The 113,272-nt window shown below is 36.7% G+C and overlaps 2 protein-coding genes and 2 long non-coding RNA genes across 11 annotated transcripts; 2 read left to right on the top strand and 2 right to left on the bottom strand.

Annotated features, from left to right (window-relative positions):
• Positions 1–1,855: 1,855 nt before the first annotated feature.
• On the bottom strand, positions 1,856–91,130 carry LOC139966090 (CLIP-associating protein 1-like). 7 transcript variants are annotated; one of them, XM_071968786.1, is made up of 40 exons: positions 90,922–91,130; positions 76,622–76,869; positions 70,762–70,840; positions 69,935–69,978; positions 64,280–64,339; positions 61,993–62,084; positions 60,011–60,086; positions 58,903–59,000; positions 57,323–57,393; positions 51,454–51,530; positions 44,002–44,098; positions 43,483–43,553; positions 42,581–42,673; positions 42,238–42,383; positions 41,522–41,657; positions 40,008–40,078; positions 39,355–39,492; positions 38,559–38,738; positions 37,879–37,946; positions 36,064–36,219; positions 30,997–31,080; positions 30,150–30,311; positions 29,669–29,805; positions 28,986–29,087; positions 28,337–28,440; positions 27,746–27,809; positions 26,748–26,911; positions 26,110–26,188; positions 24,796–24,939; positions 24,061–24,147; positions 20,431–20,487; positions 14,770–15,258; positions 11,781–11,850; positions 11,301–11,361; positions 10,654–10,780; positions 9,815–9,940; positions 9,349–9,486; positions 8,314–8,382; positions 6,967–7,083; positions 1,856–6,308 (listed from the first exon to the last, which is right to left on the bottom strand). In XM_071968786.1, exons 2-40 carry the CDS (start codon positions 76,802–76,804, stop codon positions 6,201–6,203), a joined length of 4,425 nt encoding a protein of 1,474 aa, XP_071824887.1. In that variant the 5' UTR covers positions 76,805–76,869; positions 90,922–91,130; the 3' UTR covers positions 1,856–6,200. The 7 variants fall into 7 exon arrangements, with proteins under 7 accessions (XP_071824887.1, XP_071824886.1, XP_071824892.1 ...); XM_071968785.1 differs by having other exon boundaries at positions 37,879–37,949; positions 90,922–91,129; XM_071968791.1 differs by having other exon boundaries at positions 14,938–15,258; positions 37,879–37,949; positions 90,922–91,129.
• Positions 91,131–91,294: 164 nt separating this feature from the next.
• On the top strand, positions 91,295–95,240 carry LOC139966091 (uncharacterized). Its single transcript, XR_011792460.1, has 3 exons — positions 91,295–91,959; positions 94,966–94,993; positions 95,135–95,240. It is a non-coding gene; the product is annotated as an uncharacterized lncRNA (long non-coding RNA).
• Positions 95,241–95,714: 474 nt separating this feature from the next.
• Positions 95,715–108,550, bottom strand: LOC139966086 (IQ calmodulin-binding motif-containing protein 1-like). 2 transcript variants are annotated; one of them, XR_011792458.1, is made up of 13 exons: positions 108,231–108,550; positions 107,322–107,484; positions 106,533–106,762; positions 105,538–105,637; positions 104,462–104,632; positions 104,067–104,175; positions 103,506–103,615; positions 103,110–103,252; positions 101,472–101,620; positions 100,778–100,909; positions 100,191–100,347; positions 96,963–97,273; positions 95,715–96,868 (listed from the first exon to the last, which is right to left on the bottom strand). XR_011792458.1 is itself a non-coding variant. In XM_071968783.1 (12 exons), the coding sequence occupies exons 1-12, from the start codon at positions 108,334–108,336 to the stop codon at positions 97,077–97,079; spliced, it is 1,767 nt and encodes a 588-aa protein (XP_071824884.1). In that variant the 5' UTR covers positions 108,337–108,550; the 3' UTR covers positions 95,715–97,076. The 2 variants fall into 2 exon arrangements, 1 of the variants encoding a protein (XP_071824884.1); XM_071968783.1 differs by having other exon boundaries at positions 95,715–97,273.
• A 176-nt stretch (positions 108,551–108,726) lies between these two features.
• On the top strand, positions 108,727–111,125 carry LOC139966089 (uncharacterized). Its single transcript, XR_011792459.1, has 2 exons — positions 108,727–109,027; positions 110,017–111,125. It is a non-coding gene; the product is annotated as an uncharacterized lncRNA (long non-coding RNA).
• Positions 111,126–113,272: the final 2,147 nt, after the last annotated feature.

Here is a 113,272-nt window from a genome sequence, read left to right as displayed (position 1 = left end):
GACCTTCGTGTGTGAAGTTATCAGAGGTCAAGTTTTTTGTTAAAATAAGTACAGTTAGGATGGTCATTCAGACTTGTCATGTTGCTTTTTGGAATCAGCGTGTCAGACTAAATCTGACCATGAGGTCAAAATGTCAAATCTTGAAAAATATGCTCATCTCAGGAGATACAGGGCTAAACAAAAAAAGTTTGTGAATAGTTTGATATTTGATAGAGCTCTTTATGCACTATGTAGGAAACCAACTCCCTCTTCAATCGGACATCCAGTTCTCAAGTCATGAGGGGCCAAAGGTTGGTTTTGATACCTTATTAGCGATAACATTGTGTGTGTACATTAGAGCACATAACACATTTAGGACAGATTTCATATCATCCAGGGGAACATTTTTGATAAAAACCATTAGGTCATCCAAGGTCATTCAAGGTTGCTTATGTGCAAAAAACTGACAACTTATGCTAAATTTTGCAACAACTAGTCATGAAGTCTGACATGGCTGATATATTGGGACAAGTTGTGAATGAAATAGGGGCCCTTTTTCCAAAATGACCGTTATGTGATCCAAGGTCATCAAAAGTCAATTATGGGTCAAAATGTTTTTGTTTTTTTGTAATAACTTGTGAAACTCCCACTGACAGGGTCTGACATGGTTGATATTTTGGGACTAGTTGTGAATGGGGTAAGGGATCGTTTCCAAACATAACAGTCATATGATCCAAGGTCAATTAGGGGTCAGAGACTAGTATTTTTGCAATAACTTGAGAAAAAAATGTCCATCAAGGTTGGGAGTTATGCTATTGTAATCCAGTAGTGGACCTGCATCTATGTGACCTTTGACCTCAGGTGACCTGTATTAGTTTCTTTGGCTATTTGAATTTTTCGTGGCCATATTCCGATCTAAATTGTCCATAAGTTGATTCCTCTGCAACCTTTGATTGCAAAGTTATTAGAGATCAAGGTTTCATTTGGTTTTGTTAAAATTCTGAATAAGTACCACATAACAATTTTAGGACAGTGCTGCTCCCTTGTAAATATTCCTTACAAGCAAGGAACCATAGTGCCCTTGATTTTTGGATGTTCCGCTGGTATTGGACCTTTGGACACGTATTGGCTTGCTAGTGGGAATTCATTGGGGCTTTGGACATTTACATGGTTGTTGTGGAGTTACTGGGTCACCAGTGGACAGTTACTGGGTCACCAGTAGGACTTTTTTCAAGCTTTTGACAGTTAGAGGATTGCTAGTGTAATTTGATCAGATGGCCCCAATTTTTGGGGCAGTCCCTGGATTTCATATACTGCCCCTGGATTTAAAATGTCTCCAGATTTTATGTAGTTTTGAGAACATCTCTGTCCCTGAATAATTTCAGGTTTGACTTGTTTGGCCTTGTGTTCATAGAAGCAACTTCACTCCTAAGCTTGAATTGTTTACTTACCTCCATGACTCACAGATAACACCCTTGATGAGGATGGAATGGGGTGGGATTGAAGGTCAAAATCAACATCTTGTCCCTACTGGAAAAGATATGTTCACCTTATGCTAGTTGGGACTTTTATAATATGGCTTTTTTCTGCTTTGGAGACTTGTTTGGTATTAAGTGACGGCAATAGTTGTGAGGTGATGCATTCTTAAAATACTTGACAAATGGACAGAATCTTTCCTGATGTATTTGCTGAGATAGTTTGCAGTATCTCTTTGTTCTAAGAGAAGTTGATGAGCTGCAATTCTGCACTATACGAACCACTATCAAGATCACATCATTGGTGGAAGAGACTTGACGCTGAGAATGGCTCCGGTAAGGTAAATACTTGTTAGTGTCTGGTTGGAAGACTTATTACGTAAAGAGAGAAGAAGCAAGAATGATTTTGACTTTCATTTATTTTCGCAACGTTTCTGTTTATTCTGATTTGTACAAGTGACAGCACATTTAGTCACACATACATATCTACCTAAGAAACAAGTACATTTTGCCACAGCAAGGATAGCAATATTTACAGTTAATGTTTTCATACATGTAGATTTTATTCACAGACTGAAGGAGGAAAAAAAAAATATTTAAAAACCATTTACTCACAATGACACAATAAGTTGTTAAACATTAAACAGTTTGGGAGGCGGTTTTAATACTGAAAACCATTTCCATGCAAATGAAACAGACGACAAAGATTGTCAGGACTGCAAAGAATGGCAGTAACTAAAAATGTAAAAAACATCGTAAGGTTTTACCTCTTCAATTATCAATTATGTTAAAGTAGTTACCAATTTCCCAATATTTGTCGCTACCAAGGAAATTATTATCCCTGAATATTATAAGTTAATCATTTGGTAATAAATTATACAGGCTTCCAGTTTCTCAGCAATTATATCCACTTAAATAGTGATCCATGGTGTTAGCAATAAACATTAAATTACTACTACAGTATTGCCATCCGTAGGTGGTAATTTTCAAATTTGAATATTACTCAAATAGCATTTCACCTCATAACTTACAGCAATCATTAAACCCCTTCCCAACCTAAGACAAAGCTGAAAATGTACTAGCACTGCTAAGTGTTGGAAATGCAATGCACAAAATCATTGAAATGAACATTAAAATAACAGCTAGCTTCAGAGATCACATCTTAAATGTATGACATTGACATGATATTAGAGGTGGGAGAGAAACAAAGAGTTTGTTAATTCCAGACTGAATTGAAGTCAAGTATAAAACGCTCATTTCAAGATGGCTACGTAGATAGTGTATCCTACACAATCTACTTGAAAAACATAGGATGTTTGGGATTGATTCATAATTTTCATAGACAAGTTATGGTTCTGCTCAATGTCATACAACAAAACAACAAACTTGTCTTTAATTTTTCTTCAAGAGCTGTTATTTGTAATAGAAGGTTGAGCAAACACACTCTTTATTTGATTTCTTTTCATAGGATGAACTTTGACTTTTCACTTTATAAACTTTCCCTAATTGACATGTAACATATATGTTCATATACAATGACACTGTAACATGTGTATATCCCTCTTAAACATTGCATATCCTTCTCAATCTTTGGCATATCCCTCTAAATGTGACTCTTGAAACTATAAAAACCCTGAACGCTGCCTCAACAATGTAAAACTTTTAAGAAACGTAAAATGCATAGTGGTTGCATAACTACTTAACCACATGAGAAGTTGCAGAAGAGAGAATACCATTACACCTGGATATTAGTTCATTTTACCAACTAGAAATCCAGGTATTGACATTTTTTTTGCTTTTACTCTACTGTGGGAGACCAACAATGCTTTCATCTTCTTAATACCAATATGATAAAGCACACTGTACATATCACAAATCAACATGGGTAGGTACTGCCCCCCCCCTCCACCCCACCTCCTTATTTCCAAAACTTTGAACAAGGTCAAATAAATGTTAAAAGCACTGTTACCTATCTACGATGTGTTTAATAACTTCACTGAATGAAAGGGCACAGGTAAATATGAAGGAAGCATTCTCTACTTTTCCAACAATCGTCTCAGAATCAGTCTCAAAATTTGGAGGAAATGCTTTTAGATAGTATTTTCTCTCAAGTTATACAGTATCAAAATATATGGTGTACATTACAATTAATTGAAAAGGACACTAAAACTGGTTCAATCCAGTTATCTTACATATGGCAAGATGACTGAAGCACATTGTCTTATCTGTTGATGAAACACAATAGCAGGTTAGACTCCATAGCTATATACGGAGGTGGTTAACACAAGGTTACATCTTAATATAGAAAACAGTCGTATAAACCACAGAAATTGATTTTGCTTTTCCTCATTAAAAGGATATTAGATAATCTCCCTCTCACATTTACAGCTGTGCACGCCTGAACAATGGTTGGTTTCTAGTTTTATCACTTGGTGGTTACATCTCAACTATTATCAGAAAAAATTGCTAAATGGATATGGAGAGAGTAAATCACATTTGATCTCACACATGAATAATTTTGGATTGTTGGTTTCCTTTTGTATTTTCTGTCAGCATTCATGTTGTTCATGTTGAGATATTGTACAGCGCTGTGACTGTGCACCACACTAGTGTTCTTAGTTCTGGTATTTGTAAATGGTTCAGTCTGTTTTATGATGACGTTCAGCCTTATCTTTTAAAGGGATTAGATTGTAGGAGATGCAAAAACATACTAACTACTCTTAAAATGTCTTGTATGTTAAACGTAAACACTCGGCTAATAAATGAATATTCATATATATGATGGATAACACACTCAAGTATTGCGGTTGGGATATTTTGTAAGGATAAATGCAAAAGAAAATACATTTTCATAAAAATAAAAAAAATCATTTTCTTCCCATATGTCCTTCACAAACAGAATATTTCCTATGGATAATTGTTAGACGGGATGTGGATAATTGCCTGGGTGACACTGAAATTGGAATTATTACTGTAAAGTTTGTTATCACATCTATGAAGCATGCTTCCAATAATCCATGCTTAAGGACAAGTAATATTTAGGCTATCAGATATAAGTCGACTGCAATATGTCAATGAGCAAGTAAAAATGTTGAAATGGTCTCATATATCATCACTAAACCAGGCACAAAGTACGCACACACTCCTACCAAATCATCCCATCCCAGTTGAAAGTGAGTCCCCCAATATTATGCGTAAAAAATGTTAAGGCAAGTTTCCGAAAGATTTAGATAAATATTAAAATGCAAGAGAGAGAAAATACAAGAATAGTCAAGTAGAGACATTGTTAAAATTTCTACGTAGAAAGCTGTCCACTCTCCAGCAGAGAGTGGAAATGTGATGATGAACAGTGACACCAAATGAGCTAAAACTACAGCATAAAGCCACAGGATTACTAAAGACTTTCGACTTATAAAAGACGTTTAGATAGTTAGTTTGCTATTACACATACTGCTCATGAATTCCTGCCAAAAAACACCTCGAAAGAACTTTGTTTACACTTAACAGTTTACCATACAGCTTAGAAGCTGTGAACAATATCTGCATAGATATGCATATGGTTTGATAAATACATTTGAGGAGCAGCATATCTGCGTTTAGACAGTTTCATACGGAGACCGACACTTAAAGATGGCCAGTTATGGTGCTTTTACTGGTATGAGAATGTCTCAGAAATGATAGTGCACATGTTGACCTATTGACCTCTCTTCCTTCTGATGTATTATTATTATTATTCCTCACTGCTAAAGTGTACTTTACGCAAACTAAATAGTCAGAGTACCTTGATTGTGTTGTATTCAATGTTACTAGTTAAAAACAAATATATTTCAATTCTGGGTTCTTGGCCAGGCTATCAAGACACAAACACACATGCAGGTTTTTAACACGACATCAGAACCCACAGACATTATTTATGACAATTTATGTAGTATATCTTATAGGTACATCAGTGAGCTATGCCTGTCCTACAATAATCTCTCTGTTAGTATACCAGCTCCTTACACAATCCAAATATCATTGCAAGGTCCACTTCTGTATCTATATCAACGTTCTTTGGCTGTCCTGTAACACCCTCTCTGTCTTCATGCAAGCTCCTTGCACACAATCCAAACAGCTATACAAGATCCCTGACCCTTCCAGAATCTGCTAGACCAGCTCAGTGTAACTAGCACTTCCCATTCACTGTGTAAAACAGCTATACAAGATCCCTGACCCTTCCAGAATCTGTTAAACCAGCTCAGTGTAACTAACACTTCCCATTCACTGTGTAAAACAGCTATGCAAGATCCCTGACCCTTACAGAATCTGCTAAACCAGCTCAGTGTAACTCTCACTTCCCATTCACTGTGTAAAACAGCTATGCAAGATCCCCGACCCTTCCAGAATCTGCTAAACCAGCTCAGTGTAACTAGCACTTCCCATTCACTGTGTAAAACAGCTATGCTAGATCCCTGACCCTTCCAGAATCTGCTAACCCAGCTCAGTGTAACTAGCACTTCCCATTCACTGTATAAAACAGCTATACAAGATCCCTGACCCTTCCAGAATGTTAAACCAGCTAAGCGTAACTAGCACTTCCCATTCACTGTGTAAAACAGCTATACAAGATCCCTGACCCTTCCAGCATCTGCTAACCCAGCTCAGTGTAACTAGCACTTCACATTCACTGTGTAAAATTTGACAACAGTAAAAAGACCAAAGAAAGAGAAACTTGTAAAGCGGAGTAAAATTTGTGCCTCCTCCTCCTCATCTGCTACCGGTTGACAGTGATGTTGGTGAGCTGGGAGACGGAGTGGATCCCTGAGAGAGTTTCTCTGATTGGGCTCTCTTGATGTACAAATTCAGTAACTTCATCTAAAGTGAAAGATACAAGATGACTATACGGTAATCAAAGTCTTCCAATAATGATTATCTTGTTAGAAGAGCATTATACTTCAGACATATTTATGCTTTCTATGTTACTACCACAACCATTCCTAATTTGACTTATCCTTGCCTCGACATGATTTATATATCACGGTAGATGAGATGACTCCCACCTAGGAGCTCTTTAAATAATGAGAAACAACAATTCCATGTTGCTTAAGATATCCAGCGCAGTGAGATACACACCATTGATGTACAATAAGCGATTTATGCGGTTACTCCTAAATAACAAGTCACTGGCAGTCTAATCTCGTTCTAATTTTATCATCCATTCTGCAAATTTGAGAGACAGAAGTATTAGAATATGTTTTAATGTACCCGTTTCTTTCCATTTTATGGGTGACATGGTATCAACAGCATTGAAGCAACTTCCAAACAACTTTATTGTCACATTTCGTTGAGGTAACTTTCATCCAGGTAATTTTAATCCAAAACTTTAAAACACTACGCCATCATACCAAATTTCCAAGCAAGTTTTTAGGACAAACTAATTGTGGAAATCATTATTAACACTTAAAATCATCTTCTCAAAACACAAAAACTTTCATAACAACCATTGTCAAACAAATGAGCAATTATTCGTTACCTTGCTTCCTGAGAGATCGTCAAGGAATTCTTTGATCTCGTCACCAACGCAGGTGTGGATCGCGACCAGACAGAAGACACTAGCTTTCCTGACACTACTGTCTGGATTATCGTATGCCTGAGGTCAAGACAAAAACAAAGAAGACAAATTAATCCTAAGTAATTAATTCACAATATTATTGTATCCTATATAACTAACATAAGTTTAGTACCATAGAATAAACTGTATACAACATCATTTTCCTATTGACAAAGCCCTATGTTATGTGTTAAGTGTCTAATCTTGAAATTAAGACATGGAATCCTGTTTTGTGTCCTATCAGTTTTCAGATTGTAAGAGTCAACCATAGGATTGAGTGGATATTATTTTCCTTAGCAGATTTTGGAAGTTCTTGCTGTTATCATTATTTTAGATTTTCAATAGTCCTTATGTTTAACAATCAGAAGGCTTACATAATATATTGATATTGGTAAATATTCCAACATTGAATATTTACGACAACTTTTAGTATTCATCATACCACAGACATACTTAACATATGTTGTGACTATAATGCACATACCTAACACACCCCCTAACAATACACTGTGTGCTACTTTATTTGACAAGGTGGCAAATGGTACATGGAAATATTACAGGCTCCTTGAAAATGACAGGGAACATATCTGAGAGAACAATCTCCTTAGAGAGTCTTTAACTTCAGGTAAAGATGTGTCTCTTATTCAACTAAGACAGGGATGAGATCTGAGAGAGTCCTAACTTCAGGTCAAGATGTGTCTCTAACTCAACTAAGACAGGGATGATATCTGAGAGATTCCTAACTTCAGGCTAAGGTGTGTCTGTAACATCGTCCAAGACAGGGACGAGATCTGAGAGAGTCCTAACTTCAGGTCAAGATGTGTCTCTAACTCAACTAAGACAGGGATGATATCTGAGAGATTCCTAACTTCAGGCTAAGGTGTGTCTGTAACATCGTCCAAGACAGGGACGAGATCTGAGAGAGTCCTAACTTCAGGTCAAGATGTGTCTCTAACTCAACTAAGACAGGGATGATATCTGAGAGATTCCTAACTTCAGGCTAAGGTGTGTCTGTAACATCGTCCAAGACAGGGATGAGATCTGAGAGAGTCCTAACTTCAGGTCAAGATGTGTCTCTAACTCAACTAAGACAGGGATGATATCTGAGAGATTCCTAACTTCAGGCTAAGGTGTGTCTGTAACATCGTCCAAGGGACGAGATCTGTGTGATCACTCCTAATTTCAAATTGAGATGTGTCTTTAACTTGCCCAACACAGGAAAGATATCTAATAGAACACTCTTAACTTCAGCTTGAAATATGTCTTTACCTTGACTAAGACAGGAACGATATCTGAGAGAACAGTCTTTACTTCAGGGTACGCCATACCTTCAATCACCTGTGAACAAAATGACAGACTTATGGTGATTTTGACATTTGCAGGATGGTAACAAGATATAAACATTACATAGATACTCACTACAAACATTACATTCTCAATGAGTCAACATGCATGAATCACAGGCCCATCAACACAAGAACCATCTCTTCTTGTTATGTTGGGTGTGGAGACCAACATTGATATAAGTGTGGAAAGGTTAAAGTAATATGTTGGGTGTGGAGACCAACATTGATATAAGTGTGGAAGGTTAAAGGAATCACAGGCCCATCAACACAAGAACCATCCCTTCTTGTTATGTTGGGTGTGGAGACCAACATTGATATAAGTGTGGAAAGGTTAAAGTAATATGTTGGGTGTGGAGACCAACATTGATATAAGTGTGGAAGGTTAAAGGAATCACAGGCCCATCAACACAAGAACCATCCCTTCTTGTTCTGTTGTGTATGGAGACTAACATTGCTATAAGTGTGGAAGGTTAAAGTAATATGTTGGGTGTGGAGACCAACATTGCAATAAGTGAGGAAGGTTAAAGGAATCACAGGCCCATCAACACAAGAACCATCCCTTCTTGTTATGTTGGGTGTGGAGACCAACATTGCTATAAGTGTGGAAGGTTAAAGTAAAATATTTGTTATGGAGTCTTTTCACAGTTTGGCTTGTACTAAGAAGTACTTACTAGGGAGGAGTATAAACAACTCAACAGCTTTGTTCAGATCAAATAATCTATGCTCTTAAATGTTGGTTGACACAAGCAGTTTGTTTGAAGTGACTGCCAAGAATGTTTTATCTAAGAATATTAAAATATTAAGAACTCATTTGTTGCAAAATAAAATGTTTCGGCAGAGAAATCAAGATAATGTATGACCAACTTTTTGCATCTTTTCAATAAAACAGAATCTTCTTACAACCATTAGCCTACCACTGTCAAACCACAAAGTACCCTACTCCCCCTCTCTTTGTTACCTTGGTTAGCATTTTGATGGCTGCTTGGTTGACTGGAACCTCAGCAGTCTGAATGATTGGACAGAGGACCTTAATTGATTGCTCTGGAGGGATATTGTTGGCCAGCACCATAGATGTCTCTTCAGCGGCACGAGCAACCTGGTAAAAAAAAAATGAAAATTAAAAGTATTAATAGCTTTAAATGATATCAGTATTGCCCTCAAATATGCTAGAAGTCCAATAATGGTCACTGATGCTCAAAACCTCCACAAGGGAATTTCCCTGAATAAGACATATAAATGTATAATTTAACCATTCATGAATGCATTGGAATGCTCTTGATGGTGAGAGGTGACTTTTTTTTCTTGGACAAAGCCTGATGACCTTTCAGTTTAAATAACACATAATTCACTTTCTGTTAATTTTATCCTGTTGAAAATTTATTGCTTCGAGCTGGCCCTTTTCATCTCAATCTACAGATACTTACATCAACAACATCTTTGTGAGCCTCTAAGATTTTCAAGATGGTTAACTCTGCATATTCCTTGAATCTTTCCGGTTGATTTCTTAAAATCTCTCGGAGAACTCTTAAAGCGAGGGCACGTATCGAAGGCTAAATGGAAGGAAAGATATATGAGACGATTTAGTATCTAGCATTTGATCAATGTGAAGGGGTACACAAGTACACAAGCTATTTATAAAAAAGAAAAATTATTGCTGGGTCAGTTATTATATTAAGAGATTGATACTAAGGGATTCTTAAATTCGCCACCAAGAAATCTCTAAGGTTCTCTTTCGGCATTTTTGAGTGAGATTATTAATACTGTGGAAAAAAGTCTAGCTGCAGAATATCGTATAAACTAAAAGGAACCATTAAGTACTGGTTAAATAATGTTCAACTGGAGACAAAATGAAGACAATAGACTGCATCAACTGATAAACTGGAATTTAAATTTGAGCAGTTCTTGGTAGTTTGGTAAAAACAAACAAAGCTACTTTTATGTCAGTACATATTAGAACTTTCAAATTACAACTAGTTGATGAACTGAACCATTAATGTTACTTAAAACAGGGCATTGTGGGAATAAGTCAAAAACCAAGTAAAAGTAGGGCAAGATAAGACAGAGAGGTAGAGTAACATTCCCCTGACAGGATAGCCATGCCTACAGTTTGCTGGGAAAGGTCAGCCCTAAATACCTTGCAATTTGTAATCATATTATATGTTAATAAAAAACTTTTGTTCCAATCTGAACAAAGTTTAAAGTCTCAATGGTAGATGAATTTGAGCACCTGCTAACACTTCATAGACAACAGAGCTATACTAACCTCAATATCTGTAAGTGTCTCTAACAGTAGGTAAAGCACAGTTTTGAAGTTAGCCTCCCAAGATGGCATGTGGCCAGCATGTGACAATCGCATCAGGGTAGCCATTGCAGTTTTCCTTTCTTCAAATCTGAAAAGAAAAAAAATTAGTAAAAACAAGGTGATATCAAAGATTATCAAAGATTGTCTTACGAAACGGTTGATGAAATGTCAAACCTTCATAACGTGCTGATGAATTGTTAACAGAGCATACATTTTGGTTTCCTCTCATCAAATAGCTGTACAATGATTCCTACCATGGGCGTGTATGTGGTTGGGTGGGTTTGTGTGTGTTTACGTCAGTTTCCAGTGAGGTAAACCCACACAATCATAAGCATGTAACATATCAGCACATACCGTACCACACACCTAGAAAATGAATGGGTAGCAAGTTTCTCCTTCTCAAAGAGTACTTTCAGTGACTTCATTTCCATTGTCGAGAGTGTCGGTAACATGTAAGTTATTTCAATATTTCATAAATTTGAAGGTTATTTTGTTGACATAGCCTCTGTAATGATTTCACACTGCTCATGTAGACCTGAAAATATTAAAAGGCTTACTTTATGAAGAGAAAGAGAAGAAGAAGGAGAAACATATCTATCAGTACTTACTTTGAACTGTGATTTGAAAGTACTGTCAGAAGGGGTTGGAACTGACCGGGGTCATCATCTCCTACAAGAGGGGAAAAAACAAGCAGAGAAGAATGTTAGGCTTTCTGAGCACACAGCTAGTATTAGTAAAAACCACATATAAAAGCTAAGATGACCACTTGGAAACTTATCCACTGGTCAAACCTACAGAAATGTTTTAAATGAGCTGACCCATTTAAGCAAAACACAAACATGTTGCAGATAATTGTGTTTTTTTAAATTAGTACATGTGCCTTATGTGTTCCACTTAGGTCAGGCCTTAAACCTTCTATTTCTACGGTAAGTTCCTGACCATGAGACCAAGGTCAAGGAGTGACCATACATCCCATCATTAAATCAATTCCATATTGGTAGAATGTTAGCTGTGTTATCATATCTTAGTGCTACTCAGAAATTGGAAAGCTACAGCTAAAGGTAACAGTTACTGGAAGATGAATTTACCCTCATGAAACTGTTCATCCTCAAAGGCGCCTCCGTCTAGTTTAAGCTTGGTGATGCCCTCAGGTAAGCTCTGCGGTAAAGGAAGTTAATCATATTATACATTACACAGTGTAAGTAATAACTCTATCAAACCTAACATGTAGCAAGCACACACTTCAGTACAAATTGAAACACATCAACCATGCTGAAATTAAACCGTCTTGTCACAAAACCTTTTCGTGACAGTTTACCATACTAAAAGAGTATCTCTCATCATTGCTTATGTTTGGCCTAGTTGCCATGGACATACTATGGAACAGAATGTCACCTTTGTAACTAACGATTACTGGAATACCTAGTCCATCGGGCCAACCCGTTTGTTTTGTTAGGACAAATGCATTGTGTGTGCCTTTAGATATTCTTGACTCTTCCACTACTAGTCCTGTTAGGCAGTATCATGAGTTGTCACATAGATGTTACCAGTAATGTGTTCCTTCATGGCACAAAATGCAACCCGTGGGCAGCATGTGGCCGGAGAACCGATTTTCTCAACCCACAAGCTTTTCAGTAACCTATTCTTGTGGCCTGCTGAGCCTTGTAGCAATGAACAACCTGATCAGATATTTCACATATAATTAATATACTAGTCTACTGCTATCACAGGAATAGGCACATCCTTCAGTGTTGCAGAACGTGAATTTCAGTTAAGCAAACAAAAACTGCAGTAACATGCTCACTACAAGAGTAAGGGACTTACAGATATGGGACACATATAACAGAGTTATTATTATCCTCCAATCCCCGCTTCCTGTTCTCACACACACACACACATACCCAGCATCCACCCCCTTCCTGCCCTCACACACATACCCAGCATCCACCCCCTTCCTGCCCTCACACACATACCCAGCATCCACCCCCTTCCTGCCCTCACACACATACCCAGCATCCACCCCCTTCCTGCCCTCACACACATACCCAGCATCCACCCCCATTCCTGTCCTCACACACCCAGCATTCCACCCCACCCCCTCTCTACCCTCATACATTTTCACTGATAACAACAAAGTAAACAACTGAATTGGGTATTGTGATGGGAGAGTTTGGCTGTGAGAAGAAATAGTCAGGCAAAAACAAAAATCAAAAACAAAGAGAAATGTCCATAGAAAATGTCATTGCAGACAGTGGAAAGATTGTTTCCAACTTCATATTTTAAGGATGAAATAGCAGAGCATCCGACCCATCTTCTTTGATACTAAGAGGAGAATTCTAAAAAGATGGAAGGCTTCCAGGAGGGCAATGTTGAATAATTCAAGATTCATTGTGAAGAAATTCATCAATTTATAGATTTTCTAAGATTGTCAGTATTACAAGCAGAAACTACACTGATTTACAGGTTAAATTAATGTGATTAGGCAAGCAACTTCCTTAGTAATGAAAAAATATTAAAAAAAAACTGAAGGGATTGACTGTTGGTATAAATGTTTAAAATTCTACAATGTTGCTGAATCCTGATGCATGATCTGAATAAACAGTAAAATAATTTGTCTAAAAGATATGAAACTTTAAACTTGAGTTGAAATGAAATAAATCTATCTGGCAATAGCTAAATGGAGTGAAATCAATGTCCATGAGCTGTATAATCCCATGATATAATGAAGACACCATTTATGCAATTGTTGGAAGGGGTGGGGGGGGGAGCAGGGGGTCAATCAGATCTATTAAACTTCTTTTCTATTGGTATTACTCAAAACCAACAAAGCTGATGAATCAATTTGTCTTAATGTGGAATAACTGGGGTTAAGCAATCCTAGCAATTGTTAGTTTTTCCAGTAGTTTTATACTTTGTAATGTCAGGAAAATTCCAAAAGCTGGGACCCCACAATATTGCACAAGACTGGAACCCAACATTGACAAATGGATAAGAAAAGTGAAAGCAAATCAAACAGAGGAAAATAAACACAACAAACAATTAATGCAAATAAAAAAAAAGAAAATAAGATGTTGACCAGTGTTGTAGCAAAAATGTGTGGAAATCCTGTTCGACTGAAGGATTAAGACCTGGATTATCTGGCAGAACTAACCAATCATTCACCAGTAGCTTAATGTATTCTGCATAATAGGATTTACTTTGCATAATACCTTAATGATCTCATAACATATATTTTGACAAAGGTATTTTATGTTTGGGAGTCACATGAGAAGAGGCTGTGAGCATAGCCATAAAATTAATTTTAATATCAGGTTTGGTTTTAGAGATGGTAACATGACTTACCCACCAGAGTCAGTTAATACTGCTCCTTTGCAGCATACATTAGACCACCCACCCCATCTACTACCAACTGTATATTATAGGATGACTATAAAGACTCCAAACAACTTCTTTGGCTTTGAAGACCCAGTAAACCTTGTCTTCTAGACCTTAATGTCATGATCACACTCCCCTCACCCCTCATATTGCAGATAGTCTGTCCTCATTCTACAGTATGAACATCTAACAATTAACCCATCTATTTGGGTATGAACCCTCTAGTTACCTAGTTCAACCTGTTACATATACTACAACCTGTCACCATACACTGCTCATCTACCTACCTTCCCCCCTCCCTATATATTCACCTCATTCTACTCTATACCTCATTCTACTCTATACCTCATTCTACTCTATACCTCATTCTACTCTATACCTCATTATACCTCTTTCCACTACACTCTACCTACCTACCTACCTACCTACCTACCTTCCCCTTCCTATATATTCAATCACCATATTTCCCTATCATAAGTCTGCAGCTATTGGATTCTGTGAATTCACTGGGCACGAGAGAAGGTGGGAGAAATAGGACTATTTAATACATAGTAGATGCTACTATGTATTTAATGATAAACTATTCCTTCCCACTCACAAGTCTGCAACTACTTAATTTCCTTTGAAATCACAAATTAGGAGAAGCTACTACAACACTGGTAGTAGTAGTACTAGTATTAGAGTCACGTGGATGTTACTAACATGCAATTCAGAGAGAGGCGAAGAAGATTGTGCGTCATGCAGCAGAGGCGATGAAGATGACGAAGGCGAACAAAAGACGGGTGAAAGAGGAGGCTCCGAAACGGGAGGGGGAGAAGAGAAGGAAAGAACACTGCCATTTGGAGAGCCAAACTCCATATACTCCATCACCTTGCCCTCTGGGCTGTCCACACGAATGTCTGGCATGGATGTGTTTAGCCCACTATCTGCAGATACCTGGTCACTGTCCATCCTTGGACTGGTCGGTTTGTGGAGCTTGTCCAGGTCATCCCGGCTGTTGGACATGAAACTCTGAATCTCTGCGGTGGTTTGCCTTAAAGACTTCATAATCTCATCCGAATCCATCTCATCTAAGTTTGGGCTGCTCCCGTTGACCGGCTCCCCTGCAGGGCGGGGCGACGTGTGGCTGCGAGGGGATCGGTAGTTGGACCTTGGAGATGAGGCCTTTTGTCTGACATCGTTAGCTGTAAGCTATTGGATAAAAAACAAACACAATAACAGAATTGTCCTTGATTTGGTAGTGATTCTGTACTTTTATATAAATTAAAGTAACCAGTTACGCGGCAATTGTCAAAAGAACAAGACTCCATTAGGGATACCAAATATAATAAATAAAAATAATATAAAAAGGGAGTACAAACTTAAGGAAAGGTTACATTGTATTAAGTGTTTTTTAAGTACAAATTAGCTTCCAAAATACAAATTCATTAGAGAAAAGCACAACAAAAGTAGGCAAATAAAACAATCACTTCAATTAAACTCCAAAAGTTAAAATAACCAGAATGAAAACATTTCATGGTTCCTTGCTGCTGTTCATTAGTTCCATTCATAGGGAAATTTCTAACAAAGCCCTAATACAACAACAGTAATTTATGCTCACAAACTTTTGTTGCCAAAGTAATGCTAAGCCCTGATATCAATTGCAACACACATCAGTGTGTGAAGACTATCTACCATTATCATCATACCAAGTTTGACGAAATTCTGACTAGTAATAGTAGCCAAGTAATTGCAATTTGGAGTATTTCACGTTTGACCCCATGACCTCATTAATATTCATGAAATGAGCACCAAAATCAACAGGGTTAATCTACTTACTATGGGCCACCCACTCACCAAGTATGGTAATGATTGGTCATTCCCTTGTTGAGTTATTGTGCATACAAACTTTTCATAACGAAATAATGCTAGGCCCCCCCCCCCTATAAACATGCATGATATCAATTGCAACACACATCAGTGTGTGGAGACTATCTACCAATATCATACCAAGTTTGACGAAATTCCAATAAATAGTAGCCAAGTTATTGCAACTTGGGAGTTTTTCACGTTTGACCTGTGACCTCATTAATATTTTTTAACTTTGACCTCGTATAACTTCGCACACGAAGGTCACACGGGGGTCAACCTATTGACATTTATGATCAGAAGGCACCTTTGACATCTGAAAATAGCATCGAAACTGTAAAAATCCCCAAAACACGAAAAGGTCACCAGAGGTCAAATTGAGGTCAAGGGTCACCCAGATGCGGGTCGACAACTGGATTACATTGAAGCAACTCCCAACCTTAACGGACAGTTCGTTCTCAAGTTATCACAAAAATACTAGTTTTTTATCATTAATTGACCTTTGGTGACCTCGGATCACATGACCGTTAAGTTTGAAAATATTCCCCTATACCATTTGCAACTTGTCCCAAAATATCAACCGTGTCACACCTTGGAACTGAGAGTTATTGCATTAAATGTCTGAAAATTAACTTTGACCTCGTATAACTTCGCACACGAAGGTCACACGGGGGTCAACCTATTGACATTTATGATCAGAAGGCACCTTTGACATCTGAAAATAAGCATCGAAACTGTAAAAATCCCAGAAAACACGAAAAGGTCACCGGAGGTCAAATTGAGGTCAAGGGTCACCCAGATGCGGGTCGACAACTGGATTACATTGAAGCAACTCCCAACCTTAACGGACAGTTCGCTCTCAAGTTATCACAAAAATACTAGTTTTTTATCATTAATTGACCTTTGGTGACCTCGGATCACATGACCGTTAAGTTTGAAAATATTCCCCTATACCATTTGCAACTTGTCCCAAAATATCAACCGTGTCACAACTTGGAACTGAGAGTTATTGCATTAAATGTCTGAAAATTAACTTTGACCTCGTATAACTCCGCACACGAAGGTCACACGGGGGTCAACCCATTGACATTTATGATCAGAAGGTACCTTTGACATCTGAAAATAGCATCGAAACTGTAAAAATCCCCAAAACATGAAAAGGTCACCAGAGGTCAAATTGAGGTCAAGGGTCACCCAGATGCGGGTCGACAATTGGATTACATTGAAGCAACTCCCAACCCTAACGGACAATTCATTCTCAAGTTATCGCAAAAATAATAGTTTTTTATCATTAATTGACCTTTGGTGACCTCGGATCACATGACCATTAAGTTTGAAAATATTCCCCTATACCATTTGCAACTTGTCCCAAAATATCAACTGTGTCACACCTTGGAACTGGGAATTATTGCACTAAATGTCTGAAAATTTACTTTGACCTCATATAACTTCACACACAAAGGTCACCTGGGGTACACCTATTGACATTTTTGATTGGTGAGACGTGAATATAGCATCAAAACTGTAAAAATTCAAACATTTTTTTCTTTGCCCATTTTCTCACCCAAAATACTAGTTTTTTAACATTAATTGACCTTTGATGACCTCGGATCACATGACCGTTAAGTTTGAAAATATTCCTCTATACCATTTGCAACTTGTCCCAAAATATCAACCTTGTTACACCTTGGCCCTGGGAGTTATTGCATTAAATGTCTGAAAATTAACTTTGACCTTGTATAACTTTACACACAAAGGTCACCCGGGTGTCAACCCATTGACATTTTTGATCGGAAGGTACCTTTGATATCCAAATCTAGCATCAAAACCAAACATTTTCTTTTTCGCCCGTTTTCTCCCAAACTAAGCACATTTTTTCTAATGTGACCTTTGACCTTTTGACCTTGGTTTCAAATGTAGTTTGATCTGCTGATTCCAAAAATCAACACGATAAGTCTGTACAGCCATCCTAACTCCGACCGAAAACTTTGACCCCTTATAAGTTCGCACACAAAGGTCACACGGGGGTCAACCTATCGATATTTATGATCGGAAGGTACCTTTGACATCCGAAAATAGCATCGAAACTGTAAAAATCCCCAAAACATGAAAAGGTCACCAGAGGTCAAATTGAGGTCAAGGGTCACCCAGATGCGGGTCGACAACTAGATTACACTGAAGCAACTCCCAACCCTAACGGACAATTCGTTCTCAAGTTATCGCAAAAAAACTAGTTTTTTAACATTAATTGACCTTTGGTGACCTCACATCACATGACCGTTCAGTTTCAAAATGTTTCCCTAACCAGTTCACAACTTGTCCCAAAATATCAACCTTGTCGCACATTGGCACTGGGAGTTATTGCAGTTTTAGTATTTTGGGTTTTTGGACCATAACTGACCTTTGGTGACCTTTGTGGGCACCAAAAACAATAGGGTTCATCTACTCACTATGGGCCACCCACCCACCAAGTTTGATCATGATCAGTCAATCCCTTGTTGAGTTATCGTGCATACAAGCTTAAGCGTCACACACACACACACACACACATACACACACACACACACACGCCAACCTGAATACATAGGTTCCTTTGCTTTTAGCAAGGAACCAAAAAAAGGGAAGGTTATACCTGGCCTAACAGTTTCAACATTTGTCTAGAATAATTAGGTTAGCTATATCATGCAATGTATTAGCAACTATAAACTATAAAGACAAAGACAACTGGTAATTACCAAAGCAATCAAAACTGGTTAATAAGTAGTCAGAACATCACAGACAAGCCTAGTGGCATGCCGTTAGGGGTTAGGATAGGAGGAACATTATACAAGAAGCTGGGAGTACTGAAGAAAGAACAACTAAGGAACAAAAACAACAGTATTGAAATAATATAACAAGAGAACAAAGTTCCTTCTATCAGCATAAAACCTAGTTTGGACGTTTTCATATGGTTCCAGTTTATTGGCAATGTGCTGTCCTGTGTCTTTGCCTTGCTGTGCACAGGATTTCAAAGGTGGGAGGGGGGGGGAGGGGGGAAAGGTTTGCAAATTCAAAATTTCCCCTGACTGAGCCTTCAAACAAGGGCCAGAGAAGATTGATTGAAGTACTGTATGTTATGAAGGAGGTGGCTGCCCTGGGGACATTGAAGCTAACTCCCATGTAACAGGTGTGTGGGTCCTCCTCCAGAAAAGAATTAAAAACTTAGACATGAAATGGTGCATTCTGAGGCACATTTATACTATAACTTGGGCCTATAAAAGCAACTCTTTAACACCAAGTTGTGCGAGCAAATACTTTGTGTAAGGTTGATTTATGGGGGAGGGCAGTGCAAGGAAGTAGTGGTCTAATTATTCTAATTATACCTTGAATGAATGCAAAAATCCCCTGGCTGAACCACCCCCTTTTTAAACATGCCACTGTGAGTGTGTGTTAGTTTAGGGGAAACAAGCTATAATGATGCTTTATGTCACATACTTGACTATCCTTCACTTTGAATATTCCAATTTTTTTTGAGTACTCTACTAACATAAGGAAGAGAAAGAATTGTTCTTCATGAGAAATTAAAAGACAGTAATTACAAGGACTACATACTATCACTAACCACATAGCTATTTCTCAAAATGTGAAACTGTTTCATTTTGTTTCAATCTATACTGCTTCCTGTTAAACTCTGCTACTCAATCATGCCCACATCCATACATCTGCTTCCCTAAATTTTACGTTCTTTACCTTTACTTCTTTTTGGCAGTTGCTTACAACTCTGGTAAAATCATCAAATTCTTTCTGTCCAACGACTACGTGCATACCTCTCAGTGTGTAAGTTTCAGTGCATGGTATAATGAACTAACTTTAACAGGTAGTCTTTTAATTCAAATAGTCAACATGTCTCTCAGGATATAGAAAGTTGCTGACCAAAAACAATGACTTTTGAAAGAGCAAAGAAGATCTGGCTAGAACAGATATCGAGCAAACGACCTCAAACTTTGCAATTTTTGTGCTGCACCGACCGAGCCCTATAGAATCATGATAGATTTTGCTTGGGTCACCAGGAAGAATCCGCAGGACCATGAGCAACGTCCAAAACAGGGACTGCACCCAAGTTTCATTTTTGAACCATCCAGATGGTGATCAGGGAAAAAGATTTTGAGAGAAATATCCTGGTCTAACCAAAAGAAATTCCATTCCAACCAAACTTTCTGTCCTCTTTCAAACTCTGCTTATAATTTTCCCAGTCAGTTTGCTGTTGCTGATAAGAGCTAGAAATGGTTGGAAGTTTCCATCAAGTTCAGAAATTTTCTAGAAGGTGTGACCTTTCAGAGCCTGTCTGCTCTGCACTCTGGCATGAAGTTTTCAGAGCGGGCAGCAGATTTGCTACTCTATTTTGCGGACAGTGATATAAAGAGAACGATGGATTGTACACAGACCGACAACAAGAGACACGTACAGTATTTAGGGCTGCTACTGTGGTTCATGCAAAAGAGAGAGAGATGCTGTTTTAGCTTAAAATCTGAATACCTCAGAGTGATTGCTCGCCTTTTGAAGATGATTTTGTAAAAGCTTGGTTGCGGTGTCCTATAGGAGCAGATGAGAGAAAAAAATAAAAACAAAAGAGAAACAAAACATGACAAAGATGCTCATCACAGCAGAAGAAAGATAAGAAGAAGAGATATCATCTTTCAGGAGATACTTGAACGTTACCAAACGATAACAAAATGTTATCACAATTTATAGTTTTGCCGGTATTTGCCGTGGAAATGTGCCGCAAGGACAGACTACATTTCAACAATGTTTCCCTCTTTTTTTGCATGTTTGAATACGATATTGGTATCTCCTCAAAGATGAAGCCATAAAGAGTTAGCAGTTGGCCAATTGAAATATGATTGCCAATTTCTTACTTGCCTTGCCCTATAAAAAAAAAATATTAAAAAATAAACAATCCCACAGTGCTGAACTACCTAAGCTAATGGACAAGAAAAGTATTGGGGGATGCATTTTATATTGATTTTGAAATCTCATTTTTTTTTCTTATTGCAGGTTTCCACTTCAAGGATGGGTTTTCAAATTTCCCTTAGCAAATTTCCTTAGGGTTGGTCTAAGCTAAAACTCATGACGAAATCTCTTCTTTTTATTTGCAAGTTTCATTTCAAGGGTGGATTTCAAATTCCCTTAGCAAAAGGGTTCTAAGCTAAAACTCATCAAAATGTCCTTCTTAGAGGAGGGGGAAGTGGGCTCAGAATCACTAGCAGCTTTCTGCAAACCTACATCCATGATACAACAAAATTTTATTTCCATGTTAAAAGTGTGAAAAATTCATAGATTACAACTTCAAGAAGTCTAATGTACATACAACAAAGTGAATAACTGAAATGACCGTTAATGGAACACAAAGAAACATTTTCACTGTACAAAGATATCCACAAAAGTAACCTCAGTTGGTTCACAGAGTATTAAAGATGTCATTCCTGTTTGAAAATTTGGTCTATAATGTAATACAGTACCACAGAGATAGCCTTACAGCTGTGAAAACATTGTCTACAACGGGTTAAATTCTAGCTAAAATACAAAGATAATATGCCGCCATTGTTACTAAGAGGCATCCAATAAGCATGCAAAGCATTTAGCGAGTGAAGCACGGCAGAAAAACAATAAAAACAATACTGTTAACAATTAAAAGAACACCAAAACTCGTCAATGAATACAAAAACATGCATCATAAAAAAAGTCAAGAGAAAACTAGCTTAATAGTCATATGGCTTGTGTGTTCTCACATTTAATAACACAGGATTTGAATCTTGACCAACCAAGCATAAAAGTCATAAAATAGGGCAGATTTTGACTGCATCTGATCAATATGAATCATATGAAATGGTTACCCTTTTGGAGAAGCAAGGATCGCTTCTCAGGGGCTAGAGATTATAAAACACTGAACTGCTAATTAGTAAACTTCAAATAACCAAAGGGCATACTAGGGATGTGATGAAACTCAAGAGATTGGAATTAACCCTAACCAAGTTGAAAGCAAACATTGAAGTATTTGGATAATAAACACATCAGGATTTTAGAGCTATCTAAGGGGTAATACAAATATCTCCCATGGGAGTAACAAAGAGGGATCCTTCTAAATTAATTTTAAATTTTGACGGTTGTTTTCATGCTGTCATGAGGCTCTCCTAATAATATATATATATATATATATATATATATATATATATATATATATATATATCAGCCTAGATCTAATCAGAGATGTGATGGTTATGACATTAATATGGCAGTGGTTTTAGTTCTTTGCGGGTTTGAGAAAGTTTGAAGATGTCCACTGATTGTTTATACTCTTCTCAGCATGGTTTACTAATCTCACTGGCAATAATGTTTTGAAGATTGAATAGAATAGATTAATAAATCTAACACAGAAAAAGGCTATTTCACTCTACTATCTTGAACTGGCCAGATTTATTCGCAGGGTAGAAGGAACGCATAAACATGGTTTGTTTATTTGATTTTTTTTACCCTTTTAAGTAGTAATAGCAAAAAAACAACTGGCTCCAGTACTAATTATAAATCATAAAATATGAACATGCACAGGAGAAATAAGACTGCCACACTGGTCTACAAAACACAGCAAAAACATGTAAACATTTTCAGATGAAGACTACTTTGGGACAGCCACTATGTCGCTCCTAGGCAACTTACTAATATCTGATCAAGATGACTGATTTAACTAGAGATCACAAAATTGATTGACATAGCAGGATCACCATCTTAACATGTCCTTTGTTTCAAGTCTCACATCAATGGTTTATAACCAAACAAAGAATGAGACAAACCTATTATACCAGCTTGACAACTTACCAACAGCTGTGAAGAAAGACTTAATTGTTTGATATGAGATTTCTAGATCCTATGTAGTTTCCAGTGTCATTCTCCACATTGATGACAGAATAGTTGTGCCTACCACGACCCTCCACACGCCACAGGGTGCAGTGGAAACCTCTTTTGGTTTGTTGTCACATTGCTATTTATGTCTGCTTGAAAGCCTCAAAGGACAGTTTTTATCCATCTGTTCCTCAAATCTCCTTTTCTGCCTACTTCTGTCTAACAGTTGCCCCTCCAGCCTCACCCCTGGGAAACTAACCCTGGGGAATGAGTGGCTTAAAGACTCACATGCATTTTAAGTAAATAGCAGAAGACACAGAGTAAAGTAGTTAGAGAAGCTATATACAGAGATAAAGTAAGGTAACAAATCGTTTGCTACAGCACTGATTATCTTGTTTAGTATATTTCTAATTAAATCTACAGGAGAAGGAAATACAAGTCTATGCACTCACGCTGACAAAATTTTAAGTTTTTGCAAATGAAATAGACTACATATAACTGTCACACCATGAAATAATAACATATCAAAAATATGTGCCATGAGGAAACAGCAAAACATATATGAATTCAAAAGAGAAAACACAAAAATGGTGCATTTAAACTGAGAATCACTTTTAGAGATACAACTTGTATCTACAATGCCAAAACTAAGAAACTATGCAATACTATAAAACATTGATTATACCTCTACCAATCTGGTCCTGGATTATCAGCATCAGATATCTCACCATTATAATTGTGGCAAAGTTCTGCTCATACATCAAACTGTGAGTTATTTTATAGGTTGCACACAGTTACAACAATGGTAATAACACAAATGCAGATAAGTGTACAAACCACTGTTTGTAAAACATATTCTGCACACCAATATGATGGCGATCGACACTGTAGGATAGGAAACTTGGTTATCCATATTCTGCGCACCATTACGATGATGGCGAACGACACTTTAGGATAGGAAACTTGATTATCTATATTTTGCTTTTATGCAGACATCCTCTGGCACTGTTGTATGTATGTATGTATGCATATTAGATCCTCCTGCAAGCAGGAACTCGCAAAGAAGCCTCGAGCTGACCGAAGTCACTGTTACGTCCCGATAATCCGGGCATTACGGTTAAAATGATGGTAGGGAACGACTGGGACAATTTAAGAGAGCACGGATTAAATAAATGTTTGCGGTGAGAAAAGGATTAGAGTGTGTTAATCATGAAAGGGATGGAAAACAATATTATCTGGAAAAGATATTATTTGAAAAAGATGTCATACCTGATAGCTTCTTGGGAAAAATGCCAACATTGCACTAAATTCAGATGTGTTTAACTCAAACAGTGCTACCAGTACAGACGAAGATGCCTGTGGGAAGAAAGTTATTGAAAAGTCTGATGATGATGATGATTTCAAATTGTTAACGTTTACTATATATTGTCATTATTAAGTGAGAACAGAAGATCACAAATGCAGATAGATATAATTGACAATACGCACACAAATTATGCAACACCTAAATAAGTGATAAGTGTAGAAGGAACATTCCAAATCCAAAGAATGGGGGCAACTTCCTAGGTGTACCAAGGGAAGAATGCATCATGAAAGACCATCTGGTGAGGTGTGCAGCTGCCATTAAATGTCACTGCTGCCACTAATTGGTGGCAAGTTGAAAGTCAATGCAGAGATAGTGAGTGCAGAAGTTGTTTGGACTTTTCCAATATTGCTTAGGATCTTTCCACCCCTGGGATTAGCTACTAGGAAAGTAATTATACCCCCTTATCATCTGTCCACCCTTCCCCCTCCCCTTTTCAACCAGTTGGGATACTAGCATGAAACTTTGTCTCTTCTTCAAACATGACTCTCCTATAGCTAACTCAAGAGAAACGCCACCCTTGTAAATTGCTGACGTTTCTAGAACACTAAATACTATAGTAAATACTCATAAGGAACCTAATGAGATTCCACTTGTCTTTTTTTTTGGGGGGGAGGGGGGAGAGGGGGGTGAGTCCTTACCCGTCTAACGTCCATACTCTTGTCTTCTTTAATCCAACTGATGATCCGGGATACAGCTAACCTAGTCTCGCTGGAATTCTGGAAGCCAGAAGGTTCCATGACATCTGATAACGTTTCTAAATACCGGAGCATGGCGATCTTCACCTGTGTAAGACAAAGAAAGTCAAATTAAAATGTTGGCTGGCTCCTGCATGATGAAAACATTTATTTAAATGTAGCCTATGTAGCAGTCTAAAATGCACACAAAACTATCAAAGACCTGTAGTAGGTGTTATTGCCTGCTATATTTTTTTTAAATATTTTTTTCTGCTGGGCTAAACAGAGTCGAATCGACTCACTTTTATCTGAGTAAGAAGCATAGAGCAAAGGCAACTTTCCATTTGACAACATGAATGTTTCAACAAATTATAAACTGTTTTATTTAGTTATTGATAAGAGATAGCTGTTGATTTGAATAGTACACAATTGCTTTACGGGGGGAGGGGGATTATGGCTGGGAGAGGGGGATTATGGCTGGGAGAGGGGGATTAGGGCTGGGAGAGGGGGCATGTGCAATGTTGAGTAGACATTGTTTGATTGTGATGATGCACCTTCAGCTGCTACTACCGGTCATATCAGATCTCAGTAAACTATGTGATCATACTGCTATTGGGATCTATAACACTCTACTAGCGACTGCTATTGGGATCTATAACACTCTACTCGCGACTGCTATTGGGATCTATAACACTCTACTAGAGACTGCTATTGGGATCTATAACACTCTACTAGCGACTGCTATTGGGATCTATAACACTCTACTAGCGACTGCTATTGGGATCTATAACACTCTACTAGTGACTGCTATTGGGATCTATAACACTCTACTAGCGACTGCTATTGGGATCTATAACACTCTACTAGCGACTGCTATTGGGATCTATAACACTCTACTAGCGACTGCTATTGGGATCTATAACACTCTACTAGAGACTGCTATTGGGATCTATAACACTCTACTAGCGACTGCTATTGGGATCTATAACACTCTACTAGCGACTGCTATTGGGATCTATAACACTCTACTAGTGACTGCTATTGGGATCTATAACACTCTACTAGCGACTGCTATTGGGATCTATAACACTGTACTAGCGACTGCTATTGGCATCTATAACACTCTACTAGAGACTGCTATTGGGATCTATAACACTCTACTAGCGACTGCTATTGGGATCTATAACACTCTACTAGCGACTGCTATTGGGATCTATAACACTCTACAAGCGACTGCTATTGGGATCTATAACACTCTACTAGCCACAATGGTTTTACCTTTGAGTTGGGTGTTTGTGTCTGGTCCACAATGTATTTCATCAATATTCTGAACTGACTCTCGTAATGAAAATGTTCCCTGTGAAGAAGAAGAAGAAAAGAAACTATTAAATTATATATAGAACTGAATGAGAAAGATAATTAAGGCAAACACTCACCAAATACCTGAATCATCTTCATCTGTGAACTTAATGAACAAACAAACCATTTGCACCCTCTGCATTACATAGACACACCAGTTCCCCCACCCCACCCACTGTTGCATTACAAAGACAGACCAGTTGCCCCCCTGTTGTATAACATACACAGACAAGTTGCACCTTCTTTTGCCTTTCATAGACAGACCAGCTCCCCCCCCCCCCCCCCCGTTGCATTACATAGACAAGTTGCACCCTCTTTTGCATTTCATAGACAGACGTTCCATGTAACTCCAATGTTGATGTGACCCACCTTTGAACATTCATGCTTCTTTCCATTGCATTACCTAACATCATAAGTAACAAATATTAAACACAGCAGTCTCAAAAACGAACGAAACAAAAGCAAACCTCAATGTAATGTATTCAACCATCAGAAACAAACAGTTTGACCTATAATGATATGCATTAGTTCTCTTTATAACAAAAGTTAAAGGTTACCTGACTAAGTCAATTGTCTTTTCTATTCTGTTGATAAGCGAGGGCAGCAAATCACTTCCCATCTTCTGCAAGAGTCTAGTCATCAGTATAAAGAGCCAGTCACTGATGTGTTCATGGTAGGCCAGAATGAATTCACTTAATGTTTCTAGGAATACGCTAAATGTCTGGAAAAGAGAAAACATTTCCAAGAGCAGTGTAATACAAGCTAAGTTTAACCATCCCCAAGCTAAACTACAAACTTTGTCTAATGAAAGCTCAATTATACACTTTATCATCCAATGATAATCATCATCGAATAGAGAAAACATTGTCAGGAAAAAAATTAACCGAGTAGCGTGAATCATCCAGTAAATACTCAAATGCCAAAAAAGGAGCCAAATAATCACAGAGATACAACTTTGTAAGAAAACCCAGTCATATAAATTTTTCTATCTGAACTGTTAAAGTCAATCCAAAACAATACCATTTCTATTACTGTTGCCTTACAATCTGTGATTATCAAAAAAGAATTTACTGTCAATGTTTTTGACCATTGACTGTACTATCGAGGAATATAGATTTATTGAGACCAACTCTGCTAGTTTATTGGATTGTGTGAAGCTTTTCCTCTAGCGGCAGAGTTACGACATTTGGTAGCAGAAAGGGAACGTGGTGAAAGGGGAGGGGGGGGGGGAGACCTTCCGTTTGGAATAGTGCTATGTGTGTAAGGAGAAATGATAAGCGGTTTTGGTGTGTGTAGGAGATGGGAGTGATGGGAACACGACTTCCATGTTCCTTGGGTTTATCACTGATATTCATTCTGTTTAGAGGGCTTGCTTAGAACTGATCATTTTATATTTCACTTACATTATCACATGATCATTAACAGCTGATGCTGCCGACAGCTAAAAGAAAACGTTTGATGAATGGCAGTTATACTGTGAGCAAAACTTAGAGTATGGTTTGACATAACAAGCTCAATACACTGACTGCAGAACCAATTTTAAGAAGCCACTCACCTTACTATGAGGATCCACAAACATTCTTGTGAAAAGTTCTGTCACTCTCTTGATTTCAGACCTCCTATTTTGAGAAACAAAGAATTGAAGGCATTTTCAAGAAACAAGCACAAATGACTAATTCACAGAAAAGTCAGGAATCAAGACTGTCAAGTAACATCAATGCTAGTGACGATGAACTGACAGAACTAACATCAGAAACTGTAAATTATCTACAACATTTTATCCCCCGTCCCCCAAATATCAGCATTTGTATTCCTCCTTCTGATCTCTTCTGGCGACTCTACAATTTTTTTTTTCTTTGGGGGGGGGGGGGTAAGCTGGATTGCGAACCCCAGTTTGAATAGCAGGACGTTAAGGTATTCCTACTTCCAAACACCTTCTCATCAGAAACAGATTCTCTAGATATTGATTGAATTGTGCACATAACGACACCTAAACCCTACATCGTCTACACCAACCAAGGATAATTGTGCATCAAGAGATAATTATCTACATTCCATGAACAAACTCACACAGGCTTGCACACATCTAATCAGGCAGCCAATAAGAATGTACCACCAAACCGATGAATATAGGTCTGTAACTTACGTGAGCTGTTTATAGAGAAGAAGTGCATTCTGTAATCCCAACAGACCTTCCTTTCTTTCAGACCAAGCCGGACTTGCCATTTTGGCCAAAATCTCCACCATTTCCTGAAAGGAGGAGAAGGGAACGATACATACAAATGAAAGGTTAAAACAATTTACGTGAACTGCTAGTTTCATTCTAATTGAAAATCATAACTTTGGATCAAAACGTGACATCAACAATTGGGATTCCAAAGAATGATCCATCAATTCCATCTTTTAAAACTTTGAAATCTGTAACGAGAAATGACTGTAGTGGAACATTGCCCTTTAAAAGTAATGTGACATATGTGAATGAACTATATGCTTGCTTGGCTTGGTAGGTAACCTTGTACCAATCAAATTATGCAACCCAACTAACTGCATTCAAGCAGTTGGGAGCCATTTTGGTTGTTGTTGAAAAAAAAAACAGATTTAGAATGTGAAATGATTGAGTTTTGAAGACAAAAATGCAAATTAAGTCCCCTTTTCTGAATATGAGCATTAAATTTTTCTGTCACACTTCTAGTATTGCCCACACACTCTCCATAAACAAGGACAAGAAGAAGTTTACTGGACTCCTATGTTTACATTCACATCAATAAATATTAGTTTCAGACAACAAATGTTACCTCTGGTATCCGTGGTGATGTACCATGTGAACCTGCAGAGCACACACTGGAGGCATCACTTTCTTCATCAGAATCAAACCGACCTTGAAGTCTGGCACTGACCTGTAACAATAACATGCTTGTTATTAACATACATTAAGAACTGTCCAGACAAATATAATACAAACATGTCCACGTATCTTCAGAGTTAAATGTCAATTTTAGAATGGTTACAGACACTGTCCTAACGGCAGAAACATTGACAATTACGACACTGAAGACGAGGACAGTCAATTGTCATGAAGAGCTCCCGAGCAAGATCTTAATTCTAGTTAGAACTTTGATTGTTTGCAAGTAAGTACACACTGAAATAGCTGCATATAGGCTTCAACCCATCCTGCTGTTCTAATTAAACTGGGTAAGACCTTCAGAGCCACAATATGAAAACACCAATGGCTTCTGACTAGAATCTCTACAAAAGAAATGATTGGCAGGCCCCCCCCCCCACCCCCAACTAAAGGTTGGTCAGCTCAGTTGGTAGAGCATTGGACAAATTTAAAAAAGGCTACTGGACAGAACCTAATTTCTGTAACTTTTCTTAGAATGATTTATGATTGATTCCTTGTCAGTTCTGAATTATCTGTCAATTGCCAAATGGTTGTGTTTTGTCTAAAACATCAACAATCCCAGCAAGTTGAGCTCACCAAGATATCTGCTAGAGCAGCCTCCACATCTTTCCCAGTCCCTAACACCTTCTGAGATAAGAGTTGTTTTCTTGTAAGGTGCTCCCTCTGTGGTAGTACACTGCCACCACTGGACCTCCTCTCTCTCCCAGGTTGACCTGCAGACACAATTCAAAGCATATTGATCATCGTGAATTGACTTCCCTGTGAAATAAGATAACCTATAATTTACAAAATCCTGCAATCACTCCCAAGTTTTAATTACTGGCCTGAATTGCTTACCGCATCTGCTGGGACTAGCCTCCCTACTGGCCTGAATTGCTTACCGTATCTGCTGGGACTAGCCTCGCTACTGGCCTGAATTGCTTACCGTATCTGCTGGGACTAGCCTCCCTACTGGCCTGAATTGCTTACCGTATCTGCTGGGGCTAGCCTCGCTACTGGCCTGAATTGCTAACCGTATCTGCTGGGGCTTGCCTCCCCACTGGCCTGAATTGCTTACCGTATCTGCTGGGACTAGCCTCCCTGCTGGCTTCTCTACTGGCTCCTTGACTCCTGACCGGTATGCCACTTCTTCTGGATCTTCCTAAGCTACCATTGGTGACAATGTTGGGAAACTTTGTTGTAGATGGCGAGCTAGACCTAGAATTAGTTTTACTACCGGCTGATCAGAGAAGAGAGAAGTGTGAGGGTAAGTAGAACTTCATTGACTCATTTGCTTAGTGCCCATACAGAGTGTTGAAAATAACACTAAAAAATACAACTAATATTTGCTGATCAATGAAACATTATTTGATGTATTTGAGAACATGCTACTGTTTACTGACAAGTCATGACAGATACTATGTAAGCTTAATGTAAGCTATACACAGACATGAGAACAATTGTGAGTGCCATATGACATGACTGAATACTGTTTGTTTACAGTACTCATGTAGAGTATCTGAGCAATTGTTGGTTCAACAAGCCCTGGCTGGCCAAAAAGAATAATCAAGGCGGGTGTAAAATCACTTCCGTTGTTTTCATATTGCATAATAATAATAATAATTATAATAATAATATTAATAATAAAAATAATAATAAAAGTCATAACAATTATAATAATGATTTAATGTATTAAACCAACAGCTGCCTTACATAATTGAAATTAAACTAAATCAATTAGTAAATCATACCAGAAAGTAGTGAAATCTAACGTTTATTATCTATTTATCCTGTTATCAAATATCGACAGTGGCAAAACTATTGAGAATAAAATAGCAAAAATCAGGGTAGAACAAGATGAGCATAATTTGAAAGAGATTATTTTACACACAAGCACTCAGTACGATAGTGAAATATCAACTTACGTGTGGACTGGGAGACGAATCTGGCTTTTGGTCGACCCGCCCTTCCATTTGGTGTTCTTTGCGGCTCTCTCCTTACAGGAGTAGCTGTAATGGATCGAAATGCAGACATACATAGGTCACGGAGATGGCCTTTACTTAACTGATGTCTAAGTCATGCATACACAGCATTCAAACATCTGCACAATCAGTCTTGCTTTGAAAGCCAAGATTTGGTGACTTTTTTGCTTTCAAAGATGGGTTTTTCTTTCATGCATGTGTGGCACAATAACATCATGAAGCAGATGTGAAGTAACCAATGGATAATATTTCACGGTTTGAGCAAACAAATTGTTATTCTGTTGATAATTGTGATTGCGCTTGATAACACAATAGGCATCAGCCTTTTACATTGCAGTGTATTAACAAACAACTATATTAACATTCAATCCATTTGTGATCTGACACTCTTGTAAATATTACTAATTCAACCATAAACACACTAATTAAGAAGAAGAAGAAAATACTCATTTCATTTTAGCATTTCCTGATCAGTTCAATCAAATGGAATTATATTCTTAGCAGATTTCTTACAGAATAGCCTTAAATGGACTATCAGAATGTAACAAAACATGCTATACATTATGCAAATTTTAAATCCTCAGAAACAAATGAGTCTGTATTAAAACAAATCTGTCACAGCATTAACATTCAATTAATTAATTATTTTCTGGTTTATTTAGAACTGACTTCGGGGACATCACATTGTCAAATTGGATATCTAATAATCATGTATGTTTCCAGCTAGCTTTTCTATGTATTGAATTTTAATTTCTGGATTTGAGAGCCTGTGATATTTCCTCTCAAAGCTTACACCCATCTCTCCTTCATAGTAAAACTACCTGAAATGGCGTTAAACAACCACAATCTACTAAAATATAATATTATATAAATGGGAGCAGAACAAGCAGAGGAGAAGATCTGCATTGATTTAATTCACAAACTTTATTAATATGGTTTTGTGGAAGAGCCCAAGTGAAGCCTCAGTGTATTCTACATCACCATTCCAAAATTTAAATCTGTCTCCACTTATAACATGACAAAGAGGATGACTGTTTTCAATTAAATATATAACAAAACTGTTGATAATTCATATAAAGATGAATGACATTAAGTTAAGGACATAATTCCTATATCCAATCGTCTAACACAATTGTTACAGAGAGATTGACATGAAGATGTAGAAAGAAAGATCTAGGCAGTAATAATAGAATGCAACGAATCAAACTGAGAGAGTAAGAAGTTGAACCATCAAGACACTTTGTAGATTAACACTGCAGAATGTAAACTATATCAGAGACTAGTGTAATCCAAAGATCATGAAGGAATGTGGTCACCTCCACTTGGAAAAACACTTACGATCAGAATTGACAAAAAAAAAACTTGTTTAAAAGACCATTTATAGGCATTTGCTGCTAACTGCTTTTCCTTTTCCTGTCTTTTCTACCAAACTCTTCTCCCAACCCCCCATCCCTCTCTCTTTCCCTTACATGAACTCTTCTCCTCATTGATATTCCACAGGTTTAATAGCAAAGTTAAAAGACAGAACCTCAGAATACAGGAGAGTATTAGATTTAAGAAATAATACTAAATTAAACAACAAAAGAACAAATTGCTCTAACCATTCAATAATACCAACCATATATCAGACAAGGTCTGTTAAGTCAAATTTCTGGTAGAAAAGACATTTTGAAACAATCTCATCAAGTACTTAAGAGGGTTCTCTATTTTAATTCTGTGTACAGTAGATTCTCCAAGTAACATCCAATGCTGCTATGAACATTATCTGAAGTATATCATGCATTCTTAACCATGCACAGTAAACAAGACATGCATACTCATAAATCCTTATTTATTTATTATAATCTTACCATCCATCAGTTTGATTAATCTTTCAACAAAAATTTTCTTTGGGAGGTAACTGTACACATTTTCCCATTGATTTTATCCTAATGTTACACAGCCTAACATGCCATGCCATGCAGACGACTAATGCAGAGCTTCAACACAGCAGCCAGACAAGACACCAATATGTTCTACACTAGACATCAAAACATGCCAAGCCATCACTACTAAAGCTCTTCAACTTTTGACAATGTATTTACCCCAATTTTCTAATTTTGATCAATATCATGTGGTCTAAAGTTGACCTTAATAAACAATGATTTGCCTACAATACAAAAAGGACAACAGCTCAATCTTTTTCCTTTAATGCCCATTACCAGTTTTTCGTTGATATTTTTCATTTTGTTTTTCTTTTTTAACAAAGATTTGGTTTTAATGTTGTTTGAATATGTACAAATTAGCTTCTAAAATTGCAACAGACATGAGTATTATATACTTTCAGAGACAAGGGTGTATGATAGCTGACAATTCTGGCCAATCCTATGAAATCATTCACATCCAGATGACCAACATATCTAACAACCCCACCCCCACAACATCCCACCTCCCCCCCACTTAACATGAACATTTGAGGATTCTGTGAGAGTTGGCATGCCACGAAAGAGTTGCAATAAAAGTAAGGAGAAACATCAACCATAAAAGAGAAGAAAGAGAGAAATTACAAGGAGGTTCAAGGAACATGGAATGAGACTGACGTTCCAAACTCAGACCCCGCTTTCGTCTCCGAACAACGCCCACATCTTTATCAAAAACAAAGATCAGTGGAGAGAATTGTCAACAACATTTGTGCACATTTTGCAACAATCTTGCTCAATGTTATAAAGCATTAAAAATTGTCCAAATTACTGTTGATAAGTCGATACTTCAAAGCGTTTCACACTTGCTAAACTACCGATTGGTGATATTAGAAATCAGTGTTTACACCAAAATGTCTCTTTCAGGTAATGGAGTGAAGGCTTATTATCAGCCCACTTGTTTTGAATCTATGTCAGAGCTTAAACCCAGCTGTTGGATTCTAACAGTGGTATCAATCAGAATTCTGGTACATGGTATATGATGTGAACACTAAATGCCATTGGTGAATGTATGATGGAGCAGTAATCTCCTTATCTGTGATAATCTAACAGTGTGAACATCAATTGACCAATCATAACAAAGATAAATATTCATACATAAGATCAATATTCATATCTGCTTCTACACACTGATGGTCTTTGAATATTCATGACACATATAATGGTGTGAGTTATATTAGCACTGAATATACACCTCTACAGTATAAACTACGCTATGTGACTAAGTTATATCTATGCTATATGGTTGCTATGTCACTATCTTAGCATTGGTGGTAAGTTATATCATATAATCCAATACATTCATCATGCTAGTATTTACATACTGCTGAATACACATCTATAGTCTATACGTATATGTATTTACCATACAAGGCTAGTAACTATACATAAACATGCTAGTTTGGGTTTACAGTTACCACAAACAACATATATGCATTCAATCCTCATGTGGTAGAAGCATTTTACTTATCGATGCTTCCTATTATTTTCATTTCTATCATTTCTTAAATCCAAAAATCAACAAGGACCTACAAAGAAGGTAGGCTACCAATGATAAGTTGCCACTGTAGTCCTTCCATATCATCTGGTATCTTTCTAATGCCCTGCTAATCTTCTAATCCCCTGTAGTCCTTCTAATACCCTGGTTCCTTAAAAATATTATCAGATAACTTCAAAACAGTGTTGCCCTCTGAGGCTTACAGCAATATTTGGACTAATTTCTTCTTAAAAACAGCATATACATCAAGAGGTAAAACACATTATAAATAGTAATTGTGCTCACACACATCACAGAAACTCCATTCACTTATTGATGACAGGGTATACACTGTTCACAGGAATATAATGTACAACAACCATACTACTACCATGCTGTGTCTAACACAAATATAATCAATTTACATTAATAAATACATAGTTCATCAGGACAGATATGAGATCAGATCACCAAAGGTCACCCTGGGTCAGGGATGTAACAAGTCCATTCTTATTCATGATTACCAGTAACTTTCCTAACCTGAATCAAGTAATCTCTACGGTATGAAAAGCTTTAAACACTCGTTCATGTAAATTAACTTTGGAAATCTACGGATTTGAGACATGACTGGTCACAACACTGCTCAGGGTTCAACAGTTTATATCTTGAAATACTTAAGAATTGAATGGTTTTTATAGGTGTGAATAATTTCTGCACTAAAAAGACAAACTTTTTCTAATCCATTACTGCTTGACCAGCATTGTTTGTAAATTAAACTCTTTTTTTGTGGATTCATTTTATAAATAATGACAGTGTTTGGTTTCCCATTATCATGGTATTGTTTTTTTAACTGTAAAAGAAAATTTGTTTGAGCCAAAATTATTCCTAGCTTCTCAAATACAACAGTCAATGCTAGCTGGTTTTGGGTGCTAAGAGGGACACCAATAATGGTGCAAAGATGGAACCTTTATTTGAAGATTAACCTTCCAGCATTACATTTATATGAAATTGTTTATTTAATTATCAAAAAGTGATACTTCTTGGAGCAAAATCAATTACTGCACTAATCTGTTTTCTTATGTGTTTAACACACAAAAAAACCTTTCATCACAAATGTTCTCTTGGATTAAACATAACATCTAATTAAAAACAACAACCTTTGGATACCTTTTTTTAAAGGAAGCTTTGAACAAAAGTAGGATAGATGATATAGCCATGATATATGGTTACATGATAATGATAAAATTCCTCGCTGATAATGATTTTGTTCTAGGATAAATATGATGGATGATAAGCTTAATCACCCAGTCACCAACTTAAAATTTAACCAAGGCGGCCAAGATAACATAGTAAGGGTGGTATGACGGTGGTATAAAGATTACATAGTAAGGGTGGTGTGATGGTGGTAGTCTATTACGTGAAGATGAAAGTTCAAGTGGCATAGGAAGTCAATCTTGTCATCGTCATACACAGTCGGTTTCTATCAGATATATATATACTTTCCTATCTGAGGACAAAAAAAGTCAAGGAAAAACCAGAGTATCACGGATACAAAAGGATTACTGTCATCATTACCGAGGCTATCTCTAGACGTTGACTTAGAACGAGCCAATCTGGACGCCGGTTTGGAGGAGGTCGGTGACTTTGCAGCAGTGTACCTGGTCCTTGCCCGGTCCACGGCGGCCAGATTCACCTCGCTGCTTGACCGCTTGCCGAGAGTGACCGGACCATCTGTTAAAGAGTGCGTGAGGGAGAAGGAGAGCAGTGTGCGAAAAGAGAATGCTGGTGTTAGCGGAGTTGAAGAGATTGGTGTAGAAAAATGAAAGCTTTTATCAAATTCCTCAATTCTGCAAGATACTTGCCATTATTATTATTATTATTGTTGTTTTAATAAAACCTACTCTTTATTGATTAAATCTTCTTTGGTTATTGAGCTATATGAGTTCGAGGATCTCGTGTTCTTGGAAGATTTAATTATCTATTCCGTTTCTTTATTTGTAAGAGGGAGGCAGTAACTTCTAATAATTTTATGTTTCCTTCACTTTTCAAAAATAGTTAGAATTTCTCTCGCAAATGTGGGAATTTAATTGCTGGCGATTATATAAACTTCACAGTTTGACAAAATATAACAATTTTAGTCTCTTTTCAGAATTTATTCAGTGTACGAAAATCATAAGAATTTTGAATTAATAATTAGTATTAGATGAACACTAAATATATCGGACTCTGCAAGATTCACAATTAATTTCAGCTCTCTATGATCACAAGACCCTCAGCATCTATGGCACTGGCTATTATGTGTAAACCAGAAAGAAGGTCAAAGCACAATAAACATCAAGGTGCATCCAGAACTATAGCAAGCTATCCTGTTTAACAATTTGAAAGAGTAGCCAACGTTAACATGCCGCAGCACATAGGCTTGAATGTTGAAATGTCTGAGTAACCCAACCTACATAATAGAGCATAGGTTGTTCACATGGCAATAAATAACTTATCAGCAGAACATTTCTAGGGCAACAAGGTTACATTAATGAGCATGATATGAAAAAACCGGTCAATAAGATCAATATTGTACAAGAACAACATTTTATATGGAGGACACCAAACACTCAATGGTTACTATGTCTTCCTGGTGCATCGTTGGGTGCTTTGTGATAATTATTTCTATGATACGTTGAGATTGAGAAGGAAGGGATTGCTAAAAGTTCTGATAACAGCAGTTTAAGAATATTTGTCTGTTTGTGCTTGTTTGGTTAGTTTTTTAGTAGTCAAAGACGGTTAAATCACTTCCTTGAAGTATTTTTTTTTATAAATGGTACAAAAAGAGAATTGTGGTGGCTATAGATAAATGAATGTTGTTCATGTTAAGCTTTCATGAATGTAATTTTAAGCATCAAATATTTATAGATGTATTTTGATACAATTCCTGAAGCAAGAGTGCTGCAAAAAGAGAGAGAGCAGAAGGCTGAGGCATTGGGGGGGGGGGGGGGGTGGAGGGTACAAAGGAGCAATTGTTTATGGAGCTGCACTGAACCTTACAATGTCCTACACAAGAAACAGCTCAAATACAAGCATTTTTTTCTTCTTTGCACAGCCTTCAAATCCCACAGGGTAACTTTACCAATCTGAGCCATTTTTTTTGCAGTATATTAAGACATCTTCCTCTACAAATAAACAATTTTTGGAACAAGAACAGCCTTACAAGTTATTTTCCTACAAAGCCTTTTCTGCAATCCCCAAAACTTGCCAACATAAATCTATTTTCATGCCTCATGTCTGTGGTCATAGCTTTCTGTCGTGGGTGAGCAGCGGATTGCAATGAGCATGGTTGATTGCTTCTTGGAGTATATTTAAGGCGGGTGAAGGAAAAAATTGCAACGTATGGCTTACCTATATCGGTTGTGGTTCTTGACTTTGCTGTAGTTGATCTCTTTGGCATTGACATTCTACTGCTACCACTACTGTTAAATAGAAGAAAGAGAAATTGAATAAATATCCCCCAAACTGACTTCATATACATCTGTCAAACTCACACATACAGGTGTCCTTTACATTCAGACCGAGGACCCTATTGTTTTTTTCCATTGTTTGAATTCCATGTGCCCTAAACTTACCAATACTCCTGAACAGTAGAATTTTTATGAGGACATGGTGATCTTTTCCAAATGATGTCTGATGTCCTGAAAGTTTTTCAAGTCCTCAGTCAGAATACAAAACTGGTCAACACATACACACACAGATCTGATCTAACCAATGACTCAAATTATATAAAAGTGGTCAACAAAGTTTATTGTGGATCAAAAATAATATAGGCAAGGAAAAACATCAGAATTTGGACAACGATAATAATAACAACGAATTTGGTGTTAATTGTTATTTACCAACACTACCAATAAGTCGTAGTATGCCATTCATCTTTGATTATTCCAGAGTACGAAACACTTTCCAATAATCTAAAAATGTATCACATTGACAGAGCATAAACAAACATTTGCAAAGAGTGCATTCATTTCATGTCTTATGTTACAGACACGCGTTGCTTTCTCTCAAATTCTTAGTTTGATACTCACCTTAAGTTTTCATGAGACCCAGCGCCCGATAGTTTACGATACGATTTATTTGAGTCCAGTGAGCTGGTACTGGAAGCGCCACTTAGCTCACCATTCAACATCTTCTGTTTGCTTGGTTCTAAAATATTAAACAGCTTGTCAGCTTGTGACTTAAACTTCTCTGAAAATTTCCAAAATGCTCTGTTGGTAAACAAAGATAGGGAAGAGACTCAGTAATACATATATATATAACACTCATGTTAACATTATCAAAGCCTATGTAATTTGAATAATAAGCCAGAATTGATCACTCCATGGGCACATCTTAATTCTTCCTTTTCTATCATGTCTACAACAAATTACAATAATATGATATATAATAATCAATGATAATGATAATAATCAATAATAAATGTGATATATACATATAATAATATGATAATTTGATTTTAAGTGACGATGCAGTACTGCGTAAAGAGTGGGCATGCATTCAGGGGTCAGTGAGGATGAGGGGGGCATAGACATGGGACAAAGGGTAAATAATTCTTATCAAGTCTCTTCAATATGCAGCTCATTGATCTACAGAAATAAGTACTACGTAACTAATGACCTGTTTCACTGGGAAGGAAACCTGCATTAGAAAATAAAAGCCACTATCCTGGCTCAGGTATCATGAAAAAGGGGCGTTGAGAAAGATCCCCAGGGGACGAGGGGGGAGAGGGTTTCACCAGAAGTGATTAAAACCTCCAGGGCGAAGAGGATTAGGGACAAGAAATGTACAATCCTATTTATATAAGAGGTGTGGATGATGTCTTACTTTCTTGAAGTGCTACGAGCCTCTGAGTCTGCATCTTCCATTCCCTTGTGTAACGCCTCTACAAACAAGCCAACGTGTTTCTCCATCAGGTGCGGAGGCCACGTAGACACAATCATGTTAATGAAATAGAAAGTTTGTCTGAAAAAAAATTAAGTGGGAAAAGGATTTGACATAAGAGCAACACAATTTATGATTACTACACACATTTAGAAATGCAACAAGGTTCCGGAAAGATGCTCACAAACTTTTGGTGACGAGAAGGATATACTGTAATAGGTGACAGTCGACATTCTTTAGAACGCAGGACAAGACTGTGACAAATTAAGAGCACCGAGAAGTCAAATTGGTTAACCCTTAGTTGGGATGAACGGTCAAACATAACTCCATAATAAAGCATAAGCCACTTTGTAAGATATTAAACCATGTAATAATAAAGTCATAAATGTCCACAATGTTTACAATGAGTCAGAATTTCTTTCCCTTTTTTTTAATCCTAATTTTAGGATTCATCATCATCATCATATACAGCAAAGTGCTTGGTATGTATCAAAAAATTTGCTGCAAACAAACAATATGAAGGATGCTCAAGTAAACAACCATACCCCTCCCCTGTCCCTGTCCTCCTTAAAAAAAAACTTTAAATTGTTACTTACTTCCTAATAGATGAAGACTTTGATGTTATATGTGACTTTACAATTGGGATTAACCTAGGATTGTAGGTATTCTGAAAACAAAAGGATAGAACGTAACGTGATTAGACAATTGACAATAAATGTGAACCCTGATTTATAAACATGAACATCTTGGCAAACAGAGGCACTGTTAGGTATCATCTTCTCACAAGTCTGGTCTCTTAGCTTATGTGGGATTTACCACTTCTACCAGAATGCTTGACAGTAATACTTGTCTAATAACTAATAACTGTACGACCCTACCAAGTCATACAAGTAACTTAATTAATAGTAACATAATGCAGAATAAAAACCTATATACTAATGTGAAAAAGAGTTGGTTGTCCTAACTTATTATTATTCAGTGCTGGAATGTAAATATATTTTAATTTCATCACACTAACTCGAGATTTATTAAGAATTGAAAATCAGCCTCGTACAATGGTGCAGTAACAGGACAACCAGTACTTGGCATATAACACAATCTCTCAAACAAACAATACTTTTGAAAAAAGATACATAAAACAACTTATAAGTTAAAATCAAAAGCTGTTTTTTTACAAAAGAGGCTCGTGTTCATTTGATGTAACCTTAAAAACTGCATTCTAGTTGAACTTATGAACGGGTCCAAAATCCTGAGTTTGCTAACTGTAATATGAACTCTTCAACCCTGTACAATAGTAGCTTCAAACAAATAACTTATGAAAAATATTTAACATGGTAACATCTGAGTTAACACCATCAATCTTGGAAAGAAATTATAGCTAATTTACTTTGACACATCACATGGTCATGAGACAATCATAAACTGAGTGCATGTTTGTCCACCAGATCAACAGCCTTGCTGCTGAAGATTGGCTCACACTGCTACGGATGTGTTAAAGGACTGGTAAAGTACTAACTTAATGCAGTCCTAAACATTGACCTCCTATTGACAGATGAGTGACTGGAATCAGAGTTTCTAATACATCAGTCCTATACAAATCCTTTGCCAACTCCTTCAAATCCAAATGGGTAGAACAAGTTTTAGTTTTGTTCGAGCAGTCGAATAGCATTGTCACTAGAATCTTTCACTTCCTTAGATACAGATCCAATTAACCTGAACGTTCTTGGTAGACAAAGTAAGATATATAGGTGATAATATGGATGAATAAATGAAGGCATTTGAAGTATTGGAAACCTAATAAGTGGAGGGTAGTAGGAGATAACCCTGATTGGTCAAATTTAAGTGGAAAATTTTCTTTCTTTCATTTCTCTCGGACTGAAATGATCTTTCACTGCCCAAGTATTAAGCTAACCTGTATAGAACTGCCACCTGAGGCCAATTGTAACGCTACAAAACAGCCAGCCTATTGGTTTTAGCGTTGAAAACTGCCAAAGTAAGCTAACCTGTATAGAACTTGCCACCTCGTGCCAATTGTAACGCTACAAGGCAGCCAGCCTTTTGGTATTTAGCGTTGTAAAATGATGTGCTTCCTGGCGGAATGACTACTTACCGTTAGGATGAATTCAATACAGACACAGCCACTGATTGCCATGATTTTGGCACTGTTAGGGATCAATTGGAACAAGGTAGGAAGTACAGACTCTGCTGCGTGGTCAAACTGGCGACCTAGTTTACAAGATAAATGCCTGTCGGAAGAAAGAGAGAACATGGCTGATTAAATCACCGAGTCTCCTAGTATGGGATGTCACTTGAAACATCACAGGGATCTTAACAATCCCATCGCTAATTCTTCACGAGGATAGTAACAGGATGAACTCAACTATAATTTAATGTCTGCCATACTTATTAGTAATTACTGTCCATGCTTGTTTAGTTTATTTTGAGTTTATTTCTTACATTTCCTTCAGGTAGAGATTAAGCTAAGACTGACCCATCAGGTTCTCAAATCATTATTACATAAGTATTCCCTCCTTAGCTTCCAGTTAGTGGGGCGGAGGGGTGGGGGATGTGAGACAGTGTCTTAGTTTCAGTAATAGCAATCTTGCTTTGAGTAATACTTGGTCGGATTGGCTAAAACTGCCAACCAAACACCAAAAGCTGTTTCAAGCGCTTCAAAGGCACTTAGAGAAAACAAAATTCCTGAAGAATGGGGGGAAATAATGGCATAGAAAAATTATACCAAGGAATAAGAGAAAGTTAAAAATAAAACATGACTGGATCTTTCCGCAGGCAGAGATTGCGAGCTGAACATTACTGGTAACTTACGCTAAGGTAATGCACGCTTCTTTGACGACTTGTGACCTGAGGTCCTTGGCAGAGAGAACAAGAGCTTCCTCCATCAATCTTAACAGAGGCAGGAAGCAGTCGTAATCTTGAGCACCATTGTTAACCAAGCTCCTCATCCGTTTAAGCTGGAGAGGGGAGTAAAGTGTAGAAAGGCATAACTATAATAAGCCAAACTATGTGATGATATACAGTATGTTTGTATACAACAAAGCTAACTACAGCAGTTTTGCATGGTCTCCACGGGAGTTGATGAATCATATCTTTGCACAAAGTAGTAGTAACGGTATGACGATGGACTGATCTATAACCAAACTGAACTTACAGCCAATGCCCTGGCTTCCCAGTCATGTTTGTCATCATTGGTCATTTGGTAAATTGCGTTTAGTTCATCCTGAAGACTCTTCGTGGAGTACACCTGAAAGAGAATTGGTCAGATAAATAAATATTCTATATTCAGTGAGACGATATAATAAAAGAAAGAAACAAAAACACAAACAAACAAACAGCCAGACAATCAACCACCTAAAAGAGAAAATTAGAAAGATAAATAAACATCCTATATTCAGTTTCTTCATATTATGAATCTATGCTTTTCTCAACTTTAAAAGAGGTCGATTTAAAGACAAATGCTTTGTTGTGAGCAGTGAGAGTCAAGATTCTTCTTTCCTTTTAAAGGTTCTTTCACTTACAAAGCCTTTCCAAACAATGACCTGGTTAGTGTTTTTTGTTTACATGCCCAATTCTGAGGTCTTTTCCAAATGAGGGGTGAGGCAACCTATATCTATCTCTCTCTCTCTTCATGTTTCTCACTTTCGGTCCTCATTTACATATGGTTCTTGTTTCCTTTTCATATAAAGCCAGCTCCTATTCCCAACTCCCATCACCACCCCAAAGGAGAAATAACACTTCAAACTCTGTTTACCCAGTATTCACAACTTCCGGAGACTCCATCTGAATAGAACAGCCAAATACATTTGCTTACTACACTTCCAGTTCACAGCTTTTCACTGTGACCCTAGACGCATACTTTACCTCAACCAGCAATAACTTCAAACCAAACCTATTTACAAAAAGTACTTCTCTACTGACATCAACTTCCCCCTCTCATTGAAGTCATTGAAATTAATTCTTAAGACTTTTTGCCAAGGGTCCATGATTACACACATGTATACAGCAAATGTGAATTCTAGCAGATCCCTTCTGTAACATTTGAGAAGAACTTACATTAACTGTATCTACATCTTCAAAGCCTGCAAGAAAGGTATCTTTATCAACAAGGGTTGGTGTAGATGAGCCTGTCGTAGAGAATGGAAAATGAAAGAATCATTATGAATGTTGAAATATTTGTATAGTTCTTCAACAATAATCACCTGAATGTGGTTGCATGCCCCACTCCCCCCCCCCTTTTTCCTCTTTCTAAGATATCAAGTTATACACAGAGCAGTTGCCAACTTCTCCAAAACCAGAATGATTAATAAAAACACTTTGGCCAACCAATTGCCAACTCAAATGAGTTGCAAACTACTACATGTTATGTGCATACCATCATGCCCCCCTCCCACCCCCCTCCCTCCTCATAAATCTTTCTAGAACAATGATTTACATATACTGAAAATCCTCTTCTCTTTCACCTTTAACAAATAAATGATAAATGAAAATCTAAAGATAATTCCCTAGTCATTTCCTTCAGTCTTTCTTTTATGTTTTTATATTTCCACAAAGATAAAGAAATTCTTTTCTCACCTGTAGAAGGACGACTAGATGAGGCCGAACTACTCGAGGATGGTTTCCTCTGTTGTGTACTCGAACTGACTCTTCTGGCTTGAGCCTTTTTAGCAATCTGTAAAAGGAAAAGATATAAAAACAGAAAAACAATATAATTACCGATTGCTGACTTTCCTATTCCAAAATATAAGATAAGACTTTGTCCATCTCTACAGATAAATTTATACGATGATGCATATATCTGCATAAATTATCATCTGGTGTGGGAGGGATGATATGCAGCTTGGCACAGAACACCAAACAGCCCTCATCTTAACGTATTGATCATAGCTCAAGATAATGTTGTTTGTACAATTTGTGTCATGAAATCCTGGAGCTGCTGCAGGGAAAGGTTCTAAGATTATGAATATTTTAATAACTAAATCAGTGTGACTGGAGAAAGGGCAAAAGTGGGAAGAGGGAACAATATTGGAAGAGTCAGTAAATGTTTTTAAACATATGAAGCAGTAAGGGAAACTAACAAACCATGTAATATTAACACATAATTTTGATAACCCTCAAAACTAATTAATATACTTGCAGTCATTTGTCTTTTCCAAATGAGTGAGTTAAGTAACCATTCAACCCTCTCCACAAAAGTCTGTGTCCCACAAACTTATATTATTTTATGCTATAGAATCCTTTGCCTTATTTCATCCTTCTGAGTATGGTTTTCAGTGTTCAAACTAATTATGTTTTCAGGAGGTATCCGTCAACTGGTAAAATATTCTCTTGCCACAATGATTCATTTCATATCTTCAGAGAGTTCAACCTGACTATGATTCCAAATTAGATTATTATATTATGACAACTAGAACACAATAACAGCAAGTAAGTACAGTATGTACAGTATCAGTGAGATTTATCATCTCAGTGTTGAATTGTAAAAAGGTAAGGGTACCAGTTCCAATCAACCTTGACATAAATTCCATGTTAAAAACACATTAAGCTTTTCTGTTAATTGTCATCTCTTCCAGCAAGCGATACATGTCAATAGGTTGCATGTAAAATTGTTACAATTACAGACCAGCATGAACCACTTTCAAGAGGTGTTTTCATATATTGGTAATCATAATTTATATTCTCTATGATAAAATCTTACATTTATTAGGAAATAATTCAATTATTCAAGAAATAAGCTCCTCTAGACCATATTATTCTTAGTGCAGCTCTATAACAACTTCCACAACACAGGGTATCCCTTCCTATGTACAGATAACATCTGGTGTGCATATATAAACTTGTACTGCCTTGATGGGGACTTAAGTGTCCCTCCTGATCCTTTTTTCTACTAAACTAAACTAAACTGTAAGGGGGATCTGCCCATAACAAGATAGCCTTGTGTTAATACACACTGTACAGTATATAGCTGGTACCTGTTAGTAAAGTGACAGGTCAAAGCGATATGTATCACAGAGAATACAAGGCCAGAATATCTAATAACAACAAGCTTTCTTGTTGAATTGAGCAATGAAAATATTTGAATGATTCCTTGTATGATGTTCCATTAAAAGAATCATGTAGAATGATAAATTTACATACACAAAAAATTACAAAAAAAATACAAAAGATGAAAATCATGTAAGAGTGATACCTGTATTTTTGTTATACTTGATAAAATGAACAAAGTTGAGGTATCAAAGAACATAGAAGGCAAAGAGAGAGTATACCTGAGATGTTTGTAAATGATATAATTTGTGATATGATACAGTAGAAAAGAAATGCAGATATATGCTAGATTCACACAAAATGGTCACCTATAGGCAAACTTTCCATCATAAGTTTTTCGTTTGTCCAAATAAAATTTATTATTTAAAAACAGATTATAATTTAGTGTTCACATTTTCTTTAGCAGTTTAGTGGTTTGTATATTTGGCTTCTCATAGGATACTAAAACTGGTATCCATATTACTATGCACAAAATGGTCTACACATCTTTGCATTTATGTAGCCGTGTGACCATTTGGCATAGCATTTTGCTATGTGTTACTGGATAAATTATTCCCTGACAAAAAAAATTCATCTGTCTATATCAAAACAGGTAACCTGTAGATGAAAATTGTCACAAATCAACCACCTTCCAAGGTTTAAATGCAAATAATGTAGGTCCATACACACTTTCTGTACAGGTATGCATATCTGAAATAGGTAACAATTTGAGTATGAAGATTTATAGCTACATACAGTACTGTATGTGTGAGTCAAACCATAATTACTGTAACAAATAAATCAATGTTTGGAATGTTTTTTTCTTTATCTTTTACTAAAGTTTCTGAGAAATTCCTGAAGGAAGGCATCAACTGTACATGTACAATACATCATCTGTGAATTGGATTTGCTGAGTACATCTCCCAACACACCCACCAAAAATACTTCAAGAGCTTCTATTATGTCCTCTTGGGGTGATAATATTTAACCTCTACAGAAACTTCAGAAATTGTTGATTTTGAAATAAAAGTGTAGTCTTGCCATGTACGAATTTCATTGCAGAAGTACAAAGGACTAGCAAAGACTGAAAGTATGATGTGATTAGGCTAAATAAACAGCTGAAGGGCATGAAAAACGATAAAATAATACAGAAGTTTACTCAAAGGAAAAATTGAGTGAATTGAGGTGTACTAAGTTGGGAGTGACTACAAACAGAACTGCTACTTGGCATATTTCACGGAGTGCCCAGAATACAAGCTCTTTCATTAGCTACCACTCAGTACCAAGCTAGACGTGTCTGGCTCGGTAAAAGTAATGCTCATATAGGAAGTTCATATTTTACATTACAGGAACAATGCATGTTGTTAAATGATTTTAACAGTTATTTATCTCTACTAATATAGCAAGGTTAAAATCATAAAATATCAAACTTAAGTTGATCTGACTAACATAATGTACTAGTAATTGAACAGAATCTAAAATTGAGTATCATTGTGTGGTCCTATGGAGTGAAAAGGAATATCATCATGGAGACAGAAACTAGTAGCCCTGAAAAAAAAGATGTTTTTTACAAAAATCAGTGAGGACTTTTACTGTACTGTTGTGATGAGGATGTAAGACAAAAGAGGTCATGATGTGATACTCACTTATTCTGTATCTTAGTTTACAGTACTAGACGAAGAATGAATAATGTGATTAGATATTGGTTGGAATAATGCTCAAAAAACGAGGCTGGTTGGGGTGAAAGAAGAAGCACAACTTACCATTATGATGAACTTATAAATATTGATAGAGATGCTTATTAAAAACTCAACCAAACAGCAAGGAATATTAAATTTAATTCCCTATGGGGAGGTACAGTAATATATATTTATTAATTTCATATTATTTATTTTAATAAATGTTGCTTCATATGCTGTACTGTAGGTTCAACTCTACTTAAATGACATCACAGAGCCCCAAACGGCTTGAATACATGTACAACGTTATTACTCAATATATTTTTTTTCAACTTCGCAAATGCTGTTGCTTAAATGAACATGTTCCCTGGCCACGGTACTGATATCCGCAACAATTTTTACAGCTTACTTTCATCATGAAAACATGTAAAGACTGAAAATTTAAGGAAAACAAGATGAATTCACCTCCTAGTGGCATTGTGACATATTGTCAATGTTAACCTGGCATGATTTTGAGCCAGGAATATCTCCAATATCCAAAATGAATTTTTCCCCTTATTTTATTGGGCGGCTCTTTTTTAGGGGTGTTGCTCTTCATAAACATGTGAGATAAAGACAATGGTTGGGTTTACTTCTCCATTAAATGTAGGGGTGCAATAGCCTCTAAGAGATACAATGAATTTAACAAAAGTAATAGTATGTATACTATCATGAATAAAAAAGACTTTTTGAACACGCCAAAGAAAAGCAGTTTTGACAAATTACGTATCTGTTCAAACTTAGTATCACGATAATATGACATACGTAAGTGTTATAACTTCATAGATTATATTAGGAGCTTCAGTCAAACATGATGAATGACCTGTTCTTTTGGGAGTTTTGTAGTTTTCTACTACAAATTGCTACAGAGAGAGAAGGGGGAGGTGGAAAAGGGGAAGGGAGAGGGTGGTGAGAAGTACTAAGATGGTTCAGCATGATGTATAGCACATAGGGAGTTTGAAGTAAGAACCATAAATCCATATACAACATACAGTATTGATCAGATTGACAGTTTTGGTCCATTTTCAATTTAGAAAATTCACCATAGACACATTTAATATTTTACCTATTCCTACATAAACCCTTGAAAGATAATCAGTTACAGTACGATTATAAAAAAAAAAAAACAAAAACAGCTTGGTCATATTCGTAAAACCACCACCAAAATCACATAAACTGGCCAAACTATGAAGCAGCACACAAACCAATACAGAGCGAGGAAAATCACTTAAATATCATAGCTCGTGTAAGATCAATGAATCACAATTTATTCAAATGAAGTCTTCCATGTTATCAAAGTGTGTTATCATGTGTCTGAAGAAATGAATGACTTGTGTGTGTGTTATGTGATGACACAATACCTAGCAGTCACATTTGAAATACAGAATCCTGAGATACTCTTTAACATTATAACCATCTGGCAGTATAAGCAAGGTTTGGATACAGATAAAACCTGAAATGGAAGTCACTACAAACTGACAATTTTCCAGTCCTAAATTTCTCTCTCTAGTTTAGTAGTACTGTATCACAATTCATGACTAGTTGTAGGCAAGGAATCACGTTATTGGGATATTAATGCTTTCTGTCCGAGTACAGTACAGTACTCACACTGAAGGCATGAATTATGATGATAAGTCTGGAAGCAGCAATAGCTGTCAATGTTTTATAAACTTGTAGTCATGGTGACGCACACACACACATAAGTAAATGACACATATACAGTAATACAGTCATAGGTTTGTGTGTCATAACTGTAATGTCACAAGTCAGGTTAATCCCAGGAGGAGATTTACCATAGATTCTGTAAATATAGGATTGCTTATAGTTGCTCTAGACGAATGTTTACTGTACACATTCAGACAGACAGTCACAGGTACATCCTGTTGCTGCTGGCTAATGTTAGAACCCTAACAATTTGCAAACAGATTCCAGAATTAATTTCCTGTTTTTTGTGACAAAATCTAAATCTAAATTATTTTGAAACATTCAGGCTTGGCAAGTCTACTCCTACTTCCATTGGCTTCTGTAAGTGATCCTTCAAAGGTATCAAATGTAGTTTTTTTTTTTCAAGTGTGATATAATGACCAAAAAATTATTATCACTAAGAGACATTTAAATCTGTTTCAGTCCAGACTGAATTACTTGTCCATGTTCTTGGACTTTTGGCAGTATCTGATAAAGACTGGACCTGCACAGTGCAGTTGGAAAGTTGGAGAAATGGGTGCAAGGATAAAATGTTAAATATTAAGAGCCATAGAGCATTTCTTGCTCTTTAATTAAGCTAATAGAAATACTCAAACACATACACACCAAGCCAAACAGTAAAGATGAAGGCAAAGATGAATTTTAGCAAATAGAGCGGAACTTAGCAGTGAAAAGAGTAAAGCTTGAGATGGAGTCCAGAATGGAGGTCGAATGAGGTCCACATAAAAAACAAAAATGATGTGTAGCTCACCTTAGGGTGGGGTTTCAAAATAAATTGATTTTTGTTGGACCGTTTCACTGCTGATTCCCAAAGAAACTAAAATATGTAGGCAGCAGGCAAGGAGAAAATACACAAGCAAAGTAGCATATACACACAGGTTGGGTTAAACTGAAAGTTTAGTGAGATGAGGTACAAAAACACGCTTCGCTGAAGCGGAGAGGATATTAAGCATTATAACACATGTGTTGCGTGTCACTCCTGTGGATTAACCTAGAAGATGGTGAAGGCAGTCGAAATTCATTCCGCATTTTATCTAGATAACAAAAATGTAATAACCAGTTGAAAGTTTGTAAGTTATAGATTGCACTGTCTGTGCAGAATACTACTTCCAAACACATCACCAGAGTTGTTAGAAGACTATGAAAATCGTCAGCGAATATTGTCACTGAAAATACTTCATTTTGAAAATTGCTGATTATTCATTTCAAAACAAACTCAAAAAATATATTGGAATGGTCATTTCCATATCAATGTAAATAGCTAAATGTTTAATCATATCAACTGCTCATCTACAGTATATGAAAAACTTAATATCCTTGCAAAGGAATAAGTTTTACTCCTACTCAAAGTTATAATGCTTTATGATGGGCTAGAATTGTTGAGCTAGAATTGATATCTCACTTTCCCCACCACCCCCTCCTTTCCATGTCATATTTTCCTGAACAGGTTTGAGAACGTTTTGTTTTCTTGGGAGAAGGGTGGGATGGGGAAGGGTGACGCTTTGCTTTTTTTTTTTTTTTAAATATTAAATGAAGTGACAGATCTAGCAAAATGATTTCTACTGACATAAAGCAGTTTCCTGATGGTTTTAACTTAAAAAGCTGTCTAAGACAAATGATGCTAATTATAAAAAAAACAAATTGGTCAAGACTGCAGCAGATGTTCGTTCCACATCCAAATCGTTTTTTGACTTTTGACATTTATTTTATTTACACCCAATAGACAAAAATTACCACCAAGAGGACGGCACTATTCCTTTCTTGACGATACAATATGCACCATTACACCAAGGGAGAGAAATGATGGAAATTATTCAAACAAACCAAAAAATAAAAAGAGGCATTTATAGCAATGTCGTCCATCTAGAATTAAACTCTGTCCACCTTTCTCCCATCCTCAGCCCAGAAAGAAACAAAACTAGTATTTTGTGACCTGTTGGTAAAACATTGCCGTGGAACCTTTATAAACCTTTGTTTAGCACTTTCACGGTGATATTACATGCATTCAACATATGTACACCGACTTGGGCCAGATATTCAAATCAAACTAGTCAACAAACTCTCATGTCAGGCCTATCCACGATGAATTGGAAGCATGTCTTTACTGACGTAGATAGTTCTAGTCCTGAGCTGGAAGAGAGCAGCTAACTTCCACACATTCACCGGAAACCACATTCAACGGTCGACTATCATTTAAAAAAATGAAACAAACAAGCCAGGAATTAGTGTCTCTAACAGCAGTCCTCTCCTGTCACTAAAAACCCTCTTTTCAAGATGAAGCAGTCACGTTCTTCTCTCAAAGTCTGCAGAGACCATTTTAACAAATTTTTGCAATTGCGGGTTCTTGCTTTGCTTTGAATGCAATCAGCGACGAAACAAATGTAACGAAACACTTAAACAATGGAAGTTCATTAGATGTATAATTAGTTCATCCTACATGTGCTAAGTACTTCAAATTCTGTGTCTCTGAGGTTGAAATGAAATGGCTTCCCTCTGGACAATGATTACATGTTAGACAGATCTTAAAATATTAGCAACTTATAATTTAATATTCTTACAAACCAGAGGAGAATTGACTTACAGTTTTGTTGTCTGTTTCATCACCTCCACCTGCCGCAGCACCCCCGCTTGCCGCACCTCCTGAGGACCGCTGTGTTACTACAAAAGAAGAAAAAGGACGAAACTTTTAACATGAACTCTATCAAGTTGTAATTGACTTCACACTTTTGGTGATACCATTCATGAAGCAGCACCAGTCTTCAGTCTGCCGAGAACAGACTACTCTAGAACAGGGGTTGTAAACTAACTTTTATTGCAGACCTGGCAAAAGCATTGGTTAGAACTCAAACACTCACCATACCTAGATTAAAAGAATAGTCCAGGTCAAAATTTCATTTTGATATGTTAAAGAGGAACATAATCTAAGCATTCTGGTGAAATTTGAATTCAATTCCTACATACCGTTTTTGAGATATTGACAGTTGAAGTTGCCACCTTTCGTACCAAAAGTGAACTAGAAGCAAACAGGTGTGACATCATTGTTGCACACTGATAAATAATGTTTTGCTTTCCTTTAAAATTTACGTCTAATTTTATACTCCACAATTAAATGCAACCATAATGTGAATGTATTATAGGTATTTGTATTTTATAAACTTCACATCCCCTTTAGACACACTAGTAACCCTATCCAATCCAAGGTCAAATCATTAGACTGGAAAATAAAAAAAAGTAAAAAACGTTATTTGTCAGTGTTCAACTATGACATCACACCTGTTTGCTTCAAGTTCACTTTAGGTAGAGTATCGGATAACTTCGACTGTCAATATCTCAAAAACGGTACATAGGACTTGCAAAACAAATTCACTAGAATGCTTAGATCCTCTGTAACATATCAAAACGAAATTTTTACCTGGACTATTCTTTTAAGTTATGTGCCAGGTAGGCCTGTTAAGTGCTCAAATCTAGTGCCTTAAGCATCGCAAGATTGTCATTGGTTGAAGTTCTGTTTACAGACCCCCCTGAAAACCCCTGCCTTAGAATGCAATTTATTCTTTTGTGATCCAGTTCCCTCAGTTGAGAGAAATATGTGCTTGAAATGAAGCTGTCAGGTGTTGTGTATATCCACATAAGGAAGAAATTAAATCCATCTCTCCTCACCAACACCCCCCCCCCCCTTCCCACCAACCTCCAGTTCTCTTTCCCACTATCACATTTGCTATAAACCTAGACACTCTGGACTGAATCGAACTAATACCAGCAAATAATCTAGACCGAGGAAAGCTGCCTTCCGAGAAATAACATCTAAAGACAACCAATGAGGAGGAGAAAAGTCCGAGGCTCACTTGAAGTCAATTCATCCTCCTCTTGAACACTCTCCAGACCAGAATCAGGACTCAAAGAGATTGTTTGTCCGTCACTCTCAACAGCAATTGCCCTGTGTCTATTTCTCCTCAAACAGTCGACAATTATAGAAACATCTGCTTCAAATTCAGGAAAAGCAAGCTCCAATTCCTTCAAATCCTCCCCATCCATGACAGTAGAGTTATCAACAGACCGATTGGGCCACCTCTGAGTTTTACCAAAAATGTTGTCGCAAAATGAAACAACTTCACACTACCTAAGCGCTTTAACAGAAGATTTTCAGTGGCAGCTTATTATTCCATGTGGGGGGGGTGATGTCTGTTCTTCTCACAGTGGGTGGGTATTAGCATTTTATTTCTGTTTCCTATTCACTTGTCAAATAGCCAAGTTCAAATCTTGATCTTTAAGATAGAAGGCTTCTGCCTGAATCATGGCAACCTGTGACCTAGGCAAACATTCAACACAATGATAACAAACATACCACCAGACAACTTTTAAAGTGATGTTTTGTGCCTGAACTCCCTCAGGTGATAGGACGAGAAAGGAGCTTTGGTTGGTTTACATTATGAGACGATCACAGATGTACTGTTACTTGTAACATTTACTAACATCCTTTCACATTAATGTGATATTAAATAGAGAATGTTATTCTTTCTTGTAACTTGTACTGTATATAAATTATACACAATTTTTCGTTTTAGATATTTGTGGGGATTAGAATTTGGATAAAAAAAAACAGACTCCTTCTAGTTCCTAAATCTCAATCCTTTTAACCCTTTTTTGACAAGTAAAGAACAATAGTATCAAAGAAGTAAGTAAATAGCTAGTACGAGGTTAATGGTACTATAACTCTGAGTTCCTTCTCAATCACAGATAACAGCCGCAGTGGACGTAGAACTGTTCATCTCCTGAAAAAGTACCTATCAGCATTCCTCTCTGAAGTTTGTGTTTTGATTATGTTAGCAATCCAAGTATTCAGTTGCATTGAATGCAGCTAGATGCACCTACAACACTATCAACAGTGATATATTTGAAGGTAGAGTCAATGTCACGCAACATGGAGTCAAAAGTCCTTCTGTACAAAACGGTAAGATGTTTTCCTCAAATCTAACTGTCACTGATCACCTCTTAAAAGAAGGCACAAAATGTTACAAATTCATTTCGAGATCCAACAATGTAGACACGTTCAACTCAACGATGACAACGTCATCAGTTATCTTTCGTACATGTGTCTCAACGTCCTCAAAGTGCATTCAACAGTTTCACTTCGTAATGAAACCAGCATTGATTCACTTCTGGTGGTTTTAACAGACTGTTTTGAAAAAGATTGCAATTAAACGTGTAAAACATCAAATGCAAGATGGCATCCACCGATCATGCAGCGTTCGTAAATTTTCGAACTCCAACAGAATATATCCAGGAGAAAGAAATCCATTAACCGAGTGAAGTACATCAGTTAAGTCGGAGATGTTTTTATGACATTACAATCCAGGAGGTTTGAATTGTACACGGTTGTTGCAATGATTCTTACAACACATCACTTGAACTCTGAAATCAACAAGGTCTCCCTAACGAACACCTTCCTTACCAACCGGTCATGGTAGCAAGTTATATTAATGTATTACGGAACGCAGGTGGAAGTATCTCTCATTCAACTTCCTTGACTGGCTATCTGGGCCTAAGAGAAGATATATTGTTGACATCTAGGGAGAGAGACTTCACCAATTGGCTTCAGGCATTTTATTAACAGTAAATACTTTTCTTTGTGATTCTGAAAAAACGGACAATGAGCAAATCCATACGAAAATTATTCAATTCCCTAGTGGGAAAAGACACACACCGAAAAATGAATTGATTACAAGAATTTACTATAAGACCCCATCTCTGCAACAAGACAAACACACACACACACTGTGTTAACATGTTGCTGTACAGGGTTTGAAACAGTCTCATGTATTGTACACAGCTGCCTATGCTATTCTGTCATACCACACAGAAACTACTGGCAGCCCCTGAATCTGCTGGGCATACCTGCAAAATTTGACACAAATTTGTTATTTTTTTATGATTGCATATTTAATGAGGTCTTCAAAAGTCAGACATAAAGTGTGGCTATTTGTTGGGCTAATATGTACTGTCTTGATATGAGGATTACACTTGTTAAAGGCTATGGCTATTAGGCTAATATGTACTGTCTTGATATGAGGGATATACTGGTTAAAGGCTATGGCTATTAGGCTAATATGTACTGTCTTGATATGAGGATTACACTTGTTAAAGGCTATGGCTATTAGACTAATATGTACTGTCTTGATATGAGGGATACACTGGTTAAAGGCTATGGCTATTAGACCAATATGTACTGTCTTGATATGAGGATTACACTTGTTAAAGGCTATGGCTATTAGGCTAATATGTACTGTCTTGATAGGAGGGATATACTGGTTAAAGGCTATGGCTATTAGGCTAATATGTACTGTCTTGATATGAGGGATACACTGGTTTAAGGCTATGGCTATTAGACTAATATGTACTCTCTTGATATGAGGGATACACTGGTTAAAGGCTATGGCTATTAGACTAATATGTACTGTCTTGATATGAGGATTACACTTGTTAAAGGCTATGGCTATTAGGCTAATATGTACTGTCTTGATAGGAGGGATATACTGGTTAAAGGCTATGCAGTAAAATTAAATAAATCAAGCACATGACCAGTTGACTTAGTGTGTGTGTGTGTGTGTGTATTATTGGTATACATGCATCCCTTACTAAAATCTATATGAAGAGACGAGGGAGAGACTAGCTCACAAAGCAACAGATCTTTCCACTCGTTGCCAAGGTGACATGAAGTAATGGTATTCATTCAGAGTGGTTCTTCATTTACTGGGATCATATACTCAAAGAATTTTATACAAAATAAATACAGCAGGAAAACATCAATGTTCTGTCCCAAAATATGAAACTCAGGGAAGATATCAGTAGCATAATTTAATAACATGGCTGTTCAAAGTTACCATTCTTGATACTTGCTAGCGAAGTATGAATGGCTGAATACCCATCAATCTTTCTGATTTCTCACTTATGTGATCAACTTTGCCATCTTGCATATTACATGCATATAAAATATTTTCAACAATAACTGTTAAAATCGCTTTAACTGTCAATGACTGTTTTTTTTGGGGTATTGTTTTGTTTGTTTCCATGTTGTAAAGAAAACCTCCAAATATTCAGTCATAAATTTAAGCATTCTCGAATTTGCAAAGAGAAGTATGAAGAATTATCTGTGCAGCTTATGCCTCGCTGACAATTCAAACAACCAATGAAGCAAAGCTGTGTTTAATAGCCAGAAGTTTGCCTCAAGTGAAACAGCTGCAACCTACATGGACTGTATATGTTCAACACTATTTGAAACAATGGCATTAAAAATAATCTAGTCATTTACTGTTGACAAAGTGTAAAACATAGCTGGGCATAGTTTATTACCAATCATCTATATACCATTTCTTCAGGCTGATTATGATAATCAATGCTTGCTACTAGTTAGTGAGTGCACATTTAAAACTCAAATTACTAACTTATTCCTTGGCAAGCGCCCAGCGAGATGCTTCGACCTGTGCTTGACATGCGGAAAATCAGATCTTCCTTTAAAAATGCTTAATAACAGATCACAACACTGTTTGTCAATTAGATATTAACTACAAATATTGTACCGTGTATGTTATGGATCAAACTGTTATGCTGCCTTCATTCAGTGTAGCAAAAAGAGGGCAGCATTGCAAAATAGGTTGAAGACAGAGAGAATTGTTAGCAAGGGGTAAACATAGACAGTTGTGTTGACAATGATGCCAATATTATGCTGCTCTGTGATATGAGTTGATGAGATCATCGTAGAATGTCAAAGGTCATTTGATAATGCATGTTCATTCAGTCGTCACTTACAGCCCCATGAGCTGTATAAGAATGAGTTCCACCCATCCTTATGACATGCACTACACATTAAGCAAGTTTGGACATATGTGCTGTGAAAATGACCACTGACCCATTTTGTATGCAAGTATTTGAGTGTCAGATGAACGTTACAAAATGTTGGCTTCTTTCGTTTTAAATATGGCTGCAAAAAATTTAACTACTTCAAAAATGACAATATTTTAGTCCATTGTCACTGACCTTTGTGGACATGATGAGGGCAGTGATATGTACACAAACAGAAATTTATAAGAACATTCACCTTGATATTAATGTGTTTACTGTGTGCTATGTTATCACAGGCTTAGATCCATTTTGCCTCCAGCAGGACAAACCCAACGATAAGCAAAATAAATTTTGCGGTTTATATTGAAACCCATCTGATCAAATTCGTAGTGTGACCTTTTGAACTTGAAGAATATCGTTGATAGATGAAGACCATTGATTTGAATTGAAATGTGCAGGTTTGCTTTAATCTTGCCCTTGTTTACCACTCTTCCATACACCTGATAACCACACAACAGAATCTAACTGTTCAGTCAATGGGAAAAATAATCTACTATAATAATAATATAAAAATAATGTAATATAAAAAAAATATAAAAAAATCTACTTACGTTGTTCTGTTGGCACCAGCATCTTCCCTGATTTTTTCACATCGTCAAATTTTGCATAAATTATGGAAAGTCTGCAATGGAGCAAAAAACAAAACAAAAGGTTCAAAGCATTCAATTCTATGTGGATACAATAAACAGTGCTATGTATGAATACTTAAGTCTTGCAGTAAATAAATCTCAGCTTGCAGGTACTGTAATATGCCTCTTTGGTTTTATTGGAACTTCTTCAACAGCTCTGTCAGAACAACCAAGCTATCCAACTGGTTTCTCTTCATTCAGGCAGCGTTTAGCAAAGAGAGAGTGTACACTAGTATTTACTACTTAATTATAAGACCTAACAACCACTCTTTAGAAAGAGAGTAATAAAAGCCACAAGTGGAATACAAATCTGAAAAATAAGTTTGTAACGAGTTTGCTGGGATTTAAGCCTTCAACATTTTTAAAGCTCCTGTATCAACAGCAACATCAATTCTGAACAAGTTTAGTGATCTAGTAGTTTTGTAGATCAATGTTGAAAGATACTATGCAGCACTATGAATCTGACAGACAGACAGATAGACAAACAAACAAAGATATCCACACAGGTGACATTAGTATGGAGAACCTTGTTTGATTTCGTTTCTGATTATACAGTTCCACCCATTGTCATAACAGTTTAACTTTGAACGAAATGACAAAGGTTACAGTAAACAATGGTTATACATTATGGAGATTATGTCTATCTTTCTGATCAAATATTATTTACAGGATCGGTCTGGCTTCACTGCTATTAATTTTACTCCATGGGGTATGGAAAACAAATTTCAAAATTCTTAATGACCAGAAATACCCAATGACCTTTAAAACTACACAGCACTGCAAAGATGACTATGTCATTACACTACACGCAAATCTTTAACAATACGAGACAGACTTGAAGTGTGTTTACTATGCAATTGGTATTTATTATGCTAGTACTGCACTATTAAGGTATTACTATACTACTACTATGCTATTAGGGTATACTATGCTATGGGGTATTATGAGCAGGTTGTTTTTTTGACCAGAATGAGGGAAACAATGCAACGTTGCCCAATGACCTTTAAAACTTCACAGCACTGCAAAGATGACTATCTCATTACACTACACGTAAACCTTTAACTATACGAGACAGACTTGAAGTGTGTTTACTATGCAATGGGAATTTATTATGCTATTACTGCACTATTAAGGTATTACTATACTACTACTATGCTATTAGGGTATACTATGCTATGGGTATTATGGGCTGGTTGTTTTTTGGGTTCTTTTTTCACACAAAATACTAGAACCATATCAAATCAGCACTCAAAATGTATCTCTTCACCAAAGCATATATGTTATAATTGTTATTTTTTGTTAAGCGCTACAAGAATTATTTCATAGTTTGTTTGGCGCTATATAAAAATTATGTATTATTATAATTATTATTATCTTAGCAAAGGTGTTTCATCAATGCATCATGCTACGATATGCTCAGAGTGAACATGCTATGAGAGGAGAGGGATGTTAGATTTGGCACAACCACACTGAAGTGAACGAGACAAGAAATATTTACATACCTGGAGCTTGGTATACCCTTCTTCCCGAGATCAATACGAACTTTCTCACCGACGTGCCTGTAAATCTCCACCAGAGTGTTGATGGCAGTATCACGTACCTGAATGAAATAATACAAAACAGCTGGGGGATGCTTCAGATATGAGAACAGTCATGTTGTCTTTACAAACATTTGTCTTTTCATGTTTCACAAGATGGGAAACATTGCTTCAGGCAACATTCAAATTAAAAGAGTTCTTTGGAGGAAAATCTCCCAATATTTTGATAACCTAAGACACTGAGAGTGGTACTGGGAGAATGAAAATTTTAATAGAGGAATTTCAGTAATGAGTGATGGATTATAGAACAGTGAAAGCATCAAAGAGCAAATATTTTCTGCACAATACTTGAGCAAGACACAACGCCACAGCATTAAAGGTCAATTTATACTTCCTTCCTTCCTTCTTTCAAAATGTCAATAATTCTTCTTTTTGTTTTCTCTAGGATTGCTGGGTGAATCTGAATTTTGTAAATCACTGGAATTCTATTTACATCATCAATACTAGCCTCATGGAGTTTCATTCTCAAATAATCTTGACGTTTGTAGTAATGATGGTTTCCTTACCCAACAACCTAAAGTGAAATATGTGGGTTCCATTGACCAAGTGTACTCCCACAACTTGCCAAACAATCCATTAGGCCAACAAATCTTGAAAACCTGAATATCAAACCCCTGATTGCTACCCAATAAAACGATAAAATGTATCTGACTAGAGTATTACTACTCCCTGAAAAATGTCAAAAAAAAATAGAAGTTGCCTAAAAGCCTCAAGACCATGTTGATGTATCAACAGATAAAAGACAGAATATGACAGGCTTGTTACCAATTATTTGCCCAAATAATTTGACAAGTACCAGATTTCAATATATTACAAAGTAATTTAAACCATGACTCATTCCCCCCCCCCCTTTAAGATCAATCTATTACTTCCACACGTGTAGCATAACCTCAGAAGAATAGTCCACAAAATGACCAGGCAATTTAAACCCAATTTAGAGCCTACAGGGCATGGAGATATAAGTAGGCTATATTTGGGTCAATTGATACGATGTTTCCGTGATGTTTAGTACCTGACTGTTTGGATCACCTAGCAACTTGCATATCGAGGGTACTACCTTGCTCAGGGTAAGTGAAGCAGCACCGTGTCTGCAAAAAAAGAAAAACAGGAAATACAATAAGACTTCAACATATGGTCAAGCAAAGGTAGGTAATGACAACATGCAAAGAAAACAACCGAAAAAGAGATTACAAAGGTGTAAGAAGCTGCTAAGCGATTCCCGGATTAAGTTATTAGAAAAACATTGTGAGCAGGAGGAACTAAAATATAGGTCGTCTAGTAGATACAAAGGAAATCATCGTCAGAGGAACTTAACTACATTTTTTACTAATTGGTTGGTGTAAATGACATAAGTTAGACATCTTAAAATGAACTACAAGCAATTGCAGGCATTCTCTTGTGAATTGTAGTCTGGGGTCATTTACAGAGCTAAGTGCAATAACATATTGATTTAATTGGCTTAATACCACAGTATCAAGACTAGACTGTGCAGTGGTATAGGTACAACAGTAAGTGACTACAATGTCAGATGTATATCTATGCAAACACCGTTTATACTGTACCTATCCTACTGCCAAGAAACACAAAACAGTAATTAGTAATACGCACAACATAAATTCGGTATGAGAGAGATACTGTACTTATCATTGTGGGTATAACATGGTTACAAGGAACTTTACTCCAAATAAGGGAGCTATCAATCTTGTTTTGACATGTCCAGGTATGTATTTCTGGTCAGTTTATGTTATGAAGCAACGTGATTTTTTTAACCCTTTGAATATAAATTACACACATCACAAAGAGAGGATAAAGGAATTATTTTTCCAAAATCAAAATATATAAATTATAATTTCAGGTTTGTGACACAATGTCTCCTTTTTTTCTTGCTATAATTCATATAATACTACAGTATTATTATGGCATCTTGTATTACTTGCAGTACTAAAAGAAGAAGTTCTTTCCAAGGTTATCCCTATAGCTTTTGATAATACTGGCCTTTCCATTGAAGGCTCCCCCATCCTAGGGGTCAAACAGGGTCACTCGGACTGTTAGATTTGTATTCCTGTATTCATTATTGAAATGTGTTCGAACTACAAATATATATTGCCTTACAGCTTAAAACAAAATTTGCGATGATTTATCACCTTCTCACAGCATTCAATACCAAAACTCTATCACAACGTGTGTCATTAGCTACTGCAGACTAATCAAGTTTCACTTCAGACAGTAAAACTCAAACAACTTTTCAATTTTCAATTTTGCTTTCAAAAGCGTTTATTGCTAAGTATGAAATGGACTCTTTGCCATAAAATTTCATGATTTGAATGGACTTCACTAAATACTCCAGGGTTAAACTTCATTGGAATGAAAAGAAAGCTGAGAATGATTCCATGTGCAATCTTACTCTGAGTAATCTTACTGTGAGTGATCATACTATGAGTGATCTTACTCTGAGCGACCTTACTCTGAGCCATCTTATTCTGAGCGACCATACTCTGAAGGATCTTACTCTGAGCAATCTTACTTTGAGTGATCTTACTCTGAGCGACCTTGCACTGAGCAATCTTACTCTGAAGGATCTTACTCTGAGCAATGTTACTCTGAGTAATCTTACTCTGAGTGATCTTACTCTGAGCGATCATACTCTGGGTGATCTTACTCTGAGCGACCTTGCACTGAGCAATCTCACTCTGAAGGATCTTACTCTGAGCAATGTTACTCTGAGTAATCTTACTCTGAGTGATCTTACTCTGAGCGATCATACTCTGAGTGATACTCAGCAGCAACTTTGGGAAAATACCAACCTAATTCAAAGATGTGCTTTTTTCAACAATGTTATATCTTGAGGAATCTTTATTCTACTAGTAATACTGTATATTACGCAATACCCTTTTACTGTACATACATATTCCGATGCATGACTCTTGTATATACATATACGGTACAGTATGTTCAAACATTATAACATTTGGCCAAACTGTACAGCAAACTCACATATTGATCGTGTTGATTAAACATAGCAGTATCTCTTCTCTCACTCTCCAGGCTTTATGAGAAAAAGCTTTCATGAGCCTCTCAAAGATATACTGTAAGAGAAGGGAAGAGAAATACCATTAGATGAGAGAGAGAGAATGAGACCATCCGAGAATGCGGCTTAAAAATAGAATCATTTAACATTTACCTCTGTCTCCATGTGAACATCAAGAGCAATTTAACAATTTGATGCTACACAGTCATGTATTGATTTAATATTTACCCTAAAAGGGGAATTGGTTCTAGACTCACAGTTAATGAAGTCTTCATACAGTATATATATAGACTGCACTGTAGCGACGATATGACAAACTTGCATGAAGAATACATTACAACAAATTATAAAAAGAAAAGTACACAAGATCTGTGTTTCTGATAATGAAAATGAAACACTGCCCAGGTAGGTTGAGGTTGGAATTTTTTCATTTTATTGGTCATCTATCATTGAGTGAAAGTGAATGAATTGATGGCAACGAGTAGACGATCACAGACCATTAAATTCTTTGTACTTGTGCTTTTTTCAGAGGTTTTGTTTCAAGTTTTTAAAAATGAATTTAAATAAATTCAGTAAAGAAATGCCATGTTGTTGGTAGATCTAGGCTTTCCTTATGTTTATGATCCAGTGTGTACAAGGATCTAGGATAGTATCAATGCTATAGATTTCTCCTTTAAATTCTTCACTTTCAATTGATTCATACTTTATATGTAAGCTTAAATTATTGAACATGGTTATATTTGGTCAGATTGGCAGCTGATTAACTACCTTGAAACTGATTCTATCCAGATTCTTCAATATTAAACACACACATGAGAAAATATCTCCATACAGTGTTTACCAGGGAATGATTTATCCAGTATCGCAATACAAAATGCTAGTTGAAAAAAAGGCAACTTGCTTTCCAAATATGTGCAGTAATGCGATATACAGGTATAGCAGTTTGGGGACACAGGGAATAAACTATTTTATGATTGATAACCTTTAGAACCTTCCAAACTGCTACACAAAATTTGAACTCTTAAATGATTCTCTGTTTTTACAAGTACATGTATACATCACAATCATAGAGTTTTTACAGCTGAACTGATGAAACACTGTAGTGACTAGTCAACCGGTAGTATACCTACGTATTATATGGAAAGTGTATGTAATAACAGTTATTAGAATGCTCTATGATACATAAAGCTCTATGATATATATGATACATACAGCTCTAGGATATATCTAAATAGACTCAGCCTGACTTACTATATGCAATGAAGAAGGCAAATGTGTCAAAAGTTGTAATCAGATCATTTTAAGGCAAAAAGAAAAAAATCAATTCTATCCATATGAGGGAAATGAAATCGGCGAGGAGGCCTCTCACAGCTTGACGAGAGCAGAGTTTACCACCTAGACTAGATTCTGGGCAGACAAATTGAATTTGAGAGCTTGGGGCATTTAAATGTTGTTTATGTCAATTCTCTGTTTGTATGCATTTCCTGCTGTGCACTCTCTATTTCTGTCAAGATGTTTCATATTATATTACACATTACAGGATACAACTGCTAATTGTTGTTTTCTCTGTGGATGAACTCTGGAGAGAAGCTCAGGTAAATTCATTACTTTAAATGTCAAAAGCTATCCAGCCAGAAGACAACCACTCCAGACAGTATTTCTCTAACAATTTATTGGTTAAGTTAAGAACATGTTTAAGACATTCACAAAATCTGAGATATGACTATGAGGATGAATAAAGCTGTGAGCTTGTAAGTAGCTCCATGCTAAAACACTGTTAGCCAAGCTTTACAGAGCTTCATCTGCTTGATAAGTTCATGGATCACAATTATGAAGGTGGAGATAGAGTAAAATACCCTATAAATAGTAGATTCTAGATCATTTTGTAACCATAACAAGCACAACTACAGTTCATACTGAAACTATAATAAAACAAAGTAGAATATTAGTTTTGAGGTTTGTAAGCAATGACATCAAAATCAGTGGGTTTTAATTAATTACAATTCGCTTTGATTTTCATAATTTTTAACTCTGCTATTGTAAACATTTTTTTTTTTTTTTTTTGGGTGGGGGAGGGAATATGTAAGAATATTAGACCTGCAGTAAGTAAAATAAATGCATATCACAGGTCTTTGTGATAAAAAAAATATATATAAAAAAACACCTAGATATGAGTGCTAGCCTGTTAACGCAATGTTAGGAACCACACTTTCAGAAGGTAGGTATAAGATTGCATATAATTAATTAACAAACCTGTGGTGATGCAGCACATGACATTAACTTCTGGATAAGATTCTGAGCTGATTCTCGGACCTAAAATAAGATTGAGAAATGAAATGACTGAGTAAAGAGTATGCATGAATGAGCTGAACTTCATATCAAAATATGAATCAAAACTACAGTTAGGAAATGTTTACCAGTAGATAATGAGGGCAGTATTGAAGAACTTAGCATGCATAGACTCCATATGTGTGACCTGATTAATTCACTTTGGCTTCGGCTTAGAGTACGTTTTAGTATGCTGCGGTGTTGGACGAATCTAACCGTAATAGCAATTACAGACTTTGCGATTCGTGTTATAGTCATTGCCTAATTTGCAATCCACAGTCCCCCCTCACAATTTTGCAAGGTCAATAAGAGTGTCTCCATGGTTTTCACTTTCAGGACACCAAGAAGTAATACATCACCAGAATTCCATGGCTGGGATATCCTATCACAGTCACACCGTGCTACACTCATTCACGAGCTAGAGGGGTTGTCAACACTCTTAAATTTCTCCTTTAAAGTATCGCTTCTTGATTATCAAGGAATCTTTACAACAGGATATTTAGAATTTGTTATTTTCAAAAACAACACAGCACAACATTTGTTAAGCAAATGTATATGAAGAACAAAGTGGGACATTAAAGACATCAATGTCATGAGCAGATCCCACCAGCTACAAACATCATTTAGTGAAACACATAAATACTATGTTGACTTCTGGATATTGTCAATGTGTCAATGTTCCCACCAACACAAGTTTGTGTGGCCTGTGTAGGCAGAGTCCCCACTGTAGTTAGAGAATTGTGGAACAGACAACATGCAATATGGAATTGATTGAATAGCAATGCTACTGTTTATAAGTTTCTTTGCACAGATGGCACTTTTGGTTATATATATGATCAGGATGACATCTGGCATAAACTGTAACCCCCCCCCCCCAAAAAAAAAAGATGTTAATAGCAATCTACTTATACTGTAAATGTTCATTTTAGCATATCATCTTAGAAGTCACTACAGTTTCACGAATTTCAAAACCGTTCCCATATAATGGGGTTCCTTCTACCCCAAGTTTATACTTATAAAGTCTGTAATTTTTTTTTTATCTGTTTCTTCTCAAGTGACATATTATATTCCTGCTTGCATGCATAGTGTACAATCTCCACTAATTATAAATAAATCAATTGATATCCAGTAAAACTATTGATTGTAAAACTGAATGTTCACATTCCGTACTGATTCATCAATGAAAACAATATCCCTTGCTAATGGAAGTGAGGAGTCAAACTTATCAATTACAATTTTTGTCACCATATATTTTGAGCCTATACAATTACCCATAGATTAATATATAGATGACTTTATCAGCAGCTGTCACATCCTAATATTGCTTGTGGTCACTAAACTGAATGGCTTCCACTTGTGACTGAAACAGATGTCAACAAAAGCTGTATTTGTGTACTTTTCTACGCTGTAAAATTTCACCTTGGTTTTAAATTGTATGGTGTCTGTTTTGTACATGAAGTATAAGTTCATTACCATGTTTGCACTTTTAGTTGGTTCACCTTTTAGTTGATAAAAAAAAGCAATGTTGTTCCATCCTTCCTCCCCCCACCCCCCCCCCCCCGCCCTCCTTCACTATCAAAATGGGTATACAATCTGTTGTCACAATTGAATAAAAATTTGCAAAAACATTTTGGCATCAATAACGATGAGGTACAAAATGAAAGGCACCTGGTATAATATCAATTGATTTCAAAAGAAATATGGAAAGATCACTAAATATTACATAAATTTAAACTTAAAAAATAGAAAATAGATGTTTGGGTGAAGAGAAAGAGTACACACTGCGACTGGGAGCCATTGTATCCAACTTGAACAGATTATTCTACCTGTACGCCTCCTGAGAGCTTTTCACAGATATCAACAGTGAGACAATGATCTTGGGGTACAATATTCCATAGGGAATGTTGCATTAATTACACTGTACAATCTGCTACTAGAATAGCAAGATAATCAGTGGAGTCTCTAGACGATTAAGTCAAGTGAATTGAAAACCTTCAAACTCAAATGTAGAAAATATGTCAAATTTCTAATTGTTTTGAGATTAATTCAACCAAACAGCATAGCACTGAGGCTTGGCAAATAAAACAGGTTACATAACTAAATGCTTGGATGAGACTGATGCAGTACAGTACTTTACATACATTCTGAATTAAAGGTGTGGAATGGCCGACACTGTACAGAAGCTGTTCTTGGTAAAAAATCCCTACAGAACCACACTGAGAATGAATGATCAATACTTCCATTCACAATTACTGTAAACAAATTTAATGGTTACAGTTTCACTGTTGGGTACAGTAATTTGACACACAAAATAATCATAAGAAAGCCACAAGTAAGTTTATGATTAATTTATATTAAGGCCCTACGTTACTTTCTCTGCTGAAGTTTTGCAAATCAGAGATGCACACTAAATTTCACTTTGTGCTTTATACACATTGTATATAGCCACTGACCTATACATACATACATCCAAAGCCTGTCAATAAGTACAGGTTCATCAATACAAGTTATAATACCATTCTTCATCACTGATTATGGTACATTCTTACTATACATGCATACATCCAAAACTGGTCAATAAGTACAGGTTCATCAATACAAGCTATAATACCATTCTTCATCACTGATTATGGTAGAGCCTTACATATTGCTACAGCAGTTATATCACAACAAATCCCCCACCAGCAAGTCTTAAAAAACTGTGCCAATCAATAAATCTATTCATTGCCATCGATTAAATGCTATCTAAAGTCTTCAGTAACTAGTGTAATGGCTGGATGTCCCAACAAGCAGTTCGTTGGTTAATTCATCTGTAGGACTGTGAATGGAAGGTCTACAATGTCAAATGAAATAGCACCTCAAGGGTATAATAGTAGTGGAGTTCTATAAGATCTATGGAGTGACATCAAGTACAACCTTACTGTTGAATCATATATGTAGCCACTCCTTGAAACTTGTGTCAAAGCTGACAATCCCTTTAATTAAAGCCTCAATAATTAAAGCCTTAAGTTAAAGCCCTAATTAAAGGGTAAATGTTTATGGCAACAACAAAGCACCTTAATGTGGATTATATGTAGCTTTGGGTTATTCACCCAATGCCTGTCCATAGCACCCAGTTGGGACAATTTTTGTATACAGTAAGTTGTCCTTTCATGTCTTGCTTCATAGCAATGGTGCTGATACTGTAGTGTATACAATAGTGTCAATATCTTGTTTCAATGAGATTAAGGCTACGAACTGTACATACTGTCAGTACAGGTGCGCTGAAGCATGATTTGAAAGGAGAGTATAGAGTGGTATTAGCATTAGAAAAGTGTCCCATCTGGCTGGACTTGGGTATGTATTAATTTGATATATAACTGGATATCACTCATTCTAATGAGGAGATCTATGTGTTTACAATCATTTACTTACTCCCTCTATAATTAGTGAGTTATTAATTCTGTACATGAAAAGATATTTCCTTTATCTTTAATGTACTTGATTTGTTTTACTTGCAAACCTTACGTTTGATTTCATGGTCTCTCGTGGGTCTGTTATGAACAAAGTAAGGTTCTTATTTTTTCAGCTACCTGTTCTTTCCTATCCCTGTTTTTTTTTACTTTATTTTTTTTATTATTGTCATCTTTAATACGGATAGTCCTTTTCTGTGCAGAAGCACTGCTTTCCAGAGGAGCCCTCGAGCTTTTAATAAACTCAACACAAAATGCACAGCTTTTTCAACTCCGTGTTGGGAAACTGACCACAAAATAGGCTGTTTCATTATTATTATTTCTAAACTAATTGTATGCTACTAGATTGAAGTCAATCGAAAAAGCAGCTAATGTTGATCTCTTCTGTTGCAGGTTTGTTGGTGTTTGAGTGCTTGACAGATGAGCAGTGTTAATCCAATCTCCTTCATTTCCTGTTCAGTGTGCTGAGATATATACACTGATTGACAGCCAGTAGCCTGTTAGCACTTAACAGTAAAGTAATACAGACAGTGGCATCATACACTCAAGCTGCGGTGCACCAAAATCACAACAAATACTGCAAATTGATGGCCAAGTGAATTTATTCTGAGCTCATGTATTGAGCTTTGAACCAGCTTAAATTAATTCTCATCAAAAGTCAATGTTAATGTCAAGTCATGTGAGGGTAGGTAGTAGTGTATGAACGCATATCATAATACAAGTTTGTCTGCCTCTAACGTAATGTATACCTTATGATAAGTTAGGCAGAAAATGTAAATGTGTCTTTCGTTATGTATTTATTAATGAAGATATATACCTACAGCATTATTACAAAGAAACTATTCAAGGCTACTTACATACTGTTAACATGTGGTATTTTAAAACATTTTCTTCCATTCTATAATGATCAATCAGTCTTGTATATTTGACATAAATTAAAAGAATGTATATTACTGTAACTTGGCGAGTCATTTCTCACTTTGAATAACAAGGTCAAAAGTAAAATTATTTTCAAGTTTTCAAGTTTAATTTGAAAGTATTGTTTATTATACTCTATGAGAGAATGTCTGGAATACAAATGTATCCAAAATCCACCATTTAATTTTCATTTGGTTTACATTGGTTTCATTTGGTACATTTTAGCAATGAGTTATTTACCAAATATCTGATGTTGCATACAGTAGTAGCTTTCTTAAAAGTTGAAATTGAAACATTTTTCAGGTCTTCGACTGTACAATAAAGCACAAATCCTACAATTTCAGTCCATATCCTGCTGTCAATGCAAATTGGCAGCCTTAACTGATGATTACCTCAGGACTGTTAGTCATGGTTTACCCTGACATTCTGTCTACAAGCTCTGTTATTCAACATGACTTAGAGGACTAAGATCTCAAACTGATTTTAATGGAGATTTACATAGAATCAATGGCACCTTCTCTGAATGACAGTGGTCAACCATGACTGCAGTTGTTACCAGTTCATTAGGATGAAAGGATCCTGTCCCCATCTGTGACAAGCACAGTGTGTGCCATGCTTAATGGTAACTGTTTGTGCCAGACGGGATAAAACCTTACATTCCAAGAAAAAGGTTGTTTTCCATCATTTCTACTCTTCTCCTGTCAGCAATTAACAAGCTTGGTGACATGATTAAGAATAATGCATCAGTTCCAGTTGAAAGGGTTTGTATTTACTCAGAATGGTTGCTAGTGCCTTGCTAGGCTTGTGATTTGTTTGTATGTATTGGAATCGTGGTCAGAGATTGAAAATCCTTTTGAAAGAGAAAATTTCAAAATTGACCTTGTTTGAACATTTTGAAGTGACCTTATTTCCACTTTCGAACTTTAGGACATTGACATTAATACTACCTTATCTTCCTGTTGCTATATGATACATACCCTGTCCCCACAGCTCTTAGTGTTACCATTATTCAACTGGCCAGCTATGTATTGCTGTATTGCTATGTACGGCTGTGTATTGCTGTGTATTGCTATGCTTGAAGATTTAATTAAACATGTTGGGATGGTAGGTGTAGTGATAGCTGCAGATTTAATCATTTCCATGGACTCCAGAAGCTGACAGTTCAGCCGCAAGGAAACTTGTCAACAACACTTCTTCTCAATTGACTTACCTGTTCTTTACTATCGCCGAGTCGCTCCAATGCTGGGGGAAGAGCTGTGGGTGAAATAATAGTGAACATAAATTATGGAACAACTTCAACAGTAAGAAACAGACCATGAATTTAAATTCTGTACAGGGGATGTATTAAACCTTCGATTATCATACCATGTAATTTTTGTACTTTCTTGGCAGATAAACACCAAAATTATTTAAGGTCATCAGAGTTCAGAGTTGAACAATGAAAGCTACCAGCCATAACTTTCATTATGTATTTATCTTCCTGGGAATACCAACTTTGCTGTTACAACAACCTTACCAGAACATGCAGAGTGGGGGACAGCTAGCAAATTTGCTTCACAATCAGCCCTAACAGCTGAGAATAGGAGATCAAATGTAAGGCTTTTGTGCTTTAATCAGCTCCGAAGAAATGACCATGCTAATTCACTTCCATGATAGTGACCAAAGGAATGTTTGAAGTTACATAAACGCAACCTAGATTTATTAATCAAATGATCAGTTTAATATTTCTCTAAAAATTCCAAACAAATAATGCAAATAATTTATGCATAATTTTCAAGGACACTCTTCTCTTATGGTTCTCATGTAAATTATTTATAAGTTTTCTTCTTCAAATTGGAATTCACTTTTATTGTATATTTTCACATTTCATTTGAAAAGGAAGAATAGCAACATAATCAAGAATTGGTTCTGTTTTTTTATAAACTGTAACAGTGGGTAAGTAGCATACAAGTTAAAGACTGTTAATTTTACTAATAATGTCAGAGATCAACACAGATTTAGCTATAGATTTAGCTACAGTAGTGGTACAGTACCTACCTGTGCTAATGTACACTTTAAACTTCTCATGCGTCCTATCCACCATCCATATCAAACATTCCAAACCATTCAAAGATACCTGCGAAAACAAACCAGAAAATACATTGTTGAGTGAAAAGGTGTTGAAAATTTACAGTTTGGGGAATGGCAAAGTTTCTAAGGTACAAATCCATGTAACACTATCAGGGTTTCTTTTAATCACTCCGACTATGTAGTATTAAGCAAACTCACACCTCACATACTGCAGCTCGTCCCCCCCCCCTGCCCTGCCCTTCCCTTCCCAACCCAACCCTTCCTTCCCAACCCAACCCTCCCTTCCCAACCCACCCATAATCTATTTCCAACATAGAATCTAAAATGGAATCAAGTCAGTGGAGTTAATAAAGTACACAAGTCCAGAAAGGGTACAGTACTTTCTAAATTCTAAAATATTTGGGGGTTGTGAACTAGGGCAGGTCCAAGCTATTGTATCCCAAGAAGCCAAATTTCAAACTTTACTGAAGCTCCCTAAATGTGGTGTCATGTTAAAGCTGAATTATTGAAGTTTCAGATTTTCATAATTTTTTTTAATTGTTTTGCCTATTCGAACAATTACAGCCGGCTAATTTGCATAAATTCAAATTGCAGCGTGACGTACGGGACATTTTGAATTCTATTTCCCTGCCAGCAATATGAACTTATTGAATATAACTTATGTGGGACATGATACACCCTTCCTTCCAATAATTTTAACATATGATGTTTGGGGGTTCATCAATTAAATATGCTAATTAGCTAGTGTCCAAATACTGATGTCCCGTACGTCACAATTTTCAGCACTTTTTTTCAAGTTTTGATATGGACGAACAATTTTTTTTTGGTGATATTCTGTAAAGTTCTAATTAAGAACATTGTTCAACAAAATCCATCCCAAAAAAATTGAAAAAATATTCACAGCAAATCTAATTATCAAAATTAAAAATGTGACGTACGGGACAAAATGTGACGTACGGGACATAGTGTGGGGGAAACCCTGTATTTATACATAATAAACATGCATGGGCTCCAATGGGGACCTCTACTGGAAACCTTTCAATGCTTGCAAATCTATTTTGTTGAAAGATGGTAGTTGCAACATATAATCCCTGCATGCCTGAAGAGCACAACATGGCTTCAAATAAACCATTGACTGATGACCACCAACATCCCAGGTGTTGTTCAATATACTATCGGGAAGTCAATTGTGTGTGTGTGTGGGATACAAAATCATCTACAATGCTATTCAACATTGACATTGAATGAGGACAACTTCAAGAATGTTGAGTTTGCATTTTAACATTTCGTAGGCCTATTGTGAAGTGTGACTATCATGACTGTGCAACAATGTTCTTGTGTCCAGACTTAGATAGTAGACATTGAGATTTTTAGTTACAAGTGTAGAGTTTTGCTCGCCCAATTTTTGCAGAGGACAAACACTCATGAGTTTGTTCAATAATCAGTATTAGATCTATAGAGTTTTCTTTGTTGTACTAGTTTCATAGATGGACATTACATTGACGTTACTGTGGACATTTTGATATGTTTTGAATGGGATGGATCATATTTCAACATGAGGGTTTACTAGTGGGGAATATGATACAGTGTTGTACAGTATATACCGGAAACAGTTTTGCACCAAAACTTTGCATCTTGAATCATTTGTGGTCTAACAAAGCTAGAATTGATGTTATGACTATTTGGTCTTGTAACCAGTATCAGGTCTATAGTTTTCTTTGTTGTACTAGTTTCATAGATGGACATTATGTGGACGTTACTGTGGACATTTTGATATGTTTTGAATGGGATGGATCATATTTCAACTTCAGGGTCAATAGTGGGGAGTATGATACAGTGTTGTAAAGTATATACCAAAACAGTTTTGCACAAAAACTTTGCATCTTGAATCATTTGTGGTCTAACAAAGCTAGAATTGATGTTATGAGTATTTGGTCTGGTAACCAGTATTAGGTCTATCGTTTTCTTTGTTGTACTAGTTTCATAGATGGACATTATGTGGACGTTACTGTGGACATTTTGGTAGAATATGATGGATCATATTTCAACTTGAGGGTCAATAGTGGGGAGTATGATACAGTGTTGTACAGTATATACCGGAAACAGTTTTGCACCAAAACTTTGCATCTTGAATCATTTGTGGTCTACCAAAGCTAGAATTGATGTTATGAGTATTTGGTCTGGTAACCAGTATTAGGTCTATAATTTTCTTTGTTGTACTAGTTTCATAGATGGACATTATGTGGACGTTACTGTGGACATTTTGGTAGAATATGATGGATCATATTTCAACTCTAGGGTCAATAGTGGGGAGTATGATACAGTGCTGTACAGTATACAACGGAAACAGTTTTGCACCAAAACTTGCATCTTGAATCATTTGTGGTCTAACAAAGCTAGAATTGATGTTATGAGCATTTGGTCTGGTAACCAGTATCAGGTCTATAGAGTTTTCTTTGTTGTACTAGTTTCATAGATGGACATTATGTGGACGTTACTGTGGACATTTTGGTAGAATATGATGGATCATATTTCAACTTCAGGGTCAATAGTGGGGAGTATGATACAGTGCTGTACAGTATATATACCAAAACAGTTTTGCATCAAAACTTTTCATCTTGAATCATTTGTGGTCTAACAAAGCTAGAATTGATGTTATGAGCATTTGGTCTGGTAACCATTATTAGGTCTATAGAGTTTTCTTTGTTGTACTAGTTTCATAGATGGACATTATGTGGATGTTACTGTGGACATTTTGGTATGTTTTGAATGGGATGGATCATATTTCAACTTCAGGGTCAATAGTGGGGAGTATGATACAGTGTTGTACAGTATATACCGAGACAGTTTTGCACCAAAACTTGCATCTTGGATCATTTGTGGTCTAACAAAGCTAGAATTGATGTTATGAGTATTTGATGAATGTGTAGAGTAGATTTATACTTTACGCATTCCATGTTTTATGTAGTGGAATGATCTCACAAGTACAGTCACTGCTCTTTTCGATCCCCGAAAGAAGGAAATATGGCATGAAATTACCAATGACATTGTTCTGACATATCCAAATTAATGTTTTTATGTAGAAATCAGCTTGTTATGGTATATTCAGGAATAAAAATATGACTTTTCATAGTCAATTTTTATTGGACAAATTGTCCCGTACGTCACATGTCCCGTACGTCACAGGACAATTTTCATTTGAGTAATCACTGAACTGGAATGGCTTCATATTTTTTTCTAATATGTTACAGCTTAGCTCTTGGAAGGTTAGGCTATTCACTAGTTATAACAGCTTGATCACTGCCCTCCTAATTTCAGAGCGATTTCAGCTTTGCTCTTTAGCAAAAAAAACACAAAATTCTCTGGTCCCGTACGTCACACTGTACATTAATTAAGATGGGACCTAATTAAAGCAAGTGTAGGAAATCTTCATAAGTTTGTAATAAAGTAGCAGCAATAACAAATATGAAAACCTGAAAAAGTTTCTGGAAAATAGATTTTTTATAACTTTTAGACACATTTAAGTCTCTGAAATGTCCCGTACGTCACAGTGCAAATAGCTTGGACCTGCCCACTACTGTAGTGACAAGTTTTGACAACAAACTCCCTCTTTGCCTAATCCAACAACTAAAGCTGTTAAATATGAGTCAAAAGGTCAGCAGTGCTAAGAGCAGAAAGTGAAGTTTATGTTTTGACATAAATATGACAGGTGAAGGACAGGTGATTCATGGCCAGGTTTGTACCCCTGGATTGGCATTGGAAGAACCAAACAATTGCAGCAACTATTTCCCATTGATCTGCAGTACCGTATGGCAGTACTTAGCGAATATTTTTACCTACTGTACTATATAACTAAATACTGTATGGCAAACTGCACTGTATGATCATGCTACTGTAAGACAACCTTACACAGTTCAGCACAGTTTCCTCACTTTAAAGATTAAAAACCACCTGATGGAAGCTTAAAAGATCCAGTGAATTTTGTCAAATTTGGCCATGCAGACACTCCTCTTTATGAATGTTAAAATGGAAGACCCATCAAACATTGATTTAACTGAAACATATATGTACTCATTGTAGTGTATAGTATGCTGATTAAATTCATAAATGTTACATTTTGAAATGAAAGGTAAACAGCTCTTCTATTGTTAATTCTGCTGCATTTGGTATTCAACTATGCTACTGTACACACATGCAACTATGCTAAGTAGTATATACTGTACACACAGAAAAGAATCCTCAGACTCAATACAGAGTTCCCTAGAGTTCACCCAAAGTTAATTTTTATAATTTTTAGATCAAAATAACAATAAATAGTAGCTTGAAACAGCTAGAGTGATGATAACCGTAGATAAACATGCATGAATAGTGCTGAGCTCTATAATATCCTACTGTATTGTATGTAGAACACAATAGAAATTACAAACTGTTTCAAGTAGTTACACGTTATACCATATCATTAACTGTAATGTTCACCGATAGGAATTATCGACTAACCTTTCCATATGGGCTCAATTGCTATGTACAATGTATTTGGAATTTCAATTTGTACTGTATCATGTACTGTACAATATCCAGCATGAAATATCAATTATGTGATCTTATCAACACAAAGTGATTTTTGTGGCAGCTTGCCAGTATCACTATTATTTTACAATTACTCATTCTGATTCACTAAGCTTTCTGCAGTATAATTAATCCTCCTACCTCCATACTCTATTGCCTACAAAACCAGACATAAACAACAGTTATTCTAATCTTACTTTATTATTCTCTAGTCACTATCATTATGTTAAGCTGCTTTAAGGTTTAATTGGAAAGGCTGTTTAAGCTGAAATTACCCAAGAATCCAGCACTGGTGCCACACAAGTTACTGCACAGCAGTAGATACATGTGATCTTCTTTTAAATTTAATCCAACAAACAAACATTGACTGTACCAGTCTATTAAACCTCTTAGCTTAAAGTATCTACTGCTACTGTGTACTGTAATGATAGCAAAGATTGTTCTGATAACCCATGGTTGACCATTGATGGACACAAGTACAACAGCTACAGTACTCAGCTAGACTGAGGAGTCCATGAAATATAGTTCTAATGAGGAGGAGGGTTGAAAAGGAGGAACAAGGAGGGGCTTACATCGATAGTGACTGCTCATAGAGGGCGTACTCTGTTAAAAGGTTACCAGTTCTCTCTAGGCAAGTTGGAACTAGAGTGCTGAGGTTGTGATGAGACAGGTAATCAAGGAGCGAAGTAAATACCAAATGTGGCTGATCACTGCTGGACACAAAGTACAAGATCGGATCAAGGCTCAGGACATCCAAGAATTACGTCTTTAAGAGCATCCCTAACAATCACGGGACAACTTACTAGAGTGACCATCCATCCATCGGGAAGTTGAATATGATGAAACTTACTGGTTTATATATTTACGAGTGACCTGCTTACCTGTCTCCCCACAACCTTAGCACCACATTCTACCGTGTCTAGAATGCCCTGGTAATCTTTTAACACTGTACACCCTCACTGGCCCTAATGACCTTCCTTCATTTTTCTACCCACAAAGTGTCTCACTGTGTTTTTCGGAGTTAGAAAAATTTTCGCGAAATTCGCCCGGAATTTTGGTTGATCTTTTTATATGAAATGTTAGTAATCATAGCAAGCAGATTTAAAATTTGTATACATCTGTTAATTATGAGAATACACAATTACCACATTTTGTATCTTTTATATCTTTGCACCACTGTGTTTGGCAAATTTCCAGCTTGGCTTAAAAGTTGCCACATGTGAAAAAACCATTTGAATTATCCTTTTTAAATGGAACTCACCTTAAAGTTACTTGAATTCACCCATGCTGCCAGACTGTCAATTAATTTATCTAAGTTCTCACACTGAAGAGAGTTTGCAGGGTTTCTCAGGTACTCCTGCAACTCCTTAGCAGCTTGATACTTGATAGCAGTCTCATTTTTCATGACATCATCGGCGATGTCATCAAGAGTTCGGTCAGACATGCTTCTTATGCCGGCTCAACGATAGCCCTCCAAAAGTTAATCCAGAAAGTTTGATGCTTCTACATCTAAGGGATTAAAAAGAAAACAATTGATATTAGCTCAGTGCTCAATGTCATCAAATGATGGCTACAATCTTCGACAAAAATGATGGGACAGTATGAGCAACAACGAGCGATATTGGCTTAAGTGCACCCCCTTCCCCCCGTTCAATGTTGTAGCCAAAAGCGCTCAGAAACTGCAACATTGATACAGGGAGTGGGGTGTCCCATCTATTTTTGTCGAAGATTGAATCTTCGACAAAAATGATGGGACAGTATGAGCAACAACGAGCGATATTGGCTTAAGCGCACCCCCTTCCCCCCGTTCAATGTTGTAGCCAAAAGCGCTCAGAAACTGCAACATTGATACGGGGAGTGGGGTGTCCCATCTATTTTTGTCGAAGATTGTAGATACTGTAGTACATGCCTATTGTACAGTAAACTGCAAAGGGGCCAAATTTGTCGGAATAACAACACCTGTAGGACAAATTTCAAACGGTTGTCTGATCACCCAGGACGAGCAAATTTCTGTTCGGACTTCCGACATCAGGTTGAAAAATCTCCTGTACAGTAAGCACAACTGAGCCTGTGGAACAACATTACTTTACTACATAATGGATCTATCAAGTTCATGACCTATGCAACTTGACATTTAGAATGCTAACATTGAGTACATGATACAATTTACATAGATCTTGATTATACATCTCATAGTACCTTGTTAACAGTATTTGTTTACTTATATGACAAACACAAAACTGCATATCTGACTAATCAGACCAAGAGCCTTTGTTTACTTACAACACATTGTCATTCCAGTACTGTACCTGTAAATACACCATTACAAATTACTGTGTAGTGGTTAAATTTCATACCAGGTCCTATCTTTATATATGGCACTCCATCCTACTACAGTATAAATGTAAAGTGCAACAAGTCTGTTGCTAAGGAATCTAGGCATAAACACAGTCTTCCATTATATAGAACTTACATTATTTATGATAAAACATATATCTTGCAGTAACATGGGACCAACAGGAATAACTTGATCCTCATGATAGATAAACATTACTTTAGTGCACTGTCAAAACATGACATCTCAGTTTATAAGTTTATTGCGTAAGATGATGCCAGAGTTCATAGGGCCAAATCCTTCCAACATTAGCCTGTGAAATGGCAGAAATAACAAAAGTGTGTCTCTCACACAATTGAAGCACCTCGAAAAGTTAGTCAAAGGAGCTGTTGAGAGCAGCTTTAAGTTACAAGGAACATAGAATTACTAGCTTCTAGGGCTACTTTAGAACATTCTGCTTTGAATGTCTCCAGTGTCTGGCCATTCACTGTAGATGAACATTCATGAATATATAATTAACAAGTCTAAGATTATGACCAAGTGAGAATACAAATAGGTAGATAAAACCCAAGCAAAAAAGTTAATTTTTGAGGCTGTTTAAGACTTTATAGGACAAACACATTCCATTCAACAGCTCAACATATTTTAAGTCGATGAAAAGGAGTGGTTCGGTGAGAAACAAACCATTGTGCTAGATACCTCTAAAATGTTAACTCCCATCTATTATAAGCTACATGACTGGTCATATACACATACAGTACAGTAGCATATCAAACCACATAGTGATTAAGTGCTCTAGGAGTTACTATTTTGCACAAAGAGTCCTTTAACTGTACAAAATTAGGATGTACAGTACATGTTACACCCTAACCTCACTATTACACCACAGACAATTGTACTGCAAAGTGTGCATTTTGAGATTGTGTGTGTGTCACGATCAGTTGATCACGTGTATATAGCAGATCACTCAAGTAACTAGGGCATGAAAGAATCACCTCATTAATACAGTAAATAGCACCTCAATGCTTGTTTAAACACAAATAAATTAATGCTCTACTCATTAAGTACTGCACATTAATATCACAGAATCATTCCCTGTATAGTCATACTGTACAACTATTACAATCATACTCTAGCTCTCTCCATAGTAAACTGTCTATCATTAATGTATATTGTGCCTTTTTTTTTCTTGCTCATTTATTCATTTTTATGTTGAATTGTCTGCTGAAAGGCTGTACTACTATATTACAAATTGTGATAGACAGGCTCAGGTACAGTAAATTTGACTGGATAACAACATGTACAGACTGTACTGTATGGAGTGCTATCGTTTGAATATGACTCATCACCAAGGGTATAGCAAATTGTATCAATAATTAGCTTTGACACAAGGAGGAAGATATTTACGTAAAGACTTGTCATGAACAAATATGGTTTAATACTGTACATTTCATTTCATAAGCACAAACACAGATACTGTAAAGACTACAGTAATGGGAGGAGAGCAGTAATTAAAGGGAGGAGAGCTGTAATTAAATTTACCTCATCAACATTACCACAACTTGACCATTTACACTTGTGCAGCCCACATTGTTTCACTTCCTACAAGTGCTGTTTGCAACTATGAATGAAAAGGTATTAAAGAACAGGACCTTTTAAGAATCATTCTTACAACAATTTACCACAAATAATGAGAAAAAGGTATTTCCCATGTGCAATAATTATCATCAAAATAAATGGGGAGTTTACACAAGCTTATGTTTACACAAGGTGTACGTACAGTATGTTAAAGAAACTTGTCCTTTCAATAGAGGATACAATTCAAGAGAGCTCTGGTTAATTATGTGTGACCAACTATTTGAGAATTTGATGACTAATCATTGCAAATGTGGACTATGAGATTGAACAAGATATATACAGTACAATCTACAATGCCATATCACACATACTGTACAATACAGTAAGTACAGGTGTCAAATTACTACATTGACTTGAAATCACTAGGATCAAAATACTCCCTTATATGAATGACTGCTTACTGTACCTATTTACAAAATGATATCAAATCTGCAGCCGGCCAGTTGGAGCAGTAGAAGGTCACATTAGTATTTAAACTATTAACTGGGGTATGTTTAATCGCCAAGATCACTGAGTCCTTAAGGTTTTATCTAATCGATGTCATTATGGCATCAAAACTTAAATAATAACAAAAAACTACTCATATATACATACTGTATACAGTGATGTACATGTTGCCAGCACTATTTAATTACATTCTGAAATCAGAAAGGCCTGCAACTTCCTGTCTTGTCAAATTTATCACTTTCATACAGAAGTACCAAAGTCCAACTTCCACATAATAATATACATATCAATGCTTCCTTATACAGCCGCCATACCGTGTACTGTAACTCACAGCAGTTACTGCTAAGCTTGATTAAAGAAAGGACTATCGACTTGTTCTTTATCCTAATTTCAAGTTTGTAAAGCAGCTATTTGTGTTGCAGTTGGTAGATATTTCAAGACATAGTCCATACATGTAGTAAAATCCTACAACAGTCCTACACAGTGCAACCAGGCATAATTCACTTCTAATCATGTCTGGGTATGACCAAGGGATATGTAGTAAATCAAGACTTCACTGGTTCCTTTCATCAAAGTCAAGAGTGTAGATCTAAGGTTCGGTAGTCCTAGTTCAGTATTTAGATAAACAACTTCCCATTCAAAATCATTTTTCAAGTACTGTACAGCATATTTGATTACGAAACCAATGACAGCACTAACACTGTAGTACTACTGTAAATATTACAATATAACATTAAATACTGCATCTAGGCAATGTGTACGATATATGAGAACAGGTCACAACATTTGCTACTGTCATAAAGAGTCCTTGAATACTGTAATGTACAGTAGATGTGTGCACATCTGCAGTACATGCAGGCATAATTCACTTCTCATCATGTCTGGGTAACTATATATATTTACACTGTTCCGCAATCGCATCCCTCCCTCTGTACTCCCTAGACTAGATGTATTTTACTGTAATGTATGTGTGCACATCTGCAGTACAACCAGGCATAATTCACTTCTCATCATGTCTGGGTAACTATATATATATTTACACTGTTCCGCAATCGCATCCCACCCTCTGTACTCCCTAGAATAGATGTATTTTGTCAGACACTAGACAGTAAAAATGACTTCCTTTGACACTGTTCTCTGTGACATACAGGAAGTGGAGATATCACACAACACTGTCAGGCCGCCATGGATTAACACCCATCTGTACTGACTGAGATAGAGGAAGTCACTGGAAAAAAAAAATCATAAATTACCAAGGATAAATATTAGCCTAAATATGTTCAAGAAATGGCAATTTCCCTCTATTAAGCTGATTTAAATAATCATATTGGCAAACTGGCACTTAAAAGGTCTGTCGTAAAAAACTTGTGCTATTAAAGTAGCTACATACTTACAGTATGTTCAAGGTATGTGTTTCTCAATATTGTGTAATCATAATAATAAATACTAAGTACCTCTAGAATTATCTCTAGGGCATATATAATCCACTGCATTCTAAGGCAGGAAATAATACAGATCAACGATACCCATACTAAATTGATTTAAATGTATTTTCCCATTTTAAACACTTAAAATGCACTTTTTTGACCAAACATTGCATTAACATTAACAGTCAAGTCATATCCAAAAGCATAAAAAGTCTATTTCTTATTTGGTCATTTGGTATAATTTCAAAAAAATGCCTCAACAATTTAACACACTTGCATTAAATTTCTTGCATTTTGAGTATGACATTGGGGCGGCGGGATAAACTTAAAGTTTGTTATTTCTAGTTTTTTACTTTTCTCTGATGATAATAGCATCGAATTGTCTGCCTATAGCCTGATTCATGCACATGTAATTATGAGTGCCTGCATGCTGCTTTAACTTTTCTATTTATTATGTGAGGGTAACCAGCACACACTGTACAATGCCAACACAAAGGACACATTTAATAACATTTATACTTGGATAAGTAAACAGAGAGCTGTGTCTCCATCTAATGTAGATGGCTCATTGGGATGTATCTAGAGCAGTCTACTTGACAGGATGATAATGACTCACATGGATGGTATGATATATACAGACTGGTACCGTACATGCATGTGTACACATATTCAATTAGCAGGAGCTGTATAGGCAGTTCAATACACAGCCCACTGCACATTCAAGCAATGGATGGGACATGGTATGTAGGCTGATGACAACGAGGACACAAGCAGCCTGGAATAATTAGTGTACTGTGTTCAAACCTTGTGTAGAAGCTTTCTCTGAATTTAGCCTCTTATAAAGTATTATGGTCACTGTGTACAAAGCTGCTATGTATACATTTTTTAACTTGCATAGCAATATGCCCGTTTTGCATAGCATATTACTATGCAATACTGGATTACTGTATTTATATTGTTTTGTATACTATGCCTTGTACTAGTATTGCACTGTTTACTCAGCTGCCTTGTAATAAAAAGTGATCATTAATCTTCAAGTTACAGTACTGTACAGTATAATTACTGCTAAAACCACACTAGAAACAATCATGTAAGTTAGGTTTTTCTAAATAGAAACATGTATCGTTACTGTGAAACATTAATATTGTTTACTTTTTTTTACTTTACTTTCTGAGACACAATACAGTATATTCTTTTTGGGATCAAACTGCTCATAGCCTTGCAATTAGGCTCCAGTACCTACAGATGATGCTTGTTAAGTGCATTGATCTCTTACAGTAGTTAGACTGCTTGCAGTATCCAATTATAAGTAAATTAATGTGTGGCTTGCTCAGCAAGAGCCAAAATGCAATTCAAATGAATAGTTTTGGTACTATATAGATTCTTGTAACTAATTTTGACAGCACAAATCAAACTTAATGCCACCTTCAGAAGAATGCACACCATTGTAATTTTAATTATGAATCATGTTCCAATTGTATTTGTGTAAATCCACACTGTGTGAACAATGAATGTTAAAGATACAAAGTTGGCACGATCACCCACCTGTTGACACTGTTTCAGCTTAAATCTGCATTTTGCAAACACTGACATTTAACCATGAAGCAAAGACCTGAAACTAAGTACAGAATTATTTTTTTCCCTGTAAAATATTTCAATAATTTAAACTTTGAACATTAAAATTTGAAGAACCATCACTTATAATTGTGGGTCATTGATAATTTGATATCTCTTACATCAGCAACCTCGCTACAAGTACTGTACTGTACACAACTACAGTAGATCTGTGTTTGTACTGTACTTCATCAATTCATGCATATTATGATTGAAGTAGAGTATCTCATATCATTTGTGTTGTAATCCACAAACTTTAAAGTATATGTACTGTAAATGCCACATACACTAAATATACTATAAAGTCTGGGATTTCCAGACTGAAAATTTGTGGTAAAAAAACCTTATCTTTGAAAAGTTTCTACAGTTGTACTTACAGTATGACACACATACTGTACTTGCATTGGCTGTAAAATGAAACTTGAGAACAACAGTACTGTACTTCTACAGTAATTATAGTACTATATAATGTACTGTACATCTTCAAGAATTCCAAGAAGACATTTCCTGTTTTATCATACATGCAACTTATTTTACACTGTGCTCTTTTAATCATGCTGTCTTTCATGCATAATAGAACTGTATTACTTCCTGTCGTGCTTCATATTAATGGTTTACCATATTAAAAGTTATACGAAAACGTTAAATTTTCTAAATACACTCTAGGGCATTGAGTTTCCTAGCAAGACAGTCTTAATACATGCAACTTATTTTACACAGTTGTGTTCTTTTAATCATGCAGTCCTTCATAATAGAACTGATATAACTTGCCGTCATGTTTCATATTAATGGCTTGACATCATAAAAGTTATACGAAAACGTTAAACTTTCTAAATAAACTCTAGGGCATTGAGTTTCAAGAAAGTCTTAATAGCAAAATTAAAAATTATATTTTATTTGAAAGGAGGTGTTTTGCAACAAGAGGCGGTATCCATTACGATCTGAAAATTTTATTCACAGAAATACTATAGTTCACTACTACAGGTACTTCAGAATACCATAACCTGCCAAGCAATCATACTGTACAGTAACCCACTGTACTCATTAGTACCAGCTCAGTGAGTACATAAAGAACCAGGTAATTGGTAATGAATCATACAATTCTTATGAAAAACATGGTTTACATCTGAACATGTCAGGGAATAAATAAGTGTTCAAAATTTGTGTACATAGCAGTTTTGAAGGTTCTGAATTTTGGCTCACATAAAATAATATGGTTCCTGTGTACAGCAGTACTGTACCAATAGCACTATACTGTACTCATTGTACACTATAAGTATACAGTACATATCTTTGCACTTGTGTGGTAATTTGACCATTTTGCAATGCAATACTGGATAAATTATTCCCTACAAGGCCCTGATTACATAATTGTTCATTTAAATAAACATTTTCTTGCCCAGCCGGTTTCCTAATTTACTGATGTGCATTAATCAAGCATGTACAGTACAGTATGTACTGCCATCATGAGTATACATACATACAGTATATATATGCTGTACTCAGCATCAATGAAACAACTGATGCATACAAGACAAATCTGTCAAACATCTGTACAGGTCTCCAGAGGAACTACTGTACATGTAGTGTACTGATTGTCAGATAGACACTATAAGACAGGTAACATCATTACCACACATTACTGTACTGTACTACAGCCAACCAACTTCATAGGGCTAGTCAAAAACATCCCACAAGTTTCTCTGATTAAACCTTTGACTAAGTTGCAGTGCAGTAGTAAACAAGCATGACTCTTGAATTGAGAGATGTTTGCCAGAAATCTTCAGCAATCTGATACTTCAGTGTCCTGCATTAGATGGAATTTGAGATATTGATTGCACAAAGTCCATTCTAAATACCAAGTTGACAGTAATGAGCAACAGTCCATAATAAATTAGAAAACATTCTTCGGCTTTCATACATGTACGTAGGATGCGTAAGATTATATTTAGAATCATTCAGACTTGTAATAAAAGAGAGCAACTTGAATGTGTCAGCGAGAGAACCTTACAGCGTTATAGTTATTCTGTTAGAATACGTCAGGTTCACTTCGCAAGTTTGTTTGAGGTCTTTAAGGATGCCAACACAAGTAGATTGTACAGGTAACAAGGACACTTCCTCCACCCTGGCCAAATAATAATCAACTTCAAACAGGCTCACATTAACATGTTACATTACTGGATTTTATATTAAGGGAGATACCAAGTTAGAATTCCCAAACGCCACTTCCAACTACTGTATCAACGTTTTATGTAAAGGCCATATTAATGATCTACGGTATTAAGAGATCCCAATTGCAACAAATTGCAAACCCACAAACCTCAAGAAAGAACTGGTAATCTTGCTGTTAGCATAAAAGTGACCTCCTTATAAAGCTTAGTAGTTTAGGCAACATCTTCTTCAATCCAATTGGTTTGTATCACTCGTCTTTTCCATGTTAGTGTAATAATATGACCCTCTAGATATCACTTACTATACAAGGTCCAAGTGCCTACTGTATATAAGCTTACAAGTAACTTCCTTGTAAAGCTTAGAAGAAATGCTATACTGTAGCTTCAACGTTGTAAGTTCCACCATTGCAAGTTCATCTTCTTCAATCCAATTGGTTTGTATCACTCCTCACATCCATGTTAGTGTAATATGACCCTCTAGATATCACTTGCTGTAAATGATCCAAAGTGCCTGTAAGCTTACAAGTAACTTCCTTCTTATGCTTTGAAGTTATGATATAGCTTCAATGTTGTAAGTTCCACCATTTCAACATCTTCTTCAACCCAATTGGTTTGTATCACTCGTCACATCCATGTTAGTGTAATATGACCCTCTAGATATCACATGTATGATCCAAAGTGCCTGTAAGCTTACAAGTAACTTCCTTCTAATGCTTGTACTGTAAGTTATGATATAGCTTCAATGTTGTAAGTTCCACCATTTCAACATCTTCTTCAACCCAATTGGTTTGCATCACTCGTCTTATCCATGTTAATGTAATATAACCCTCTAGATAACACACACAGTCTAACATTACAGCTGGTATGGATCTACATGCTAAAATTTAAAAGCAAAATTCATAATTTCTACTCTAATCTTAACACTGAAAGCAGTTTGTCAGCTAATTTTTCCATCATTGACTGAATTTACAGTTAGTGTACAGGATTAGTGGCAATTCTATTTATACAGTTACAGTATTCACAATCATGACCTTGGTGACTTACTGTACAGTACATTACTGGCTATTGTGTTAATGTACAGTATGCTATTCAGCAGTTCATGACCTTGGTGACTTACTGTACTGAACATTACATGCTATTGTGTTAATGTATGTAGTATGCTATTCAGCAGTTCATAAAGTCTGAGTTGTGTACAGGCTGTGCACAAAAATATAATGTATATGTACAAGTGTTCTCAGTGGAGCAAGCAACTGCTTGAAACCTGAAGCTAATTTTAACACTGCAATCTACTGTACAACTTGCACAACTCTTTACAATTTGAAGCTGAAGTAACACCATCCTTCCCACTTGCCTTTACTGTAGAAGAATCCATCAAAAACTCAAAAACTTTCTCAAAGGAATCAACAAAGCCATTGCATATTTTCAGCTGAAGATATCAAATTGCATTTTCATGTCAGAATATACTGTACAATGTAAAGTTGGATCAAAATAGCTTGTGGAGGTGTTATGATCTAGGAAATATACTTTTGTCTGAGTCATGCCAGGGTCAACAATACCTTGCACAATTCCGGATGCTTACATGTCAAAGTGAAACTGTGCCAAAATGGTGCAAGTTACAAACAAGAGCCCATGCAATACAGTATTGCTACACTATTAAACTTGACCTTTTAGATATCAGAGTATCTGTGAGCCTCTGTCTATAGAAAATGGCAATCTTCAAATTACTAAAGTCACAAGTTAAGGCCATACCCTACAGTACAGTACATGTCATATAGAGGGTACCCTTCGAAAAAAATTCTACCAAAATAATTTGTTGTAAATATCTCATTTTGTACCTGTACCATACAGTATTTATTTAATTTCATTATCAATAAACCTGAAAAAGAACAACTGTTATATGTTTTGTGCATATTTGCAACAATAGCATGGTGTGGCTACAGTACGGTACTGTATGTGATACTTATTAATAAAAGTAATTTTCAATATGCAGATTTGCAAAACATGGAAGGTCTTTACAACAAATTTATGCAAAAAACAAAATTAAGTATCAAGTCTACACAGGGAATATTCTGGTGTTTAACCTTTGCAACTTTAAGGTTGTGTTAATGCCTTTATTAATCAAATACTGCCAACACTGTGTACAAGCATGTAAATGCAAGTGTGTACAATTTGTGTACCACCTATTCTATGTATAGCTGTTTTGCTATTCCCTGTAGTAAACTGCATATATCCATCACAATATACGTTGTTGCTCGTATTGCTAACAACAGTTCTCCCCAAATGCGCACAATCTCCATCTCCCGTCACATTCCATTCTAACCTGAGAAGCAGATCTGCTGGGAGGTTCAATAATACCGACAGTCTCCCACCATGCAGAGTACAGAGCGCAGGATTTTTAATTTATAAATGCCCTGTTGTTTTCTACTGCGTGGCAATGGTTTAGAATTTTGTGAGCAGCAGCCACGGTGATGTCACCTCTAGCATTACACGTTACTTCATATATCTGCGTACAGTATGCATGCATTCTGCAGACTTATAATTGGGAATTCAACAGAGCAACAGGGATGATTCACTCAAATGAGTCCACAGCTTGAATATAAATTACCCATCACACCTTAGCGGCTGACATACTCTACACATAATGTATACATTGCATGCTGTCAAATGTGGTCAACACTAACACCACCGGAGCACTGAGTAACCAGGCTTGTATCATATCGATTCGCTTAATATCCCAAAGCTTACCAGGTTTGGATATTTACAAGTGGCGAGCTTACCTATCCCTTCTCAACCTCAGAACTCTAGTCTGCCCAAAATTGAGGAAGACAAGCAAAGTTCAAGCATGACCTCATTATGGCTAACAGCCGTCGGAAAACTAATAAATAACAAGGAGTGGAAGGTCTACAGTAGGCTATTGAAGAACAGCTCAACAAAGAACCTACCGTAAGCAGCATAGGAAAGCATGTCTCGCAGAAGGGAAAGGCACATGGCTTACAAATGAGGGCAATACTATGTAACCTTAGCTAACCTATATGTAACTAGCAAAAGGCTAAACTATTAGCTGTGCCGGAAAAAGGGAGGTGAAATCTGCCTACAAACTGAAGAAAACATACTAGAAAGCAAGTAAAGGAAAAGCATAATACATGAGTTAATTGTAACAATTAACTAACACATGTTTACATGCAGGAGGGCAGAGAAAATAGCAGATCTTGTAATTCATGAAACAGCTTCACGCACCCTGATATAGGCCTTAAAACAGTGAAAGGACAGAGACCAAAACCCACAAAGGAAAAATACACAATTTGACAAGGACATTAATTTATATAATAAATACAGAATAAAATCTTTCTTGAAAATATAATCTAAATACTTTGGGTGGTAGAATGGGAAAGGTGGTCACTGACCAGCAGGGTCCAGTCATAGAGGGCGCACAGTGTTCAAGAGGTGACCAATTCAGTTATTTAAATACCATACTGTACCTCATTAGTCATTACAGTAGTACAGTACACTTCTGTAATGGTACAGCTACTGTACAGAACTGTATATGATATTAAATATTTAAAGGCTAATTATAAATTCTCCACCCAGTTGTAGTGAAGTAGTCTGGATACCTACCGTACATGTGCAGTACATGTAAAATATTGTGTTTCATAAAGGAATTCTCTTTTCTTTTCTTTGTTTCTTCTTTTGAGAATTTCCAATTATTCATCACAAGATGTAAATTTTGAATACTTGTTACTCAGAATCATCATAGTTATCTTCTCTTTGAGAAGGATCCTGACCCTGCAATCAGGATTGTCATGTGAATGCTCTGGGGATCACCCCCCCCCCCACTTTCCCTCATCATTTCCTTATATATGCAGAGACTGGTAGGAGTCTAAAGCTGAGTATACAGTATATACAGTAAGCAATCGCTGTGATCTTTGCTTGCATGCATTGATCCACAACCACTTATCAAAGTTTATACAGTAGCATCCAGAGTCAGCTAAATTACAACATACGCATGCTGTACATTACAGGTACCTGAGAAATACAAGATCCTGATCCCCCTTGTGTTTACTGTACAAATGTGAATATACTGTACTGTAGGTCATAACTTTAGGGCAAGAAAGTCAGGACCTGAAAGTTTGAAACCATACTAATACCCCAATTAAAATACCAATTAAAAATTCAGCACTTGAATGAACTGAATAGACAATAGCATTGGAAGATCACTTTCATAACCAACGTAGGAAAAAATACAATAAATGTCCCCATTATACAGTATATCTACTTCCGTTGCACAGCGAGCCAATGTACAGTACACTCAGGGGTCATTATGACTAACAGTATTGTGTGTTCCAGCAGACGAATTTTAAACTGCACATTTTCATGGCGGACTGAATGCATGCAACTTTTTTTCAAGCATACTGTACCCAAACCTTTTTGAGATGTTGCGTCCAGTTTTAAAATAGCACAGTAACAATAGTGGGCCTTAAAGTTTGTGCAACGCTAGTTTACAAGGAGGAAATTTTAGGGCCTGTCACTGTTTTGGCTAAACCTTTGATGTTGAGGATGATCTAGTCAAACGCACAAATTAAGAACACTTTGTCCTGAAAAACGTATTTTGTCCACAATATAGTTATCCAATGCCCAAAAACTTGTTGGGAAATAGGTGTCTCTGTTGGCTGTTATCACTAGCCTAATTTTGAACTTTAGATGTTTTCCTTTTAAAACAAATCCTATGAAATTATTATAACCAGGGGATATGCCCACAGACAATTTTTCATCCATGGACAGTACATGTAATCAGGGGATGGTCCCCAGAAATCAGGGATCTCTAAACACCTCTGAGTAGCCAATTGTTAGTAGATAACTTTTACAAGCTGATTGACCAAGATATTACGGTCTACATACAGTTTTGAAGAAACTTAAAAGTTGCAACAAAAAAGCAAGGAATTATGTTTCCAACATGGCAGCAACACACATTTGTCATGGTGGAAACTTATGTCCAAGGGCCTATTTAGCCTATGTTAGACCTAGATCAACTTGAATTTTGCTGGCCCCATTTGGCCAGCCTGCCTGCTTGCCTACTGTAGGCCACAGGCGCTCCCAACATTTGCCCCACAGCAAATTACAAGAAAGGATTTGAAGCTAGCATAGCCAGTGTGCACTATATTTGGCCATCAGCAATGCTTGGTGAGTGGTGACCAGTTTTACCAAAGTTTTGATGGCCTAGTCTGCTCACTTTTATTGGCCAGATCAAAATATAATGAATTAAATCATTGTGAAATCTCATCGGTCAATCTATGTTGACAAACATAACCTCATTGGGATTTGAGAATATAAATGCTGCTATGATAATGGTTGGTTTGCCAGTATTTACGGTAGGGCCACATACATACAGTAGTAAATCTGGTCAACCAACATGAATCTGACTTTTGACTGAGATTGGTAGGACATCATTTTCAAAGTGTGAAAACTGCAAATATATTCATATAGCCAAGGCCTTACTTTTTTTCAATCTCACATCACCAAAACCGATAACTCTAATGGACCACATTCTCAGAATATAGCAAATTTGAAGAAAATTTTACCCTGAAATTCAGCCTGAAATTAGCAGACTTGGGTAAGTTGTTAGCTTATAGCTTTAACTTGGGCCATGCCAGCTAAATAATGTTCACACCTTTCATTCTACTGTACTAGACCTACAGTAGCCTAGGCACTGTAGTAGGCCTAGTAGTAGCATTCTCTAGGATCATCAAAAACTTGTTTGTGGATAAATACATAAAATTGCTAAGCCAAGTTTACGGTACGCTATAGGCAAAGCCTTGCCTGGCTCAAACCTGCTTCCAAATCAAATGTCAATGTATGTATAGGCCTAAGTCTAGTCTAGGGCCTACACAACTTTACGTTACACTGTAGCTGACATAATGCGTTAATAACTTACCAAAGCCCTTTCGTACGAGAGATTTCCAAGAGCAGTTTTTAAACTGTAAATTACAATTCCTTCCTGATATTGAGTACCATTAAGAATATTCCAAATAAAGCTCCTCAGTAATGTAATGGGAAGAATCAGCAATCAGTGTGAAATGCACAATTTTTTAAGTTACAAACAAAGCTTCGAATAGTGATCAACCGCCATATTTTCAGATTTGAAAAGGCCAGTGTGCAAGTACACAAGCTTACAAAAATGACGTCATCGGTTGTACACAAACACGACCATAGATATTGTCGAATCTGAAGCTAGCTGACTGTTACAAAACCAATCGTGATTTCATGTTTCCAACTTTCATTTCTAAAAAGTAGCATTGCATGCCTGGCCAGGCTTGTTATGGTTAAAGTTCCTTTGTCGCTACAAAGTATAAAGGAACTTTAGTTTTGGTGATTTCGGGGGGTTGTTGTCAGAAGGGAACCAAATTTCCACATTGTTTTGTCGCATTTGAGTCTACTGAAAGGATCGATATGGTTCATTCAGCGCCTTAGGGAAGAAGTCAAAGCTTACTGTTTATGGTGGAATTAGTCTACTTCACGAGTGACGGAGGGGCTACCTCGATAGTCAGTTGGAGGGAAACGTTCAATCGAGATTAAACATGTAGTCGGGGAAGAGTTAGACTACTCATTCTTGCCCAGGAAGCCCTTCGCCGATCCAGTTGGATACTATGCAGCGGATACAGGGGATGGGGACATTAAACCCTGCCCCCCCCCTCCACCCCACTTTCAACTTCGAACAAACAGTCAAAAGTATTTGTAAGAAAAACCTTGCGCTTAGACCTTAGGAATCAAATGTGAGATATCTATTCGAGCACTACTAGCAGTAGGTCCATTCTCCTGCGATTTCTCTTCCCATTCTCCTTAATTCTTCTTATTCTTAATATTCTTAATGTTGGTAATGATATGAATATTTATGGCAAGTACCATCCATAATTTGATTTCCTTTGCGAAGTGAATGAACTGGAAGACCATTATCATGAAGTACCGGTAACTGGTAAGTAATCACATACCGCAGGTGACATAGTTTCTGTAATCATTTTTGCTACTCTGCGATCGTTTTGTATGCAAAAAAAAGCCGTAGAAATTAACTTAGGAGTATCTAGGCCTATGTGTTCTAGCAGACCAATCTTTCCTTTTGAAGTTGAATTTATAATTTACAAGTCAATATTCTGTTATGGTCCGTCAAAATATAACACTGAGCAGTAATGCTCCAAAGTTTCTTGGCAATTTTCAATTTACAGTAATTAAGCAATTCCTACGTGCACTAGTCATAGCCAATGATGATTTTGTCAATCATTAGTGCATTGAATCAGTGCTTACTGTAAATTCCAGTGCTGCCTTTCATCATAAATCTCAGCATATTTACTACTGTACATTTTCCATGTAAATTAGTTCAAAATACAAGGGCGTAGGAACCGGGGGGCTGGGGGCGCCAGCCCCCCAGTGAAAAATATGGGGGCGGAAGTATCATTCCCCCTCCCCCGCTTCGCAAGTCAGAAAACCCCTTTTTCATTTCCAAATGAGAAAAAAATCTCATTTGGAGCAACAAATTGCATCTAAGGCCAGGTGAAAATGAAAAATTATTTACAAAATGGAGTGGGTGTTGAAGTGTGCTATATTGCATCAAATTGCATCTGAGGCCACCTGGAAATGCAAAAAAAATCCAAAGGGGAGGGGGACACCCTCTCCCCTAGACCCCTCCCCCAGGTCGGCCATCAGTCTTCTGCCCCCCCCCCCCACTCAAAGGTACCTTCCTACGCCACTGTCAAAATATGTCTCAGTTTAAGACTTTTAGTGCAACTTATACTTTGCAAAACGTTCACCAAAGGATTACACCATACACTAAGCATGTATCGGCCGTCTGATGATCTTATTGGCAGCTCACTTCAAACCGGTTCATTTGGGCCGTGCCTAGAATTTAGCGGGCGCTCCTGTGGTATTATCCTTACCAATTTCTATGGGTGTTAGAGCTGCTCCTTTATAGGAACTCTAATTATTTATCAGAGCGGTACGTACCTTTTTGGCAAAAGATGATATCCGCAAAATAGATCTTGAAATGAAAATGATTTACTGGAGCCCAGAGAAGATCCGCCACTTAATGTTTTTGTTTTAAAAAGGCATATGCGGAGCGAGTTTTGAATAAACTCATGGAAATCTCGTTCCGCATAGCCATATTCTTTGTTATGAAAACAATAAAATTTCGATGAAAAAAATAATAATGAAAAGTCGGGTATTTGCAATATAACGTCAAACTAACAATGCATTTAAAGAATTATTTTTATTGGGGACAAAGCATGGGTAACATATTGTGATACACGGATTGAGCAAGACAAGCAAATACACATGATCAAAAAGGCCAGAACAAAATTTCTTTAAACGTACGGGAAACATGATTTATTTTGAAGTCGGAAAACTTCTGTAATTTGTTACAATATTGCAATAGAAATTTTCTAAATATGCTTAACTTGTAGGTACGTAGCCTACTTGACAGTTGGTTGAACTGGCTGTCATTTGAAATTTGTGGGGGGGGGGGGGCGGGAGGGGTGAAACAGGGGAGGGGCAGAATTAACGGTAGTTGGCACCTGGCTATGACGCTAGAGATTTACAAGATGACAGCTGCCAAACACCAACTGTCAAATTAATATCTCCCAGTTTGTAAGAGTAGTTGGGAGAGGCTTTATTTCATGCGTTGGCCTGTGCAACTCTTGCCTTATATAGTGGTACACATGATACCAGATGATGGCCGTGTACAGGATTTCAAAGGTTGGGGAGGAGAAGGGGAGCTTTTAAATTCCCCAGACTGATTATTGTACTGGATAGCCGCTTGCTATTGTAGCGCGATAAGACCTGCTTCTCAAAAGGTTTTCCTCATTAGCCATTATATGCGCAGAAGGCGGTTTCTCTAAACAGATTCCGTGCGTCGCATATGGCCCTGGATTGTCGACTTTAATGACAACGCAACATCATTCTCCATTTGATTGACTGAGCTATTAGTTACATGCGTATACCTACCCACGCGTAAAATTATGTATTTGTCAATGTTTGCTGTGGCCACTCGGAGCACGTACCTCCTCTCCCACCCCCACCCCCTCCCTTCCAGTAGGCTTACTATAAAGAATAACAGCTGTTATTCTTTAGGGATTCTTTTACAGCATAACTTAAACATTTACTTGTTTGGTCTTGCTTGATGAGCTATACCTTTATCAATTAAATTTATTTCTGTTATAAAATTATATATTTATAAATAGGATCAATTTAATGTACATACAAATAATTAATTTTTAAAGTGATTAGAACGGAGACAAATTAATTGAAAATAAAAGTATGCTCAACATATGAACATTGAATCATCGTTTTCTACTCTTTTGTTTCTTATTAAACCTTTTTTTAATGTTCATATTTCCAAATATCATTTCTTTGGATTAAGGAGTAAAATCTTCTCGTCACACGTATTAACAACTCGTAATAAAATCTTGATTATCGCGTTGATTTTGGCGATGTTTGGAGATATTTCATGATAAGGCAGTGTCATCACATATTATACAATAGGGCAATGGGAATCTGAACGTAATACATCAGTATAAATTGTGAATAATAGGGCCGATAGGAGACCTCGTTGTGGGATGCCAATTTTAATACCATATGTAGAAGAATACCCTTTCTGTAATTGTGATTTTTGTAAATGAGATTTTCATCACTACTGAAATTAAAAATTACAGTAAAGATAGCTGCTTCAGAGCAGTACTTAAATAGCCACCATGATAAATTATCAAAGCCTGAAGCGATTCCACGTTTAGCAAGTCCAAATTGTTTTTCTAAACTTCATCCTCGTCTAGCTATTTTCGTTTATAATACCAGCAGGTTGACCTGGTAAATGTAGACTTGGTCAATGCTTACTGCATCGTTAAACCGTCCAAAATGGGCTATTTAATTCACAACCTAAATCTTTAGTTATGTTGCCTTTAGTAATATTGTTGTCTGGTTTCCTTAATGATTTCAGGAAGTCCCACAGAGATGCTGAGTTAAAGGTAATCTTCTAAAAATATTCACTTCTATTTTTGTAAACATAATTATTAAATAGCCTGCTGTAACCTGTTTCTTTGAGCTGTCCCCAGCCTTGATTGCTTTTCTAATCTCCTTCTCAATTTGTCTAATATTGTTATCTGCAGGCAGCCTCATCGTCATCTCAGAAATCGGTATCGACTTGGGAGGAATACAAATGTTAGTTGTAAAATAACTACAACTTGAAAGGAATTCCGTCAAGTCATTTAAGGTATCTGTTGATGCGATCATATCACATAAGTTCTGTATGTTCCTCTTACTAAAATCTCTACCCTTTTGTCTTGGTTTCTTTTGGGGTTTCCTGAATCTTTCTGTATACTTTGGTACGATACAAATGCTAAAATGATCAGATGTTGCAATAGGATGGAGCTTCGTGGCTTTGTATGGATCATTATTTTTAACATATACCACATCTTGTGTAAAATTAGACTGTGGGAATGTGATGACATTTGCTAGGTTTTTATTACCCATAGTTGCAAGAAGAGCAACACTATTTTTGGTTAAAACCTACTACTAATATAATACTTGATCATGGATTGCCTTTTAAGATATCTAACATGATACCTATCGAAATTGTCTGCGTTTGCTATGTTATTCATCATTGAGGATTAACAGTAAACTCATACATGATTGACAAGTAAAGAAATGGAAAGTAAAATGAATCAATCAAAACAAACAAAGATAGTATTTCTATATGAAAATGTAAATATTTATTTGAACTTTTCAAGGTTTGGTTTTGAAGTCAAGGTGTTGTAGAGTTCTTTACAATTATTGCACAACAAAAGGAAAGAATAAACATCATCTTCTACATTTCATTCAAAGCAAATCCTAAGGGTCAGTTAGTCAGTTATTTTACAGAGATCATTAATGAAAAATGGCCTTACAACAATGTTCTGTCCTGAGATAGATGGGCATTCCATTGCCTGATTTCATGCTATCAACATCATCATTCATGATTTCATGCTATCAACATCACCATTTATGATTTCATGCTATCAACATCACCATTTATGACTTCATGCTATCAACATCACCATTTAAGATTTCATGCTATCAACATCACCATTTATGATTTCATGCTATCAACATCACCATTTATGACTCAAGCTATCAACATCACCATTTATGATTTCATGCTATCAACATCACCATTTATGATTTCATGCTATCAACATCACCATTAATGATTTCATGCTATCATCATCACCATTTATGATTTCATGCTATCAACATCACCATTTATGATTTCATGCTATTAACATCACCATTTATGATTTCATGCTATCAACATCACCATTTATGATTTCATGCTATCAACATCACCATTTATGATTTCATGCTATCAACATCACCATTTATGATTTCATGCTATCAACATCACCATTTAGGCTTCACACATTCTATAAAAGGTTAACAATGATCACAAACGTTGACATTAGTATACTTAACACTGACATGTGATCTTTTCAACAGAACTATCAAAGGAATTACAATGTAAGTTATTTAACACTTATGTTGATGTGTGAAGAGTCCTTTCCATACAATAAACAGGGTGGGTACTATCATTACTTTCCCTTTCTCTTTGTATTCTATTCTCTAATCAAGAAAAGCATCAAATAGCCTCCTTTTTTCAGTGTTCTGCCTTGACCATAGACGTACATCAAATAGCGTCCTCTTACCATGTTCCATCTTGGCCATAGATGTACGGTACATCAAATAGCGTCCTCTTACCATGTTCCGTCTTGGCCATGGACGCACTTCAAATAGCCCCTATTAACCGAGTTCCGTCTTGGCCATGACGCACATCAAATAGCCTCCTCTTGCTGTGTTCAGTCTTGGCCCTGGACACACATCAAATAGCTCCCTCTTACCATGTTCCTTCTTGTCCATGGACACACATCAAATAGCTCCCTCTTACCATGTTCCTTCTTGTCCATGGACACACATCAAATAGCTCCCTCTTACCATGTTCCGTCTTGGCCATGGCGGTACATCAAACAGCCTCCCTCCCCTCTTTACCGTGTTCAGTCTTTGCCTTGGACGTACATCTCAGAACATGACTGCTTCCTCCATTCCTTCCACATCATCTTCATTTTTATCCTCTAAATGCATCTTCTTCCACCAGGGTTGTCTCAACATATTGACCTCTTCTCTATGGTTTGCGAGTGCCTTAGCAGCAACTGGTGCTGAGTGACTTGTGAAGGTGTAAACGTCTCTGTTTGTGGCATCAGACAGTTTTGGAGCAGCTACTCAGGATGACAATAACAAGAAAATCAAAACCATTGGAAATGGTATCAGACAACAACAAAAATAAAAAAAATTAATGAAGCAACAAACAATTCTCATGTTTCATTCAAGTATTGCAACAAAAGCTGATATTTGAGCAAAAACATTGATTATTACAAGCAGATGCCTTCATAGGGCTTAAGTCAGTTGCCATTCTCAGAGCGAAGAATTTCAATATATGACGGTTGCTATGGAGAAAATCTGGATGGAATCAGAATATAATACGGAAACTGTTCCATATATATGCCTCTGAATCCTATGCCTCTAGGCCTCCCCTAAAAATAAAACCATATCCCAATGACCCAAAAGGTATTACATCATACATGTACGTACATATGATAAAACACCAATTAATGCATAGTGTAATGAAGACAAGAATGCTATTTCTTTCATGGAAATGCATATCCATAACAACTTTTATCCAAGCACAAAGGAAATCCAACTACAGATTATCAGGTAGTTTGATACAACCCAGAATGGTTAACTGTCATTTAAAGATATCATGTGATACTATCATTCCCCTAGTTATACAACTCAGAATTTAGAATGGTTAACTGTCATTTAAAGATATCATGTGATACTATCATTCCCCTAGTTATACAACTCAGAATTTAGAATGGTTAACTGTCATTTAAAGATATCATGTGATACTATCATTCCCCTAGTTATACAACTCAGAATTTAGAATGGTTAACTGTCATTTAAAGATATCATGTGATACTATCATTCCCCTAGTTATACAACTAAGAATTTAGAATGGTTAACTGTCATTTAAAGATATCATGTGATACTATCATTCCCCTAGTTATACAACTCAGAATTTAGAATGGTTAACTGTCATTTAAAGATATCATGTGATACTATCATTCCCCTAGTTCAGGGGCGTATCCAGGATTTTCCAATAGGGGGGGCGTCAGGCATGAATGATCGCCGTCCTGGGGGATGGGTCTAAGGGAAGGGGTGGACAATTTTTGCTTTCGAAGAAGGGCTGAAATGCAAAATGGTGCCATATGCATGGGCGGCGATCCGTACCTCCGAGTGGGGGGGGGATATGACCTTGTTGACTATCTAAGCGTAGCGCCACCATGAGTTGGCGCGAAGCGTACCAGAAAATTTTGGGATTAACAAACCCTCTAGATGGCCGGAAACGGCACTTCCCGAGGTTTCCAAGCGGCATATACCCAACTTTAAAATAGGGATGTCATGTCCGAAATATCTCATAATCAGGATCCAAAATACTTTTTTTTTTAATTTCGGGTGTTATTTTGGGAAAATTGCCCCTGTCAATCTTGTTTCAGGCGCAACGTTAGAATGTTCGAGAGCTCTTTTATATTATTCGATGAAGAAAATGGCCTCATGCAGGCTATTATAGGCCTATACACATGCAATACACAATTACACATAGTCACATTCCTATGTACCGATTGCTAGGGCATCCAGGTGAAACGTGTATTAAGCATTACCCTGGTTACATGAGATTCTCAGCTGTTCGAGGGAACATGTACGTGTGTAGGCCTACTATAGGGCCTATATGAATACTATGAGGGTGCATATATGTACTATATCGATACCGTGGGCGCAATAATACATTTTGTTGTTATAGGGCCAATGAAGCCTACAGTCAACTATTTTTGCTTTATAAAGACGCTTTATTTGAAAAGATCGCACTGCGTTTATGGTAGGCGAGAAATGAAGCTAAAAAAGAGCCGAACATTAACGAAGATGCATAAATGTAGGCATGAAAATATTCTTATCCCTGGCATTTGGTGGGGGGGGGGGATATGGTGTATTACATCCCCTCCACCCATTTTCATGGGGGATATATCCCCCCTTCCCCCCCCCAGGATCGCCGCCCATGGCCATATGTGATCCATTTTTCGACCTTAATAATAAGCAACATTTCCAGTAAATATGGACACAAAATGCACAATTTAGTATGGCTGGCATGTCACTTAGTGTTTATAGTGATAATACAAACACAATTACCATCTATGTTTCTAAAACTATTATGCCGCCGAACTTCACCAGAACCTTTTTTTGGCAAACAAAAAATAAAGCATACGGGAGGGGGGGGGGGTTGAGCGATCACCGACATCTCACTTAAAGGTCGTCATCAAGTTTTTCATTTTTTTTGGCTAAACTTTTTTTTTTTGGTGACGGCCAATAGGGGGGGCGCGTGCCTGTTGTGCCCCCCCTGGATACGCCCCTGCCCTAGTTATACAACTCAGAAGTTAGAATGGTTAAATGCCATTTATTAATATCATGTGATAAGTTCATGCCCCTAGTTATACAACCCAGAATGGTAAAATGTCATTTATTTATATCATGTGACAAAATCATATTTTTAACCATTTTCTACATTGATTTGTGAAATGTAATCAGTACCTTCATAAAGTATTTAAGTCATGATACATTTTAGAGGTTCATAAAATACTACACCTCAATGCCAAGGCCCTGGACCCTGCTGGCTGAATACTTGTTCAGTTCTACTACAGCTGTATAGACTACTATTTCAGTACTTAACAACGAGCAGATGAGTATTATAACGCCCTCCCTCCTATGTACTCCCAACCCTTTTCACTAGAACCATAGCAAATTTTGCATTGTTTGCCAGTAACCAGGCTAATATTGGACTGTTGATAGACAAAGGTAGAGCCAATGGTTTCAAACCCTAAGACATATTTTCATCCAGCTCCCCTATTCTCAATCTTATCAATATTCTGTACTCAGATGAAATATATAATCTTACTTGCAAAAAGATTAGTCAATAGACAAAGGTAGAGCTAATGGTATCAAATCCTAAGACATATTTTCATCAAACTCCCCTGTTCTCAATCTTATTGATACTCTGTACTCAGATGAAATACATATTCTTACTTGCTAAAAGATCGGCATCCATCTCTAGAGAGGCGAGAAGAGCCTCTCTCCTCTGGTAACCTTTCTTCATCACCAGTCTCCTGGAGAGGTAGTGCATCCAGGCATCCTGGGCTTTGAGATGCAGGTCTTCTTGGTCTGCTCTTTCTGATACTTTGGACTGAATTATGGCAAAAACAAAGAATATTTCCAATATCCATTGTATTTATTAGTAAATATCTGTTTAGGTTTAGGAGAGTAGCTTTAGGGGAAGGCGGGGGGGGGGGGGGGGGGTGGTGGAGGATGGCTGTTACATGGTGCATACCAGAACAATGTTAGTGACACAGGATTATGAACCAGTGTTTTCATATTACTGTTCCCTAGCTCAATTATTGTTAACTGGCCAAATCATCAATGCTTTGGCATATCAGTGTGAAAATAATAGTCATGTAAACTAATAATGTTATGAATAAACTATTATTGAGAACACTATGTGTCAATTAACACTCTTTGAACCAATTTCTCAGTGATCTCAATCAACAGGTTCTTCTCCTCTCTTCTGTGCATAGATTTAACATATTTCCCTGTCGCAATACTTTATCATGACTCACAGGTTTAGCAGTTCTCTTCTCCTCAATCATCGACTGGAGTTCTACCCGCCTCTCGTCTGTAAGTCCTGGAGGAGGCTGCCACATCATCGGTTCCTTCCTCTTCTCATCCTGTCTCTTCAGGTATCTTCGGATCTGAAGACAAAGATGAGAGGAATCAGGCATTCACTCCAACACTATAGCACTCTACTCTCTTTGATTTTCTACCTAAAGGTTCACAGGTTAACTTCCTCTACAATGCTAGACCTATGAAAGGTAAATTTGCCTGGAAAGTTGGAATGCATATTATTTTGTGTTGTGCAAACCAGGACTGTTTCAGTAATGGACAATTAGGAATAACAATGTAGTAATATACCTATAACCTCTCTCTGTGTGACACCACCAATAATCATATAATAAATTAATCATATTATAATCATATAATAATGAATATCACATGATGTTTGGACACATTTACTATACTGTAGTAGTATTAACTATACAAGTATGTTCTCTAAAAGCTATATATCAGTAACGAGACAGCTCGTCATCTGTCATCACATCTATCATGTGATCTTGAATATATAAATATAAAACACTGAGGGATTTCAGTAAAACAATAATAAAGAATCCCCCTTCCCCCCCCTCCCATAACCCCACCCCTGCTGTGTGAGGCATCTCCCATTGCTACCTTGGCAATGAATAAATAAAGACTCACATGTCTTTGGATGGTTATGGCAGCTCTAACTTGCTGTGCTGTTGCTTTTCTGAGTCCTAACTTCCTCCTTTCCAGAACTCCTCGCCAAATTGCCTGTAGTTTAACCGCAGCTTGAATTTGTGATATTTCCAAGTACTTGTCTATTTCAGCTGAAGAGTGAAAGAATAATCCAAGTTTGTCACTAGCCATTGTTTTCAAGTGATTAAGCTCTTTTAACTTTGAAGGTCATCATTGTGTACAAACTAGTTTCTCTACATTGACTGATTCTGTGTGTCAAAATAAAATGACTTTCTTTGTGATTCTCAAACACCCTCTGATGCTATTTGCTGTAAGGTGTCTGCCAATCTGGTCACCATCAAGTCTGGTTGGTTTGTCACTTTGTCTAACTATACACATTACCTAGCCCAATTGTATGATGCAAGTATATGGGTATGGTCCTAGTCTGTGCATGGTCCTATGACTTGTGCATACGTTTAGCCTAACGGTGTATGATTCTAATCAACCAGTGTATGATTGAACTCTTCCTGTGTATGATTGTACTCTCATTCATCTTACAGTACCTGGATGCATCCAGTCTACTGTATGACTAATACTAATAATAATTCATCCTACAGTCAGTACAGTACCTGGATGTATCCAGTCTATTGGTATGATTGTTATACTAATACAGTACCTGGATGCATCCAGTCTACTTGTATGATTGTAATACTAATACAGTACCTGGATGAATCCAGTCTACTTGTATGACTGTTATACTAATATAGAACCTGGATGCATCCAGCCTACTGTATGATTGTAATACTAATAATAATTCATCTTACAGTTAGTATAGTACCTGGATGCATCCAGTCTACTGTATGACTAATACTAATAATAATTCATCCTACAGTCAGTACAGTACCTGGATGTATCCAGTCTATTGGTATGATTGTTATACTAATACAGTACCTGGATGCATCCAGTCTACTTGTATGATTGTTATACTAATACAGTACCTGGATGCATCCAGTCTACTTGTATGATTGTAATACTAATACAGTACCTGGATGAATCCAGTCTACTTGTATGACTGTTATACTAATATAGAACCTGGATGCATCCAGCCTACTTGTATGATTGTAATACTAATAATAATTCATCTTACAGTTAGTACAGTACCTGGATGCATCCAGTTTACTGTATGATTTTAATACTAATAATAATTCATCTTACGGTACCTGGATGCATCCAGTCTATTGGTATGATTGTAATACTAATACAGTACCTGGATGAATCCAGTCTACTTGTATGACTGTTATACTTATATAGTACCTGGATGCATCCAGTCTACTGTATGATTGTAATACTAATAATAATTCATCTTACAGTTAGTACAGTACCTGGATGCATCCAGTCTACTTGTATGACTATCATACTAATAATAATTAATCTTACAGTACCTGGATGCATCCAGTCTACTGTATGATTTTAATACTAATAATAATTCATCTTACGGTACCTGGATGCATCCAGTCTATTGGTATGATTGTAATACTAATACAGTACATGGATGAATCCAGTCTACTTGTATGACTGTTATACTAATATAGTACCTGGATGCATCCAGTCTACTGTATCATTGTAATACTTATACAGTACCTGGATGCATTGCAGCGATCATATCCAGCTGTCTCTGTCTTGTCTCCCTGATTGCTCTCCTTCTAGACAACAACAGTTGATGCTGAAGTTCTCTCTCTTGACGATGAGACGCTTTCTGTTCATCTTTTTTCTCATGATGAATTCTGAGTGACAAAATGTGAAACAATTGCAGCTTAGCTGGAAGGGTATTAAATAATCTTGATATCAAACAACTTGCATCTGAATAAATCATTTTCTTAACAGCATTAAATTCTTCATTTGGGGAGTGATGAATTTATTTGTAAATAAAATAATTATCTAATACAACGACAAGAGTACATACTTCATAATACATATGAAGACTTGTCAAACAAATGTCTGACAAGCAAACTCTTTATGGATAAAATGTCTTTTCACCTGTAGTTCTTTTGCAAGTTGGCAAAGGCTTTGTCCGCTTTCTTCAATCGTCTCCTCGCTAGGAATCCTCTGATGATAGCCTGGACGGTTGTAGCTGCTCTGTGGAGTCTCTGTTACAAAAAGGAGGAACATTGATACATAAACTATACTTATGAAGGAGATGATCAAAGTATGTCTGTATCATGAGGCCCTCGAGGCTAGGAGCAGACATAACAGTCACAAAAGAAACTCTTGCATTGTTATTCTCCTTACAATAATTAATGAGTGAAGGGATCAAATAAGCTGACATGCACCTGCAATCACCACACAGTAAGGTGTTCAACAGCATCAATCTGTTTTTTCTGACTGTTGGTCAGATTATCATATAAGTCCTATCCTATAGATTGTAACCACTAACATAGGACAAGGAAAATGAGTCATCCAGGTATGCTGACAATTATAGGCACTATAAGGATTTATTGAAAAAATATTTTGTACAACGTACCAATTAGAGTCTTTTAATTTAATGTAACTTTTAATTAGAGTTAATTTATTCCTTAAAGGAACATGCAAAGTAAATACCTGCATTTCTGCTTCTTGAGCAGACCCAGCATCTAAAAGCTCCAGTAACTTCTTCAGATCTCTGCCAAAGCCCTTCCCTGTCCATCTACTCAACAAAGGTCTTAGGCCTCTGAAAAGGATAAAATGAGGACACATGAAAATGTTTAGGGTTTGATGTTACCTTTCACAAAATAGAAAACATACATTAGTAACATATTCAATGTTCAGTGAATGTAAGGATAATTTTCATGGAATAGCTTGCACAATAACCTTCTTACTCAAAATGTTTTTACAAAAGGTATTTGGGTTTCTTCCATTGTTTAACTATTTTCGGATAGCAAGGCCGACGGATACTGAAAATAATAAACAGGACCTTTGCCATCAATGACAGAAAGTTACTGTGTGTATACACTCACTTATATCTTGAATAGAGTAGTTTTATTAACGGTTGGTAGACATCAGCAATGTTCACCAATGCCCTTGTAGCTGCGGCCCCAAGTTCCGCATCACTGAAAGCTGATAACTTGTAGATTATTTCATCTAGTAAACTGTGAACTAGTTTTTCGTCCAGGGTATCAAGAACAGATCTGCAAAAATCAATATATGAAAAAAAAGATGTGTGTTCTATTTGAAGGTAGTCCGGATAAACAAGGTCTCTGAGAACTGTTGCTATAGAACCCCAGTTTTCAGTTCTTTCACTTAATTTACACAACTGTTTTCCACTTCCCTACCAGACATTTCAAGTGCAAGAGCATTGCTCTGCACAGGTGTTACGAAGAATTGCTTCTTACATTCTTACATATGCAAAAGTTGTTTTTTTGAAAATTAACTGGTCTTCTCATTCTGAACTCTTAAACATATTTGGTGACATTAAAACAACAAAACGACAGTTTAGGTTATGTTATATCATAGCCAAAACATCACACTGCAAAGACAGGCAGCTGGCCAATAAAGGGCTTTGTATTCTTCCAGACAAATGGCATTTAGAGAAAATTTTGACCTGTGAAGCACCATGAAATTAACATATATCAGCACATAAATCATTTCCAGGCCCATTGCAAATTTGCTACTAACACATCAGGTTCATCAATGAAGGTGGATATAAACCAGAAATCTGCTCCCTAAGCCGAATATTTGCTACATTGGCACTTTGATATAATGGTTTGTGAAACTGACTGTTGTGCACAAATATATCCTCTTTTTTTTTTTGGGGGGGGGGGAGTCTCAAAGTTGCAAATTAATTGGTCTGATGATTGGCAACTGTATTTCAGAAACATCTCTGACACCAGTATAAAATTCTTATTGCCTCAAACAAACCGGTTTTATGATGTGTAATGGCAAATTCCAACACTCTTCAGACCACCAAGTGTTAAACAATGAAGACAGTCATATACCCTAACCCTTCCCACCATTGCACCCCTCACTAGTCACTACTGTAGCTAGGACACCCCAAGCTACGTAAACTGATCATGTCCAAGTGAAAACTACTTACGGGTTGACCCTTACTGCACTCTGGATGGCCCCCAAAAGGGAAATCCCTGTCTCTTTATCATCTGTGATTATCATCTGCAAGAGGTAATTTGACCTCAAAACTATGCAAAAACAAGAAATGACAAGAAAACAATAACATAACAATACCGGATTTACAAGGATATAAGGATGCAAAGAAACTTGTAAACATTGACAACAAACAGTAAGCAGATGTGATGTCATAGTTGAGCACACGTGGACTATCCCTTTACAGCAGGCAAATAGCACTTTGCACACTGTTAACTATACTGCAAGGTACTTTTTCAAAAACAGTTGATCAATTTCACTAATTAATTTATATCATCAAGAAGAACTACAATCTTTCAAATGTTTAACTTTATCACATGGACACTAATTCAAGCTTTGTTCAGAACCCAGTAATTATTATTATTATTTATTATTTAATATTAATTTTTAGGTTTACAGTCTTGCACAAGGCCAAAGCCCTCTCACATGACTTTACAACTTAACCCTGGTCATTGGTAACTTGTCACACCTACACACCAAAGTGTTTCACAATCCAATCAATCACTACTGGGGCACCACAGTGCACCACAACCACGTGTCCCCCGGGGGACTTCCCATAAGTTGTAGCCACAAACCGGTGCAAACAACTATATTTGCAAGTTACCTCCCAAGTCCCCATTTATACACCTGGGTGAAGAGAGGCAATGTAGATAAAGTGCCTTGCCCAAGGACACAATGCAATGATCTGGCCAGGACTCAAACCTGTAATCCTTAGATAACAAGTCCACTGCCTTAACCACTACACTCTCAATTATTTCTCACACAATAGGTTTGTCACTTATTAGTTATGATTCTAGTAAAATAGTTAGGCTAAAGATACCACAAATGACCGAACAAATGCATTCCTGACTATAGAGGGTACTTTGCTTAACTGATAGGTGCATTTTTTTTAATTTGGGAAAGGACAATTTTTCTTATATGAAAACTTACCATTTGTTGCTAAGAATACATGACCACTGTGTAGCCATCTCAATGATTCCAAGACCTCATTGAAATTTTGCAAAAGATCTTTCTTGGTAGAAACAGTAGCTCCTTCAGGAATCTTTGTGTATCTGTGCTGGAGGTTTCGGCAGAGTATCAGTAACCTCTCAACTGAGTCAGGTAGGAAGATTGCATGGAATTCATGCGAGTCTGGAGGGTCCAGCCCGACTGAACAATACCTGCACAAAGAAATTTAGTTTCTCTTTTAAGCATATATGCAGGGAGTAATTTATCTGGTTTGGTATGGCAAACTGCTATGTTAAATGCTCAAATTGCTACACAAACTGAAAGATGTAAGTGCTTATACAACCAGCTTTAGTCCTGAGTAGTATTCAGTGACAATAAAAAAGCACAAACCTTACAGAGAGGTGAACAATTAATCAATGGTCTAATACAATTCCTTCAATCGGTTAATAAATAAGATCAAAGTCCTTAATAAAACTGCAGTTGACTACAGCTCAATATATAATCATTACAGACAGATTTTACTAATATTCATAGATTGTCCTAATTTAGGCAAGATTTTCTTCTCGAGGCATCCATGTAAATCAAGCCAATGCTGCCACATGTGCCATGTCTGTGGCTGTCCTGGTAGAGAAGTGGACAAACAACAGCCCACATTGGGACAATTAACTTAGAGCTAAATTCATTTCATTAGTATTTTCAATGTGTCTGCTGTAGCTCTATCAATTGTAAAATCTTCTTGTTATGAGAAGAGAAAAATGTGAAAAATATTACGCTAATATCTTTGTTAATGATGATGCTGTCTTCCATTTTCCCTGAATTTGTGAAAAGTCTTGTTTGAGAGCAATCAAGACACTTTGGAGTAAATCAAACTTCCATATCGCCTTTTTTACTTGCTCTGCCTTCTGAGAACCAGGGACAACTTTATCAAGGATATCTACAATTGAAAACAAAGAGAAATAGTAGTGTGGCTAATTACAGTTCAAATATGTTGAGGAGATGAAAATTGTTAACATTCAAATTGTTTTGTTTTCAAGATTTAGAAATTAACAGTGGAATATGAACAATTTAGAGGGTTAGGCCTACATACATTTCCTTGATTACTTGTATTAGTTATTTACTTGGGGTGGCTCTCCGCAGCTCCCTCTCCGAGGGCGGATTGTAAATTTGGATTAAATTATGTATCAAGCCGGGATACATTTCAGAAGTCAGTCTAGGTTTGGCCTACGTTTAAAAACTTACATTGCCAATTTGGATTATTTACTACGTTAATAATCATAATAATAATTATAACACTTATATGGTGCTCATTATTGCACATAAACATACTGTACATTCAATGGCACCTTACAAAATGACAACCCTGGTCATTGGTAACTTGACACACTTACTCACCAAAGTGTGCACAATTCAATTGATCAATATCTCCTGGGGCACCACAGTGCACCACAACCACGTGTCCCCCAGGGGACTTCCCATAGGGTGCAGCCACAAACCGGCGCACGCAACTATATTTACAAGTTACCTCGCAGGTCCCCATTTATACACCTGGGTGAAGAGAGGCAATGGGGATAAAGCGCCTTGCCCAAGGACTCAACGCAATGATCTGGCCAGGGCTCGAACCTATTGCGAGGTATGTTAGGCCTAGGCTGTATTGTGAGGTACCGATAATTTGGTAAATACCTTGTAATGCAAGCAGCAAAACTGGAACATTCCTGTCAGCGGTTTCCGCAACATGAGCAGCTAAATCTTCGACCAGTTTTTCCTCTACAGTGGTCCGATTATCCATGTCTGACTGTATTACCCTTGTCTTGGTTAGCGTACATAACAGTACCTGCTCGTACTACTACAGTACTACTAGGCCTAACTTAGGCAGTGATAGGTTTAGACTCTTAAGGTAGTCGGTTATTTCGCTAGATGTGAACTCCTTTAAGTATAATGCGAGCTAATGTGGACGGTAACCCTCAGCAGATGAAACAGACTTCAACACGAGGGACCAACTGGTACTTTGTTAAAACGCAGTCACAGTGCCTGCAACTCTATTGTATTATACGTTTGTGTTGTAAACTTAGTAACTGTCAAATTGATTGACTTCAGAATTTTTTATAATTTGTGAATCAGCGCAGCCACTAATGGGTGACCAGGATCACGGGCCGGTACAGGCTATGCTAAAGTAAAATTCTTGAATTTAGAAATGACAGTTTTTGACGATTTATTATGTAATTTAAAATAACGAAATCATGCTTAGGTTTGGTTGAGATAAACAATACAGTCTAAAAGATTTTCAATACAATAAGCAGTAGCTGGTTGCTTCAGACTCGGGTATTAGTCATTACCAGAATGCTATACCGTAATCTGAAATTATTAGATAACAAAACATTGACGACATTCGCTCACGTTAAACCGTAACTGCTTTTGTTAATTGTTTTTTGCACTGTTTAATGAGCAAACGTAGGTAACAGTACAAACACACAATAAAGGTAAGCGTTTTATATTCATCGGTTTAAGCTTGTACGTAACGGAAGAAAAGAACTTGAATACTTTGTTGACAATGCCAACGATCTGCTCATGAATGTAATGTTTCGCGAAACTAGACCAAAAGAACTGATAGTACTAGATAAGCGAACGTGTGTGGAATTATCAACAGCCATCTGCATACACTTTTCCCACCAATCTCGACTTTCCAGTCCAGTCATTGGCGCAACCGTCCCCAACGACCCCAGCATATTGTATACTCATTAATAGCAAACTAAGACAATACCTTAAAGCTCCTGTGGGACTTGATGTAGGCCTACAGTAGTCTAATGCAATTTTATTAAGTTGTCAACCTTCATTTTTTACCCTTACCTGGTTTTCTGTGAGCAAATGACCCACAGTTAGGACTGGAACTGTCATGTGCAGGGTTACAGAAAGGCTTTGCAGCAGGGAGTGGATTGTCATCATTCATGCCCTAAAATATTTTCTTATCAAATTTGTTAGAGGCATTAATCAAGTCAGTGAACACTGCTTCGTGCAGTTCCATCACCTGACATGCATGAACCAGTCAACTATAAGAACTTTTGACAATCCTTTCTGGTTCAATGGATTTGTAAATGACATATACAGGTGTATCACTACCAGAGGCAAAGTCATGTATACTTCTGCATATGGGTAGTCCCCCAGAATGTTACAAAAAAGGCCTAGTTTACATAGTCTACAAAAACATGTACCTGTGGTGTAACATTGTTTCCAAAGATGCAAACTATAGCACCATTTTGCAAGCACTCTCCATTCACCCAAATTTTCTTACAGGGGAGGGCAAACCCCTCTCTGTTTACCTCACCCATGGACTACAGAATATCTAAGCCCCCCATCTCTGCATCAGTACAAAAATAGTGGTTGCACCCTTGATCATGTATCTGGTAGAGTTATTTATTTATACATCAATGACTCCTGTTGAATAACTGTCATTAATTTCTTATTCTTGCAGATTCAAGAATTGCGACAATGGCACCAGGTGGCAGAAGATTTGCAGATTTTGGGCAGAGGCTCTTTGTGTTTAGCATGCTTGGACTGACACTATATGGTGGTGTCCTCCTGTGGAACAAGATATCATATGTAAGAGAGTATCGTCGATTGAAACAAGGTGAACTGGAACAAGCTGCTGCTGTACCAGATGTGGCAGAATCATCGTCTGCTACCTGATGATAAGATGGTGTTGCTCTATCGTTATAGAGAAGAAGGGCAAGAGGCAGAGAAAGAAGGAGTTTCTTCCCATCAACCATCTACTGGAAGATGCACCAAAAAGGAGAAACCTTAATGTCTGCATTTGAAACTATTCATGAAAAGCATGAGCAAAAGAAAAGTTTTGATTTATTGTCTTTTTTTCAAATTGACAGATTTTCTATTGAATTACTGTAATATTTTCTTGACTTACATCTTGATGTTACACTCTTACTAAGCATGGAGATTCAAAATGAACAAAATATTGTTGTTTGTTGTATTACATATAGTTAAATTGTTGGAGTATTATACTGTATGATACTACTGTAGTTAAGACTGCTATACATAGTATGAAGGTGTAGTTGACCATCACTGGTTATCTCAATTTACAGTAGTGAAGTTGACAGCACGATATGATTGCCAAGAGGTATATTTCTTGATGAGAGTTAAAAGTTAGATTTTAATTATGTAAATTCAGATCATAGTAGACTGCTAGGACAATCTATTGCAGATTGTTTGTTTGTCAAATTGATTAGTAATAGCATTAAAGCACCAAAACTGTAGTTCATCTTTACATTTTTGTAGAAATTTGGCTGCTTTAACAAAGTATATTGCCATCTATTCCCAAGTTAATCTTTCTCTATGAATGAATTCTTGCTGTTTCCTACATCTATCAGTCCATTCATTCCCTTCTCGCCCTACTCTTTATGTGTTTATGTCATCAGAAATCTTAAATACTCTCAGATTTAAATCTGAATTCCTCTATAACTTGTTTGATGCATTTGAATGAAATGTAGGTCTCCTTTTTGGTATTTTCAGAAGTGTAAATAATTTGTCTACAATCATGACAAATAAAAAGACAAATGTTTGCAAGAAGTTTGTTGTGGTTTTAATTGCTTGTATCTAAGGCATCTTTTGCAATATTGTGTAAATTAATATCATCAGGAAGATTTATAATGCCCATAGGGTCATATTTTCTTTTAATTGGTGACCTCTAGGAACACTTAATGGTGCATATGATGGGTGCTGAAGTAAGAATTGATACTAAAGTCCTCACCATAAAGAACATGGAGCATATACTTAGACTGCTAAACCTTAAAAGTTTGAAACTATTTTCACATGTCTTGGCCCTTAGTGAGATTTATTGCAACATTTATGTGTAAGTTTCATCTCTTACCAACAGTCTTCTCCGATTGCATTCACATACAAACAAGTGTGTATCATGCAGGCGTTGAAATATGAAGATCAATGCCTTATTTAACAGGTATCTCAGGGGTTACTCCCATAAATTGTGCCAACAGTACCCATCCATTACCCTTCCCCCTTGTTTCCCCCTTCCCTCTCTATTTATCTTCCATCCTACCTCCCATATCTTGCATCCGCCTGCTCCATCCTGCAATGTTGGGCTTGATCAACAAATGCTTCAAACAGAAAGAATACCCAAAATAGTTGTAACATTCAAATAATGTATTTACCATATTAGGCTCAGAGAAATTTATGACTGACATAATGGTGCACACAACAAGTATAGTGCTCAATACAATATATCAACAAGATCTATGGATCTATTTACAAAAAAAGGACATACATTTCTTGTCATATTTGGTGTCTTTGAAAAACAATGGTTTCTCTGTACATTTTAGAAATATGAAAAACCTTAATGCAATAAGGAATGTATCTCAGACCGGAGAAAGATTAAAACAAACATGTATATTCCTCATGATCTCATTGCGTTGATAACACGTTGAGTTTAGAGACCCAAGGATCAGGAAGCCTTACAGACCCCTCTTACCAAGTTCACAAACCAGAATTACCAACTCCACGGAAGACTCCGCACATCACCACTGCACTGCAGCGATTTTGAATAGGTCATGAGAATCTGACTCATGGCGAAATTGTGAGGCGGACGCTCTAACCGCTGAACCACGCCTTTATTCTTTACTTTGATCGATTTGTCGATCAAGAAAGTGCGCATTGATTTCTTCATAGATTAACTTCAGTATAATCTAGTGTTTGCACGGGTTATCCGGGTACCCGAGTACCCGCCCGACGTGATGCTACCCGGTTCCTAATTTATTACCCGAATCCTAAGCAAAGTGTGATTTAAAAAAAAAATTTAAAAAAAAAAAAATTGGCAAACCGACGGTTAGGCAGATTTCCCATTGACTTAGTGTGGTGTTAGGCTACAATGTGGTAGAAGATAACAGCAATAACGAAGGGGCCCGTTCGACGCGATACTACCCGGTTCCTAATTTATTACCCGAATCATAGGCCTACGCAAAGTGTGATTGTTTACAAAAAAAAGTGCAAACCGATGGTTAGGCTGATTTCCCATAGACTTAGTGTGTTGTTAAGCTACCATGTGTTCGAAGATAACAGCAATAACGAAAGCTTTCCATAGATATCTTATAACTGCGTCACAAATTCAGCTAATAAACAGATGGCTAGGTTAGACTGCCCCCATTGACTTAGTGTGGTGTTAGGCAACCATGTGGTCGAACGTAACAGCAATTACGAAAGTATTCCATGGATGTCTTATAACTGTGTCACATCTCCAGCAAATAAACAGATGGTTAGGCTTAGCTAGATTTCTAATTGACTTAGTGTGGTGTTAGGCTACCATGTGGAAGAAATTATTATTTATTCATTCGTTTATTTCAAAGAAGGAAAGGCTGACAAGGAATTATACGCGATGTTTATGGATTATAGACGGGATAACTAAAAAATAGTAATCGCAAGTGGCTTTTTAGTAATCGTTTATTCCAAATGCGATCAAATTGCGCGAATCGCGCAATCTCGCGGCAAATGAGAACCCTGGGCCTGCATAATAGATAGTAGTAGTATTAAAAACTGAAGAAGAGCTAAATTGGATATCTATATGGTTTGATCCAATAGACGTGCACGAGCTAGCATAAGCAGCGGAGGCAGTGCGATGTTAGTAGTAATGCTAATTATATAATTAAATAATTTATTTATTTACAAGTTAATGAAAGAAACAGAAGCAAATAAAAATTATTGAGGGA

This window comes from Apostichopus japonicus, chromosome 4, assembly GCF_037975245.1.
Source record: "Apostichopus japonicus isolate 1M-3 chromosome 4, ASM3797524v1, whole genome shotgun sequence".
Taxonomy (NCBI): Eukaryota; Metazoa; Echinodermata; class Holothuroidea; order Aspidochirotida; family Stichopodidae; genus Apostichopus; species Apostichopus japonicus.
This window is presented reverse-complemented; position numbering and strand designations above follow the sequence as displayed.

Bases quoted from the DNA above. Each gene is read 5' to 3' on its own strand.
- LOC139966086 (XM_071968783.1), bottom strand. From the start codon at position 108,336: ATGGATAATCGGACCACTGTAGAGGAAAAACTGGTCGAAGATTTAGCT. The intron at 104,633-105,537 runs GTAAGTAGTTTT...TGATTTTTGCAG, and splicing joins AGTGCAGTAAGGGTCAACCC to ATCTGTTCTTGATACCCTGG. The intron at 100,348-100,777 runs GTGAGTCATGAT...GCCATAATTCAG, and splicing joins AGAAGAGAACTGCTAAACCT to TCCAAAGTATCAGAAAGAGC.
- LOC139966090 (XM_071968785.1), bottom strand. From the start codon at position 76,804: ATGTCTGACCGAACTCTTGATGACATCGCCGATGATGTCATGAAAAAT. The intron at 64,340-69,934 runs GTAAGTCAATTG...ATCTTATTTTAG, and splicing joins TCGGCGATAGTAAAGAACAG to GTCCGAGAATCAGCTCAGAA. The intron at 42,674-43,482 runs GTAAGTTCTTCT...ATTCTCTTTCAG, and splicing joins AAGATGTAGATACAGTTAAT to GTGTACTCCACGAAGAGTCT.